This window comes from Garra rufa, chromosome 8, assembly GCF_049309525.1.
Source record: "Garra rufa chromosome 8, GarRuf1.0, whole genome shotgun sequence".
NCBI classification, from domain to species: Eukaryota; Metazoa; Chordata; class Actinopteri; order Cypriniformes; family Cyprinidae; genus Garra; species Garra rufa.
Window position 1 is genome coordinate 10,327,912 of NC_133368.1, and position 144,179 is coordinate 10,472,090.

The following is a 144,179-nucleotide window of genomic DNA, read 5'->3' on the forward strand; positions in this document are numbered from 1 at the left end:
TTATGACTTTTAAACTCATAATTTGGACTTTATCTCATGACTTTTAAAGTCATAATTTCAATTTTTTTTATCTCATAATTTCTATTTTTTTATCTCGTAATTTGACTTTAACTCATATTTTTGACTTTTATATCATAAATATGACTTTTAAATTTATAATTTCGATTTAGTAAGTCATAATTTTGACTTCTTATCTTGATAATTATGATGTTTAAACTCATAATTTAGACTTAAATCGTAATTTCGACTTTATGTCATGACTTTAAATGTCATAATTTAATTAATAATTTTTATCTCATAATTATGACTTTTAAACTCAGTTTCGACATAGTAAGTCAATTTTGACTTTTATCTTGTAATTATAACTTTTAAACTCATAATTTCAATTTAGTAAATCATAATTTCGTAATTATAAATTGACATAATTTTGACTAAGTCATAATTTGACTTTTTATCTCGTAATTATGCTTTAAGTATGTCATAATTTCGACATTTTAAGGCATTAATTTTTTACCTCCATTGCGGAAATGGGCTTCCATAAATGTCAAACTCGAGCCCCAAACTTGACCTAAACTTTGGAATGGAAGTGTAACACCCAATGCTTTCACCCAAAGCAAAACTTAAATTAAAGTACATTAAAAATATGTTTTATTTGAAACCAGATACTTACCAACTTACCATCTTACACAACAGTGAAGAAACAAGAGAGACATTTAACTCACTTTAATTTAATCTAAATGGACTCAATTTGAGGACAACAACATTTTGAGTTGGGAAAAGAAAAGACACGTGGCAAGCACAGGGTCATTTCCAAGCTATCCTACTCTTTATTTAATGCAAATTACAGTACCAGGTAACTAGTCTCTGAATCCAAGTCACACCAAGGACCAAAACGGACATATTTACAAGGAGAGGAGACATTTAGCATACCTTCACAGAAAAAGAATATATTTAAAATAAAATAAAAATTTCAGTCACAAACAGAGGCATTCAAGTAATATTAATGTTATACAGGTTGTATTTTTTTTTTCTTTTTTCCATTTTAAACCAAGACAACTTTTTTTTCCCAATACGTGTATGTAATGCGATAGTCTGTATTTAGCCCACAGTCCTTAAAACAACTTTTTTGTCTTTTTTTTTTATTTTGGTAATTGTTTTTAACCCTTGTGTCTTTACATTTTTACTCTAACTGTAGTCACGAGAAGTGGTCACACCATTCGTGGAAAGCAACACATCTATGAACGCGTATCTTACAAGCAAGCTTTACATTGAGGGTGCGGGGGATGAGGGTCCGGCGGGTGCTACGTGACATCTCTACTGCGTACTGTCAGCTGGCCAACGAGTGAAAACACAAAGAAATCATTATTATTGCCCCCGGGATGTCGCAGTTACATCACAACACGCTCATAGATGGTTCACTTTGGTAGTGGAACGAGTGTAAGAACATACATTGTGATTGGCTCCACAGGAACGTGACTTCCTCCACACACAAAAACAAAAACGTGAGGAAAAACATCCGCAGAAATGCCACCAAACGTGGCTGTCGACTTGACCGATCAACAGCACCTGCAGAGGTTCACTGAAAGGGGCATGGCCTGTCTTGTGTGTGGACAGGAAGTGGGTGTGGTCTAGGGACAGGAAGTGTATGGAAGCAAAGGCACTCCAAACTATAGATACACTATACATTACTAGTTATAGTTACAACAATATAGCTGGCACCTACTGTACAGATAAGATTGAACTCTATGGCTGGAGAAAGCTCCTTGTCTACAGTATCCAACAAACAGGTCATTTATGCCCTGATCTTTTCAATCTGATTTTCATCTTTTTATATTTTTTTCTTTGATCCATTTAATCCCTCGTCTTTGTTTTCGCTCATTAACAGTTCTCAGGTCAGCATATTTATGTACATAGTAGAACACTCGCTCGCTCGCTCGCTCACACACGCTCACAAATTATACAAAAATCAAAACATTAAAAGTAAAAGTAAAAGCCAGAATTTGGTGAGGAGCAACTGTGCTGTACTGTATATACACATCTGTTGTTTTCTCATACTGCTATACTTGCGTATTAAGACATTTTGGGAAAGAAAAAAGTACATTTTTCCAAAAGCAGGCTGAAAGTATGCCGAGACACGACGGAAAAAAGTAGTGGTTAAAACAACACAGCCGTTGCGAATGGAGCACAAACACAGTCTCTGTGAAGTCTGCGCCACATCGATGCGCTCTTCATGTGTCCTTTAAGTTTAGCTGTGTGGATCAGAACAGTGAATCTGAACATTACGACACTGACGCACACGCGACAATAAATAACGAGAGGAAATCAAGACAGAAGGTGATCTCTAATTCTACCAGGCTAACAGAAAACAGCAGAGAAGAGCGGAACGCTTGCTAGAAAAGAGCTCCAGCAGACACTCACATACTGTATCATTTCAGTGAGCGGCGTTCAAATGGCCCGCTGCGCTGACAAACTGATGAATTCTGAACCGAAGATGCTAGATATAGATCTATATATAACTATATATATATTTATTTTACATAATGCAAAGTAATATATAAACTGTGTATGTATATATCATACAAGAACACAGAGATGGAGACGCACGTCTCACCTGTCAATCAAAATGTCTGCCCTTCCCCAACAGCCTGCCCATTTTATAAAACAAGATAAAACAGCTGATTTAAAACTCCTGTAACAGAGCATTCCTCTGTTGTCTTTGCGGTTGGAACATGCGGTTTTTATATTTATACCTCTTGTGCGGTGCCTTGTGTTTGTTAGATACGATTAGATACGATATTTCCTCTAGTTTTGAGTGCTTGCATCATTTTCACCCAATACATATACATATATATGAATATACACACTATATGCATATATATATGTACTGTATACATAGGGTGCTCCCAACCAATTTCAAGCCATGCGTAGTATAAAGGGACAGAATGTGTAGCTAGAGACGGTCCAGGTGAGAGAAAGGGGAGCTCAAATGTAAACGGAAGTGGATGGATCTGGCTACCAGACTGCTTATGTAATAAGATTGTCCTCTGAGAATGAATAAACCAAAACGTTCCGGCTGGTCCCGGACTAGGTTTTATGGTTTAAACCCTTCCCCTTCCCGACCCGTGTCCTCACTGCTCTCTTTTTCTCTGTCTGTCACTGTCGTGAATTACACCCGACGAAGCTTTTCCACATGTGTGATTGTAAACTCTTTCTGAACATTGTAAAAAAAACAAAAAAAACGTAAATGAAGGTTGGCTCTCGCAGTCTGAATAAGAGTGATGGTTACATGACTCAATTCATGCCCATTAAGCTGGTGAGCAGTGGGGTGGGCGTGGCCTCGGAGGCAGGGTCAGGTCTGATTGGCTGGGGCTCTCAGGTTGAGGTGTTGGAGGCGGAGGCAGAGGCTGCAGTTGTGGTCTGGCTGCGATCTCCACTGTTGGCATCTGCACACAAAGAGAAAACATTTTATGTGGTATGTTATGGTATGTTTATTAGTATACAGTGAGGTCAATAAGTATTTGATCACCCTGTGATTTTGCAAGTTCTCTTACTTAGAAATCATGGAGGGGTCTATAATTTTCAGCATAGGTGCATTTCCACTGTGAGAGACAGAATTTAAAAATAAAAATCCGAAAATCACATTGTATGACTTTTTAACAATTTATTTGTGAATTACTGTGTCAAATAAGTATTTGATCACTTGCTTATCAGCCAGATTTCTGACCCTCAGAGACCTGCTATTTTGTTTTTAAATGGTCCAGCTACACTCTGCTCATGATTCTAAATTAGTAGCACCTGTTTGAGGTTGTTAGCTTTCATAAAGACACCTGTGCACCCCACAATCAGCCAAAGTCTAAGCAGCAACATGTGCAAAACCAAAGAGCTATCAAAAGACACAAGAGACAAAATTGTAGACCTTCACAAAGCTGGAAAGGGCTACGGGGCAATTGCCAAGCAGCTTGGTGAAAAAAGAACAACTGTTAGAGCAATTGTCAGAAAGTGTCAATGTCCCTCGGACTGGGGCCCCAGGGAAGATCTCTCCTCGTGGGGTATGAATGATGCTAAGAATGGTGAAGAATCAGCCCAGAACTACACGGGAGGAGCTGGTCAATGCCGTGAAGAGAGCTGGGACCATCGTTTCCAAGGCTACTATCAGTAATACACTAAGACGTCATGGTTTAAAATCTTGCATCGCACGGAAGGTTCCCCCTGCTTGTCCAGGTCCATCTGAAGTTTGCCAGGGACCATCTGGATGATCCAGAGGAGTCATGGGAGAAAGTCCTGTGGTCAGATGAGACCAAAGTAGAACTTTTTGGTCTTAACTCCATTCGCCGTGTTTGGAGGAAGAAGAATGATGCGTATCATCCCAATAATACCATACCTACAGTGAAGCATGGGGCTGGAAGCATCATGCTCTGGGGGTGTTTTTCAGCACAGGCGACAGGACGACTGCACTGTATTAAGGAGAGGATGAACGGGGCCATGTATTGTGACATATTGGGCAAAAACCTCCTTCCCTCAGTCAGAGCATTAAAGGTGGGTCGTGGCTGGGTCTTCCAGCATGACAATGACCCAAAGCACACAGCCAGGAAAGCCAAGGAGTGGCTCCATAAGAAGCATATCAAGGTTCTGGAGTGGCCTAGCCAGTCTACAGACCTAAATCCAATAGAAAATCTTTGGAGGGAGCTGAAACTCTGTGTTGCTCAGCGACAGCCCTGAAACCTGACAGATCTAGAGAAGATCTGTATGGAGGAGTGGGCCAAAATCCCCCCTGCAGTGTGTGCAAACCTGGTGAAGAACTACAGGAACAGTTTGACCTCTGTAATTGTTAACAAAGGCTTTTGTACCAAATATTACATTTTTTTGACTCAAGTGATCAAATACTTATTTGACACAGTAATTCACAAATAAATTGTTAAAAAAAAAATCATACAATGTGATTTCCGGATTTTTATTTTTAGATTCTGTCTCTCACAGTGGAAATGCACCTATGCTGAAAATTGTAGACGCCTCCATGATTTCTAAGTAAGAGAACTTGCAAAATCACAGGGTGATCAAATACTTATTGACCTCACTGTATATGGTAAGTAATGGGGTTGCTCATCTAACAATGCGCTAGAAAGCGCATATTCAAAATAAACAACAAAACAAAGGCGTAGTTTGACGACGCTGCGATTGAGTGTGGAATCATGGAAGTTGTCATCTTCATTCCCACAGCTGATGCAAGCTGACTGGACTCATGTTCATCGATGAGCTGATGAAAGTTCTGTTATAATGTTACTCCGTACACCTGTCTAATACAAGGCATAATATAATAAAGTGTCTTTAGTGTTTCCATGTTTTCTACAAAATAAAACAGAAGGTGGAAATCGAAGGTGTTTGAAATCATTGGCAGGAGATGACAAGCAATGACAAGGTCCGTTGCACTAGTAAAATTAATATTTCTCTGGATTTACACATTCTTGGTAACATTTGGGAGTAATGTAAGTACACAAGTCAACAAAATATATAACAAATAAATATAGTATAAAATAATGAATGATGCATTTATATAGCGCTTTCATTGTGTATTGCCGTGCACCCAAAGCACTTTACAATCATATGGGGGTTCTCTCCTCAACCACCACCAGTGTGCAGCATCCACTTGGATGATGCGTCGGCAGCCACAGTACAACGGCGCCAGTGCGCTCACCACACACCAGCTACAGGTGGAGAGGAGAGAGTGATATAGCCAATTCAATGAAAGGGGATTATTTGGAGGCCATGATTGACTTGGGCCACTGCAGGGAATTTGGCCAGGACACCGGGGTTGCACCCCTACTCTTTTACGAGAAATAATGTGTAATAATGAAAACATTTATTTCAGTGGCTAAAATAAGTCCAAAACTCTCTATTTCAACAGTCTTTTGCTTTTTTTTTCAGAAATTCTTGTGAGTTTTAATTTTTCTGTTAATCAAATGAAAGCATAAACATTTATTCATATTTAGTCAAATGAAAAATGAACCCTTTTATTTTAATTAATATATGGAAGAAAAATTATATTCAGTTTAAAATGTTTAAATAATAATTTAACTACAATTAAGTGGTTAATCTTGTTGTAATATTTATTTTTTATCATATATTGTTTTATGGAAATTATTTAAATAGGAATATATAAACACCTACATTATACTGTACAAAAGTAATACAAGACTAATATTGTTGTTACATGTTAAACCGTACTTTTATTTTGATAGGTTGCCATGAAGTTTCTGTGTACAGTATGATATGATGCTAGTTTTCTCAAATGAAACGGTAAAAGTGAAACTCACATCAGCTTATCTGTTCATGTGAGATGCAAAGGCCAAAAATGACCAGAGCGTCACGCATGCTTCGGTATGCCTGTAGTAAAAAAAACGCATCTCCGCCATTCATACATACAGAGACAAACGGAACATGCAGGATTCATATTTAAACGTCTTTTTGCGTTTCAGTTTCACAATTCTAATTAAGTGACAGACAAACTTTTGATTTATTAATCCAAAAATCGTCGAATTCCGTGGCATTCCCCGCTATAGAGTAAATTTCGTTTTTTATGAATGGAGTCCACGATCCCTTCCGTGTTTTCGCGGAGGAGACATTGTAAACGCACGACAATGTAGAGACAGAAATGACATGCCGTCATGTAAAAAAGATAAATAACCTAAGGTTATTTAGTTTGTTTAATAAAAGAACAAGTAAAGACCTGTTCTATAGGGAAGGTATCCTTAAATGACTTCTATTTTGATCTGGCGCTGTATCGAAAATAAAACGAACTTGACGTTCAAGGTTCAAGGTTTTGGTCATATAGCCCACCCCTAATATGAACACTGCACCAGAGTGAGGTATATCCTATTTAAGCAATGTCAGATGAGCCCAAAAGCGGTCTAAAACAAAGACTGACCTGAAGTGGCAGAGGCATTGGTGGGGGTAGAAGCTCCTGCCTGGTTACGTGCATGAGCAGGAATTAGGATAGAGGCCAGGGATGGGTTACTGGACAGCTCTGAGTCATCAAACAAACAAACAAAACAGTTCAGAACAACATCAGAAAGCTGATTACCTCGCATTTGATGGAACGTTTCCTCATAAAAGCGAATGCAAAAACACCTTACCTTGAGTTGTGAAGTTGAATAAGGACGGTTTCTCACGTCCATTAGGAAGTTTGACATTGGGATCCCGCAGTTCATCAAAGAAGGAATGAGCGCAGGCCTCTAGCGGGGTCAGTCGAGCAGTCGGCGTGTACTCCAACAGCCGCGAGCACAACGCGATGGCTTCGGGAGGCGTGCGTGGCCGAAACACCTGCGGAGACATTTTAGAAGCTCAGTAAGAGTGTATTAGTAAGGTGTACAGTACATTTCCTTAAATAAGCATCAATGAACTCTAACACTTTGTTTATAACACTCAGTGTTCTTGTTAAATGTAGTACTAACAGTATGCATGATTACATAATTAAACATATTATGACATTATAACTTTTCAATAAGCTTTCTTAATTCCACCTAAATGATCACTTGTTCATTTGGACATGATTTGTGATTAATAAAGCTGCAACATGCCTTTAGCTATGTATGCTTTACGAATCATTTAGGAAATTACCTTACGCACATATTTAGGATGATTAGTTAGTTGCACGTCTTTATAAATGAGCCCCCATTATGGGGTGTTAAAGGATAACTATTACCAAAATGCAACCTGGGCTGTTTTTTTTACTCTAAACGAGACAAACATATATCTAAAAGCATAATTATGACAAACGAGCCGTTTTTGAGATTGACCGTGATTTCGTTTTGCGGTCATTGGCCGGTGAATGGGAGTACTAGGGGCATAACTTTGAGCGCATCAAAATCGATATGAAAATCAAAAACGAAAATCAAAAACGAAAGCCACGTCTTTGTTAGTTTTCAAGAAGTGTAATAATTAAAATAAGACTTGTTTAGATCTGACTTATTAATACTCTACAAATGAAGCTCAAGCTGTGGCTTACATGAAGCGGAAGAAAAGGAAGGCATTTCTGCCTTTAGAGGTGTTTGAGTCACAGGCATTGGGGCATATCCTGTGCAGAAGGTAAGACTGTGTTGAAGGGAGGGGTCTGATTGGAAGCAGGATAAGACTAAACACACCCTGCAGCTCAGTTGTGCACTACATACAATGACCACCAGGGGGCATCTGAAAGATCCTGCTTGCTATTGTACATCATGTGTAGGACAGTGCTGGGTAAATTTATCTTAATGTAATAATGGACAAACAAAAATATCAATTTGAGATCTGCATTTGCATAATGTCCAAGTATTAAGTAATGTTAAAATGAGTTTTTGTTTGTGTAACTTCCCTTTCTAAACATTCCAAAGAAAAGTACCAAGATTATTACCAGTTATAACACGTCCATAGAAGAGTTCATCTGTCCTTCAACAGCATTTTCAAATGACTCAGCAAGTTCATTTTGATTTACATAGAAACATTTTCAGCTGCAAGGCATAACATACACAACTGTTCAATTGTTTGGGGTCACGTTGCATTTGAATGAAATATTATAATTTGTTTTCTTATTGAATATATTTTAAAATGTGATTGAGACAAAGATACATTTTCAGCATCATTACTCCAGTTTTCAGTGTTGCAAAATCCTTCAGAAATCATTATAATGCTTATTTGCCTTTTAAGAAACATTTTATTTTATTATCAGTGTTCAAACAGTTGCTAATGCTGATTATTTTGTGGAAACCATGCTATATATTTTTTTTTTTCAGTTAAATTAATAGAAAGTTCAATATAACATAATTTATTAGGGATGTGCCTGAATAGTGAATCCGTATAGAGTGTTTTCACGATGTGTCATCAATCAATATTGGCGGCACTAAACGTAACCAATGCCACTGAACCGAATGAAACTCGCGCTTATGGCTGCTGAAAATGGTCAATAACTGTCATGTTTTGGGCTGTACTAATCGGTCGGACCGGGAAAAATTTGGGGGAAAAATTTGGAGGACTCTAGACTGCTGAAAGTTATAACAAATCAAGGAGAAGAGTGCAAAAAATTGTCTGAGGAACAAAAGGCGTTTATGGTTAGCCAAACTGAACCAGGATTTCCAGCAGTCTTTACAACATTCATGTTTGTTCTTATTATTTCCAGTCAGGTAGGTGAAATATTAGGCTAAGATCTTCATTAATACTGCTTATATGTATCTTTACCATCTATTAACTTTAGTTTGTCAAAATATTGTTCCCTTTCCTGCTTACTAAGTCCTTCTCTATATGATTTAGCAGCTTCCATGCATTTTTTGCTGTAGTTTAGACAGCATAAATTAGCAGAACTATGTATTCAGTAGTACATTAACCATGCAATCCATGCTGTTGTTTACATCCGAGTATCACCAATATGGCTGGGCATCCGGGTAACTGACTAAATCGTGACGTAAGTGCAAACCCACTTTACACGCTGAATAAAAGTATTAATTGCTTTTAAAAAATTCTTACTGACCCCAAATTTTTGAACAGTAGTGCATATCACTAAAACCTTGACCACAGAGTAAACAACAATTGTAAAAAGTGTAATGAAGTCAGCAAGCAATGTAGGCATGTCTGATGAGGTCATTCAATTTAAATGAACATGAGGATGTGACATCACTGGCTGACATCAGCTCTGCTCCAAAAACCTAGTGAACTGCCTGTTTTTTTTCAGACTGAACTATTTTTTATTGATCAGTTTTATTTAGCATTGAAAGAACCGTAATAATATTTACAGTGTACATACAGTTGAGGTCAAAAGCTTACATACACCTTGCAGAATCTGCAAAATGTTAATTATTTTACCAAAATAAGAGGGATCATACAAAATGCATGTTATTTTTTATTTAGTACTGACCTGAATAAGACATTTCAAGTAAAAGACGTTTACATGTAGTCCACAAAAGATATTAGTTGAACTTATAAAAATGGCCCCGTTCAGAAGTTTGCATACACTTGATTCTTAATACTGTGTTGTTACCTGAATGATCAACAGCTGTGTTTTTTTTTTTTTTTTTTTTTAGTGATAGTTGTTCATGAGTCCCTTGTTTGTCCTGAACAGTTAAACTGCCCGCTGTTCTTCAGAAAAATCCTTCAGGTCCCACTAAATTTTTCAGCATTTGTGTGTATTTGAACCCTTTCCAACAATGACTGTATGATTTTGAGATCCATCTTTTCACACTGAGGACAACTGAGGGACTCATATGCAACTATTACAGATGGTTCAAACGCTCACTGATGCTTCAGAAAGGAAACACGTTACATTAAGAGCCAGGGGGTGTAAACTTCTAAACAGAATGAAGATCAGTACATTTTTCTTATTTTGCCTAAATATCATGTTTTTCATTTAATGCAGCTACAGAAGATACTTAAATATTTCCCAGAAGAGAAAATAAGTTACATTTACCCTGATCTTCAATTCCAAAAATTTTCACCCCCCAGCTACTAATGCATCATGTTTCCTTCTAGAGCAGGGTTCCTCAAATCTTACCCTGGAGGTCCAATGCGCTGCAGAGTTTAGCTCCAACCCTGATCACATTCACCTACCTGTTATTCTCTAATGATCCTGAAGACCTTGATTAGCATGCTCAGGTGTGTTTGACTAGGGTAAGAGCTAAACTCTGCAGGAAAATGGATCTCGTGGGCCAGATTTGATGATCACTGTTCTAGAGCATCAGTGAGTGTTTGAATCCTCTGTAATAGTTGCATATGAGTCCCTCAGTTGTCCTCAGTGTGAAAAAATGGATGTCAAAATCATACAGTCATTTTTGGAAAGGGTTCAAATACACAGAAATGCTGAAAAACAAAAAAATATGTGGGACCTAAAGGATTCATTTGAAGAACAAAGGGCAGTTTAACTGTTCAGGACAAACAAGAGACTCATGAAATAAAAGCTGTGGATCATTCGGGTAACAACACGGTATTAAGAATCAAGTGTATGTAAACTTTTGAACGGGGTCATTTTTATAAATTCAACTATTATTTTCTCTTGTGGAGACAATATGGTAAAGTGTTTTTTATGTGAAATATCATATTCAGATCTGTACTAAATAAAAAATAACATGCATGTTGTATGAACCCTCTTATTTTGATAAAATAATTACCATTTTGCAGATTCTCCCAGGTGTATGTAAACTTTTGACCTCAACTGTATTTATAATTCCTCTCTCCATATAAGCATATTTTTGTCACAATGCATTGTAGAATCGCCTTCTCTTTTCTATATCAAGCTATCTTAGGATGCAGCATAATTATTCCGCCTACCTTTTCTGAACCAGACTTCCTATGTAGGCAGCTCACTAGGATTGGGAACAGACTGTAAGGTCACTTGGCTAACCATCACAACAGAACACTAAAAGAGGACGTCTACATATAGAGACAATCCTGACTGAATTTTTCCTTCTGCTTTCATTAACTAGTTCAGAAGTAGTGTTCCAGAACAATAAATGAAATGTTTTCGGCGAGTCCTGTGTGCTGCAGACGGGTGATGTGAATGGAATGGAGCCAGGACGATGAGTCAAGCTGACGGCCGGAGGTGGAGGCGGCTGTGCTAGAAGTAGTAAAACTGTTGACCTGTACCTGTTTACTCACCTTAGTCCATGGATGGGCCTTAATCTGCGGGAATTTGAACTCGGTGTAGTTTGGGTTCATTTCCCGAATCTGCTCCCGTGTGGGAGTGCCCAGCACCTGAAAACACAAACACACACAAACACAACTTAACATAACAGCATACTGTTTCTTTAGCACTTCATGATACAACACTCTAAAAACTTCTGGTACTGTGTAGAATTATTTTTCTTAAGAGTAAAGATTGATTTTTTTCAAACCTAAGTTTGAACTCAATATCTTTTTATCAAAAAAGCTAGTTTTATACTTTTAGGCTACGTTCACACTGCAGGCAAATGTGGCCCAAATCCGATTTTGTTTGCTCACATGACTCAGATCTGTTTTTCTCATGACAGTGTGAACAGCACAAACCACATGGAATCTTATATTTTCAATTCCGATTTGTGCCACTTCCATATGTGGTACTAAATCCGATACTTGACTTTATTTTTTATATACCCTATGCATAATTTCGCTGGCTTCTGCAGCCGATCACACAATATACGCATAATGGCCTACTTTATGTCTGCCGCGGTTGCCAGGTCCACAGTTATTCAGCGGAATTGGGCTACTTTTTCAATGTTGCCGCAAGTGTTTTTTAACTCAGTGGGTTAAAGCGCCAACACTAGCAAGATATTTACCCCGCGGGGTACAAGTGAGCAGGTTTTGGACTAGTTTTGAGACGCAATTGGTCAGATTTTGTTGTGAAAACCTGGCAACCCTGTTTATATCGTTCTTTCGTGCTTTCCGGTCAGTTTAGAACCATGATCTGTTCACACTGGAAATCTGACATTGGCCACATTTAAAACAATAATGTGAACAACTATACAAAAAAATCGGAATTGAGCACTAAGGCTCGCAATGTGAACGAAGCCTTGGTCTATTTAAAAATGTTCAAACTACAAAAAAGAGAAACAATCCTAAACCATTTCAATATTTATTTCTTGAAAAAATAAAAATAATAATAATTTTCTAATAAATTATGGCTGTCCCTCAGCTGTATTGTCGCTCATACCAAACAATTTTGCAGCTAATAATGTTTTTTTTTCATAACTTAACATGCTAGTATACCTATGAGGTAAATATCACTAGTGAATATTTTTCTGTGCTTATTTCTTGAGATTTTGTCAAATTATGCAAAAAGTGTGAAAATATTTTTTAATTGCATGTAGAATACATAAATTATTCTAAAATGTAATATCCATCACTGCCACAGGATAATATCAAAACAATATATTATTTAAAGTGATATAATGAGTTAATAAAAATGCTGCTTGTGAAATGATGTTTCTGAAAAATGACTAAAATTCTCCTGTGATGCAGGTTTGTTAAAAAAAGTACACTCTACCATACTTTTTAAAAAAGCACTTATCATGGAATAATATATTTAAAAAATAATACCTGAAATAAAAAATAAAACTAATATTTTCAGACACTTAATTGCATGTTAATGTGTTTTAGTTAAAATTTATTTTAAATGCAATTAGTTAAATTTAAAGAGTGCTTTTTGAAAAAAAAGTACATGTATATATAATTTCAGTTACACTTCACAATATTGCTCATTAGTTAACATTAGTTAACTACTTTAGTGAACATGAACTAAGAATGAACAACACTACAGTGTTTATTAATCTTAGTTAATGTTCATTTCAGCATTTTCTAATGCATTATTAAAATCACAAGTTGTGTTAACATTAGTTAATGCACTGTGAACTAACACGAACAAACAATGGACGAGTGTTTTAATTTACCTAACATTGATTAATAAATAGTGTAATAAATGTATTGTTCATTGTTCGTTCATGTTAGTTAATACATTAATGTTAGCAAATGACACCTTGTTGTAAGGTGTTACCATAATTTCAGAAAATTACTGACTACTAATTGAATATATTAGACCCTGCTCCACAAAACCAGTTATAAGGGTCAATTTTTCATTTGGTTTGGTCTGATTAGGACAATATTTGGTCGAGATACAACTATTTGAATATCTGGAATCTGAGGGTGCAAATAAATCTAAATATTGAGAAAATCGCCTTTAAATTTGACCAAATAAAGTTCTTAGCAATGCACATTACTAATCAAAAATGAGTAGGACATTCTTATTTCTTAAAAAAAAAAAGCCTAAAAGAAAAATCGATCATTTTGAACCATACAATGTATTTTTGGCTATTGCTACAAATGAACCAGTGTTACTTAAGACTGGTTTTGTGGTCCATGGTCACCTATTTGTAATTATACATTAACTTGTATTAGTGTGAAAAATGTTAAGAGAATTCGTCTTACAAAACTCTTACAAAACTGAAGAAACACCAATAACAGTCTTGTATAAAACTAACAATCTAAATCAACTGACTGTTACGCTGCAATTGTTGCTCTTCCTACAAACTCATGCAAACACTGAGATTAAATCATAGACAGAAGTGGCGGTGTAGCGGCGCCAGTACCTTGATGATTTCCACCAGCTGATCCACGCCGCTGTCGCCGGGGAAAATTGGTTGTCCTAGCAACAGTTCCGCCAGCACACAGCCAGCTGACCACACGTCTGCAGAGAAAGCGGGTCAGAGAGATGCTGAGAGTGAGGGAGCATTCTTATTAGCCAGAGGTCAAGAGCACATCCTAAACACTATGAGCCTACTGTTCGCACTGTACGTCCTTGGAAAATCACCAATGACACGTCTTACAAACAAAAGCACAAGACAATGCTCTAAAAATCTATGAGTTGATGAGAGATCCTTCAGATCAGTACAGGGCTTATTTTCTAAAAGAATGATTGGTAACACTTTACAATATACAGCACAAACCAAAAGTTTGGACACACCAAGTTTTCTTTGTTTTCATGACTATGAAAATTGTAGATTCACACTGAAGGCATCAAAACTATGAATGAACACATGTGGAATTATATACCTAACAAAAAAGTGTGAAACAACTGAAAATATGTCATATTCTAGGTTCTTCAAAGTAGCCACCTTTTGCTTTGATTACTCTTTGCACACTCTTGGCATTCTCTTGATGAGCTTCAAGAGGTAGTCACCTGCAATGGTTTTCACTTCACAGGTGTGCCCTGTCAGGTGTAATAAGTGGGATTTCTTGCCTTATAAATGGGGTTGGGACCATCAGTTGTGTTGTGCAGAAGTATATATAGAAATAAATATTTTATAGAATTAAATAAAATTCCACATGTGTTAATTCATAGTTTTGATGCCTTCAGTGTGAACCTACAATTTTCATAGTCATGAAAATAAAGAAAACTCTTTGAATGAGAAGGTGTGTCCAAACTTTTGGTCTGTGCTGTAGTCAACATATACTTCAACAGCATTTATTAATCTTAGTTCATTGCAACATTTTCTAATGCATTATTAAAATCACAAGTTGTGTTTGTTAACATTGGTTAATGCACTATGAACTAACATGAACAAACAATGAACAACTGTATTTTTATTAGTAACATTAACAAAGGGTAATAAACAGTGTAATAAATGTATTGTTCATTGTTCGTTCACGTTAGTTAATACATTAATTATGTTACCAAATGACACCTTATTGTAAAGTGTTACCAATGATTTGACTTTTTAATGGCTGACACAATATTTAGAAATCAAGGTGGCCACTCTATTCTGAAATATAAAAACAATTAAATCATAGTAAAAAAAAGAAAAAAGGAAAATAAATAAATAAATGGCAACAAAAATTGCATTAACATTAATTTTACACAATATTTACTCACAATATACTCCAAAATATACAGATAAAAAAATGCATATGTGAAGTATTTACATATAGCCCATAAGAGAAATGACCCCGCTAAATACGCTTGATTCTTAATAGTGTGTTGTTACCTGAATGATCCATAAATGTTTTTTTTGTTTGTTGTTGTTTAGTGATAGTTGTTCTTGAGTCCTTTGTTTGTCCTGAACAGTTAAACTGCCCGCTGTTCTTCAGAAAAGTCTTTGGTTTTTCAGCATTTTTGTGTATTTGAACCCTTTCCAACAATGATTGTAAGATTTTGAGATCCATCTTTTCACACTGAGGACAACTGAGGGACTCATATGCAACTATTACAGAAGCTTCAAATGCTCACTGATGCTCCAGAAGAAAAAAACGATGCATTAAGAGCCGGGATGAAAACTTGAATTTGAAGATAAGGGTAAATTTAACTTATTTTGTCTTCTGAGAAAATATAAGTTGACTTTTAAGAATAGGTGGGACCTGAAAGAGTTTTCTAAAGAACAGCGGGCAATTTACCTGTTCAGGACAAACAAGGTACTCATGAACAACTATCACTAAACAAAAAAACAAAAACGAAAAAACAGTATTAAGCATCAGGTGTATGTAAACTTTTGAACCGGGTTGTTTTTATAAATTCAACTATTATTTTCTCTTGTGGATTATATGTAAACGTCTTATATGTGAAATATCATATTCAGGTCAGTACTAAATAAACAATTACATACATTTTGGTCAAATAATTAGCATTTTACAGATTCTGCAAGGTGTATGTAAACTTTTGACTTCAACTGTATTAACTATTAATTGAACAAGCTAGTATGATTATAGTCCCAGAATGGCCAAATATCAGCTAAATATTTCACCTAGTTGATATATCACTATATTCTCATATAATTATGAAATATAAAAAGGTGCTACTTAAGTGTGTCAAAAAAATCGAATACTCAACTAACTGCATTTAATATAAATTTAAACTGTAATATATTTCTATTTAATTGCAATTTAACCTGCAATTTAGTGTCCGAAGACATTACATTTAGTTTACACGTAAGTATACTATAAGTACTCTTTTTAAAAATACTGAAGTGTACTTCTTTTTCACAAGAGTCATTTTTGGCTTGCATTTGCTTATTTATCATGATTAGAGGTGATAGCAACATAATGGAGGAGTAGTTTATTGAAGCAAAAATGATTTGCATGGTAGTACGATTAAAGCTCATTTACCTATGCTGGAGGTGTAGTCGGTTGCTCCAAAGATGAGTTCGGGGGCTCTGTAGTACCGTGAGCATATGTAGGAAACATTGGGCTCCCCACGTACTAACTGCTTAGCACTGTGAACACAAAGACAGATTGAACAGTCTCTGATCACGCTCATTACCATTTCATTCAAGTACTCAGTCTTTTGAAGCTTGTTGGCAATAAAAACCTTAAATATAACACTAAATGGCATTTTAGAAAAGAGCTCTAAAGTCACCTGAAAGCTAAAGAGGGTTTATTTGTTTAGATGGCAAGCAAGTTGCTAACCTTTTAAAAGCATCTCAAGGCCTCTCGCGGTGTATAAGTGAAGAATGATGCTAATCGGTGTCCTCATTCAGGTAAAATTTGCATTATTTTTGTCCTCAGTATAAGGTATTCATTAACAAACGGCCGGATCGCATGCCCTAGTTTTCAGCCAACAGATGTGAGGCAAGTGAGAAACGGACACCTGAATATCACTTCACTTGAAATCTTCACTAGTACTCTTAGGTAGAAAAATGTGAAAAGCAGGCTAAATGGAAAGGCTGAAGTCAGCACAGATATGTCGGAGCATAGCGAGACCATCTGGAGGCCTCTAGTGAGGTGTAATATGGGATTATCAGGTTAAATGCAGTAAAGCGTTGCTTTCAGTTGATAGATCCACTGAGGCCGCACTAGACCTTTAAAAGGTTATCAGAAAAAGCCATTGTCTCCTATGAATTGGCTATCAAGAGATTGCCAACTGACCTGCCGAAGTCACAGAGTTTGAGCACGGCCGTGTCTGGGTCCAGCAAAAGATTCTGCGGTTTGATGTCCCGATGGCAGATCCCAAAGGAATGGATGTAGGCCAGACTCCTGAAGAGCTGGTACATGTACAACTGTAGGGATGAAGATAAAGTAAATATACGCAAGTCATGAGGTCAGTAGAGCAGCCAGAAAAACAGGCCACAAAGAATGTACCTTATAAATGAAGAATAGAATTTTGCTTTTATCGCTTGTAAAATTAAATGATTTAATGGAATAATTTACCCCAAAATTAAATTCTTCAGACGCATATTTGAAAATCTGAATGACTTTCTTTTTCCTTCAAACAAAAAGTAGAATTTTTGAACAATATAATGGCTGCTCTATGAGATCCAGTTGAAGTCAAAAGTTAACATACACCTCGCAGAATCTGCAAAATTATAATTATTTTACTAAAATAAGAAGGATCATACAAAATGCATGTAATTTTTAGTTAGCGCTGATCTGAGTAAGATACTTCACATAAAAGACGTTTTTATATAGTACACAAAAGAAAAAATTTCAGATCCCACAAATTCCTTGGGTTTTTAGCATTTTTGTGTACCCTTTTTGAAGATCAGGGTAAATTTTACTTATTGTGTCTTCTGGGAAACATGTAAGTATCTTCTGTAGCTTCTGAAGGGCAGTGCTAAATGAACAAATATGATATTTAGGCAAAATAAAAATGTACACATCCTCATTCTGTTCAAAAGTTTACATTAATGCATTGTTTTTCCTTCTGAAGCATTAATGAGTGTTTGAACCTTCTGTAATAGTTGCATATGAGTCCCTCAGTTGTCCTCAGTGTGAAAAGATGGATCTCAAAATCATACTGTCGTTGTTGGAAAGGGTTCAAATACACAAAAATGCTGAAAAACCAAAGAATCTGTGGGACCTGGAGGACTTTTCTAAAGAACAGCGAGCAGTTTAACTATTCAGGACAAACAAGTGACTCATGAACAACTATCACTAGGTGACAACACAGTGTTAAAAATCAAGTGTATGTAAACTTTTGAACAAGGTCATTTTTTTTGTAAATTCAACTATTATTTCTCTTGTGGACTTGTGTTTACATATAAACATCTTTAATGTGAAATATCTTATTCAGGTCAGTACTAAACAAATAAATTATGCATTTGTATGATCTCTCTTATTTTGACAAAATAATTAACATTTTGCAGATTCTGCAAGGTGTATGTAAACTTTTGACTGTATAATGAGAGCAAATGCAGACAGGTGCTGTCAAGATCCAAAATGACTTAAAAACCATCAAGAGTACTATTTAAGGATCATAAAAATGGTCTATCTGACTATTTTGAAGTAATATGGGTGCTCTGACATCAATGGCATTTTATCGCATCCATTAGTCCATTTTTAGATCTTAGACAGAGGGGAAGATTATCAGAGAAAATTATTTTTGATCTGTTCATCACCAAGACTTGGAATTTAGTTCATGAGTCATATGAAGAACTTTTATGATTCTCTTATGTTGTTTTTTTTCTTCCTTAAGAGCCTCCAGTCCCAATTCACATTCATTATATGCAAAGAAGTGGTCACAAAATATTTGTTGATACACAAATAAATAGGTAAGGATGTTTAAAGGTATTACTCTACTGTTAAATATTTCCTTACATAGTGAGGAACATACATAATAAGGATTTTATTTTTTATTTACTTGATAAGGATTAAGGATAACATTTTTTTTCTTCCCGATAAAATATTTTAGAGCTTGGAATAACTAGAATATTGTATATTCTTCATAAAAATTCCCATGGAGTAATACAATTTTAAAAATTTACATTACTTTTTTAGGTTTAAAAATCATTCTTTCAATTATTTTAAGTAATCCTCAGGTTCTACTAGAAGTGTGCTGAGGCCTATCCTTCTAGTTAAGAACCTTTGATTTAAAGGGATAGTTCACCCAAAAATGAAAATCATGTCATTAATACACAAATTAAGATATTTTTGATGAAATCCGAGAGCTTTCTGACCCTGCATAGACAGCAATGCAACTGACACATTCAAGACCCAGAAAGGTAGAAATGACATTGCTAAAATAGTCCATGTGACATTAGTGGTTCAACTTTAATGTTATTAAACAACAAGAATGCTTTTCAAGATGTCCTTACTACCTTTCTGGGCCTTGTTTCAACATGTCAGGGTCAGAAAGCTTTTGGATTTCATTAAGAATATCTTTATTTGTGTTCTGAAGATGAACGTAGGTCTTACAGGTTTGGAACGATACAAGTGTGAGTAACTAATGACAGAATTTTCTTTTTTGGGTAAACTATCCCTTTAACATCTAAGTGGAAAGTCTTTGTATTTTACATATGTACATAAATATATATGTATATGTGTGTGTGTTTGACTATTTATGTCACATCCTGCCAATAGCAGGAAGGATATAGCTCAGGACATAGTGGCACAAAGCAGTGATGACGTCATCACAGCAGTCAAGACCCTGTGACGCAAAACTGCACAGGAGGAGGGGGACAAATGCCAACACAAACTCGGCTGACCCGTATACTCGGAACAAAACCTACAGTTTTCATTCAGGACGTACACATCGCTCACACAAACACACATTAAGAACCTGAAGGAACAATCCGCACCTTTACATAAACCATGGGAAGGGTCTGCTTAGCGCGGCTGTAGTGTCTCGCCACTCTGTAGACGGTTTCAGGGACGTAGTCCAGAACCAAATTCAGATACACTTCATCCTTCTGTGAACAGAGAACAAGAAAGCAAATACTTTAAGTCACAGAGTTAAAAGTGTCGGGTTTAATAGCACATACATAACTTTAGTGAATCTATATATAAAACCAGCTCGGTATGAAAGAGGATAATTGACTATACTAAAAATATCCCATAAGCACCATCCCTACATATATCTCCATGACTGGAGCTTGTGAACTGTAAAAAAGCTGCTATGGAAACGACACAAAAACAGCCAGTTCTTTGGCATGATGTCATTGTGGACGTTGACTGCCATGCATTGTGTGGCACCGTGCCTGAAAGCGAGCGACGATTGTGGCCGCCATCTTTACATAACATACATGCTCAGACATTGAAGTCACATCCTCTTGAAGAACTAAAGAAAAGGAAGAGCTCAATAGGGTGGCCTACAGGCCCACTCTGACCCCTCGTCTGATGTCACATCCTGTCTATTATGCCCTTCTTCCTTCCTCCACAAGTTCAGTTGTGAGAGAGTCTATTTCTGCTTGATCGGACATGCCTGAGCTTATTCACTTTACGCATGACACAAAAGGTTGTGAGTCAAAGTGACCTGGCATACTTTGACATAATCTACATACTAAACGTGTTAAGATACATAAATAGGAGAAAAATCCTTCATTTCTCTCAAATTCTTTGGTATTTCAGCATTTTTGTGTATTTGAACCATTTCCAACAATGACTGTATGATTTTGAGATCCATCTTTTTACACTGAGGACAACTGGGGGACTCACGAAGAGCTGGGGTGAAAACTTTTTGAATTTAAAGATCAGGGTAAATGTAACTTATTTTGTCTTCTGGGACGCATGCAAGCATCTTCTGTAGCTTCTGAAGGGCAGTGCTAAGTGGGAAAAAATATATTTGGGCAAAATAAGAAAAATTGACACATCATTTCCGTTCAAAAGTTTTCACCCCCAACTCTTAATGAATTGTGTTTCATTCTGGAGCATCAGTGAGTGTTTGAACCTTCTGTAATAGTTGCATGAGTCTCTCAGTTGTCCTCAGAGTGAAAAGATGGGTCTTAAAATCATACAGTCATTGTTGGAAAGGGTTTAAATTCACAAAAATGCTGAAAAACCAAAGAATTTGTGGGAACTCAAGGATTTTTCTGAAGAACAGCAGGCAGTTTAACTGTTCAGGACAAACAAGGGACTTATGAATAACTATCACTACATACAAAAACACAGCTAACAGGTAACAACACAGTATTAAGAATCAAGTGTATGTAAACTTTTGAACTATATGTAATTGTCTTTTATGTAAAATATATAATCCAGGTCAGTACTAAATAAAAAATAACATGCATTTTGTATGATCCCTCTTATTTTTGTAAAATGATTAACATTTTAATTTATTAATACATTTTAATAATTAACATTTAAGAATATAACATTCTTCTGTTGAAACATGAAAAAAAAACCATAATGGTACCATTATGTGGTCATTATAGCTTTTTTCTTTTTAAATTTTTTTTTTTGAGTTCTACATTCGTTTTTGACACCTATATTTTTCACTTATATAACTTTCTTCTGCTGAATAAATGAACAAATAAATCATGAAAGTACCATAATGTAGTCACTGGAGTCATTTTAGCTTGCCTTTTTTTTAGTTTGACAGCATCTTTTTTCATTATTAAACATAGCTAATATTTTGCACTGTATCTTGTTGGAGTTTCACAAGAGAAACATTTGTAAATTATGACAGACTTTATGTAAACTATTGCTTTATCAAAATCTGCATTAAATCTGAAAAGTAACAAAAATAAACAAATATATATGTGTACAAGTTACAAGCAACAATCTATTTCACCACGACAGTGATTACCATTGTTCACAAAGACAGAACATGCAATGAAATTGTCAGTGCCGCTGTTTCTCTCTAGCCGAGTGGTTTTTCTTTCTGCGCTTTGACTCTGATTGATAAGTAGTCTCTAATAACAGATGTTTGATTTCCTAAAAAAATGTGGGAAAAAAACCCAAACCACCCCCTGGCTGTGCAGTGCAGCTAAAATTAGTCGTAGCGATGACTCACTCTCCGCCCTCACTACAGCAACAGCAACAGCAACACTTCCTCAATTACGGCCGATCGGAGAAGCTCCGAGGCGACTGGCTCCTGAGATGTTACCATCAGATTTCAGGGCCGTCTGATTGGCTGCTGCTTTGTGGTCACATGACATTGCGACCGTGTGATTGGGTGATCTGTGGCTCACGGCACAGTAGCCAACGTCTCCCTCAGTGCGGGAGCCACAGGTAGAGACTCATCTGTCCCCAGGCCCTGCTATTACAGTCTCTTCCACATACAGCTCCTGTCAGAGCCAAACGTACAGTGAGGTGACATTATATGCACTATCCTGAAAGTGTAAAATTCCAGGAAAATTCATGACAAATTCTAACTACATACATGTAAATTTGGTCTAGTGAAACTCTAGAGTGGTCGCGGCGACACTGTGATTGTTATATGTGACCCTGGACCACGAAACTGTCGTAGGTAGTATAATGCTATCAAACAAAAAACAAGATTATTTTTCTTACCCCATTGGCAGATTATTTTGCTTGCTTCAAGCAAAAATGCACTTAATTTAGACTTGTTCTTACTGAAAACAAGGAAATAATTTTTACTTGTCTAGAAAAAAGACAAAAAATCTAAGTAAGAAAAGCATTTTTTTGCAGTGTACAAACAAATGTCATGAAAATCAGTGTCTTATTTTCACCAAGGCTGCATTTATTTGATAAAAAAAAAACGTAATATTGTGAAATATTATTACAATTTAAAAGAACTGTTTTTGTTTTGAATATATTTTAAAATGTAATTTATTCCTGTGATGCAAACATCATTACTTCAGTCTTTAGTGTCACATGATTCTTCAGAAATCATTCTAATATGATGATTTGCTGCTTAAGATACATTTCTTATTATCAGTGTTGAATACAGCTGTGCTTCTTATTATTTTGGGGAAAAATTAAATTTTAAAAATAAATAAAATGACAATTCATAAAACACTTTTGAATGCACCCTTAATGATTAATGATCAAAAATAAATAGATTAATTAATTAATTCCTACTGCCCCAAACTTTTGGACAACAGTGTAAGAAACAAGTTTGAAGAAATTCGTCATAGCTGCAGTGCGTGAATAAATGTGTTTGTTTCACACCAATACAGAAGTCCATGTGGCACAACGACAGCCTCTCTCTCTCCCACTCTCTCCCTATTCCTATTTTTGTTTGAGTCGTCTATGTAGATGTTTTTTTTGACTCATCCGTCCTGGTCTTGTGTGGCTCCCCTGTGAGGAAAAATCAGTGGGCACTAAGTATGGCAGAGAGAGATCATGGGTAACGGCTGGTGGTTGTCAAGGCCCAGCAGTCTCCTTATGTGTCAGTAATGTCTCTGGAGACTAAAAATAGATGGTTTCAATATGTGACCCTGGACCACAAAACCAGTCTTAAGTCGCTGGGGTATATTTGTAGCAATAGCCAAAAATACATTGTATGGGTCAAAATTATTGTTTTTTCTTTTATGCCAAAAATCATTAGGAAATTAAGTAAAGATTATGTTCCATTAGGGCTGCAACAACGAATCGATAAAATCGATAAAAATCGATTACTAAAAGCGTTGGCAACGAATTTCATAATCGATTCGTTGTGTCGCGCGACGCAGAGACATTTGGTTGTTATTATATATATTTAAAAAAATTGAGCGCAGAGCGGAGTGGACACATTCGGTCTCTCTCCCGCACTGATGCCAGCAGAGTTCGGCACCTCATAAGCTGTGTTTCCATCCAAAAATGCGAATTTAACTTATGCGCAAAACTGGAACATTTGAGCATAAAGCACCGTTTCTACATTATATATATATGCTGCCCCGATTTATATCAAACATGTTTGATATTTAAGCCTACTTTGGCTAGCGTACTTTCACAGCAGCCAATGCTCGATCGCAAAACAGCTGCTGTACGGGTCGTTGGATAGTGGAGATGGAGAAAACTACTTCTATAGTTTTTGTAACACTGTCTGTCTGTATAATGTGTCGAAAACATACCACAACCGTGAGGAGAAAGAGGAGCTCTGCTGAGGTGAAATCGTCTCAGTTTTGAATAGGGCTGTGACGGTGGCACGTTGTTTTTTTATATATAGCCTACACTTCAGTCAGCTAACAAGCAGCCTAAAAACGCTAAAATAAATCAAAGAAATAATATATTTAATTAAGAAAGTAGCCTAAGAATATTATATAGGTTATTAAACAAACATTCCTTGTAAAAATGTCCGACAGCTCATCAATTTTTGGCCGACTGAATTTCCAGTCCGACTGTCTTTTTTTCTCTTTCTCTTCCTCATTACACAGCTGCTGATTTTAATAGCAAAGTGATTACATTTATTTTCGTTCCTTTAGTTTATAAAGTTAATTTAGAGATATATTTGGAACACTTTTTGTTTGTTAAATTCAAGTTTTTGTTTTTTAAAATTATACCTAGCAAACAGCGGCAGACAGATCAAAAGCCTGCTTAATTCATCGCGATTTAAATTAAAATCCATTGATATAAAAAACTTAAAACATATCACACTATTAGTTTAATCATTCAATTAATATAAATCCAAAGTTTGTGCGGAGAGAAGCGCGCTTTGCAGCGCATGGAGACACCAGTGCAATGTGGAATTTCTTTTTTGCTCATAAAGGTAAGAGTAATATACCACCCGGGCCGGAACTGTAAAGGGTCTACCTTAGTTTGTGTGTACTAACAGTATCAACAAAATGTGCTCTTAAAGAAAACAAACAGAATACGCTTGATATCTTTGGTTTAAACAGGAGCGCTTCACAATAATTAACCGAAACCCAGGTAATTGCTTCACAAACACAATATCTATAGAAAGCTTTAAATTATTGTTTTACTATAAAACGAAATAATTAAAATCGAAAACAAAACTCTTTCATTAGCTAATCCATAAAGATGCATTAGGCATTAATGAGCAGATGGCAGGATCGTCAATTTCATCTTTGCAACACTGAATCAGAAAATACTAGTTTATTAATAAGTAATTCGAATATTTTCTTAATTTTTGCCTTGACACATTCATGGTAATTACTTTTGCTGGGGCTTTGAGGCCAGTTTTGCGTGCATTTGAATGCGGAACTCTTCCAGCTGGTCGCTGCTGATGGCAGGACACTAAACACCGCCATGGCAGAATGAATGTAGCAGAAAGTTAGTCAAGTTATCCCGTTCCAGCGTGCAAAGTCACATGACTTTTTTAATGCGCACTGAGGAATTTAATTTGAGAGGCTTCTTGATGGGAAATGCAGCATGTACACCACAGCAAGCCGCTGTCTTGACGGATAGTAATTTTAGTTTATTTAGTCTATATATTTGGCAGATGTAAAGCATACATGTGTATGTTTTTTGTGTTAGTCCATTTTTATTTTATTATTATTATTATAACAGTTCAAGGAGCAACATGTTCGTGCACTTTCTAAAGATTTTAGTTCTGTTTTTGAATAAAGGGTTGTAAATCCCTTGTTTTTTTTTTTATCCGATTCATCGATTAATCGAAAAAATAATCGACAGATTAATCGATTATTAAAATAATCGTTAGTTGCAGCCCTATGTTCCATGAAGATTTTTTGTAAAATTCCTACTATAAATATATCAAAATGTAATTTTTGATTAGTAATATGCATTGTTAAGAACTTAATTTGAAGAACTTTAAAGGTGATTTTCTCAGTATTTTGATTTTTTTGCACCCTTAGATTCCAGATTTTCAAATAGATGTATCTCGGCCAAATATTGTCCTATCCTAACAAATCATACATCAATAGAAAGCTTATTTATTGTTACTATAAATAATTGTTATTATTATTACTTTCATATGATGTATACATCTCAGTTTTGTAAAATCTAACCTTATGACTGGTTTTGTGGTCCAGGGTCACATCGGTTAAGCTCAAAGTCTCCAGCTCAATCAGCTGAACATGGTAACAAAACCACACAAACACATTTCTGTTTGAAAACCTTGTGACCTATTACGTATGCAGCATTTTAAAGCATCAGACATGAAGGCTGTTCCAGAAGGCATTCAGCATAATGATGCTGCCTTCTTTTTTCTTTTTCAAAATGATACTTATATTACATAAAATGACAGAAAAGTTGATTACAAATCAATCATTAAAAAAAATATCAAGGAAAAATAGTTGAATCTAACACATAAATAAAAGAAAATACATATTATTTAGCAAGCCTGTAACTACCTAAATCAATGATTAACCCCTTAGCATTCCTGTCAAACTTAACTCCACGTTGGAACACAAAGAGGTTAAAAACAGCATTTTTGGCAAATCCAGGTATTTTACCATAGAAATATGATTTTTTGTAATGTTTATGAAAGTTATAGCAGCAGCTGTTGTCCGATCTCCCTAAAACATTGCATGCTTGTTTAGAATCACCTGTCGCATGTGCTCACCAGGTTTGGTGAAGTTTTGAGTTTTTGTGTAGACTTTATAGGCTTTTGGGTGTATCTGGACAGGCCCCTTTTCTAAACGACCCGTTATAGCTTCCCAAATGGTAAATTTCAACTTTTTTGATAATTATAGACCTAGAGAGTCCAAATAATTTTACTGCAGTGTTTTGTTTTTTCCAGGTTGCGTGTAGTTATGGCTATTTTTATGGTTTTTTTTTTTTCCCTCTTATAGTGCCACCAAGTAGCCAAGCTCCGCAACTTTTTTCAGATTCAGCTCTGAAAAAAAATTCAGCTCTTACATATACGCGTTGTCCTTTTTATAAGTTGTAGCCATTTCAGTAAAGGTGGCCATGCCCCTTTTGAATGACAATTATTGATATTCACTCTCCAGAGAATCTTCGTGCACTGGTTTGGATCCGATTAGGCAAAAAACCTAGGACTTATTCCAAGTAGGTTTTGTAAGCCAAGGATCCCAACGACACTTGAGCCTGCGGCGAAGCGATATGGTACTTTTGATTGCTGTAGCAACTCATCAGGCCGACTGGGGCGAGATTTGGTGACGTTGTAGACAGTGTGAGTACTACCATTCCTCCAAGTTTCAAGTCTCTACGGCTTAGGGTTTGGTCTGCACGATCAGTTTTACGTGGAGATTGCTGATCCTTGGCCACTCTAACAATTACAATAGGGTTTCAGCACTAGACACTTGAACCCCTAAAAAATGTTAAATACCCTGCAATGGCCTTATTTATGGCTGATTTTATCATATGTGACAAGAAGTAAACTGTCAGACCCTGCATATGAGGTTCTATTTTACTAAGGATGCTGCTTTAAAAGCCTATGTAGTTATAACAGCAATTCTGCTCACTAAGCCTGACTGTAGTGAGAGTCATTTAAAGGGGTCTGAGGTTGGGCTCCAGAGCAGAGCACTGTCCGCATTGTATAACAACACTTCTACTAATCGTGCCACTTAGCAGAAGTGGAAGTTGTTTGGAGAGAGCGCAGACCACGTCCAGACATGACGCCACCTCATCTATGCCGAACGGTCTCTTTTCAAGCCTGTTTTTAATCTCACTCTCCCTCTCCAAGCCTACGTCTCTATCTTTGTGTTTTATCTCTCCATGAGACGCTCTGGGTTCTGATTTCATGGTGGTTTACACTAGACAAAAAAAAAAAAAAAAAACAGAGCAGCTGCTAAAATTACAGTAGGGAGAAGCTAACCAGTCTACTGACTGACTGCTGGGCGGTGTGATGGTGGACACCAGGCGATGGTAGAAATGTATCACTGGTAGAGATTGTGCTGAAACATTTTTGGCTCTGTAGAGCAACTGTGTCGCAGACAGAAGTTTGCAGCATAGACAGTTTCATTGATCATAATGGCAGTGATTTAGCTGCAATACTCAGATTTTGTCTGGTGTAGACTCCAAGTAAAAGCTCATTCAAATCAAACCACAAAACCAGTCATCTTCTTTCCGAGATTCATCCATCAGAAAGCTATGGTTTGTTAGGACAATATTTGGAGATGCAACTATTTGAAAAACTTGAATCTGAGGGTACATTTTAAGATGCTCAAATGAAGTTCTTAGCAATGCATATTACTAATCAAAAATTACATTTTGTTATTTTTACGGTAGGAAATCTACAAAATATCTTCATGGAACATAATATCCTAATGATTTTTGTCATAAAAGAAAAAATGATTATTTTGACCCATACAATGTATTTTTGTCTATATACCAGTGCTACTTAAAGGGATAGTTTACCCAAAAATGAAAATTTGATGTTTATCTGCTTACCCCCAGGGCATCCAAGATGTAGGTTACTTTGTTTCCTCAGAAAAACACAAACGAAGATTTTTAACGAAAACCGGTGCAGTCTGCCAGCCTTATCATGGACGTGGATGGACACCAAACCTTTAAAAGTAAACAAAAACATGCACAGACAAATCCAAATTACACCCTGCGGCTCGTGACGATACATTGATGTCCTAAGACACGAAACGATCGGTTTTTGTGAGAAACTGAACAGTATTTATATCTTATTTTACCTTTGATACACAGCCACGTCAATCTGTAATGTGCACGAGTTTGGCATCAGTCACGTCACATGAGCATGCGCTTCTGGCGTAGAATACGCAAACGCCAGAAGCGATCTGTCGCATGTATACGACACTCATTGTTTACACAGAGCACACAGAGATTGTGTGTATAGCGGCTATTCAAAATGGTAATTACTTGCGCATATCCTGATTGTTCAAACCGATTTAAAGCTAAAAGATTACATTAGTTTGCGCAAACTCATCCGGGACTTTTCACTGATTTCCCCTTACGGCTTTTGCGTATTCTACGCCAGAGCGCGTGCTCATGTGACGTGACTGATGCCAAACTCGTGATCATGACAGATGGACGTGGCTGTGTATCAAAGGTAAAAAATGATATAAATACTGTTCAGTTTCTCACAAAAACCGATCGTTTCGTGTCTTAGGACATCAATGTATCATCATGAGCCGCAGGGTGTAATTTGGATTTGTCTGTGCATGTTTTTGTTTACTTTTAAAGGTTTGGTGCCCATCCACATCCACGATAAGGCTGGCAGACTGCACCGGTTTTCGTTAAAAATCTTCGTTTGTGTTTTTCTGAGGAAACAAAGTAACCTACATCTTGGATGCATTGGGGGTAAGCAGATAAACATCAAATTTTCATTTTTGGGTGAACTATCCCTTTAAGACTGGTTTTGTAGTCCAGGGTCCCATATTAGCGCCAACACCAACATACTATAATGTTCTGTTTATTATACCAAACCCCTAGTTAAAGTGATTTGTAAAACATCATGGACATAGTTATAGTCATTGGCCTTGGTGTGAACAGCTCTTAACTGTGCAATGTTTACAGTTGCCAAACAACATCATAACTTTACACAATAACATAGAACAGAATGTCTGATCACATGTGCTGGTGTATTTTCATTACTCAACAAAAAAATAAATAAATAAATAAATAACTGATGCACCTGCAGAGGAAGAAAACTTTGATTTGTTGGTGGGGCAAGTGTTCACAATGAACATTTGGGTTTGGTGTGGATGGGCCATAATAATTACAACTATTTCCCGAAACCACAGTAAACACTGTCGCACCTCCATCGTTTCAACCACACTGGGGCAACACTATAGGATTTTTGTTAATGATGTCAAATGCATGTGGTGGAGTAATCACATCTGATAATTAATCCATTTGAGATCGCAATTAATGTCATGTGATTGTGGTTCATTATCATAAACAACAGAAAGTTTTTCATTTTTTTACCTGATGTCATCTAAGATGTTCATGTCTCTCTTTCATCAGTCGAAAAGAAATTAAGATTTTTGAGGAAAACATTTCAGGGTTTTCTCTTGTCCAGTATAGTGGACTTCAATAGTGGCCAACAGGTTGAAGGTCCAGATTGCAGTTTCAATGCAGCTTCAAAGGGCTCCACACAATCCCAGCCAAGGAATAAGGTTCTTATCTAGTGAATCAATTGTTAATTTAAAGACATTTATATACTTTTTAACCACAAATGCTTATTCCTCAACTGGGAGTAGGGTGTAGTGCCTTTTAAAGCTGCATTGAAACTGCAATTTGGACATTAAACCTGTTGATCCCCACTGAAGTCCACTACTTGGAGAATTTTTTTTTTCTTATTTCTTTTTGACTGAAGAAAGACAAAAATATTTTGGAAGACATAGAGGTGAGTAAATTATCAGGAAATATTTATTTTGGCAGTGAACTATTCCTTTAACATGCATTAACTGGCGCACATTTACTCTCATATACATGCAGTTCTTTCAGTCAGTAGCTTTCTCCACAAACGTAACTTAGCACTAATGCTGCTGTAACTAACATGGCATTTAATGGCTTAAAGCTTAATTAAAAAATAAAAATAAAAATAAGCATTTGTGCTGCCTTAAAATTTTGTTTAGTCAACTCAAATATCCAAGTTGTCACTTAGTACAACTTCACATTTCATGTTGACTTAACTTAAAATTTTAAGGCAAACACTCTGAAACTTCTCTGAAACAACTTCTTTTTTTTTTTTTTTTTTTACAATTTTACAATGTATATTTAAAACAGTTAGAGACACTAATTTGCCATATCAAGCAGTAAAACAAGCTGTTTTGTACAGCTAAAAATTGTTGGATGAGACCTGAAGCTTTGTTGATTATAATGGAACTTTGTTTTTTAATGATTTCAAGGGAGTTGTAAATGAGATATTGATTTAATACAACAGTTAAATAAACAAGAAGTTATTATTAAGTGACTTACATTGTCTAACTATAACACAATTTCCTGATTTTGCTCTATTTCGTCGTCAAAAATGGTCTGAAACAAGTCACAACTGAGCTGCTCCGCATCTCCATTCAAACACTTTTTTTCTTTTATAAATGAATCTGCATTTTTCAACAAATCTAGTGAGTCAATGATTCAATTTCTCATTCACAAAGAGAGTCACTTGCTTTATTCCTGAATGAATCAGCAGTTTGAACGAATCGAATGAATGATTTAGTAATTAAATCAATGACTTGCCGCCACCTACTGGCAGATTTAGTTTCATTTTTAAAGTGTCTTTTCAGTTATTTAAATCATTTAATATTTCTGTATTCAAAATTGTATATTTAAAACATTAATCTCAATATAAATTTATGAATTTGATTGCACTCATGCCACCTCTGAGCCACATTAAACATAAAAATACACCTACAAGCCACATTACTTTTAATAAAGTTACCAAAAACGCCCTTACAAAGGTAAAAACACAATTCCCCTGTAAATCACTTTAAGGAGTCAAATATCACCTCGTAATGGGAAGGAAAATTTTTGATCAGATTTTGTGATTATTGATTAGAAATTTTGACTGTCCTCCTACATTTTTTAAGTTAGAAGCTCATTTGCTCCTAAAAAGAAAAGTAGGCATAGAGCCCTGAAGACAAGTAAACAGTCAGTAATAAAATAGGAACAAACAAATCAATAGCAAAAGCATAAATAAACACAACTGAACAAATTTCAGGTACAGTAATGAAATCTAACATTTTTTTTTATAAATAAAATGCCAGTAAAGTTAGTGAATGGTTTTCTTTTCTTCTCTGACTAACATTAATGACAGTCAGCACACGTTTATTAGGCTGCTGTCTCTTTTGCACCAAATGCACACCGATCTAAAAATACTGTTACACATACAAAATACAGTTGTGCATATTGGTTGGCTCTAAAATGTAGCTGGTTCTTGATGCCCAACTCTAATTATGTCCAAATATTCTATCAGATGCCAAAAGCAATCAAGAAACAGTACTAATATGCACTTATGGTGTACTGCTAAAAAATCATGATCCTATCTCCATCCCGAAATCTCAGATAGCCAGACAGTGATTCATCTTTTATGAATGGTTAATATTGTATGACTGCACGTTAGCTTGCTTTTTGTGGCCAAGAGCTTGAGCATGAAGTCCACATGCCATATTATCAAGAAACTGTGCTTCTAACCACAGATTCCAAGAATACAACTTTGCAATGTTGTTTGTGAATGTTTGTTGAAGCAATGGAAATACAGGGACAATACTTTTAGTAAAACACACCAGTTTAGTACAGCTAGTGGCATAAAAATTACACACTTCACCTTTAAGCTCAGAAAAGAGAATGCATTTTAGCATCAAAAAAATTACACACTTCACCTCTAACTTAAAAGTGATGATGGTCAGATGTCAAGGGTTAGTTCTCAGTGAGTGGACTGGTGCCGTATCATTAGCGTCATGAACACAGCCGTCTGTCTACACTATTATTCATCTCTCTCTCTTCCCTTCCCTTCAGCCCTTGTTCCAGTTTCCTAGAGTTTTTTTTAATTATTTTATGGACCTGTTCTCCATGCACTCCCTGTCAGCCTTTACCCCGGTGCTCTGTGATTCTGGGTTACAGAGGGGCCGGGGCGAGCGTGTGGGCGTGTGAGCGGAAACCAGCTACTGACATTTCGAAAGCGCGTTTCTCAGAGAAGAAAAAAATGGTGGTCAGGCGTTTTTGCAAAGTCATGGGTGTGGGCGAGAGGTCGAGAGGGTCTGTGCATCCGATGTGTGATATAATCGAGACCAAGAAAGACAGAGAGGTGGATGTGTGGTTGGTGGTCAGGCGATGCTGCAGCGTTGACAGTATTTATGTGTGTGTGTCTCTCTTAATATCTCAGTCAGAGTGTGTTAGGTCTATATATGCCTAGCAGATAAAGCAGATAATCACATGGGCAAGTTCTCAGAGTCGATTTCTCTCAGGTCAGCATCTGGGCGCCATTAGACTCCATTAGAGATTAACAAAGACAGAGAGGCATGGCTGATATTGTTGAGCTGGGATGTGATATTATTTTTATTTTTTAAGCTATTTGTGACCCTGGACCACAAAACCAGTCATAAGGGGTCCATTTTTTTTAATTGTTCAATTGATGTATGGTTATGTATGATTGTTAGGATAGGACAATATTAGGCTGAGATACAACTATTTGAAAATCGGGAATCTGAGGGTGCAAAAAAATCTAAATATTGAGAAAATCAACTGTAAAGTTGTCCAAATTAAGTTCTTAGCAATGCATATTACTCAAAAAATAGGTTTTGATATATTTATGGTAGGAAATTTACAAAATTTCTTCATGGAACATAATCTTTACTTAATATCCTAATGATTTTTGGCATGAAATACATTTTTTTTTTGACCCATACAATGTATTTTTGCCTATTGCTACAAAAATATCTGTGCTACTTTAGACTGGTTATGTGGTCCAGGGTCACATATTTAATACATATATATTGTTTTAGATATATTTTGTTTTTTTAAGACTTTTATTCAGCAAGGATGCATTAAATAGATCAAAACTCAAAGACATTCATAATGTATTAAAAGTATGCATTTTTGTAAATAAATGCTGTTCTTTTGAACTGTCTATTAATCAGATAATCCTGAAAAAAAGGTGTCATGGTATTCCACAAAAATAATGTTTTCAACACTGATAATAATAATACATGTTTCTTGAGCAGCAAATCAGCATATTATAATATTTCTAAAGGATCATATGACACTGAAGACTGGGGTAATGATGCTGAAAATTCAGCTGTTCCATTACAAAAATAAATTACATTATAAAATAAATTATTTTTACAATATTACTGTTCTTACTGTATAATAAGAGACATTTCTTAAAAGTATTTCTTAAAAGAGATTTCTTTCAAAAACATTACACAAAAAAGTACTGACCCCAAACTTGTAAACATGTTTATATTTAGATTTGTATGTATTTTCTCTAAAAATACATTAAACTATCTAATAAAATACTCAAAATACAGTAAAAACAAAATAGTTTCCCATTATCTTAAATTTAAATTTTGTATTTACTTTCAGTAATATAGCCATACATACTAATAAGCCTATGTATATTTTTAGTTTCAGTTTAAACTGATTTGCAAACATGAATACAACTTACCAACTTAAACAACATTTTGTTAGTTTAAATCAAAGTTGATTTTTGCTGTTGTAAATTCTCTCAACTCTTTAAAAAAATGCATAGCCAAAGAAAAATGACTGCAACATTTGATCACCAGCAAATCACTGCAAGTACACTGTGAATATTTACTATCTACTATATATTCACAGTGCTTAGTTCAGACAAACGGCAGCAAAAAGGGCAGCATAAAAACACATCGTGATGTAGCGTGAGATAAAACATAAGATGAAGCGATATAACAGAGACACTTGCCTTATCTCCACTGGAGTAGAAGAAGTAACGTAGACGCACAATGTTGCAGTGGTCCAGTTTTCTCATGATCTGAAGCTCGCGGTTCTGCAAGAAAACAGAAGAAAACAGTCTGATAAGTTATTAACATACTCAGCTGCTTATAGAATGTAGTACTCACATTTTGCCATATTTAAATCCCCAACACTCATTACAAAAAAGATGCCATATGGGATCAGTGATGTCCTTTTGAAGCCTTGTGATCTAACAAAAACTATTTTCTCCAATTGGTCATTCATTGATTAAGTTATTCATTAATGTATTCCAGGAATAAACTGCTGAAATAGAACCGTAAGAATGACTGATATATGTAAAGTGCTATTCAAATAAAACACATACATAGCAACAAATAAAGTCCTCGAGAGTTCCTCGCTTAGAGGACTTGGGTCAGTTTCTGACCCACATCTGACCAGAATAATAGACCGAAATAGAGCTACTGAAATGGCCCGTAACCATAACAACCAGTGTCATCTGGCGGCTTGCATGAGAGAAACTGGCTAATCAAGGATTTTATTTAAAGCACCACCCACATGGTGTGCGTCTGAGAGAGAAGCTTCCTCTATTTACAATGAGAGCAGCAGAAGATGACGGCAGGGCATTAAATACAGGAAGACTGCATATCTGATACAACTTTAAGGCTTTTTAGGATTTGTTTAGTCAGGGTCACGGTCACTTTGGAAAATAGCAAGGCAAATACATTCAGTGTCTGTTTGACATTAGAAGTTTGGTTGGTGTGAAGCGGTTTGCCAGAACTAAGTCCACTTGAAAAGGCGGTCTGTGTTGAAGGGGTTCCCTTCCAGAACAAAAATTGACAGATAATGTACTCAGCCCCTTGTCATTCAAGACATTCATGTCTTTCTTTCTTCAGTCGTAAAGAAATTATGTTTTTTGAGGAAAACATTTCAGGCATTTCATTTTTCTCCATATAGTGGACTTCTATGGTGCCCAGAGTTTGAACTTCCAAAATGCAGTTTAAAAGGCTTCAAACGATCCCAAATGTGGTTGACAACAATCCCAGAGGTGGAAGAAGGGTCTTAGCGAAATGATCAGTTATTTAAAAAGAAAAATTACAATTTACATACTTTTTAACCTCAAACACTCGACTTGTCTTGCTCTGCCTGAACTTTCCGGTTCAGGACAGTTAGGGTATGTTAAAAAACTCCCATCTCATTTTCTCCTTCAACTTCAAAAATCATTTCAAAATTGCCCTACATCGCTGCAGAAGTACAGACCCAGTGTTTGCAAACTGAAAATGCAAATAAGATCCAACACCCTTAACAAAACACAGCGATGTAGGATGATTTTGCTGAGGGAGAAAATGAGAGTTAGAGACATACCCTAACTATCTTGAACCGGAGTAAGAGCAAGACAAGACGGGTGTTTGAGGTTAAAAAGTATATCAACTGTAATTAAAAAAATAATAATAACCAATTGTTTCGCTGGATAAGACCCTTTTTCCTCAACTGGGATTGTTTACAACTGCATTTGGGATAGTTTGAAGCCGCATTTAAACTTCATTTTGAAGGTATAAATTTGGGGCACCATAGAAGTCCACTATATGGAGAAAAATCCTAAAATGTTTTCCTCAAAAAACATAATTTCTTTACGACTGAAGAAAGAAAGACATGAACATCTTGGATGACAAGGGAGTACATAATCTGTACATTTTTGTTCTGGAAGTGAATTTCTCCTTTAAACGGATAGTTCGCACAAAAATGAAAATTCTGTCATTGTCGTTTGTTGAGTCAACTTAAAATAATTTGCTACCTTGCTGCCTTAAAAGTTTAAGTTTAAATCAACACAAAATAGTTTAGTCAACTTGAAATTTTAAGTTGTACTATGTGACAGTACTGGGCAGCCAGGTAACTTACCCAGCTTTAAAGTTTATGGACCTGTTCTGTGTTATGTTGTCACTTAGTACAACTTAACATTGCAAGTTGACTAAACTTATTTGCTTTGACTGAACTTTTAAGGCAGCAGAGTAACAAATTATTTTAAGTTGACTCAACAAGACCTTCAATCATCTTCGGAACACAAATTAAGATATTTTTAAGAAATCCAAGAGCTTTCTGACCCTGCATAGATAACAATGCAACTGACGCGTTCACGGCCTAGAAAGGCAGTAAGGACGACATTAAAATAGTCCATGTGACATCAGTGGCTCAACCGTAATGTTATGAAGCTATAAGAATACTTTTTGTGTGGAAAGAAAACAAAAATAATGACTTTATTCAACAATTTCTTCTCTTCCGTGTTCACGAGAGAACCACGGCACATGCATATGAAGCTGCGGACGTAGGAGCCGGCGTCTTGGCGTAGAACTTCCATCTCTTTTAGTCCATCGTCTGTATTTTCTGGTTCAAATAAGTAAGGCTGGGCAAAAAATTGCAAGTCATCTTCTCTTTCGAAATTTTCAGACATGTTTACAAAGACAACTATGTACAGTGTGCATCTTCTGCATCTTCCACTGATGTCACATGAACTATTTTAATGATGTCCTTACTACCTTTCTAGGCCTTGAATGTGTCAGTTGTGTTGCTGTCTATGTAGGGTCAGAGAGCTTTTGGATTTCATGAAGAATATCTTAATTTGTGTTCTGAAGATGAACAAAGGTCTTACGGGTTTGGAACACCATGAGGGTGAGTAATTAATGACACAATTGTCACATAACATTACATAATTTTAATATTTGTTTTTTGCTGTGGTATAAATAATTGTGAAATTACTGGTCATGTTATCATGTACTGAATTTTGGCACTGTGACAATGAAGTTGTGAAAAGCAACCTGCGGGGACAGAGGGAGGGGTGTGGAATCAAACTTTGTTTGTGTGTGTGTGTGTGTGTGTGTGTGTGACTCTGTTAGCCTGTAACTCCATCACAATCACACGGTGGGTGGTAATTTGTGAACACACTAGTCACTGCCAACTTTGCATACAGTCACTCTCATCAGACCTCTCCATTTACACACACAACTTCATCCACTACGGCCACCGTCTGTCACATTAACCACATGATGACCTCTCTCAGAAAGAACAAGAAGTTCTTGTTCTGTGATGTTATAGATGTTGCCTTCATCATGTTCTCATCTTTCTCTCAGTGTTCGTTTTGTGGCTTTCTGTGTGTTGTCATGCCATCTTAATGAGAGACATGTTTCGATCGTGTCTCTGATTTTAGTTTCAGCAGTAAAAACAATGTTACACTTGAAGTCACGATAAAACCAAACTGAGAATTCTTACTGTTTATGGAATATTGCAAAAGGCTGAAAAATATAATGGCTAGAATAAACAAAAATTGAATACTTTTAGCTACCGTTTTTTAAGCAACCTGCTAATACAGTTGTGCTTGGACAAGGAGAAGACAAACAGTACCTTTGCTTCATGAACACACAAAGAAGTACACAATCACTTCATGGAAAATGAATGATTTCTCTGAAAAGCCCATATTACATCACTTCAGCTGCACTATTACATCACACAAACATTTGCGTAACCTAAAAACAGCAGTGTTGATTACTGGCTTCTACTGACAAATTCAGCATGTGGATGTATCTATATATATAACTAGATTTTTCTTTATTTTTAAGAATGAAAATATCCACTGATGTCAAAGTGAGAAGCTTGTGCTTGTGGGATAATGAATAGTAGGACTGTTCTCACATGCTAAAATCATGTATATACGTGTGTGTTTTTGTTGCAGGGTGAAGGTCATACAGATAAACATTCCTGCAGATACCGACACACTTCACACATACAGATCCTCTCTAGGAAGAGCTTTGAGCAAGAGAGGGAGCAAACTCCATTGAAAGAAAGGTGGAAAGAAATGACCGAAATAACAGCAAGAGTATCACGTGCAGCTTCATAGATGACGCACACAACTCACAGCGCACGAGGGGTGTTTATACTTGACATGTTTTGCACTATTTTTTTCCCGAAACAACAGGCGGCAGCTTAGAGAAAAAAAATCTTTAATCTCTCAAGATAAGTTTACTGAACTTACTTGGTAAATATTAGCAAGCGTGACCTATTGTTTTTATGACTTGCGAATGATTTCAACAGAGGCTAGTGTTAGCGTGTTGCTAAAATAAGTAGAGCTGCCCTTGACTAAAGATTTTTCTGATCGACTAGTAGTAGTTCATTTTAAGCATTACAAGTGGGATGTTTACTAACAAACCTAATAAGCGTTCAAGCGCACACGAAAAAAAGCTTGCCACAGCCCACCGTCCGGCAGATAAACAGCAAGAGACATTAACATCTTAATAATTTTTTGATAAACTAGTGCTTTCTTTTTCGACTTAAATTGGTTTTCTATTTAAATTGGTTAATTTAACAAGACATTTCACTCTCTATAGATATCATTTTTTCGTGTCTGTTAGACAAGTATACACAGAGTTTCGCCCTCAAGTTCAAGTTCAATGCACTTATTCTGTACACGTTTCTACATTGTACATGCATGTAATCCCTGGTGAAAAAACCAGCTAAAACCAGCCTAGGCTGGTTGGCTGGTTTTAGCTGGTCAACCAGCCTGGTTTTAGCTGGTCATAGCTGGGAGGCAGGCTGGTTTTAGAGGGGTTTTGGCCATTTTTCCAGCCTGGCCAGGCTGGTCAGGCTGGTCTTAGCTGGTCAGGCTGGGAAACCACCAGCTAAAACCAGCCTGACCAGCCTGGCCAGGCTGGGAGACCAGCTAAAACCAGCCATTTCCAGCTTAAACCAGCTAAGACCAGCCAACCAGCCTAGGCTGGTTTTAGCTGTTTTTTTCAGCAGGGATTACATCTCTGCAATCAAAACAGACCCATCCCTTACACCTTAACTTACCCTTAAACCTACCCATATCCCACCTCAATAGCAACAAACATGTTTTGCTGTACAATATGAACACAGTACATACACTGGACTTATTTTTTAATGTAAGTATATAGTAGTTAATTCCACCTAGTATAAAGTGGGACCATACTTCTTGCTATTAAATTAACTATGTATTTATATAAGATAATAATAATATATTTATTAGAGTACTTATGTCTGTGTGTTTTACAACAACCTTCCTGTTGGAAATGTGCCAATGGTTACTTAAAAATGTATAAAATGCACTATCACCCTAGAAGACCTAACAAATTGACAATGGAAAAGGCGTATAGCTTCACAGACAAAACACATACACATCAGAACACACTGTCAATATCGCTGTCTTTCATATGCGAACGTATCCTGTCTCACACACACCACATGGATGCACTACGGCTCTCTGACAGACATGGCTCATCCACGCTGGTCACTGTCACACGACAAGACGAGGTCAACTTTTTCACACAGCGAAAATCACTCGCTGACAGGAGTGACCTAAATTTCATTTACACCACCATCTGATCTTACAGTCACTCTCAGCATTTATGTGTCGCTGCACAGGAAGGGTGACTTCCTTCTCCTGTCAATCATACCTTTTTGCTTCAATATACAAAAGAGATGATGTCTGTCATCTGTCATCTAAGCCATCCTTCGTACTTAGGTGCACTTCTACTCCAGAAAACAGCAGTCTACTCTTTGGATGCAGGACTGTCACTAATATAGAGGAAAGTGGGAATTTTAAGAGGCACTCAGGTCTAGTGGGGCCCAAAAAAACTATTTCAGTATGTTGGTGTATGTTTTTCCCCCAACAACTGTGAAATTTGATTCAAACCCCTGCTTCTCATAACTGTATATTGAAGTATATTGAGTATATCTTCTGAATGACTGTTTTTGTGTCTCGTCAAGCAGCAGTTTCGTGTTGAGAGTGGATAGGCAAAATGTTGCTGAAACTTGTATCAGTGTTTTTGGTTAGGAAACAGTATTTCACTTATTACACCTGTGTGAGTACATCAGTATGAAAACCAGCAAAAACAGATTTAAGAGAAATGATAAACACGAAGAAATGAGATCAAATATAGGATAACAGAGATGAAAGATAAAAGGATAGCAGTAACACTGAAGAACAGAAATAAAAGAATATATGAACAAAGACAGAAGCACTTTGATGAGAGAGTCAGAGCTGTTCTTAAGAAAAGCTTTGAGGTCCAAAGCATTATATACAGCCAAGGGACCAAGAAGAGATGAATGTCTCAGTTTTACCTTAAATCGCTTGTCCTGAAGGACCTTCTTAATGGCCACCAGTTCTCCTGAGTCACAGAGCTTGGCCTGATAGACCACGCCAAATGAGCCGTTCCCGATGACCTTGGTGTCAGTGTAGCTGACCTCCTGCGGCCGGTCAGGTCCCTGTCCAGGGGTCGCCACCACTGTGGTCACTTTACCGCCATCTTTATCTCCTACAGATAGATAAAAAGAGAGATGGGGCTTAGAGACCGAAGTTACAGACAGGCAATAAAAAGGCAACTGAAAAGCACAACAAAGTCTCAATAGTAACAACTTCATGTGTGTTACACCTTGCATCCTAAGTACTAAGGCTGAGAATCAAGAACCATTTTCTCTAATTATAAGAAAAAATGTCTAGGACGTCTAGTAACTTTCTTTCTTCAGTCGAAAGAAAACAAGAAAACATTCCAGTTTTTTTTTTTTTTAGGAAAACATTCCAGGATTTTTCTTCATACAGTGGACTTCAATGGGGATCAACGGGTTGAAGGTCCAAACTGCAGTTTCAGTGCAGCTTCAAAGGGCTCCACACGATCCCAGACTTAGAAACAAAGGTCTTATCTAGCAAAACAATAATAAATTATATACTTTTTAGCCACAAATTTCCATCTTGCACTAGCTAGACTTCAAGCAATATGTAATCACGTCGGAAAGGTCACGGAAGTATTCACCCAGTGTTAAAACAACAATACGGGACGATTTTGAAGTTGGAGTTTTTTGTAGAGCCCTTTGAAGCTGATTTGTAACTGTAATTTGGACCTTCAGCCCATTGGTTCCCATTGAAGTCCACTAAATGGAGTAAAATCCTCGAATGTTTTCCTCAAAAACGTTAATTTCTATTCTGGAAGTGAATTAATCCTTTAACCACAGTTCAATTTAGGGATGTTAACCGATGACCGTTTGACCGGTGGTTGACCGTATCAACATTAACCGGTCAAAGTTGTCGGTAGTCGGTTAAAAAAAAAAAGTGCCGGTGCGTCTTTTACGCATTCTGAAGGTGCCTGTTTTATCCATTGGTTTTATCATGTTGCAGTCTATTAGGCCAGGGATTCCCAAACTTTTCAGCTCACGACCCCCAAAATAACCGTGCCAGTGACTCGTGACCCCCACTATCCTCGGAAGTGTTTAAAATATACAAACTTTGCGCGCAACGGCGCACATGGGCCAATAGGCCTATCCAAACATCTGCATGTCAACACAAAAGAACACAACGGTCTAACAACTAGGGCTGGTCCGAATACCATATTTTGAGCTTCGAAGCTTCGGTGGGAGGGGCTGAACATATTCTTCTCTCTAATAAAGGCAGGAATCTCTGTATGTCTTTCTGTTTGCATTTTTATTATGTCGAGAACAGTTCATCCAAACGATTTTTGCTGTGGACCCGAGGGAGTGCAGTGTTGCATTTTGGTGCAATATGGACACACCACACGTTCAGAATTAATAAATTGTAATAGAACATTGCTGGATGCGACGCGCCTCACGCAGGCAGAGCTTATACGCTTCATGAACGGACACCGCGCTAGTGATACAAAACACACATGTCTGTTAAGTGCAATACTTTTAATAAGGTAACGTTAGCCTAAAAAATTTTAACAAACAAATCACTCCCAAATCAGAAATTAGCACAGTAATTACTGGCACCGTGAAGGGTAGGCTATTTAAATAAAAGAAGAACGAAAAAAATGGCGCGGTGTTTATATATAAATAAATTATTCGTATCTAAATTATTTATAAATAAATATATATATACATTATATATAACGTTTGTGTATATAAGCCTATATAAAATACACAGCCTATGTATATTATGTTGAAACCCAAAATAAATGAGGCCCAAACATTATTAACAAACGTGCGTGTTTATTTGAGCACTTCCTTCAGTGAACAATCAGCCTACAAAACGCTAAAATAAATCAAATAAATAATACATTTAAATATGAATCTAGCCTAAATAATAATGTTAAATCGGCTATTTAAGAAACATTCGTTGCAAACATTACTAAAACCTCGCCCGGACCTTCTCCGACAGCTCATCAGAATTACTGGCCCAAGTCCGACTGGAACCGGTCTGTTTTCTCTTTCTCTTCCACACTGCACAGCTGCTGTTTTTAATAGCAAAGTGATTACATTTATTTTCGTTTATTTAGGTTATAAAGTTAATTTAGACATATATTTGGAACACTTTTTATTTGTTAAATTTAAGTTTTTGTTTTTTAAAGTAACGACCAAGTCATCACGATTTCAATTAAAACCCATAGATATAAGCACGCTTTGCAGAACATGGAAGCGCCAGCCAGCGCTATGTGAAACTTCATTTTTGCTCATAAAGGTAAGACTAATATATCATCCGAAACTGTAAAAAAAATAATTTAAATAATTCAAATCGAAAACAAAACTCTTCCAAATCCAATAGCTATAGGCCTAATGCATATACATGTATGTATTAAAGCAAATGGCAATGAGCAAATGGCATCAGGATCAACTTCATCTTTGTGTCAAATACCAGTTTTTTAATAAATAATTCAAATATCTCCCTACTTTTTCCCCGACACATTCATGGTAATTATTTTTGCTGGGGCTTTGCGGTCAGCTTTATGCGTGCATTTAAAGCAGAGGCGCAGTTGTCATTACGACAGTCACAGCCCTAGTTTTGCTTAAACCATTTAAGTGGGCCCGACTGTACTTTATAGTGTCTCTCAAATATTACTCAATTTCTCTCTCTCTTTTTTTTTTTTTTTTTTGCTGTTTCTGTGTTAGTGGCGCGGCAGTCTGGTCTTCTTCATTCATATTTAAGCGCAAATGAGAACCGTTTTGCGGGGGATGCAAGGTGTATGGAAAAAAAAAAACGAATATTGAATCTCAAAATTTAAAATCGAATGCCAACCCACCGAACGAATATTCGATTTGAATATTCTGGTCCAGTCCTACTAACAACCAATTTTTTAAATAGTAATTTACTCGTTTGTTTAATTTCAACAAAAATAATATCCTAGGGGATTTTTAAAAAGTGACATGAGTGGCAGTGTGTGTGTGTGTGTGTGTGTGTGTGTGCGGGAGGCAGAGCGGCAGAGAGATGCGACAGAGTTGCGAAATTGCAGGCGCGGCTCGAAATGGCTGTTATTTCAAATAGCGTACCATATTTTAAACTAATCGGTTAACCGGTTTCAACCGGCTAATGAGGCTCGGTGGTCGGTCAAGAAATTTTTTAGTTTTCGCCATCCCTAGTTCAATTCATGAATGAATCATTCATTGAACTTCCCCAATCCTCATTCCTTTTCATTATGCTACAAGACATTCTTCAACATCTCCTTTTGTATCCCACAGAAGAATGAAAGTCTCACACGTTCGGAAAGTAAATGATGACAGAATTTCTTCTGAGTGAACCATTCCTTTAATTGAAAAACCAAGACAGCTCATCTAAATGGCCAACGGGACTGTTCTGTAAATCAGGACCAAAGTGGGACACGCTAACAGGCAAAACTGGAAAGCAAATCTACCTTGAGCTTACGCATTTTACATTACTTTTCTTGGCAGATGTGTTCTCACTAAAGCGGCATAAAAGAAAGTGCATATTTGGCGCTTGGGAGGATTACTTCAGCAGGTGACTTAGGATGAAAGTGATTATATTGCTTACAGTGCAAACATAGCACGTGAAATATAATCCTCAGCATGATGTGGAGAGGTTTTCAGAGTGACTATTCTTTCGTTCAGAGCTGTGAAGGGTAATAAACCCGAGAAGTGAGTGCAGTGGGCCAAGCATAATGCCGTTAGTTTATCTTCATCTAGAACATTAGGGACAGATTTAAAGAAGTCATAAAAATATTTACTATATGCATTACCTCTTACAATAGAATTAGGACTCGGGCTGAATGCACTATGCAATGGCAAAAATGCGTCAACAGATTCTGCTAATAAAATATGTAATTCCCATTATACAATTTTATATAAAATGACTCACTTATGTCCTTAGGAAAAAATCAAATCATGTGTGTGTGCAATTATGTATATATGTGATCTTGTCTACTATTAGTAGATGGCTGTGACTACTTGGATTAGCATCTTTGAGTTCCAGTTCAAAGTCCCTGTTAACTCTGTTAAAGGTTAACTGCACAGCCTCCGATTGCCCCACCAAACAAATTCTCCAACAAGCCTCAAATTAGGCCTACGGATCAACTGTTTCCCAAATCTGCAGTTTAGTGGCAGATTGGGATATAGCAGTTTCCTTAAAGAACAGAATCAGGTCTAGAGTGTAGCTCACGCCACATTTCCTCCCTTCACCACCTGAGACTCTGACACTCTGACAGCCAATGCCAACCGCATTGATATGCTGCTAGGGCTGGGCAAAGACATACATAGATTTTCCGATTAACTGTGATCTTTGTTTGAACGTTCCAGTATCGAGTTTTAAAATTCCAAGATCGATTTTTTAATCAATAGCTTTTTTCAGCAGATTCTCATTAATCATTATTTGTAGCATGCCTCTCAATCTGCAGCTTTTGCTGAGTCAGTGGCTCCTGACTGCTGGTCCATGCACAAAGAACAAAGATCTAAATTCTGTGAATGTCAGCTTGTCTCATTAGTATACACACACACACACACACACACATATATACAAATATATATATATATTAGGGCCGGGACTTTAACGCGTTAATTTAGATTAATTAATTACACAAAAATAACGCGTTAAATTTTTTTAACGCATTTTAATCGCACTTAGTTTTGCACCGCGGAACGTTTCTCACTGGATGAGATTAAGCGGACCGATTATACTGGAGCACCAACTAGCGTTCAGACCAGAGCCATATAAAAAGATCTTTTTATATGGCTCTGGTTCAGACAAGCTGCGTCCGTCCTAAATAGTATTGTATGTCCCAAATCGTAGTATGTTTAAAAAAGGTATTCCAAAGATTCCCGGATGGTCTACTACTTAACGATCAATGCACACTCTTAACGGCTATTGCCCGCAACACACTGCGCCGTGAACGAGGATTCAATTAGAACTACAAACACGCATAAAAAGTGTTAAAAAACTTCAAACATGGAGGATATGCGCGACCAACGGACAGGTAGAGAAAGGGGTTTGAGTGATAAATAATCAGTGTGTAACCTGATAAAAAATATTTTTTAAATGTTATCCGAGTTATATTCCATGTGCGGCAACATTTATAATGATAGGTTTGGTCATTAACGTTTAAATGCATAATTAAGCAAACACAAGAGCAGAGTTCTCGGCATGAAAGACTCGTTAAAGAACGTGCCTCTTGCTACACTTAATGGCAATATTGCACTGGTCTGTTGGACTTGGTTGAACAAAAATAAACAATATTTTGTTGCTTAAGCTTATGTATTCAGTCATTATTCAATGGTATACTAAAAATCCATGTAAAAATCTTACTTCTCACTGTTCTCAGGTCAAATATTTATATGCGATTAAAATGCGATTAATTTCGATTAATTAATTACAAAGCCTCTAATTAATTAGATTAAATTTTTTAATCGAGTCCCGGCCCTAATATATATATATATATATATACACATATATAATAAAATTCAGCCATGAAACTCTTCTTCCATTTTAATTGGTTCATTTTAATGTTCCCAGCCAATCGGATTCACATACTCATTACTAGAGATGTAGCAATATCAAAATCTTACGATACGCTCATCTCGATATGATATTTGAAGTCCACCATATGATATTTATTGTGATATTAAAAAAAAGACAAATGAAGACATGGAAAAAATTAGCTCCAACCCGTATTCCTAACTAAGAAAAATGAAGTCAGAAAAACGGTCAGTAAATTGACTTGTGACTGAACTTTAAAGGGGACTCAACCCTCTTTTTATTTGTAATATACTGTCTAGTCTAAATTACAATCACAATGGTGTTTTAGGAAGCCAAACAAATTAGAATATAATAATAATAATAACAACAACAATTTGATAATATTGCTATTCATGTGAAATAGTTAAACAGTGTAAAACAACAGCACAAATGAATATTTCATAGGTATATTATTTTTGCATTACACTACAGTATGGAAATTACAATAATTTCCTAATTTCTACACTTGAATAAGATATTTTGAATTTGGACTGCAGTAACATTACCCATTTAAACAATCTGTCAGCAATTCATACTGCACTTTTAAGCTTTTATTTTGACAGAAACGGCAGTGTAGCTTTTATTGTAAAGGAAAACTCCAACTTCAGTGAAAACAGGCTTACAAAAACAGGTCTCACTACAAATCTAGTGAAATGTTGTAATTGTCTGATGGAAAAATAAAGCTTAACTGGTGGCTGTTGAGTTCCCAAACATGTGCTAAACTCACAGCACATGCAGTAAACAAGTTCGCTGCATTCAATGTGAACTGAGCCGTTCTGAGGCACAGAAAACGCCGGATTATGAGCTGACTGCCTGAAGAAAGTGTGTTTAAAGTTTAAATATATTTTCAAAACTACACTTTTTACCTGGAAGACCAATCTTTTTATATCAACATGTAAAAATGATGATATCAAGACAGTTTTGCTATCGCGATACCACAATATTGATAATACCGTTACACCCCTACTCATTACCATTTACCTATATAACCAGGATGTATTCAATGAATGCTATGTCTGCATGCTATGCGTGTCCTCATCTTAGCCCACCACCTCCCCAGCACCACCTGTCTAGATCTGCTGCAGGGGATCTTCCACTATCTAGCAGTAACAACATGTTTTCTTTTAATTTTGTGATCCAAGCATTTAACAGAAGCAAGTCTACACAGCTCAGCAGATATAGTCTGCCAAGACCAAAACTATATATATTCTTTATACATTAAAGGGATAATTTACACATTACACATCAAAAATGAAAATTCTGTCGTTATTTTCTCACCCTCATGTCGTTCTAAACCCTTGAAACACAAATTAAGATATTTTTGATGAAATCTAAGAGCTTTTTGACCCTGCATACAGCAATGTAAATGATATGTTCAAGGCCTAGAAAGGTAGTAAGGACATTGTTAAAATAGTCCATGTGACATCAGTGTTACAAACTTAATTTTATGAAGCATGCGTCGTGGTACTCTTGTAAACACGCAGTGGATACTGCCACGGAAGAGAAAAATTGTTGAATAAAGTTGTGTTTGTTTTCATAGCTCACAAAAAGTATTATTGTAGCTTCAAAAAAATTACAGTTGAACCATTGATGTCACATGGACTATTTTATCAATGTCTTTACAACCTTTCTGGGCCTTGAACGTGGTAGTTGCATTGCTGTCTATGCAGGGTCAGAAAGCTTGAATAGACGATAACCTGTAACGGCCAAAAATATTTAGATATGCCTGAATGTGAACATAAAGTCACTTAACTGAACTTAACTGAAATTTTCCCAAATTAATAAATCTAAAATACAGCTTGTATTTCAAGTCAAACCAGCAAATAAGTGCCGATATCCAGACCTTTTCCCTCCATATCTCCATGGCAACTGAGACGTCTCTGAGCCTGAGAGATGTTGTGGCCCACTTGCTAAAGACTCACCCACTCATCTGCACGAACACACACACACACACACACACACACACACACACACACACACACACACACACACACACACACACACACACACACACAGAGAGTGTGTCAAGGGTGACATTCACACACTCCAAAAATAACACCATAAAATGGCCATGAGCGAACGCCAGCGCAAGTGAGAATGAAGATCTGCTGGAACGTATAACGTAGAATTCAAGTTTTGGACATATGACGATCTTCATTACAGTGTGAAACAATTGGAACGTTATCCATTCAACGTTCTGACGTGAAGCGCTTGCAAAAGCCGAACGTGATCTCAGGACAAACATCTCGTCAGACTGGTTCATGGGGTTTCCCTTTATTCATGAGGACAAGAAACCACTCCAAATATCCATTCCTCTGTCTGAATACAGAGGAAACTAGATTCACTATGCATAACAATGAGCAATTCAGTCTGTGCTTTGACACACCAGTACTTGTTACTCCTGTTAAACAGAGGAATTTTACTTTCACACAGTAACAATTAAGAAGATTGCAGTAAGAACTAAGAATCAGCAATTGAGAATGGCTTCTGAAGGATCAGTTGACTCTGAAGACTAAAGTAATGATGCTGAAAATTCAGCTTTGCATCACAGGAATAAATTACATTTTAAAATATATTCAAACTGAATGGAGTTATTCTAAATTATAATAATGTTTCATTATATTACTGTTTTTTAATGTATTTTTGCTCAAAGTCATTGATGAGCATAAGAGACTTCTTTCAAAAATAAAAGTAATGATTCCTCACTTTTGACCAGTAAAGCATGTTTTGCCTAAATATTCCCAACGAAGTGAACATACACAGTTGAAGTCAAAAGTTAACATACACCTTGCAGAATCTGCTAAATGTTAAGTCTTTTACCAAAATAAGAGGAATCATACAAAATGCAGGTTATTTTTTATTTAGTACAGACCTGAATAAGGTATATTTCACATAAAAGGTGTTTACAAAAGAGAAAATAATACAAACATAAACTTGATTCTTAACACTGTGTTGTTGCCTGAATGATCCACAGCTGTCCCTTGTTTGCCCTGAATAGTTAAACTGCCTGCTGTTCTTCAGAAAAAGCCTTTAGGTCCCTCAAATTACCTTTTGTGTGTATTTGAACCCTTTCCAACAATTTTTCACACTGAGGACAACTGCGGGACTCATATGCAACTATTTCAGAAAGTTCAAACGCTCACTGATGCTCAAGACGTGGACATTTTTCTTATTTTGCCTAAATATGAAGAATTGAAGACCTGAAGAATTTTTCTGAAGAACAGCAGGCAGTTTAGTTGTTCAGGACAAACAAGAGATTCATGAACAACTATCACTACACAAAAAACATTCCGGTAACAACACAGTATTAAGAATCAAGGGTATGGAAACTTTTGAATGGGGTCATTTTTATAAATTCAACTATTATTCTTTCTGGTGAACAATATGTAAACATCTTTTATGTGAAATATCTTTTTCAAGTCAGTACTAAATAAAAAAATAACATGCAATTTGTATGATTCATCTTATTTTGGTCAGATAATTAATATTTTGCAGATTCTGCAAGTGTATGTAAACTTTTGACTTCAACTGTATATGTATTTTAACCAACTGATTATCTAAAAAAAATTGAACTTTTGTTCAGTTGCTCAATTAAACACAACAGAAAGTTGCCAACAATAAAGAAAATTAATTTATAATTAATGAAATACATCAATATCTTTTCATATAGATCTTCTTGTGACAAATAACACCACCGATGGGTTAAACAATCAGTGACTGTAAAGTGATCCGTTCAGTCACTTCCCCTCTCCGATTTTCCATTGACGTAAACTCTTTATCGCTCCTGGCTGTGGCGGGGCATGTTTAGATGTTACCTCAGAGGTATGTGATGTTCAGAGTGCTAAAGAAGTGAAACTAAAGAACACACAAAGAGAGGAAGGCCCTATCGAGAGTGAACATGAGTGAACACACACCCAGAAATCAATTCACATGTACACACACCAGATTACAAACACACAGCAGTTTAATATCTATGAGGAATTGCGGATGATATATATTTTTGCTTTTGCTTCGTGACCCATGTCTTAACCTGTGCTCACAGAGAGAATCGTATAGCACTACATGTCAATCTCACTCTAGGTTCAAATACTTTTTCAAACAGTCTGTTTGATCACTATATTCAGCACACCACTTTATTTCAAGAAATCTCTGGTTTCAAAGTGAACACACAAACATTTGATGGGCAAAACTGTTGTAAACATGCAGAGGCTTTGTTTTGTTCTTCACAGGTTAGAGCTGCCTTATCAAAGCATTGGAGGTACTTTTATAATATAATAAAAATAATAAAAAAAAACAACAACTGGAAAGCCCAATTAAACATTTTTTAAAAAGCCACACACATCCACACTGTGTACAAGAACATGTGTGATATTTATGCACAAGAAGTATTCTAGCTTTATAACATCACGGTTGAATCACTGATGTCACATGGACTATTTTATCGATGTCTATACTACCTTTCTTGGCCTTAAACATCAGTTGCGTTGCTGTCTATGTAGGGTCAAAAAGCTCTTGGATTTCATCAAAAATATCTTCATTTGTGTTCTAAGGATGAATAAATGTCTTGCAGGTTTGGAATGACATGAGGGTGAGTAATTATTGACAGAATTTTCATTGTTGAGTGAACTAAAGCCAATTTCTAAAACAAACTCTTGTATACTCAACAAACCCCTTTATGATGACACAAGATTCTATTCTTCACACCAGGGTCTTGATAACTCTGTCAGTTTATTCGGTGATAATGAGCAGCTGACTGTGCATTACCCCTTACATAACTCCCTCAACTGACATGTTTTTAGTGAATTCGGCAGTAGTCTGTTGGCCTTTGTCATCACTCAGGACCTCTCCACCAGCAAGCCAATCAGAGCTCAGCATCTCTCACTGAGGGCGCTGGCATGTCTGCATCACTCCACTGCAGCTAATGTTTAATCCTGCTCTATAAATAAACCCTGATCGTGCAGAGAGCGGAAGACAGTGTCTGCGTATGGCATGTGGGTGAATTCATGATCATGCGTGTGTGTGTGTCGGGGAATTGCTGTGGGCGAATATAGCATTATAAGAGGGTTGAGCACACTTATGTGTGTGAGTTCTCCACCTGTTTGCCAGATGACCCAAATCTCACTCTCAGGGTGATAAATTTGATCAGTCCCATTCACACTGCTACATTTGTGGGCTATTGCGTTCCTGGTTCTAGTTGCCCAAGTAACCAATATCAATGTGTTTTTGTTGTATATTGCTAGATCGCTATTTGAATGTTTTTCTAATTGAGTTTCCATATTGACACTGATTTGTCAGTTACGACACTGTCTTTCAGTGGTTTTTGGACGTTCAGTCCCTTTAAAACACCTCTTCCACTTGACAGAAGTGAGCTGTGACTTTAAGCTTTTAAACATGTGACTTCCAGACCAAGACCCTGGTGAAAAAACCAGATAAAACCAGCCTAGGCTGGTTGGCTGGTTTTAGCTGGTCGCCAGGCTGGTTTTAGAGGGGTTTTGGCCATTTTTCCAGCCTGGCCAGGCTGGTCAGGCTGGTCTTAGCTGGTCAGGCTGGAAAACCACCAGCTAAAACCAGGCTGGGAGACCAGCTTAAACCAGCTAATACCAGCCAACCAGCCTAGGCTGATTTTAGCTGTTTTTTTCAGCAGGGGAGATTCCTGAGTTTCCTTGTGTGTTTAAATCTGTCAATACTGTTCAAACAGTTCAAGATGTGGTAAAATGTAGGAGACTTTCCATTTTGTTTAAAGCTCTTTCTCTGCCTTCGTTAAGAGTAAAGAGAAGATTGTCTGTATTTCTCTGTTAGTTACAGTTGAAGTTAAAAGTTTACATACACCTTGCAGAATCTGCAAAATGCTAATTATTTTTACCAAACTAAGAGGGATCATACAAAATGCATGGTATTTTTTTATTTCCCTGCTAAAAAAAAACAGCTAAAACCAGCCTATGCTGGTTGGCTGGTCTTAGCTGGTTTAAGTTGGAAGTAGCTGGTTTTAGCTGGTGGTTTCTCAGCCTGGCCAGCTAAGTCCAACCTGACAAGCCTGGAGAGGTTGGAAAGGGGTAAAAAAAACTTCTAAAACCTACCTGCTGACCAGCTATGACCAGCTAAAACCAGGCTGGTTGACCAGCTAAAACCAGCCAACCAGCCTATGCTGGTTTTAGCTGGTTTGTTCACCAGGGCTATCACAAAACAAAAAAGCTGTGGATCAATAAGGTAACAACACAGTATTAAGAATCAAGTGTATGTAAAAAAAAAAAAAAAAAACATTTCTTTGGTGGACTTAAATGTCTTTTATGTGAAATATCTTATTCAGGTCAGTACTAACCCTAGTGAAAAAAACAGCTAAAACCAGCCTAGGTGGTTTTAGCTGTTTTTTTCAGCAGGAAGTTGTTCATGAGTCCGTCATTTGGTTAAACAGTTAAACTGCCCGCTGTTCTTCAAAAAAATCCTTCAGGTCCCATAAACTCTGTGAACCCTTTCCAACAATGACTATGATTTTGAGATCCATCTTTTCAAACTGAGGACAACTGAGAGACTCATATGCAACTATTACAGAAGGTTCAAATGCACACTGATGCTCCAGAAGGAAAAGCGATGCATTAAGAGCTGGGGGTGAAAACTTTTGAACAAAATGAAGATGTGAACATTTTTCTTATTTAGCTTTAATATCATATATTTTTCATTTAGTACAGCCCTTCAGAAGCTACAGAAGACACTTTCATGTTTTCCAGAAGACAAAATAAGCAAAATTTACCCTGATTTTGAAATTTTAAAAGTTTTCACCCCCTCCCCCAGCTCTTAATGCATTGTTTTTCCTTCTGGAGCATCAGTGAGCGTTTGAACCTTCTGTAATAGTTGCATATGAGTCCCTCAGTTGTCCTCAGTGTGAAAAGATGGATCTCAGAATCATACAGTCATTGTTGGAAATCTGCAACCATCATTGGAAAATCAATGACTTCCGGTTGCTCTATTGCTCCAGAGCACTGTATGTGTTGAAGGCCCCTTTATAGCTCTGGGCTGATGTGAGATTTTTGGTTGATGTTTAACAGACAGCCGGTGTCTAACTGCAGGGCAATGACACACAGAGAACCAGCGGGACACAGGACAAACACACACACAAGCGCACGCAAAACTTTGATCTGTACCAGCTCACTACTGCCATGCTCCAGACTGTGCGTGACAAGTATCTGTATGAACCACACGCACAGTATTCAAACCTCTGGCCACCCTGTCTGTCCAGACACCAGCAGATTATTCTTGAACTCTAGTTGTTCGGTCTTTCTTTACTCTTTCTTTCTTCTCACGTAAAACCCACACACATACTATACAATTCAAATTGTCTGTCTCTTCTACCAGGGTCATCCAATGGTCACATGTCAACACGTGACGAAAGACAAAGACACATAAGAGTGAGACAGGAAACTGCAGCGGTTCAGGGAAGAGGTCCAGGACGCTCCACTACCTCCACAAGCCAAAATTACCATAAAGAACAAAAAGCAAAACAGCAGAACCCACAATCAGAGCTGAAGGGAAGAAATATTATTACAGTGTTTGTTAGAGTCTCTTATTCCCTAATCAGGTTTGGTTTTAAAATTCAAAAGCAACTTCTACTGTTAATTTAATCAAAGTTAGTTAGTTCGCCCAAAAATTACACCATGTCACATATAATTTCCTCTTTGAGGATACACAGACAAATTGCTGGATATATTTCACAGAACTTACCTAAAACATTCTTGCAATGCATATCTTCCTGTTTTTATTAAATGCTAATGCCAGTATGTAATAGTGTCACTTTGTAAGCTAGTGTTGTTTTTATATCTGAGAGAGTGATTGTGTAAAGGAATGAAAATATGGAAGACTTTACGCATGAAAAGTGAAGCTTTGATTGGCAACTCAATCTGAATTTCTCTCAAGCGTAAGTAACCATTGCTTCAAGGCATGGTAAACTAAACAGTGGCAATCACCTTTTTATCCCTGCTGAAGATGTGTAGTAATGTGTGTTTGCGTGCATGTGTGTGTGTATAAATCAACTCAGAGCAGATAAGAGAGAAACATATCAGAATGGAAATGATCAGGTAAGTGGAACGCAGACTCTGGTCTTTAATAACACACCGATAAAGTAACACACTGCTGTACCCTCCAACATAAAAACATGCAACGCAAGACCTGTACCGCAGGTAAACATAATACAATTTTCTTACTATCAGTAAAGTTTGGGGAAACTACTTTTTAAGTGCTAAACTCTAGTCAAGCTACTGAAAAAGTAGTCGGCTACTAATACAAACCACACTGAACTACACTGAAGCTACGTAAGCAGGCGATATCTTTAGAAATACATAACTATCACATGAATCAGATGATATAATTTACTTTGCAATTAGTGCAGCATTTATCTGGCACAAAAAATGAGGATCTCAGTTAGCGTGGTGAAATGATGAATGATTTAAGTGATTAAATTTAGAGCGCTACTTGCAATGGAAACAATGACATCTGCAATGCTTAATGTTGCAAAATCACAACACAGTCCAGAATGTATCAAGGCTAATCTAATAGGCCAATGCATACAGCCAATGATACATACTGTGTATTGTGAAGATGGGCCAACCTTTCAATTGCAATTTTGAATAAACTCCATAATTTTACAAATGACCCGTACTCTGTATGCTCAGGTCTCACATGTGCATTGAATTTTTGATAATTAAAGGAATAGTTTAGTCAAAAATTTAAATTTTGTCATTAATTGCTCATCCTTATTCCGTTCCAAACATGTAAACCCTTCGTTCATCTTCAGAATACAAATTAAGATATTTTTGATGAAATTCAAAGGTTTTTTGACCCCGCATAGACAGCAACACAACTACCACATTCAAGACCTTGAACGGTAACAAGTACATTGTTAAAATAGTTCATGTGACATCAGTGGTTCAACCCTAGAGTTATGAAGCTACGAGAATACCTTTTGTGTGCAAAGAAAAAAAAAATGTGGCAACACTGGCCCAGTCTAGAAACAGGAGAGATGGAAAAAACAGCTAACTACTGGAGAGAGTACCACCAAAGGCGTCCAAATTGAAAAGCATTTGTGAGGTTGTTTAGAAATAGTCCCAACTCTAGCTTAAAAGGCATCATAAATTCTGAAGCGAAATAGGACAGACCCTGAACAAGGATGACACTTTCTAGTGTGCATACACTAAACATTCACGTCAAAACTGAAGGACACTTTGGGCTTCATGGCTGCTTTAGCATCAGATATTGCCTTTGTGCATTAAACTCATTCCAATGTCAACTTAAGTAATGTTACACAGCATTTGGAAACAAGTACGATTTGGTTTTGGAGCAACTTCAGTTAGGGTGTGTTCACACGTCATGTTTGGTTCGATTAAAACGAACTCTGGTGCGATTGCTCTGTCAGTGCGGTTCATTTGAATAAGTGTGAACGCTGCCATACAAACCCTGTGGGCACCTAACTCGGTCTAGGTCAGCTTCCAAACTAACTCTGGTGCATTTTGATTGAAATATGAATCCGACACGGACCAAATACTTTTAAACTAACCAAAAACAGGAAGCGGCGCTGAGCAGGCCGATTAGTGAATGGGTACTTTGGTGAACTATTACTTTAATCTCACTAAACCATGGATAAAATTTGTCAAAGATTGTCAGAGTTTCCAGAATATCATATATTTCATGTCATATAGAATTTATTTAAGAATCATATATTAAAGATATTTGAGAATTAATTTTTCAAGGATTAATTCCCTGATAATTTGCTCACCCAAAGTCATCCAAGATGTTCATGTCTTTCTTTTTTCAGTCGAAAAGAAATGAAGGTTTTTGAAGAAAACATTCCAGGGTTTTTCTCCATATAGTGGACTTCAATGGGGATCAACAGGTTGAAAGTCCAAATTGTTTCAATGCAGCTTTAAAGGGCTCTACACGATCCCAGCCGAGGAATAAGTTAGTTCTTCGTCTGTGTACTTCGATTCAAAAAGGGTAGGGCGAAAAAAACCCATCTCATTTTCTCTTCCAACTTAAAAATCATTGTTTTACCTTTTTTTTGTAAAAGGCATTTGACTTTTTTTTGCACGTTTGCTTTTTTAATACTGGGTTTGTAGTTTTGCCTGCGTTGCGTTTGACCTTTCCAACTTGATCACAGTCTAGCTAGTGCAAGATGAGAATTTGTGGTTATAAAGCTAATAAATCTTATTTTTGTAGAAAATGACCCATCGCTATTCCTTGGCTGGGATTGTGTAGAGCCATTTGAAACTGTCAAACCCGTTGGCCACCATTGAAGCCCACTATATGGAGAAAAATCATGGAATGTTTTACGCAAAACCTTTAATTTCTTTCTGATTAAAGAAGGAAAGATATGACCATCTTGGGTGAGTAAATTATCAGGGGATTTTTATTCTGGAAGTGAACTAATCCTTTAAATATAAGTGAAAGATGCAATCATGCTCATCACTATAAAAAACATCTATTTCTTGTTTTTCCATTCATCTTTTTATGTCTGTCCAGAGTTTCATAAGAGAAAAACGTCTTCAACCTCCTACGCAGCCTTTTTTCATTTTACAAAGGAAATTGCAGAGATCTCAAAATGGGTACCAAGGTTTTCAAGTCATTCAGGGAATTGTGGGTGGGGGAAGTGAGAGAGAAAGAGAAAATGTGTGGAATGTACTGGCCCATAATTTGGGTTGCTGCAACAAAAAAAACTGAGCTGGAAATGTAGATTTTATCAACTGGTCCATCTCTGTGAGACAAAACGTCCTATCCTTCATTTTAACATGGCTCTTCATATACCCAACAGAATTAGGCCAATGAGAAGAGACATGAGGATGTTCCTATGACCCTGTGCCAATTGTTAAGAGTTATGGTGTGTACACAGATAACAAAGGCTAAAGGGACAACAGACAAGTTTACACAGGTGTCAAGCACTTCCAAAAGCTTCCCATGTAGCTACTGAGATCAAGTAGGCAAATTTAAATTGAAGTGCCACTTCTCTCACAACTTGGATTTCACTAAATCAAGCACTACGAAAAGTTACAGAACGAGCCAAAAATGTAAAACAATAACTGTCTTCGCTATACTGAAGCACGTAAGACTGCGGTACGCTTGAAGTTATTGACTTTTGACAGGCCAATCTATGCAATAATTAGGTTTCTAAACGCAACAGATGTTCCTCTATGATTTCATTCCTCTATGGAGCCCTAAAGCACTCACACTTTATTGACATTTGGGAAAAACACTCTGTGATAAGACTGAAACATCAATGATAAGAACATCAATGATGAGAAAAAAACATCTCACTTCTCTTTAACCAGAAATCGATGATCAAAGTCAGATCATTTCCTGACGTCACTTTTTATCTCCAGGCAGCAGTAGGAGCTGTTTCATCTTCTCATAGACATGACAGTCAACATTACTGAAAACCTGGACTTGCACAAAGACTTTATCTTCCCTGAAAATTCGATGACATCTCCCTGGCATAGTAACTTGTTCTTAGTGCATTCTGTTCCATCACCAGTCGTTCATGCGTGACATACATTAGTGTCATCTCCAACGATAAACAGCCCAGCTGGGATCAAACACAAACTACACACTTATTGCAGACCACCTGTTTTGACCACATTTTTACTAAAGCAACTTCTTTAAAGGGACAGTCAGTTTTCAAATTTTCAGCATAATTAACCCATCGTTACTACTTTGCTGCTCAATAAACATTTAATATTGCCAATGTTTAACAATTGTGCTGCCTTATAATTTGTGGAAATCATAGCACTTTTTATTTTAAGAACTAGAAAGTTCAAAAGAACAGCGTTTCTATCATGACAGATATGACGTTATTGCTGTTGTTGTAGAATATTGCTGCTGCAAAGCAAGTACAGGAACTTACTACTGCCAATACATACGCTGATACGCTGCTGTGAGTATTTAAGACATACTGCTGCTGCACAAGTAGCATATATAATAACCCCCAGCAAATCTATACAGGTGGAGCTGGGGAGGTGGAGGTTTTCAGAGCAACTTTGAAAGCACACTGGAAAATGCTCTAGTGAAGGCTAACCAGCCATTTAAATGTAAAAAAGTACAATTATTGGCTGTGAATGTGACGTAAACCAGCTTGTGCCAAGTTTTTTAACACTGTGAATATCATCAATTTGCATTAACGACCATCTGTCTGCACCATCTAGAGTTTCATGACTCTACTTTTGTAACTTTTGTAACATTATAAATGTCACTTTTCTGGTCGAATTGTCTAGTGTGCGCATTCAGAGGATTATAGGTCTAAAGATCTGTAGCAACTGTCTTCATGTCTGTGGTCTCCCATGGTTTTAAAATTGATTTTTAAGATTTTTTTGAAAATCGTCTAGTGTGCATCCACACATCGGTTTTAAAGGGACAGCAGCTAAATTTAGATGCAATTGTCTGTGGCATTGATGTTAATCAAGCAACAAAAGAAAGACAGAAAATCACTCACTGCTCTTGATTGTATCACTTTAGTAGCTCTAATAAAGATTCATCTAAATAAATAAATATGTCTGCTCGAAAAAAAAGAAGGATGTGATAAACAAGTTATAAAGAATGCATAATTAGCCAATATAACCATTGGTATTTCATTGAAAAGACAATGTTCTTGTTTCTTTATGAGAAGTGGCTTCATTTAATTTTAATATAAAGGCATGTTGACTGTCACAGCAGTTATAAATCGGACTATTATGATAATACCTTAATATCAAAACTATATAAATCTACTACTGTAGATTTAGTCGACTAAAATCGTATGATATTTAGTCATCAAAATTTGCTGTCAAAATTAACAATGCTTTTGTGACAATTATAGTGTGCTCAAGAGCAATGCATCATGATAATAATTTGTAAATTATTGTATATTGTAAAAAATCTTAAAAATCGATTTTAAAACAATGGGAGACCACAGACATGAAGACAGTTGCTACAGATTTTTTAGACCTATAATGGGGACTCCATATACTCCTCAAAGGGCACTCAGGTCTAGTAATCAGCTTCTTTTAACTGTCCCGCGTTGTCACTGTAAGACAAAGGGTGGTCGGGCTTTTTCAGCTGCAGCCCCCAAACTTTGGAATAGTTTGCCGGAAAATGCGAGATTTGCTCCTTCATTAGCTAGTTTTAAATCACTTCTCAAAACATATTTATTTGCTCTGGCTTTTGATTAAGGTTATTTTAAGGTTCTGATATCAATTTGCTCTTATCTCATTTTTTTTTTGTATTATATTTTATCTGATGTGTGTTTTCTTTTATGTTTTATATCTGTTCTTGTTCTTGTACAGCACTTTGGTGCAACTCTGTTGCTTTTAAATGTGCTATAGAAATAAATTTTGACTATATTGTTCCTTCAAATATATTGCTAGCTAGTCTTTCAGTAAATGCACTTAACCTGTGATATTAATATCTGGACAATGCATGCTTTTTCAAACTCAAGACAAGGCATCTTCATACAGTCTTATCAGAGACAGCATACAATTTCCTGGAAATTAAGGCTATCTGGTCTGGCCATCGACACAAAAACCGTCTCTAGTAGGAGTACACAGTACTGTTGCATCACATGACCTTTATCAACACCATTCAAATCTTACTATTCTATCACTTGCACATAGTTTTATCTCAAAAAGCTACCATTTCAAGCTTGATTGACATTTTAAAATTTTGTTCATAAAGTGAAAAAAAAAATAGTGTGGAAAGAATGGGTGTGGAAAATAATCAATACAGAGTACATACTTTATATGTACAGCTTAGTGAGCCACACCCTGGAGCTGCTTATGGCTCCCTCTTCCCCTTTTTCTTCTCAGCTCCCATCCCCCAACTCTCTCTGAACTCACAGTATAGAAAAACGGTGAGGGGCCCCTGGACGAGGATTTCGCCTGAAAAGGCTGTGATACTAAGCAGGTGGCTTAAACTTTGTCTGAAAGTACACATTATTGAAGTAAAGCGTTTTTGAGTGGCAAAAACATGTTAAAATATCAATAATTGGTTTTATCACTTAATGTTCCTGGATGTTGCCATGTGCTCTATAACTTCTTTTTTGTACAACTATAGCAACGTGGATATAAATGAAAATGATTCAATAGTCTTTGTTTCATTTAGTTTTAGTTCTTTCATTGAACATTTTAGAATCAACTTGACATAGGTTATCTGAGGGGGAAAAAAAAAAAAAAATAGCCAACCCTAACTGTGAAGGGTAAACAACACCAACTGAGACCATGTCTTCTGAGGCCTTTACTAGTTTTACAGTATTCTTTACTAGAGCCTGCCATGTTCCTGTGACTGAACACAACCATCAATCACGAACATGATAAAAAGAGACACTGAAAAAGACAATCACCAAACGCTTGGCTTTATGCTGTAAAATTAACGTTGCGCCCATTTACACAATAATATGGTCGGTGCTCTGGCTTTTAAATGCTAAACAAGGATCTCATTGTCTCTGGACAGCTGCCTTTTCCGGAAAACAAACTGAGAAGAGGGGGTTGGGGAGGCGGTATGAAGAATCACACGTCCCACTTCAGAACCAGCTGCTATGGCCAACCACTAATGCAGTCTCCTCAGATCAGCTGCCAAGTCACACACATGTGTGCACGCTTGTAAACGAGACAAGCCGTGAGCAAATCTCTTCATGTGCAGGAGAAAAGAACGCAACACATACGAAGTTGAGTTCCCTCAATGTCGCTTCAACAATGAAGTCGTCACTTACTCAAAGTGCATCTAAAGTGTTTTGTGTGTGCGCAGGAAGGGATATAACTCTGAGATATCGAATTGTGAGCATTGGACTGAACCTACCTTGAAATATATCCTACCATGTCATCAACATAGCCTAAAGTACTGCCACGTCCATCATTTTGAAGAACACACCCTTCTTCCTCTCCCTAGGTAATATCTGACTCATGGGTTTCCTTCTTCCAAACCTACTACAACCACAATTTATTATCAATGAGAGAACCATTTGGTTTCAGTGTATCTGTCCAAACAGAAACCCAGTGTAAAACCTGTTGGAGCACGTCTGTTGAGACTGACACCAGATGTATGACGACATCACTGCTGGCATGTGGCGTCTGGCTTTTCTCATCTTCGAGATCTCTGCTGAATGGAATCCACTCTAATATGTTACTAAGGTGACAACGTCAGACATCAATAGACTTCCTCGGATAAGATCTTAGGAAAACAAAAAAACGTGTATCTGAAGCACCTGCTAAGCTTTTAGTTTGGGCCACTAACCTACATCGGAATTAACAGAAGACTAATAACATTATGAGTAATGTGTATTATTAGCTTGAGCATGAATGACTGTTGACCAGGAATAGGATAAATTAACAGAGAAAACAAGCTAGAGATCAATTGTATAAGAAAAGAGTCTGAGAGCCTGGATATCTGTAACGTAACATTTACACTCAGCATTTTCCCTCTTTGCCTTCAAGCAATCTGTACAATGGTCCTGTGGGAGCCTGGTATTTCTTGAGTCGCTCTCCTGATACGCTCTACAGAATATACCTAGAGGGAACTTACTCGATCTTAAAAAAAGTCCAAGCAAATTATACGTTCTGGAATTAGTTCAACTGTGAGGATGAATCTCTGAGCGTAGTACTTTACAGGAAAGGAAGATTCAGCTAAGAGGAATACAGTGTGCAAGGAACAGCTGAAAGAAATTTCTGTACACCCCAGTTGTCTTATCATGTAGTAATTTGCAGAATAGGGGTCAATTCCATTTTAGACCACCCAGTCAATTGAAAGATAAACTCCATTATGTTCGGACCAAGAACGCTTTACCCCTTATCAAATGCTCATTTTGTTTAAAAAAAAAAAAGTTAATAATTTGATAACACTGTTTAAATGTTAAATCCAAGTGTGCTGTACATGAGCCCAACTAGTGATGTCTGCTTCCGAAACAAAGCTTCAAAACCTTCTTGAATCTTTTGTTTCGAATCACTGGTTCGAAGCATTTCTGTCATGACAACTCTCGGAAGATTTTAGCATGGTAACGGATATGGTGTTGGTGGAATAGATCTCCTACGCTGCTGAATTGCTGCTGCTGTTGGTTATTTCTGTAGTTGGAAAGTATTGCTGCTGCTGCAAGCAAGTACAGGAACTTGCTACTGGCATATGGTGATACAGTGCTGTGAGTATTTGAGACATACTGCTGCTGCACAAATAGCATATAAAACAACCCATAGCAGATCTATACAGGTGGAGCTAGGGAAGGTGGAGCGTTTCAGAGGAACTCTGAAAGTGAATGCAGACCAGCCATTTAAAGGTTAAGGTTCAAACTCATTGGCTGCGTACGCGACATGAACCAATCAGCTTGTGCCAAGTCGTATAACGCTGTGAATATCACCAGGTACGTTAACAACCCGTCAGCCCATGCCATCTAGAGTTTAATGAAAAAACTTGGCATGTATCAAACTGCTAAAGTCATGTGATTCGGAACTCTTTCAAAATGTTTCAAAATTTCAATGGTTCACCACTGGGGGGCGATGGTGTCTGTGAACACATGAATCACGCTGATATCCTTTTTCCACCAGCAAGTTATATAAGTACTTAAGGATAAAAGACTTAAGCATTAAACTATTCCTTTTCCTCAAGTCAAATCTGGAGTCATTTCAGGTCGAGTCTAAAGTCTGAAGTATATATATATAACTCGAGTGCCCATTTCTGGTGGACGTTGTGTTGCTATTGATGTTCAAGGCGAATATGTGTTTGTGTTTAGCTGCTATTTCAAATATGACGGTCAAAAGTTTCTTGTTGGTCACAGTAACCCTGCCCGCAGCACCTAATGTAAGTGGTTCTTTCTTCTAGATGTTTTGGTGGTACTTACGAACCACTTTTCCAGGTTCAAAGCAGGTGCTTTGGGTGTCTAAAGACAAAGAACCAATTTGAAACTAGGCTCTGGCTCTAAACCAGCACTCAAACTGCCTTGGTGGAAAAGGGGCATGAGATTTTATTAAAAGACTTGAAGGAACAGTCAATTATTGGCTAATAGTCTTGTACTAATAGTCTTTTAATAGTATTTTATTGGCCTGTTTAGCAGGGCCATCAACAGAACAAACAAAACAAACCCTGAAAACTGATAAAAGACCACGTTATGCCTGCATTTAACATTAACTGGTATTTGATTATCTAATTCCGTTCTGATCAGCAGGTGTGGCATTTCAAACACTTCGAAACAGTGAAACAATTTGTGAAGCAAGTGGTTCAACTGATTCAAATCTTTGAAAAGCTTAATTTCCATCACTAAGCCAAAATAAATCATTAAATTACACTTCAAATACATTTTCCCATTATTTTCAGTAGTTCCCTTCACGCTAATGTATGATAAACTGTTCGTTTTTCTAATAAGTTTGCATTTAGTGGGTTATTTGATGCTATAAAAATGGGGTGTGGTCATGATCGTGAGTTTGTTTTGGCGGAATTTGGGGCGGGACTATGATTCTGTGGCTCTACCTCACTATCACTACTGCGAAAATTCGGTATCCAAAATGAATCACTACTGCTGACTCCAAATTACGTTATTTTCACAGGATATAAGTAGCCATACATAGCTTCACTTTTCTGCATTGGAGGGAACAGGAGTCCATCCTTTTTTATACTCTATTGTAAAATCATAACTAGAGCTCAAAATGAACATTAACTTCTCATTACTGTATTTATTTGTTTGGCCTGTGTCAAATAACTGAATAACTGTAATCATGTGGCGAAGTGATCTAGACATGCAGCCAAGAGCTGCCTGGAACTATCTTGGCTGTGCGTTTCCCTGAAAATAATGCACACCTTAAAACGTTCTTCAGCCAATCAGATTAAAACATTCAATGGTCCCGTAGTATAAGAACATATAATTATCAGCATACCAGCACTGTAGCCATCCTGAATCAGAATTATGAAGCCAGAAACTAAAAACTAACATATTTCGTAATCAGGTGTTTAACAAAGACATACTGTTCTCAAAGAAGATGAAGTTAGCTTTTAATTACAGTATTGAACTAAACAGCAGCTTGTTCTTTAAACCATTTACATAGCATTGTGTAACCGTTCATATTTGTTGTTGAAAAGTTTCCTTGCATCACACATGGTGGAGTTCAGACTGTAAGGCACAGTTACTTCCTGTTGATGGTTTCATAAGACTGAGAGACAAGATCTCCTGTTATGTGTGAGACAAAGGCTAAGCTAATCATATAAGCTGTGAGAACTTCTGTGGCTTTTCTGAATGAATGGCACGTCATCAAAGGGAACTGCAGCAAACTTCCTGAAGTACACTGTCAATCAACTGAAAATAGCGTATTTCACTGGTTTACTCCCTCTGAGGAACAAAGAGCTAACACTAGGTCTCACATAAGTGCTCCATACATTGTGGCAGGAGCTCAACAATGTATGTGAATTTCCTGTTGAAATACAATGTCACAGTGTAAAAGCCTAATTTAGGATTGCTACATTCTTCAGTCCACATTATTTCCAGTTGTACTGTACACATTTTTGTGGCCATAAATGGATTACGGTTTGTTAAAATGTAAAAAATAAGGGTGTGTTCACACCTGTAGTTTGGTTTGTTCGGTTCATTTGGTCCGGACCAAAAATGAAAACGATACATTTGGTCCTGGTCCGCTTAGCGTTCACACTGGCACTTTTGACAGAGAACCTAAAGATACCGAACCTAAAGGCATATTGATGCGTTCACATTTTGTTTTGGATACACCGCTTGTTCCCTTCGTGAAATCATGTCACGTAACATTACATGTGATTACTTTTTTGTGTTTGGTTCGTTTAGAAGTATTTGGTCCGTGTTGCGTTCACATTTTAATCAAACTGCACCAGAGTTCGTTTGTAAGTGGACGCATTTTTTTTAGTGGTGTCGGACCACTTGTTTGGTGCACACCAGGGTCCGGCTGGCAGCGTTCACACTTACTTCAATGAACCGCACTAACAGAGAAATCGCACCAGAGTTTGTTTAAATCAAACCAAACATGACAAGTGTGAACACACCCTAAGTCAATGCGTACAATGTGAGGCTTAGATGAAAAAGGGTTGGCATTCACAATTTTCTTTACCGTGCTAATTTATTTCCTTTTGAAACAGAAAGAACAATAAAAATAAAGTCCTCTCCTGTTTTAAATAGTGTCTACGCTTCATGTGTGACTTCTGTTTAATATCCTGTATTAATAAACATGCAGTACTAATACAAACACCAACCAAAAATGCCAATACTGCCTCGACCTCTAATATACAAAGCTAAAAGACCTGGACTACAATTTTTTATTTTATGGGGTAGGGCTGGGCGATTTGGCCTAAAATCAAAATCTCGATTAATTGAACATTTTAACCCGATTACGATTAATGAACGATTATTTTATTCATTAATAAAATTATATTTAATTATATTTAAATAATATTTATTTTTTTGCCCTCATAGTTCACTGACAAGTTTTGTACAGTAAATATGCTCACATATTACAAGTGAGAGATTTTTGAATGAAGGGTGCACACACTATCTACTATCTATGATTATTTATTGAACATCAGTGTTTAACAACTGAAATTAAAGCACATATTGCTTAAAACGAAAAGTCACATTTTTCTTAAATTAGTGAAAATAAATAACTTGCACTTTTGGGAACAAAATAAATTATTTATAAAATAATACTAAATATTAAAAGTAGAAAATAAGCACTATCTCCTCTAAATAAAATTACTCTTGTATATCCTGTAAATACTTTTTACTGTATAAATACTGCTTAAGCTCTCCATCGACATGTCGGAGGAATAACGTAACGTAACGGAGTGGGGTCACCTGACTCCACACGCAGTAATGTTTTTAAAGGGAAAGTAATTGAAATAATTGACCTGGAAAAATTTGATCGATTATAGGTTCTGAATGTCGATTTCGATTATTTTTCGATTAATCACCCAGCCCTATTATGGGGTCTTTTTGTCTATATATCTCTGGAGTTATTTTAATATGTCGACAAATCGCAATATTCTGCGAACTTGTCCATACTCTTAACTGCAGCTGAAGCAATGATGCCTCCAGTCCATCAGTTACTGTTGAGTGCAACTTGTGATTGCAAAAGACAGTATGGATGTACATGTGCAAAGATACAAGGAGTTGTGCTGAGGGTGCAGGAAAGCTTCCACACATCCACAGTAGCTGACAGAGCCAGATAATAATGGAGTGGGGTGAAAGGTGACACCCACCTTACCGAATCCACACAGAGAGGCGAACGAGAGAGCGTTTTATACTGCTGCGGGATGCCACTTTGGACAGCAAAAAAAAATCAACTCAGATTGAGGTGCACAAATCCAATCAATTTGGCAAATAAAGATCAATGAAAAACTAAATGTGTAAACACAGAATGGGATTGAAAAATAAAGATGACAAAGACAAAAATAAAAAGAATTGCTGGAAGTCTGACTTGTTTTTTGAACTTTGTGAAGTAGTCTATTATTTGATCTCATATCTTGTTCACAACAATACTTTTACATAATCTGACTTTCTTTCCAAGTGAAACAGAAAATTTAATAAAAAAAATATCCATTGGGAGTTGATTGGATTAGGAAAAGTGGGCACTACAATTAAAGGGAGGAGTTAAAAAAAAAATCATCAGCTGAGAGGTAAAGACGTTTTACGGCCAGAGCACATAATTACGTTTTGATAAAAGATTGCCAGGACAAATGGATTATGGAATAATATTTATCAAATGACTCTTTCACAATAAGATCATGAACATGCATTTAGAAAGTGAATAGAGTCAATTTTGACTTCATGTTGACTTTAAGTGAACAATACTACATTATATCCCAAAATAACTCGCTATTGTTGCAGTGTGAATGAACAAACGTCTGAGAAAATATGTCTGAATGGGAAAAAGGTGTAATGCTGGACATACAGCAATAACGTCTGAGAAAATATGTCTGAATAGGCACATTCCTATCTCTATTACAATGACAGAAGAGGGGACAAAAAGACATCTGTCTAAAAACAGACGGCACAGCTGTAGATTCATAACAACAACATCCATCATATTAAAGCTGCAATGGAGGTTAAGGTAAACTAAAATGAGCTATTTATATGTTACTGATGATTCCTGCTTGGTAACATTTTTGGGTCAAGTGTGTGGTTTTAGAAGGTTGGCTAAACAATTCAACCACAAACACTTAATTCAAGCCAATTTAAAAAGATACTTCTAGTGTTGCCAATCTGGAAATCACTTTAAAACACTTTTATCCAAACATTATATATAATAACTGGAACTTATGTAATAATAAGTTAAAGCATTGTACAAGAAAGGTATCTCCACAGCGAAATAAATACATTTTAAAATCATAATAAAGACACGTGATGTGTCCATGTGATGTCTTTTGTTACAGAGTTGTGTCCATATGGCCTTTCAAAGATGGATCTCTGCTTGCCATAGCTAATGGTGTGAAAGGTATGACAGAAGGTCACAGGATCCCAAAACAGCCCTAACACTTTATTTTACTTTACTGCTAACTTTTTCATTACAAGAAAGAAATTCAATAATGACTAGTCTCATTAGTAACTATTCATTAGATACTACTATTATGACTGTGGCTAGTATCTATTTAATTAGTAACTGATACGCATTCATTGGTTATTTTTTTCTTTGCTAATTGTCACAAATTCTATTTTTTTCTGTTGAAATTCATTAGGATCTGTGTGTCAACTATAGTATGCATTTCTATTTCAGATTTACTAATAACAATGTATTAAGCATTTGGGGTGGGCAATACACCAGTAAACATGATAGACCTGTAAAAGTTTGTCAACTGGCAGCGATTTTTGGATTAAAGATATAGATATATTAGATATATTAAAAGCTATACTGGAACGTTACAGAATTGTATATGGAGTGGGAAAAATAATAAACTATTGCTTCATCCCGCTTCTTTTCAGACATTTTGTAATGTATAACATCTTATGGATGTGGGTTTTCTTTGGTGTTGCAACTTGCAACACATTTGTTGTGTTTGTATATATATGTGACCCTGGACCACAAAACCAGTCATAAGGTTAAATTTTACAAAACTAAGATGTATACATCATATGAATACTCAATAAATAAGCTTTCTATTGATGTATGGTTTGTTAGGATAGGACAATATTTGGTCGAGATACATCAATTTGAATATCAGGAATCTGAGGGTGCAAGAAAATCACCTTTAAAGTTGTCCAAATTAGGTTCTTAACAATGCATATTACTAATCAAAAATTACATTTTGATATATTTACAGTAGGGATTTTACAAAGAATCATCATGGAACATGATCTTTACTTAATTTCCTAATGATTTTTGGCATAAAAGAAAAATCAAAAATTTTGACCCATACAATGTATTTTTGGCTATTGCTACAAATATACCCCAGCGACTTAAGACTGGTTTTGTGGTCCAGGGTCACATATATTTTTTATATATATATATTGTGCCTTGTTTGAAATAAAAAAACGAAATGGCTGTTTCTGTCATGTCTGCCATGTTCATGTGATGTTGCAGTAAAGTGGCATTTAAAATTTTGATACTAAAAAAAACTTATTTCAAATCAAATAATATTTTTTTAAAAACTATATCATAATATATATTGTTACTGTAAAATAAAATTACTTCTATTGTGACATACGATTTCGGCATTAGTACTTATTCTTCAGTTACTTGTAACTACAGAAATCTCGTATCTTTTTTCAGGTTTTATAACGACAATTTTCTAGTAATATACTAGTAGACACTAGTATGTTAATTAGACATTTACTACACAGCTGTAACATTTAAATATCTTATTGCAAGATTAAAATTGAACTATAAAGTAGCAATTTTAATTACTCAATATACTGTATATATGAGAAGAAAAAAAGTAAATAATAGATAAGAATTATTACTAGTGACATCTGGCATAGTTACTACCGTCTCATAAATGTACAAATACAGTAAGTAATAAATACATACTAATAAAGCTAAAATAGATGCTAGCAACAACTTGAATACATAGTAGATAGACGTGAATAGTTACTAAATAAAGTATCTAAAATACAATATCAATTACAAAATTGACTATTTGTTACATGTTGTTAGAAGCCAAGAAATAAATACTAGCATGGTGTAATATGTGACCCTGGACCACAAAACTAGTCATAGGTAGCACAGGTATATTTGTAGCAACAGCCAAAAGTCCATTGGATGGGTCAAAATTATCAGTTTTTCTTTTATGCCAAAATCATTAGGATATTAAGTAAAGATCTTGTTCCGTGGAGTATTTGGTAAATTTCCTACCATAATTATATAAAAACTTATATTTTGATTAGTAATATGCATTGCTAAGAAATTCATTTGGACAACTTTAAAGGCAATTTTCGCAATATTCTGCACTCTCAGATTGTACATTTTCAAATAGTTATATCTCGGCCAAATATTGCCCTATCCTAACCAAACTGTACATCAATGGAAAGCTCATTTATCCAGCTTTCAGATGAAGTATAAATCTCAATTTCAAAAACCTGACCCTTATGACTGGTTTTGTGTTCCAGGATGACATTTTACAGCTACTAGTAACATTTAAAGATCTTACTGGTAAGATTAATTTGAACATTAAAATTGCTACTTTATATAGTCATTACATGAGAAAATAGATAAGAATTATTACTAGTGACATCTGGCACAGCTAATAAAGCTAGAATAGATGCTAGCAATAACTGGAATACATAGTAGTTGGAATTGAGTAGTTATAACTCAACCATAGTATCAATTACAAAATGTACTATTTGTTACCTGTCATTCGTAGCAAAGGAATAATCACTAGTATGATGTAATATAAGTACCTTAATTTTGCCTACTGAATTCTGAGTACTAGAAACATGCTAGTCGCTCAGTATTTAAAAATAAGCTGTAGTACCAAATAAAAATATCTGCTAGAAAATAAGAATATTCAAATAAGAAAATAAGAAAAGCACCTGATATATAACAGATGGCTATTTAAAAAAAAGAAAAAGGTATAATGGCAAGCTGCTGTCAGAGGGCTAACAGGGCTACAGCATCGACTCCGTGGCTGATTCAGCCTCCTGTACTATAAAGACCTTCTTTCTATTAAAACGGAGAGAAAAAGTTCCCTCGCCACCAACCTGCCCTCAACCAGTGCCAGTCATGCCCGTTTAACCCATGCCAGGGTCCTGGTATCGGTTCGGCTGTGGGATAAAGCACGCTGACCGACTTAAAATGGGGCATGTCCTATTTCACCCAAAGGTGACACTTGAAGGCACTCAAATCTCAGCTCATGTGCCTGACTCGCTCGATGATCACAGATGAGCCATTCTCGGTTATTAAAGCGACCAGGTGAGGTCAACAGCACGAGTAGCCTCGCCAAAGCACCGAAAGCATATTTCCCGGCGTCCGAAAATGATACTTACTGCTGACTTTCATGCTGCCGAAAGCCGACGGCTGCGGCACTGGCTTGCAGCTTTCTGCGAAGGAGGTGGTTCTAGGCCGACCGGACATTTTCCAATCCGAAATCCCACGCGTCTCTCAGAGTAAAATACGCTTGTTTGTCTTGAACGAATCCGTTTCGACCCACGGGAGGCAGTTTGTCTCCGATTTAAATAATAAGGAAAATGGGCGAAAGCAACTCGGCTGTCCGGGGTCCCTTCACGGTCGTTTTCTTCAGTGAGCTCTCAAGCGTCTCGCTTTCAGATCATTTTCCTCGGGACCGTTTTTCTGCGACTATTCGTATTGTCTTCAGTGATGAAAGCTCAGATAAATTCGGTCATGAATTAAGGTGCTCATCAAAATTGGCCTTTTCCCAGCTCCCCTCGAACAAAACCCACCGATCCTCGTCTTTCTTTCTTTCTCTCTGACTGGAACAGAGATTTACACAAAGAACACAGTCCGTGTCTAATATGCCCTCACAACGCTGACAATTTCAAATGGTTTTTCATCGCCATTCAGTATTTCTCATATACTGAGGTGGAGACTCAACGATCCAGTAGCACCAGCCATGGCGGCTTCCTTGCTCTAACCAACGATACGAATGAGAATTTTCCAATTGCCCAATTTCAAGACAGATATCCTCGGCCGCTCCGACCCACTTAACTCCATGCACACGGATGACCAAATAAGAAATCCAATATGTACACCGGGAGTTCAAGAAACGAGCCAAACGTGCGGTTCCGAAAGGAAACGCTGATCAGAATCCCCACGGTAATTCAGAAATTTCCTTTTTTATTTCTTCTCCGTCGGTCTGTGCTCGTTCTCTTTGTCACTCCGGCCGATCAACGTAAACGGCGTAACGTGCGCGATGGTTGTAATAGAGTTGAGTGACAGCACAGATGGGGTTACGCCACATCGCTGCGTCGAGAATCGGAAAATGTGAACGCGCAGGAAGGCCTGGGGAGGTCGAAACTAGCCAATCCAGCGCGTTTCCTTGTAGATGGGCGGGGCGATAGCGACACGCTCAGCCAATCGAATGCGTGAGCCCGCAGAACACATGGTGTAATTTGCCAATCTGTCAGTGTTCTGCAACCACGGATGACGCGCGGAAGTCGAAAGTGGGCGGGCGCGCGGAAAAACGGATTGTGAAAACATCCAATAGGCATAAGTGAGGAAAATAAACGGACCAATCGTCAAGAAGCATCAACGGCGCAAAAGTAACCAAGCTGCACTGTTGCTAGTCAGCTGAGCCATTCTGATCTATTCTGTGATCTGACGCTTTGCCTTTGGTACAGTGAAATTAACAAATCACTCACATATGTTTTCAGTTCATTTTTGATTCTGATTATTTGATTAGCGTTTCAGCTAATGTAATGTGTCTAGTGTCTTTTAAACTATAAAAATGAATACACATGTTCTAAGTTATTAAAAAGAGTATTGCATAACTAGATTCAAGCTCAGCCAATTAAACTTTGTGAATTTTAACATATATTTAGACAGCAGAATTAACAAAATGGATCAAATCAAAACTCAAACATAGCAACTTACGGTTCACATGGACGTACTTCAAAAGCTTCAAAAACTTATCAGCCTATCTTTTGCGACAATATTTGTGACCCAGTCATAAAGGTAAATATTTTGAAATTGTGATTTATATATCATATGAAAGCTGAATGAATACGTTTTCCATTGATATGTGGTTAGGTTTGTTAGGATATGATGAAAATTTGTCTGAGATGCAACTTTTCAAGAATTCTGAATCAAAATAAAAATCTAAATATTGAGAAAATCGCCTATAATTATAAGTTGTCCAAATGAAGTTAGCAATACATATAACTAATCAAAAATTAAGTTTTGACATATTTACTGTAGGAATTTTACTAAATATCTTCATGGAACATGATCTTTACTTAATATCCTAATGATTTGGGGCATAAAAGAAAAATCGATCACTTTGACCCATACAATTGGCTATTGCTACAAATGAAGCTGTGCTACTTAAAGGATTAGTTCACTTTCAGAACAAACATTTACAGATAATGTACTCACCCCCTTGTCATCCAAGATGTTCATGTCTTTCTTTCTTCAGTCGTATAGGAAATTATGTTTTTTGAGGAAAACATTTCAGGATTTCTCTCCATATAATGGACTTCCATGGTGCCCCTGAGTTTGAACTTCCAAAATGCAGCTTAAAAGGGCTCTAAACACTCACAGCCGAGAAAAGAAGAGTCTTGGTCAAGACGCTTGGTTATTTTCTAAAAAAAATTACAATTTATATACTTTTTAACCTCAAACATTTATATAAATTGTAAATGTTTTTAGAAAATAACCGATCGTTTCGCTAGATAAGACCTTCTTCCGCGGCTGGGATCATTTAGAGCCCTTTGAAGCTGCATTTAAACTGCATTTTGGAAGTTCAAACTCGGGGGCACCATAGAAGACCAAAACATGGAGAGAAATCCTGAAATGTTTTCCTCAAAAAACATAATTTCTTCACAACTGAAGAAAGAAAGACATGAACTACTCCTTTAAGACTGAATTTGTGGTCCAAGGTCACATTTTACAATCCTACAAAACAATTTCCAAATCCAAAAGACGAACTTTTTTGCATCCAAGGTATACTGCTTTTTGTCCAATAGGTATTCTTAGGTCAGCAAGTCTCGGTTAGATTGGCAGTGAATGTGCATCTTGTGCTGCAAATAGAGGAGATGCTTTAACGTCACAATGCTAAGACAGCAAAATTGTTGACCTTTTACTTCTCTAGTTAAAACAAAACTGCTATGTCATTTGCAAATGTGTGTCTTTTACTTACAAGCAGTTTCATTTTCATATTAAATCAGAATTCTGTCATTAATTACTCATTCTCATGTCATTCCAAACCCGTAAGACCTTCGTTCATCTTCGGAACACAAATTAAGATATTTTTGATGAAATCTGAGAGCTTTCTGACCCTGCATAGACAGCAATGCAACTGACACGTTCAAGGCACAGAAAGATAGTAAGGCCATCATTAAAATAGTCCATGTGACAAGTGGTTCAACGTTAATTTACTTTTTGTGTGCAAAGAAAACAAAAATATGACTTTATTCAACAATTTCTTCTCTTCCGTGTCAAGCTTTAAAGAGAACTAAAGAAATCATTGAATAAAGTCATTATTTTAGTTTTCTTTGCGCACAAAAAGTTCTTGTAGCTTCATAATATTATAGTTGAACTAATTCAAACTACGTTTGACATTACAGATGTGAGGCAGTTTTAAATGCTTAAATGAATAGTTACTTCTATAGTAAATACTGAATATGATGAACAACAATCCTACTATGATGGCTTTGTCCTTTGACCGGTGCATTCTTTGACCTGAGACGTACTAAGAACAACCAGGGAAACAATTTACTTGGGTGTTGTTAAATTATTTCTTTTTGATTCTGATGGCTTAAATGCAGTCTTATGCATTAGCAAACTGTCTGAAGGTTTTCATTAGACATAACACTTTTTGCTCAAAAGAGCAGAGAAGTAAATATCCAAATGCAAGGATGATGTACATAACATAGGCATGTTTCAAATAAGAATGATTGCACATTTCTGCAGTGGGCTTGCATAACACAGCATACAACATAATTGCTTATTTACATTTTGTAGATAGGCAGATTCTCCCTTTCCCCCGGCCATCACCATTATTGTGGTTTAGTTCTACAGTGCGACCATACATCCTGAATGTTGCACAATATCTGTGCTTCTTTTCTGCTACCACTCTTTCCTTGCTGCTTTGAGCGCATTTGACAATGATGTTTCACAAATAGCCCTACATCTGCAATAGAACAAGTGATGCAAGTAATGCAAGTTGCGGTTTTCTTTTCTCCTTAATGCAAAGACTTCCTTGGGCATGAGTGGATGTGTGTTTGCACACATGCACAGATGTATATACAGTCGTACACACATTTATTCACAGGCACAAACAATGATAAACACATCTCACCAGCATTCAGTCTTTTAGTATGCATATGCAATCAGGTTCATTTGTTTGTATGTTCATTCCTTGCTAAGAGAGATTCAATAACAAACTTAGGTTCATAGAGAAAACATGTTTACGGGAGATATAAACACATTCACACACACTAAAATATTTACATAAATGCAATATATGCAAAAAAAAAAAAAAATCAGTTTTAAAAACACTGTTTGAACAAAAAACATGGTGCAGCTCAAGTTCTTCAGTCACATTGCCTCCTAAGAGTTTAAATTAGATAAATAAGGAGATAAAGATATATATAACAGACTTGGTAAACATAAAACAGTATCATGTATAAAAACTGCACACACACACACACACACACACACACACACACACACACACACACACACACACGCATGTTGGGTTTACATGTTTTATGGGGACATTCCATAGGCGTAATGGTTTTTATACTGTACAAACCGTACTTTCTATCGCCCTACACCTACCCTACACCTAAACCTAGCCCTCACAGGATATTGTGCATAATTTTACTTCATCAAAAAAACTCATTGTGCATGATTTATAAGCCTGTTTCCTCATGGGGACCTGAGAAATGTCCCCACAAGGTCAAAATCTACTGGTATTCCTATCCTTGTGGGGACATTTGGTCCTCACAACGTGATGAATACCAGGTACACACACACACACACACACACACACACACACACACACACACACACACACACACACACACACACACACACACACACACAAACGTTAATATTGCAAGAAAAAGATTTATCATTTGGAAAGATTTAATTTTTAGGATAACCTATTGAATATCACAGGACTGCAAGAGAAATTTTAAATGATCATGGAATGTTATAAGAATTTAAAAACACACTAAAAGCTAACTTCACAGCTGATTGTTTTTATTTAGTTGTTTTTTGAGAATATTTGCATTGGAATATTTCCTACATATCTAATTTCTCTTTTAATTTGCACTAATTAATGTAAGTAGAATTGTAATTTTGAATTCAACTTTTGAAATGTATAAAATGTGATATTCCTGAAACTGTATAATAATAGCTTTCTTAAAGAAATAAGAGTAAACAAATACCTTTTTTTTTACAGACACAGGAGAGACCAAGGATGGTCTTGTATTGGCTCACTTCACCCCTCCACTCCACTCAAATGGCTCATTTTCATTAGTTATGCTAATCAGAGAAGAGGTAAGCAAAACCACCGTATTACTACTTTATGACCCAGTTATGTTCAACTTAATTTTTTTTTCTTTTCATAATGACTAAAATTCTCTAAAAACTTTTCAGTTTTCAAACATTTTCCAATGAAAAATTACACAATACATTATTTTAGATTCAATTTAATGCCTGAAAACTTCTAAAAATAAATAAATTAAAAATTAAATAATGACCATGACAGTTTGTCTGTTATATATTTTCTTATGTTTATGATTTAGTTATGAAATAATATTAAATTATACAACTTAACTTCTTCTAAATAACTTTTCTCTTTTTTAAGATTTTTTTTTATTATTTAAGACATTTTTGACTTTAGACACCAATAAAAATATATCAAATTAAATTTTACTAAACAGTTTTACATAAAACATCCATCATATAAGAGGTGTATTCAAGTCTGTATGAAGTGCATTTTTAATGTACAATATGTTTGGAATTATAAAGTTGTTTTAATGTTTTAGAAAATAGTTTATTTTAAATAGCTAGTTTTCTATTTTAATATATTTTAAACTGTAATTTATACCTGCGATAACAAAACAAAAAAAAAATGTCAGCATCATTACACCAGTCTTCAGTGTCACATGATCCTTCAGAAATCATTCTAAAATAATTGCAGCCCTGCTTAGACTTCTTTCTAAAGAAAGGAGATCAACCTGATTTCATGATGAAAACGTACGAGAAAGATGGGAAAGATGCACAATACATACCGCCATGTATGTTTTGTTACACATTCGATGTGGAATGTTCACTGAGTGGCATTAAAAGCGTGTTCGTCTTTTTCCCCGGAACAGATGAACGTACATATGGTACATTTTATGTGATGTTGGTCTTGTACATGTCACCGCAGTTCTGACTTGAAATGTCCGTTGAATGGCGCTATAGCTCTAATGCCCTGTGACGTTTTAAAATAACGTACCATCTGCACTACACCTAAACCTATCTGATAGTACGAACAGAAGTGGATGTGACGTAAAAACGCAATCGCAAACATGCCATTTTAGCTTGTTTTTTGATCCCTCGTCTTTCAGATCTTTCATTGAGTTTTTCATAGGATTTGTAATCACGGATTTTGCATCCTAAATCCAATTCCCTGCCTGCTGAGCTACCGAGCAAGCTTGTTACGTCCAGAAAGCGAAACATATGGAGCTGTAATCACAACTGTTTTACCGCCTCTAGAGTCCATTTCTGTTGGAAACTGCAGTGATATGTACTTATTGGTACGTATTTTGCATCTTGCGAAAAAGTTCCCACAGGTACGTTCTTGTCATGAGATCAGGTAAGATACTATGTGTCTAAATAATTTAATTAGGTTCACACAAAACAAAAAGAGCATTTTGTCAGATACAAACTGTAAATGTGCAGTCTGTTCAGACAAAAGTTGGTTTAAGGTCCACTTTAAAGTTCACAACAGGATGTGCTGAGTGGCAGAAGTCCTCATCCTCGCTGTCAGAGGTCCCTGAGGTGAGGCTGTCTGTGGAGTCGTAAGGATGATGACAGGCCCCGCAGTAGGGCCGCTGGTAGTAACAAAAGTCCTCTGAGCTACTAGAGTCAGAGTCTGAGTAGTCATATGGCTCCTCTGAGTGTTTAACCCCCTCTATTAGTCCAGTAGAGGCAGGCTGAGGAACCTGTCCTGTGAAAGGCGTAATGGTGCACTTGTGAGAAGAACATTCCCAAGTCTCCTGTCCCGAGCCACGTCGAGCCTGTGCTTTCTCATGCCTCCTCCTCCTCTTTCTCTCATCCCACAAGTCATGCCTTTGAGAGTCATCGTCTCTCAACTTTTCGTGGTCCACTAGTGCTGATGCTGTCCCTCGTCCTGGAGGAACCGAGCCTGGAAAATAGTAAGGTGGAGGTCCACCTCTTGAGGAGTAAAACGGAGGTCTGCGTTTACGCATGAGATAGGGTGAGATGGTAGGGAAGAAGAACTGTAGAGGAGATCGAGGAGAAAGAGTCGTGCTCAGTTCATCTGGACTGAGGGTCAGGTCAGAGGACTTGATGGAGCTGCTTATGGGATCCACGCTTAGGTCCTGCAAGATCTCCACCAGCTGCTCATTGGTAACAAAACCCAGTCTTCCCGTTGGTGACATTGTGGGAAGCTCAAGAGAAGCCGATGGCATTGGAGACTCAACCTGAGGTGAACTACACCGTGCAGGACCCAGAAGAGAGGAACCCTGTGGTAATTTCTCCTGATTCGAAGGCACTTCTAGTGGCTTCTCTGAAATCTCTTTTCCAAGACCTGAGTTTCTGAAATGGTTCATGGTTGGAACTGTATCTTCTGTGTTTCCATTCAGACTTTCAACCTGAGAGACCTCATTGGACGTGTTATCCTGAGGAGGTGAAGACCTCAGGTGTGGTGAAGAAGGAGGAACTTCTATAGCTACTGGACCTTCAGGAGATGTTCGCTGTGAGGTAGTGTGAGTAGGAAGCGGTGGAGGAGGTACATATGGAGGTGGAGAGAGAGCTCTCACTGGAGCAACTTCGGAGTATTTCAATAGAGTTGGAGAATCAGGAGATACCACTGTGGTTTGGGTGGAGGTGGAGTTGAGGTTAGTGTTGGAGGAGTCCATTTCTCCCTCATCCAAGGGGTGGCTAGCAGTCATCAGTTTGAGCAGCTTGTCCTTGGCATTGTTCACTTGTTCCTGTAGGCTATCAATAACGGCATTCTTCTGCAAATATGAAGGACACATGGGGAAAACGGTTTAAAAACCTCATCACCATAATCACGGTCATTATCTAGAACGACTCAGTTCTCTAAGTAGGTGTATGGGTTAGGTGCCAATTTTACAGGATGTGAGATCACAAAGCGGAGCCTTGAGGAAATGTAAAACAAAGGATCCAGCCTCACTCATGGGCTAGTGACGCAAAACACACTTCTGTCCACACCCAATGCTGGAATTTATCTTCAGATGCGTACACAAACCAGTAATCACTGTGTGGACGAAACTAGTTCCATCGTTTCACTCAGTGTAATCAAATTATTTCATGTTGGTTTGACAAAATCCTTTAAACCAAGACCAAAATCTCTAAATGTACATCCTGCGATAGTTTTTAAGCTATATCCACCACAATCATAGTCCTTCAGCATCTTCTGACTCCATGTGCTATTTGCCTATGTCTAATCAACTGATGGTTTTTCAGCAGACAATTAGCTATAATCCCATTGACTTCCTTTTAAAATCTCTACAGCTGAGGTCAAAAGTTTACACACACCTTGAAGAATCTGCAAAATGTTTATAATTATACCAAAATAAAAGGGATCATACAAAATGCATTTTTATTTAGTACTGACCTGAATAAGATATTTCACATAAGATGTTTACATATAGTCTACAAGAGAAAATAATAGTTTTGTTTAGTGATAGTTGTTCATGAGTCCCTTGTTTGTCCTGAACAGTTAAAAAAAAATACTTCAGGTCGCTCAAATTCTTTGGTTTTTCAGTATTTTGTGGGATTTGAACTCTTTCCAACAATTTCTGTATGATTTTGAGATCCATCTTTTCACACTGAGGGCAACTGAGGGATCATATGCAACTATTACAGAAGCTTCAAACACTCACTGATGCTCCAGAAGGAAAAACTATGCATTAAGCTGGGGGTGAAAACTTTTTGAATTTGAAGATCAGGGTAAATTTAACTTATTTTGTCTTCTGGGGAACAATTAAGTATCTTCTGTTGATTCTGAAAGGCAGTACTAAATGAAAAAAATATGATAATTAGGCAAAATAAGAAAAATGTACACATTCTGTTCAAAAGTTTTCATACCCGGCTCTTAATGCATCGTTTTTCACATGTCCCTCTAGGCATGTGTAGGTTATAAATGCTATCAGGAGCAAAAGAGAAGTGAAAAGCTTTGCTTTGATTAACACTATGAAAATGTAATAATTATTGTTACCTCATTGATAAGTCTTTTCATGGAGTCATTTTCTCCAAGTAGATAATAGATCTCATCCTCGCTGTACATGGAGTGTGTGGTCTTGCTGGGACTGCTGAAATATTTGGCCATCTGACTGGGATGAGAGTTTGTCTCCTCTTCAAACTGTCTCCATTGGGTCAGCTAGAGGGAAGAATAATAATGATGAACATGTAGGTACAGCAGGAGTATAAAATTATATACATTATCTCGTGTTTACTGAAGTTACTGAATGATTTACACTACCAGTCAAAAGATTTTTCATGTTTTTTGAAGAAATCTCTGCTGCTTACCAAGCCTGCATTTATTTGATCCAAAGTACAGCAAAAACAGTAAAATTTTGAAATATTTTTACTATTTAAAATAACTGTTTTCTATTTGAATATATTTTAAATTTGATTTATTCCTGTGATTTCAAAGCTGAATTTTTAGCACCATTACTCCAGTCACATGATCCTTCAGAAATCAATTTAATATTCTGATTTGCTGCTCAAAAACATTTATTATTATTATTATGTTGAAAACAGCTGAGTGGATTTTTTTCAAGAAAGTTCAGAAGAACAGCATTTATCTAAAATAAAAATATTTTGTAACATTATAAATGATTTTAACATCAATTTTGATCAATTTAAAGCATCCTTGCTAAATAAAAGTATTTGCTTCAATTTGCCATCCCCCCCCCCCCCCCAAAATGATACTGACTCCAAGCTTTTGAATGGTATAGTGTATAAGAGACGTCTTAAAAATAAATAAAAAGAAACATTAAAAACAATACTGTTCAAAAACTTTTGACTGGTAGTGTAGTTATTGTACAATTTTTTTAATCAGGCTTTATCAGGTCTGTGTGCTTCACTGACTAAATGTTTCCTTTTTTGCCAACCTTTTTATCTTAACCACACACAAGTTCTCTCTGATCGATCCACAACGAACTGATGTAATATTATCCAAAATCCACACTGTCATAAAGAGCCAACATTAGCAGTGTCCTCTCCAAACGTACAGGACACATTGTGTAAACACACTTGATGTTTGATGCTGACTCATCACCTAGATCTGCCTCTCCGGTGGTAGATTTATCGATCGGTTGTGCCTCAACCAAAGCCTCATGGTTAAGTTTTTCCTGACCAGAAACAAAGACTAGACAAAGACTATGACTTAAAAAAACACAATACATTGGCAGTGAATTTACCAGGACGTACTTGAGGGACAAACAGTAGACAGTTTATGGCCATTGTGCAGATGAAGATGGCCCCAGACACTACACTGTAGACCACATTGGGCCAGGCGTACAGGTAAAGAGAGACAGGTACAGCCACAGCGCTCGACATAGTAACCAGGCAGACAGCACCTATGATGGTCGTAGACTGGTTTACTGGAGGTAAGCTCACATTGCTTGTCAGGCCGGCAAGATATGTGCCGTACAGGAGGAGGCTGCCCTGTAAAAGAGCAAAGAGAGTCAGTGTGAAGCAAGATAGATATAAACTGCAATGTAATTTCTGTTAAGCCAAAGCTGAATTTTACCTTAAGCACAGAGAGCAGGATTACCCACAGGTCAGAGTAGAGAGAAGAACAGGAGTCCAACTGGGACAAAGAGTAGGATGCGTCCCGCTCTACGACCTGACACAAAAATGAAACAACACAAAATACTTTACATGCCATAAATGATTCTTTATATCCCTCTATTGTGAAATAATAGCTGTGAGGCTTCAAAAATGAAATGAGAATGTACAAGTTGAATGGACTACTACTATACAGTGTATTTATGTTTTTTTTTTGAGCATGACAGACATAGTCATTGTTTAGACACGAGCTATGTGAAAATACTTTAAAAAGTGGGTCTACCTTCACCATAGCACTAACAGAGCGAGAGCACTTGATCGGATCCGTCAGACCCCATGCTGCTAGAACAACAACATCCACTAGGACCAGCAGAGCAACCAAACCCATCAGTTGGATGTCTCTAATAATCTGAAACACAACCAACGTACTGTGGTAAAGCCAGTGATTTCAACCAGAGATTCATAGCCTGTTCATACACAAACATGTATTACAGCTCACCACTCTCTTGTCGGGCACACGCTGAGTGAACACTCTGTAGAGCCGCCATGTTTTGCCAAGAATGGGGCCAAACACTAAAGAGCTGCCGATACATAGTGTCCACATCCGCGCCTGAAATGGAAATTAAGATGGTAGAGAAAATTATACATACATTTAACACACAAACAGCTTTAAACATACAAATCATGGCACTGTTTTTGTTAAACATGAACCAGGAACTGAAGTCTGAAATAGGACATCAAATGACTTGTTAAACTACATGACTCGATAATAAGGATGACCAACTGAAAGAGTTTCAGCTGTCAGTGGCAGTGCAAATTATAATTCTTGATATTGCAAAACCATTTTAATGCCTTGGAAATAATAAAATATATATGTTTGTCCTGAACAGTTAAACTGCCTGCTGTTCTTCAGAAAAATTCTTCAGGACCCACAAATTCTTTGGATTTTCAGCATTTGTGTGTATTTGAACCCTTTCCAACAATGACTGTATGGTTTTGAGATCCATCTTTTCACACTGAGGACAACTGAGGGAGTCAAATTCAACTATTACAGAGGGTTCAAACACTGATTCTTCAGAAGGAAAAAACGTGCATTAAACGCCAGAGGGTGAAAACTTTTGAACAGAATGAAGATGATTTTTTTTATTTTATTTAGTACTGCCCTTCAGAAGCTGCAGAAGATACTTACATTTGTCTCAGAAGACAAAATAAGTTAAATTTACCCTGATCTTCAAATTCCAAAAGTTTTCACCCCCGGCTCTTAATGCATTGTGTTTCTTCTGAAGCAGAACTGAGTCCCTCAGTTGTCCTCAGTGTAAAAAGATGGATCTCAAAATCATACAGTAATTGTTGGAAATGGTTCAAATACAAAAATTGCTATAAAAAACAAAGAATTTGTTGGAACTCAAGGATTTTTCTGAAGAACAGTGAGTAGTTTAACTGTTCAGGAAAAACAAGGGACTCATGGACAAAGCTGTGGATCATTCAGGTAACAACACAGTATTAAGAATCAAGTGTGTGTAAACTTTTGAACAGGGTCACTTTCATAAATTCAGCTATTGTTTGTTTCTTGTGGACTATATGTAAATGTATTTTGTGTGAAATATCTTATTCATGTCAGTACTTAATAAAAAATAAAATGTATTTTGTATGATCCCTCTTATTTCTGTAAAATAATTAACATTTTGCAGGTGTATGTACACTTTTGAACTCAACTGTACATCTCTTAAATATATAATCAATCCAAAACAGAAACACACACTCAGATGCAGACATATACATTCAAATAACTAAATCCAGAGGCATTTCTAGAGTAAACAACAGGTATATAATCAATCACAGATGTATGGTTTGAGACATCTTAAAGCTTAAAGTCATTTTAAATTCTACATAAACATATTTGGTAAAGTAAACAAGGTTTATGGTGTTGTAAAATGTAAACAGCCATTAGCAATTCAGAGCAATAAGCCAGCTAAATTAAAAGCCAGATATGTGATTTACAAGACTTATTTAGTTGGTACAAAAAGAAAAAGGTCTTATATTTTAAAAGCCAGCGCCATCAGACTACCTAAACAACCTTGTGTGTGTATGTGTACCTGTAAGACCGCTCTCGATCCTCCTCCTGACAGCAGCGTTTTCTCCTCCACGGCGAATAAGAAGCCGCTGCTGTATGTGAGTACACTGCCACAGAGAGTCAACACATTCAGATTGGGACTGGACATCTTCACTATCCTGTGTCGGAGGTACATAATCAAAATTCATGTTGGCAGCCATAGCCAGCAGACAAAAAGTCCACCTGTAAAGCATTAAAAGAGTCCTAAGACATGTTTAGGATCCAGAGATCCTGTACCTGTTGTTTTTGAAGCGCAGTGTGAAAACAAGGAAGAAGAGCGCCAGCAGAATCCCACAAGAGAGCAGCGTCCAGACTACAGCGCGAAGAGCAGGAGACAGCGATCGACTCTGTACATCCACACCCCTCTAGACAGAGACAAACAGCACAATATACTGAATACATACACTACTGTTTGAACAATTTTTAATGCTTTTTAAAGGTCCCATATCGTCAAAATCAAAATTTCCTGGCTTTTTTCATGATAACTAAGGTCTAGGGGCTATCTAACTACCATATGAGTTTCAAAACAGTCAATCCACAGTAAACTGCACACAGCCTGCTTAAAGTAGCTGTTCATTTACACGAGCAGCTGTGACTTCCGTAACGATGTGACGTCCGATCGACTCAAGTCACCGCCTGCAGTCACAAACCAACGTCCCACCCTCCTTTTGTCAAACCCCCAGACAACAACGCATCCATTCCATTGAGCAACAACAACAGGAAAACAAATTGAGAAAACCCTGTTCAGTCGATAGATGTCAAGCTACGATCATTACACAGGCTTCAGAACAACGTGAATATAAGAGACCAGCGGCACGTCAACTTCAGCCTCTTTCACACAGCGATTCCGGTAAATACACGCATAATGTGTCCCACGATTTGTTCCGGAATTGTTTAATTTGGTTCATTCACAGTTGTTTTCCGGAATCTGTGCTTGCTTTACACACAAACCATAAAGACATGTGACGTTTGGATGTGAGATGTAATGCGACGCGTACGTTTCACTAAACTGAAACTAACCTGAACAAACTGTGCTTCAGCGCTGATAGTGAGGAGCTGGCTCTGCCTGATGATCGCTGCTTCATTCCACTTTGCACGTAACGTTATTTTTCGTTGTGAAGAGTCGCTTGATAACGTGCATCATTACTACAACACTGCCTTTAGGTTCTGGCTTTGGTTCACACAGTTCCCGTAATTTTCCAGAATCAGCGCGCATTGTGAAAGGGGCTTTACTAAAGCAACAGTTATGTAGCCTACTGCATTCGGTGTTTGTAAAAGAAAAAACATTAATGATCATTCTAAAATATCCTGTTGAGTATCAGCTCTCTCTATTGCTCTGAGCTCGCTTACGCTTACAGCATACATGACCGTAGTTACCTGTGATTGGCCTGGTTGTGCGTCACTCAGAAAACAACAGGCCAATCAGAAGAGAGGCTCATGAATATTAATTAGATGGGCCAAAATCGACCTGTTTTTGACAGAGCTCCTAAAAAAGGAGCTGTAAAAATATATTGAGATGGATTTTGGCACTTATACCGCAAATATATATTCTTAAGGACATCAACAAATAAAATAAACCTCCAGAAATGTGTACGATATGGGACCTTTAAAGTTCCCTATGCTCACCAAGACCGCATTTGATTAAAAAAAAATACAGCAATTACAGTTATATTGTAAAATATTACTACGATTTAAAATAACTGTTTTCTATTTGAATATATTCTAAAATGTAATTTATTCCTGTGATCAAAGCTAATTTTTTTAGCATCCTTACTCCAGTCTTCAGTGTTACCTGATCCTTCAGAAATTATTATAATATGCCGATTTACTGCTGCTTTCAAAAGAAACAAAATATTGACCCCAAACACGATTTAATGTACATGATAATTCTATAGTCTTTAAATAAGAAAAATTACAAAACAGAAGCATTTTGTATGGCTCAAACTTGTGGATCCCAGTGTTTGTGAATGTAATTGTCCAGAGTGTTTGTTGGAGAGGGATGAGTGTGAGAATGTACCGCTGAGAGCGCACAGAGTCTCTGCAGGACGTCCCAGCCCTGCTGGCTGTTCACTCCTGGGTAGATGAAGCAGACGCCAGACTCACAGTGAGAGCTGCAGTTCAGCCGTGCCTCCATCACTGGCCTGAGCTCTATCTCAACTCACACACACATCCTAAAGGACAGAAAACAATCTTCAGACAGCTGTCTTCAGACAGCAAGTCACTGATCTTGCAAACAGTAGCAGTTAAGATACATTTATATTTGAAAAATACATTAAACACTCAGTGTTGTCTAGTCATAAGTACACAATGTGAAATACTTTATTCTGATTTGTCAAATGTGCCATTCTGCAATTAGGGGTATTTTTTTAGTAGAATTTGTGGGCTTTGATGAAATCTGTCACTTTTCTAAAATCCCTGTTTTTAATGTTAAAAATGTAAAAATATACTACAATATATTTTAAATACTTTAATATACTATGCGTTTAAAACGTTGTAAAATATTTAAGTACATTGTAGAAGACTGAACACAAGATGGCGCTGTTCTTCATAGTGTTTTCTGTCAGAATAAAATATAGGCAGTCTCAGTTCAGCCTGAAAAATTATGTGAAACGATCTTTAGGAATTTATGACTGTTACTACTTTTATGACTGATACTAATTTCTTCAGATTAAGATGTAAACCAGTGCAGACACAACCCTCATGTTAAAATATAACCCACTTTGGGACTTCCAGAGATCTAGTTGATTTACAGTAATCATAACAATCGTAGTAACTCCAGTTTTCTGTCGAATTCTTTTGATCTGTTCTACAACTCAAGAAAAAGTAATTTTACAGACATTATTGAGGCTTTTAGACATTTTACACTCCACATAGAGAATATAAGAATAGATGGATATCCAGTTTAGGGATATTAACAGGGTTATTTCACCCAAAAAGTCAAATTCTGCCATTAATTACTCATTTCAAACCCGTAAGGGACACAAATGAACGCGAATGTCATGGTACTCTTGTGAACGTGCGTCGGAGACTGACAGAAGAGAAGAAATTGTTAATTAAAGTAGTTATTTTTGTTATAACATAACATTATGGTTGAACCATTGATGTCACATGGACTATTTTATCTATCTTACTATCTTTCTTGGCCTTGAACGTGTGCTGTTCTTCAGAAAAATCCTTCAGGTCCCACAAATTCTTGTTTTTATTAGCATTTTTGTGAATTTGAACCTTTTCCAACAAAGACTGTTTGGTTTTGAGATCCTTTTCACACTGTGGACAACTGAGGGACTCATGTGACCCTGGACCACAAAACCAGTCATAAGGTTAAATTTTACAAAACTGAGATGTATATATAATATGAAAGCTCAGTAAATAAGCTTTCTATTGATGTATGGTTTGTTAGGATAGGACAATATTTGGCCGAGATACATCTATTTGAAAATCTGAAATCTGAGGATGCAAAAAAATCAAAATCCTGAGAAAATCACCTTTAAAGTTGTCCAAATTAGGTTCTCAACAATGCATATTACTAATCAAAAATTACATTTTAATACATTTACAGTAGGAATTTTACAAAAAATCTTCATGGAACATGATCTTTACTTAATTTCCTAATGATTTTTGGCATAAAAGAAAAATCAATAATTTTGACCCATACAATGTATTTTTGGCTATTGCTACAAACATACTCCAGCGACTTAAGACTGGTTTTGTGGTCCAGGGTCACATATGCAACTATTACAGAAGGTTAAAATGCTCACTGATGCTTCAGAAGTAAACACGATGCATTAAGAGCCAGGGGGTGAAAACTTTTGAACAGAATGAAGATGTGTACATTTTTCTTATTTAGCATCAATACTCTTGTAAACGTGCATCAAAGACTGACACAGAAGAGAAGAAATTGTTAATTAAAGTTGTTATTTTTGTTTTCTTTGCACACAAAAAGTATCCTCATAGCTTCACTGAACCACTGATGCCACATGGACTATTTTATCGATGTCCTTCCTACCTTTCTTGGCCTTGAATGTGTCAGTTGCGTTGCTGTCTATGCAGAGACAGAAAGCTCTCGGATTTCATCCAAAATATCTTAATTTGTTTTCCAAAGATGAATGAAGGTCTTATGAGTTTGGAACGACATGAGGGTGAGTAATTAATAACAGTATTTCAATTTTTTGGGTTAACTATCCCTTCAACAAATAAAGTAAGCCCCACAATGTGTACACAAATGAAAGAATCTTGTTGATATTCCTTATGTTTAATCATATTTGAATACCAGGCATCTCTGAGTTTCCAAAAAGAAGTAACGCAACATTTTTCAAAGAGCACATTTAAAGCTTGTTATCAAGTTGAAATGTTGCTTAGAATCAGTTCTGAGCACATTTTTGACATGTCAAACAGCCTTTTCTCAGACTCCAACGGAACATAATAGATCAGTAACCGAAGCAAACTGACAGACGTCCCTCCCGTATGACGGTTAACATTAGAACATAAAAAATACAGTCTCATTCTCCTTTTCATTACATAATTATACCTCTGTTGGTTAAAAACTATAATCACGCAGATCCTCAGTCCATAATGAAAAATGGAGGGAAAAGCTCAGACTTGCCTCCACAACACAAAGTTTAAAGAGCTGCAAGCAAGACACTAAATCCCACATGGATGCACAGATTACCGCTCACAATGAAGCGCTGTGCGTCACATCAGCAAAATAACCGCATGTATGAGCCTGAAAGGGCAAACCACATTACCTGTGCTGTGATCTTCACAAAGTCTGAGGTGTTTGAATGTCTACAGCAACACATCCTATGCGCCAGATTGTTTGAGGCATGTAAACATGAGCAGTACAGCCTGTATTATGCAGTTGGTTTTCAATGCTGTGCTCACCTGTTGTATTTATGGTGATATTTTTCAAGCCAGCTCGTGGGTGTGTCCTCTGTCTTACTGAAAGTATGCGTTTATGAACAGGGCTTGTGGGTAATTGACATGAAATGCCTTGCTGATTCTTTATAATTATTCATGCAAATTTATCCTCTATGAGATAATTTATTTTATTTGTATTATTATTTCATTCTTTCTTTCTTCTCAATAAATTAAAAAATCTAAATAACTACATAAATTCAGCGAGGGACATTAAACTGAATAAAAGTGACAATAAGACATTTAAAATGTTACAAAATATTTATATTTCAAATAAATGCTTTTTATTGACTTTTTATTCAGCAAAGAACCCTTAAAAAATGCACCACAGTTCCCACAAAAACATTAAGCAGTGAGGCTGGGTTTTGTCACAAATTTCATGATTGACTTAATTTCAGATTTGATATTGATTATTTTAGATTTATATAAGTTACAGTACATGCCAGATTTTCAAGGGAAAAAAATCTTCATGAGAGTCAGTTGGTACTGCATTCCTATAATATTGAAGGTTTATATTAACTGATTTATATACAGATGCTTAAATTGCACTCAATTAAGTTTTTATAATAATAAATAACAATTACATAATTATAGTTCCACTCCAATTTTTTAAATAGGCCTATAAACATTTAAATGATGGCTGTCATAAAAAAAAATCTTGACAGATTTATTCAAACTTAAATTATATATCGAAGAACAGTAAAAAATTATAATAGATATGTTATATGGTGCATATATTCGGCAAAATGCTCCTCTCCAGAGTTTGTAGTCACCAAATGTGTTTTTCTGAGGTAAATCTTGGCGCGGTTGAAACACTTGTTTCAACTAATACAAATAAATGGGAGTACACTTTCAGTTGTACTCTTTTTTTAACATACGGTACCTTCAGATGTTTATTCATGTTTATTTCGTGCTTAAACTGGTTTTAAAGTGGAGATGATCTGTTCACATTCGCTGCTTGTCTTGAACTGAGGCGCTACAGCCATCTGTCACTCCACATTACGCAGCGTTAAACACCATTTATTGTATGAATACTGTAATAAAATGGACAGAATTTAAAAAACTTTGTTTCATATGAAAAGCAACAAAGCAGAAAGCTTATTGCGATTTATTAAATAGGAGTTGCACTTTTTCGTAAATTAACTGAAAACAGGCCAGACTAATTGATTCTTGGGATTTAAGAAATGATACTGGTTCCTATATTTTTACTTAGCCCTATTAATGTTTCAACATTTTTTTATAATTATTTTTACATGCAGATTTTTTCAAACAAGTTTTCCCTTGACTAGTTCAAATGGTTCTGTAATGACAAATGATTTCATATTTGAAATACAAAAAAATCAATATATGCCGGTATTATATGATTCAAAAGTTTGGGGGCCAGCGACATTTTTGTGTATGTATATATGTAGGCTATGTATGTATTTTTTATTAATGACTGCTGATAACTCAGGTTCGCATCACAGAAGCAAATTACATTTTAAAATATATTGAAAGAGAAAAAATGTGTTTTACATTATAATAAAGTTTTTGCAGTATTTGAGTCAAATAATGCAGCCTTCATGAGCATAAGAGACTTCTTTCAAAAACATTTAAAAATCTTACTGACCCCAAACTTTTAAATCATATAGTACTGGTATATATTGATTGTTTGTATTTGAAATATGAAAACATCATTTGTCAATACAAAACTATTCAAAATTAACTAGTCAGGGTATTCAATGTTAAAAATTGTGCATGAAAATACAGAAATGGTGGGTCTTTACAGATCATTTAAAATACAAATGTTGAAGAAAAAATGCATCAACTATTCATTCAAGTGTGGGTCTCATACTTTCCTTGTCTCATATTTTTAGTAATAAATTAGTAATGGCAATGCTAAGTCAGAAAAACCTGTTTCATATTAGCTCACTTGTTTATGAGAGACTGTATATACAGTCTTACACCTTGCAGAATCTGCAAAATGTTAATTATTTTACCAAAATAGGAAGGATCATAGAGCATGCATGTTATTGTTTCTTTAGTACTGAACTGAATATATTTTACATAAAAATGTTTACATGTAGTCCACAAGAGAAAATAATTTAAAAATTACATTGTTCAAAAGTTTACATACACTTGATTCTTAATACTGTGTTGTTACCTGAATGATCCACAGTTGTGTTTTTTCTTTAGTGATAGTTGTTCATGAGTCCCTTGTTTGTCCTGAACAGTTAAACTGCCCGCTGTTCTTCAGAAAAATCCTTCAGGTCCTACAAACTCTTAGGTTTTTCTACTTTTTTGTGTATTTGAACCCTTTCCAACAATGACTGCATGATTTTGAGGTCCATCTTTTCACACTGAGGACAACTGAGGGACTCATATGCAACTATTACACTAAGGTTCAAATGCTCACTGATGCTTCAGAAGAAAACACAATGCATTAAAAGCTGGGGGGTGAAAACTTTTGAACAGAATAAAGATGCATACATTTTTCTTATTTTGCCTAGAACTAGTGTTTTTTTACATTTAGTACTGCCCTTCAGAAGCTACAGGAGATGCTTACATGTTTCCCAGAAGACAAAATAAGTCAAATTTACCCTGATCTTCAAATTCAAAAAGTTTTCACCCCCTTCTCTTAATGCATAGTTTTTCCTTCTGGAGCATCAGTGAGTGTTTGAACCTTCTGTAATAGTTGCATATGAGTCCCTCAGTTGTCCTGAGTGTGAAAAGATGGATCTCAAAATCATACAGTGATAGTTGGAAAGGGTTCAAATACACAAAAATGCTGAAAAACCAAAGAATTTGTGGGACCGAATGGATTTTTCTGAAGAACATGAAGGACACATGAACAATCACTACACAAAACAAAAAAAAAGAAAACAGCTGTGGATCATTCAGGTAAGAACACAGTTAGAATCAAGGGTATGTAAACTTTAGAACGGGGTCATTTTAAAAATTCAAGTAGGACTATATGTAAATGTATTTTATGTGAAATATAAGTCAGTACTAAATAAAAAATAACATGCATTTTGTATGATCTCTCTCATTTTGGTAAAATAATGAACATTTTGCAGATTCTGCAAGGTGTATGTAAACTTATGACTTCAACTGTATGTGTCAGTATTTTTGAAGTCTAACCTGAAGCCTCACATGAAAGTGTGACTAAGCTTCAGAGTGAATGTAGCAGTGACTCTGTGAGTCTACCAGAGAGTGACAGCATCTGGTGCGATAGTGTGGATGTGATTGAGACTGTCTGTTTAGGGGTTCGCACGGCTCCAAGCGCCTGCGGCACAGACATAAATACAAGCGCCTCACAGACACACGGTTACTAACTAACAAAGGTCTCAGGAAACAGACAGCAGCCACATACAAACGCTAATCTTTAACACAGTGGGACTCAGAAAACTCACACGTCAAGTATGAATCCAAATTACCTGTTGAAAGGTGAACTTTTTAAAGAGAAAATGAGTCATTCAAAAGTCAACCAACACTCATCACTTTCATATCCTGATAAAGAGGCAAACCTATGATATGCAAGCCGACTAGCATACTTCTGACACTAATACGCAATTTTGACATGAGAGGATATAACAGCAGTAAGTTTTGTATTTTAGTAAGAAGGTATCCGTCAAGTAATTACATACAGTATGTCATTTAACATGTGATGCAGGTCTAGACTAGTCTTAGGAGATATATGAGACTCGAACTTGAGTCCAAGAGGAAAGAATTCTTCAAATGCTAGATGTGACTTTGCAGACTTGAACTAATGAGTCAAGATGAGTCACAGACTGAGTCTCTACCTAGCTGCTGTTTAATACAGAGGCAGCGTACATCGATTCATATGGAAAAATATAAACATCCCCATCTATGATGTCAACATATCATAAACTTCATTTGTCATCTACTTGTCTTGTGTTACATGTAAGATCACACCACGTTTATAACATCTGTCTAAACTGTGCCAAGTTGTATATTATCAAGCTGTCAGACATACACTACCAGGCAAAAGTTTTTGAACAGTAAGATTTTTTGTTTTTAAAGATAAAGCCTGCATTTATGTGATCCAAAGCTATAGCAAAAACAGTCAAATTTGGAAATATTTTTAATATTCAAAATAACTGCTTTGTATTTTAATATATTTGAAAATGTAATTTATTCCTGTGATTTCAAATCTGAATATTAGCATCATTCTAATATTCTGATTTGCTGCTCAAAAACATTTATTATTATTATTAATATTATTATTATGTTAAAAACAAGTAGATTTTTCGTTTAATGTTTCTTTGAATAGAAAGTTCAGACGAACTGCATTTTTTTGAAACTGAAATCTTTTGTAAAATTATACATGTTTATATCATCACGTTTGATTAATTTTACTTCTATAAATTCTTAAAAAAAATACTGACTGTGTGTTAGAAAAGCTTGCTTTTTATTTCTGATAAATGGTGATCTTTGGATCTTTCTATACATAAAAGAATCCTGAAAAAACATTCTCAACTGTTTTAAATGCTGATAATAAGAAATGTTTCTTCAACAGCAAATCAGCATATAAGAATGATTTCTGAAGGATCATGTGACACTGAAGACTGGAGTAATGATGCTGAAAATTCAGCTTTTAAATCACAGGAATGAATTACATTTTAAAAAATATTCAATTTGAAAAGTTTTGTAAAAATATTTCAAAATTGTACTGTTTTTGCAGTACACTGGATTAAATGCAAATGCAGGCTTGGTGAGCAGAAGAGACTTAAAATCATTAAACATCTTCCTGTTCAAAAACTTTTGACTGCTAGTGTAGAGTTATTCACACTTTCACAGTTAGAAATTTTAATATTTAACAATAATAATCTAATATCATATACATGGACATCTTACCAGAAAAATCTAGAACATATATTTGGAAATAAAATCTACTCAGTGGGTTTTTCTCATTAAAGGTACTATAAGTTACAAAAATTAGCATGCATATTAAATTATAGTTTATTACTAAGACTTAGAAGCCTAATTTATTTATAGCACTGCTAAGGCCCTGCAACTGTAATAATACGTCTTATCCAGGATTAATTCATTTAGCATTTATTATCTTGAGAGTATGCTTGAAAATCAGCATGAGCTTTAATAAAAACATATCTGGATTCTTAATTTTTGCAATATGAATTAAGAAATCAAATGTACAAATGCATAAATTAATTCAATAATATGTAATATCATATAATTTTTAATCGGCAGCATTTACAATAAGGTTTCATTAGTTAATGTACAGCATATTTTAATATTTGTTTATGTTAGTTAAAGAAAATACAGTCTTTCATTGTTGTTAATTTTGTTTAATTAATTAATGTTAACAAACACATCTTTTGATTTTAATAACGCATTAGTAAATGCTGAAATTAACATGAAATAAGATTAATTAATGTTGTGGAAGTATTGTTCATCCTAAATTCATGTTAACCAACGTTAACTAATGTTAACTAATGAAAGTTATTGTACAGTCTTAACATTTTTAGTTATTTGATACATTTAATGTGTAGACTTTCTTTGGGCATTAAGCTGAACCGGTGCCGTTTTACCTGATGCAACCCTTAAAATAGTGTTTTCAGATGGATGTAGTCATATTAAATAAAATAAAATACATATTTTAAGTTGAATAAAAGCAGTTCATTTAGATGTTACCATATGAAGCATGTTTAGGCTGCCTATCAAAACATCTCTACACTTTTCTGGTGGTCAGGATCATTAAAGCATTAGTTCAGGCATTTCAGTGTTACTAAAATTAAATCGTTTGAGCTAAAACTTTATGTCAGTGACTTTGGGAAGGCTGTGCATTATAGCCTACAGTCAGCTGACTTTATAACACTTTAATTCCTTCTGTAAATGCACCAGCCAGCCTAGGAATCCACATTTTTTATTTTTTAACATCAAATGGGTTTAAACAAGCATGCATTACGGTATCAAATTCATGTGACATCTCTTGTCAGGGTGGTTTGAAAATTCCTGTAGTTCCTTCCTAAACTTGTATTGTCATCTGTCCCAATATAGATCTGTAGTTTACAGTTTCCTGCAGGCACGACCGGCGCAGAGAGGCATTTCCGACCATTTTTCACTCTTCAGTACAAAATGAGGAGATGGTGCAAAGACAGAGCAGAGCAGAGCAGATGAGAGCAGAGCAGGCCTGTATAACTAGCTCACAACTGGTCAGTTAAAACAGAATAACTAGCACAATAAGTTCCTTTCAACACAAGCTGTACACATGGATCCTGAGTTGCTGTCTGCAAGGCTCAGAGAAAACACTCTTCCAGGGGCGTGTCTGCTTTATTCTCCTTTGAAGTACACTTATCTCTCATAAAGGATTAAACACTGTATTTATCCGTTTTGTATTTGTGATAAATGATGATTCTCTTTTTTTAGTCATCACAGTATTAGGATTTGGAAGTAAATAAATAGGCTACCGTTTAACATTAACACATTTTTTTTTCTGTTCAGATTTCAAAGAAGTGAGACATTGATGGCTGGAGAAAAGCACAGCTATAGTGTGTTTGAGGATCAGTTATGAACAATCCCCCTCACTCTCTTTTAATCCGTTTAGCAATTTCATCTAAGCTGATCAAGTGTAAGAATGCCAGTTATTATTGGTTTACCCCCCTCGACTCAACGCCCACTGAGAAGACAACAATAAGCCGCGGAATGAAAGTCAGGGCACATCTCAAACGAAGGAAAAAAAGGTAAGTGCGTTCGTTTTATAAGCAAACTAAGGCTAAGTTTACTTTGACAGCTTTCTTTGTTTTGTATTTCTTTAGTATGAGACGTGGAACGTAGCCTAAACATACCTAACTTAGCCTAATAAATAAAAACAAAGTAGGCATGTCTACTAATATTAAGAAGTAACAATAAAATCGCTTTAGTAATAACATTTACATCATCTTATTATTATTATTCAGTTAAATTATACACTACACACATATTTTTGTTTAGAATAATTTCTAGTTAGTTTTCCAGGTCAGCATCTGCAACATTGCCTTAGGAAAATAGACTGAGCCAACCTGAGATCCATGTGAATGAAAGGTGCTCCTGTCTTCACATCCTTCAGCGATCCGATACAAAACGTCCCACATAGGCTAATAAGCGACATCACATCAGCGGCAAAAGTAGTCAGGGGTGATAAGAAGTCTCAGTCTGTAGTTTTAAAGTTTTAATTGTCTGTGCCATCTATGATGAACGGCAAACAGTGTATGAACTCCTGAAACACGGAGGGAGAGAATTGCGGACTGAGTCAGAGGCAGAAAGAGGAGGTGGCTGTGAGGGAGGGAGAGACAGACAGACAGAGAGTTCATTTTGGATGCGCATTATAAAAACTGGATACGGTAGGCTGTCTTACTTCCACTTTTGTGGGTGTACAATGCATTCAGACTTCAAATCAAAATGTTTGATTAATTAAAAACCAATGTTAATGCATTTAAATGTTTGAGAACGACATTTGGTTTACTTGTTTACCATTTTTGCGCTTTATTATTTTTATTTTAAGTGTCTGATTTATCATATCGTTTGTTAGTTGATTTAACTGAGGGGTCTCGAGAGACTGGGTGGCGTGTGGGATAGGGTGGATTCTGTCCTGCATGGGAGTCATTATCAAAACAAAAAATATCAAAATACATTTCAGTGGAAAGAAACACACTCGTGTTTATCACACCTGCTCCATTACGCAGAAGTACGCGCATGCGTGTTAGCATAACAGGCTGATGATTTGGGGGTGAGTCGGTGATGTAATCTCGCTCCAAGGGCGCAAATAATAACGCAGAGGAACTCAACACGCAACCAAAACCATAAGGGGTTATTAAAACTTCACAGTGTGAGTCTAGTCATGCGGTTAGATTTTCCTTGGAAAAGAACGACAAAAAAAAAACTTGGGTGCACAATATTGTTTCTTTAGTCAAATATTGTGAATGCATAGTTAATGTACTATTTTTAGTATCGTTATTATGCAGATATAAATATTACGTGCAGTGCAAATGGTCAATTATATATTATTCAAATTTAATTACTTTAAAAAAATGTAGTAGTAGTTCGTGGCCTATATTTCTGGAAGAGACCGTTGTGATGTTAACCAGCAGATGTCGCTGTCGGACTCGTTTAAATTCATACACAGACGCCAGAAATGATATTAAAACGTTAAAAGCAAGATCAAGTTGGCTACAATGTTTGCATTGTATCTCTTATTTAAAAAATGTTATATCAGACGTCATTTACAAGCCAACTATAGTAAGCGAAATGGATGGGGATGTGTAGGCCTAGACTTTGTTAAAAATGGTTGAATTATGCAGATATTTGGGTAGATATTTGGGTAGAATTTGAATTTTGTATGTGTAGGTTGGCATCTGATATTAAATGGTTTAAATACCATTTAATACTTTTAGCACAAAAAAAGTCATAAGGGTACTTTTTTTTTTTTTTTTATTGAGATTTATACATCATCTGAAAGCTGAATAAATACGCTTTTTTTGTTAGGACAGGACAATATTTAGCCAAGATACCAACTATTAAAAAATCTGAGGGTGCAAAAAAAAAAAAAAATCAAAATACTGAGAAAATTGTCTTTAAAGTTGTCCAAATAAAGTTCTTAGCAATGCATATTACTAATCAAAAATTAAGTTTTGATATATTTACAGTAGGAAATTTACTAAATATCTTCATGGAACATCTTTAATCTTTAATTGGCATTTTTGGCATAAAAGAAAAATTGAGTAGTTTGACCCATGCAATGTATTGTTGGCTATGGCTACAAATCTACCCATGCTACTTATGACTGGTTTTGTGGTCTAGAGTCACATTTCTGCCTGTCTCTATCCTACTACTGGAGGTTCTCGCACTGTTAGTTTCTTCCTCTGGATGAGGATCAGTCCTGTGAGCTTGAACCTGGTTAACCTCAGGGCAGTTGCAGTGCTTCCAGGCTCATGTTGCAAAGACCTGCTAAATTTTTCATCCGCATGAGGCAACAGTAGATGGCTGTCTACTCAGTTACGGAGTAAGGAAAGAGGAGATGATGTACAACCAATATGCCAAATAACAGCAGCATATGGCCAATGACAAGCACAAATTTAACAAAACAAACATTAGCATACAAGCCAGAATCCATTATCACTTTTAAGATTTTTTTTTTTACAAAAAAATCAACATAGAAAACATTTCGTCACCTTAGAATTATAAGGTTCTATCTGCATTCTGAGCACTTTCGAGATATTGAGCTTCAAAGTTTTTGCATTCCATAGACTTCTGTAGATAGAACCATTTTTGTTTTCTAAAAAAAGGCGCAAAATGTAAACAGCTTACCAAAAAAAAAAAAAAATCAAATAATGTAAATAAGTTGTCACAGAATAAGAATATGTGAATAACTAAATTTTGACAAAAATGTCAGATAGAACCTTATAATTCTAAGGTGAAGATTTATTTCTACAGTCATAGAACAATTGTAGAGAATTAAGATATGTTGTAAAAACAGAGAGAATTAATGATTAGATACATTTTCTAGTAATGTTGTGCTCTTGAAGATGTAAAATCAAATCTAATATTTTTTAGTCTTGTGTTTTTTTGTGTTGTGTAAAATATGCCCATTAGTTGTTGGGTGTTTTATTTATTTTTTGGTAGTGAGCAAATACTTAATTTCAAACTACAAACCCTTCTGAATGATTCATTGGTGAATTTGTCTTAATAAGACTAATGTGTGAAACAAAATGATGGGAAACGAATTGAAATTCACCAATCTAGGTCAAAACTCTAGGAACCTATATCTACTAGTTTCCTCGCTAAGAAATGTGTAGCCTAAGTCATAAAACTCTGTGTACAAAGCTTCGCGTTGACCTATTTGCAGTCTATGTTTGATATCTTCACGGCGAAGGTTACATTTTATATTAGAGAATAATAATTCTTCCTGACCTGGGCAAAAGTCATTACACAGCACTGCAATTATCTTTATGGCTGAGCTTTGTTTCAAGATGAAACTTGTATACACAAATAAATCACCGGTGACTGTACACATGATGACAGCACTCACCTTGGCAAGGCATAAAAGGTCAATATTGCAATGGAAAAAAACACAGAATAATCCTAAGAACACAGTTCCTCATTCCACCCACCCAGTCATGGCACAGTTATTACTCACCTCCTGTGGCAGGTATTCCTGCCCAAAATGACAGGTTATGGATGCACGTATGCTGCTGTGTGAATGTGGGTCATCTTCCAGACATGTTTAAAGACTGTTATTCCAGAAATAAGGATCTGTCATGTGTACTCGACAACAATACATTCTCTGTAGAGTGAGCACTGGACATTGTACAACGCTAAACTTTGTTCACAGCTCTCAACTTACAACCATTTAAATGTGAATGCATCGATTTCATCCTGGCGTCTTTCAGGCGTCTCAGGTTGCAAGTAATTGCAGCTATACAGATACATGCACACACGCTAAGCACAATGACTAACTCATCCTCAGCAATTGCTTAAGTAACATTAAATAACTTTTTCAACTTTTTAAATTAGCCGCACACATTTTTCAGTTTCACATGATTTGTTTTTAAAGGGATAGCTCACCTAAATATAAAAATTCTGTCATTAATTACTCATCCTCATGTCGTTCCAAACCCATCAGACCTTTGTACATCTGTGGGACACAAATTAAGATATTTTTGATGAAATCCGAGAGCTCTCTGACCATCTATAGACAGCGACACAACTGAACGATTGAACAACAACCCCTGATGTCACATGGACAATTTTACCAATGTCCTTGATACGGTTCTGGACCTGGGAATATTTCAGCTGGGTTTCTGTCTATGTAGCGTATGAGAGCTGTCAGATTTAATCAAAAATACCTTAAAGTGTTCTGAAAATGAACTAAGGTCTTACAGGTTTAGAACAACACGAGGGTGAGTGATTAATGACAGAATTTTCATTTTTGGGTGAACTATCCCTTTAAGAACTCTGTAAAAATTTTCACCAGATTCAACTTAAAAAATAAGTTCAGCAGCTGCCTTAAGTTTTTAAGTTGAATCAGCTTAAAACTACAAGTTATTTGAACTTATTACAATAAAAATGAGTTGATATAACTTGTGAGTTTAAATGACTGAAGTAGATTTAACTTAAAATCTTAAGGAAGCTGCTAAACTTAAGTTTTTAAGTTGAAACTGGTAAAAACTTTTTACAGTGTATGAATTGGTATGAGGAAGATTCAGATTTTTTTAATTACAGAGTGAAGGTTGGTCTTTCCTCAGAAAGATGCAGTATCCTTTATGAAGTGAAGACTAAACCTCAGACACCCACACAGCTGTCTGCTTCCATTCCTGTGGTCAGGAAGCTACTACACACGTAGGCCTGTATGGAGTGTTCAATGTGTTGTGTGTGTATTACGAAGCTTAGTGAATGTTTCATTATTTATAAGGGCTTCTTTCAACCTTTGACTTTTAATCAAAACATCCGATATGCTTTATTTACTTCCCTCTGAACTCTGATAGAATAGTCAGATCAATTTTGTAAACAGTGAATTAAACTGATTACAGAGTGTCATGCTTTAAAGGGACAGTTCAAGGATCATGACACACAAGGCAGTGAATAAAATAAAAGGCTAGAGGTGCATTTAAAAAAAAAAGCTGAACTACAGACAGATTCTTTTATCCACAAAATTAGATGTCCCGGTAACACTTTACAATAAGGTTTTTTAGTTAACATTAGTTAACCACATTAATTAACATGAACTAATAATGAACTGCACTTATACACGATTTATTAATCTTTGTTAATGTTAATTTCAACATTTACTAATGGATTATTAAAATCATGTTAACATTAGTTAATGCAGTGTGAACTAACATGAACAAACAATGAACAACTGTATTTCCGTTAACTAACGTTAATAAAGATTAGTAAATACAGTAACAAATGTATTGCTCATGGTTAGTTCATGTCATCAAGTGTTGCTGATGTCCCTTAAAACAGATATAAACTGAAAATTTAGATAAAAAGAAGTACAAATTGCAAAATGTGAACTCACAATTTTCAAAAACAATTACGAGATATATACTTGAAATTGTGAAAAAAAAATCTGAATTGTTATACATTTGTGATTCTGAGAAAGAATGTCCAAACTGCAAGAGAAAGAAAACAATGCAAGATAAAGAATAATAAAATCAGAATTTGTTAATTACTCGCAATTCTGAGAAGGAACATCCAAAAATCCAAGGTATAGACTCAGAACTCAAAATTGTTAAATGTTTACTAAAAATTTAAAGATATAAAATAAAAAATTGCAGAATTTGCGTTAGGTGTGAACACTCTTAAAAATAAAGGTGCTTCAAAAGGTTCTTCAAGCGATGCCATAGAAGAACGATTTTTGGTTCCACAAAGAACCATTCAGTCAAAGGTTCTTTAAAGAACCATTTCTTGCTTAAGTTTTTATAATCTGAAGAGCCTTATTTGCCACAAAGAATATTTTGTGAAACAGAAAGGTTCTTCAGATGTTAAAGGTTCTTTATGGAACCATTTAGACAAAAAGGTTCTTCTATGGCATCGTGAAGCTTTATTTTTAAGAGTGTAGGAGGTGATTTATCCGGAACAAATAGATAGTCTCCACAGCGTTTAAGTAATATATTGAAGCACTGGTATGTGAGACCGATGGGTTGAAGATCAAATGCAGTTTCAATGCAGCTTCAAAGGGCTCTACACAATCCTAGCCAAGGAAAAAAGGTCTTAACCATTTTCTGAAAAAAATTAAAATGTATATACTTTTTAACTACAAATGCTTGTCTTGCACTAGCTCTGCGATGCACATCTGCGACTTCACACATTGGGTAATCACATTAGAAAAGGTCATGTGGTTAGTTAGTGGTCAGTTCTTCATCTGTTTACTTCCATTTAAAAAGGTAGGGTAGGGCAAAAAACATCTCATTTTCTTCTCCAACTTCAAAATCGTCCGACTTTTTTTTTTGTAAAGTGCAATTGACTTTCTTTGCACGCTCGCTTTGTAAACACTGGATCGGTACTTCTGCCTACGTCATCAGTATGTAATGCACGAAGTCGAGCTAGTGCAAGATGAGCTTGTGGTTAAAAAGTATATATAGTATATATATTTACAATCAAGCCCAAAACTATTCATACCCCTGGCAAATTCTGACTTAAAGTTACTTTTATTCAACCAGCAAGTTTTTGTTGACCGGAAATGACACAGGCTTCTCCCAAAAGATAATAAGATGATGTACAAGAGGCATCATTGTGGAAAAAAATATTTATTTACATTTGAACAAAAAGTGGCATGCCTAAAATTTTTCATACCCTTTGCAAATTGTCACAGTCTATGGGAAAATCCAAAGTTCTATACCATTCCAAATAGTCCAAGCTGTTCTAAAGCATCCTAATTACCTTGATTCATTGGGAACAGCTGTTTTAATCAACTCAACAGGTGAAAAACAGAAGCGCTCTGCTGTTGGTTTGTGGACAGTCATGGCTAAGACAAAGGAGCTCACTGAGGACCTGCGGCTGCACATTGTGGCTGCTCACAAGTCAGGAAAGGGCTATAAGACTTTATCTAAATGTTTTGAAGTTCCAGTGGCTACAGTGCAAAGTATTATTAAAAAATACAAGACGTTCCACACTGTGAAAAATCTCAGAGGACATGGTCGGAAGCCAAAAGTGACACCTGTGCTGGCCAGGACGATAGTGAGAGAGATAAAAAAGAATCCAAGGATCAGCACCAAGGCCATCCTGATGAATCTGGGCTCCGCTGGTGGCAGCATCTCAAGGCAGACAGTCCAACGGACACTGCACACTGCTGGTTTCAACTGACGCAGACCAAGGATGACACCACTTCTCCAGATAAGGCACACAAATGCCCACTTGGCCTTTGCAAATGCTCATCTGGACAAAGAAGAAGACTTCTGGTCTTCTGTTTTATGGTCAGATGAAACAAAAATTGAATTGTTTGGCCACAATGATGTAGCCTTCATTTGGCTTAAAAAAGGAGAAGCCTTCAACCCCACTGTCAAACATGGTGGTGGGAACCTAATGTTTTGGGGATGTTTTTCAGCTGGTGGACCAGGGAACCTAATCACAGTAAATGGCACCATGAAAAAGGAGCAATACATCAAAATTCTCAACAACAACATCAGGCAGTCTGCAGAGAAACTTGGCCTTGGGCACCAGTGGACATTTCACCATGACAACGACCCAAAACACACAGCAAAAGTGGTGAGGAAATGGTTAGCAGACAAAAACATTAACGTTTTGCAGTGGCCCAGTCAGAGTCCTGACTTAAATCCCATTGAGAATCTGTGGAGGGAGCTAAAGATCAGGGTGATGGCAAGGAGACCCTCCAACTTGAAAGAGTTGGAGCTCATCGCTAAAGATGAATGGGCAAAAATACCAGTGGAGACATGCAAAAAGCTGGTCAGCAATTATTTATTTATTTATTTATTTATTTTTTCAGAAGATGACATCGTTTGGCTAGATAAGACCCTTATTGCACAACTGGGATTGTGTAGAACCCTTTGAAGCTGCATTGAAACTGCAATTTGGACCTTCAACCCATTAATACACATTGAAGTCCACTATATGGAGAAAAATCCTGGAATGTTTTCCTCAAAAACCTTTTTCTATTCGACTGAAGAAAGAAACAAATCTTGGATGACATAAGGGTTAATAAATTATCAGGAATTTTTTATTCTGGAAGTGGACTGATCCTTTAAGATTGACCATAAGTCTCAAAATATGATTATAAAAGCTAATAAATATTTTGTTCTCTAAACTTGTAGCAAGACATTCAGAGGCTTTTCTGAACTCCAGTCTGAATATAAATGTTTGCTCTCAAGGTAACAAGATAAAAGATGTGAAAAGAAGCATTTAACAAATTTCAGCATTAAGCAAATGTGTAAGCTATGAGAAAGCAACATCTCAGAACTCACGTCGGTGTATATTGAAGTGCACTGAAGTGAGGAGAGACACTTTCAATGTGCTGTCAGTAGGGTGCCATGGGGCTTTGAGCTCCTAACAAGTGTTTAAAAAGTGGTCAAACAAACTGCAGGACAAATAACACATCTGTCCCTCAAAACCCATCAAGAATCAGCCAATCCTCACAGAGAGTGAAAGCAAGACAGAATAAAGTGAAAAAAGAGTGGCATCAATTTGTGTTACCAGGTCTTTCTCCTTCAAATAAAGAGTGTCTTGTATAGAATAAAACTTTGAATTTGGTAGGTGAAAAGAAAGTCCTTCTGTATTCAGTAGCAGTGATGAGATGGCTTTCATATGCAAATGCAGAAACTCAGTCCTGTATGTTCACTGGCCAAACGTTGAATCTCTCCCTGACCGTCTGAACTGACAAGTGTCTGGCTAATGGATTCTGAGGGGAATCAATCTTGCCAACTAAAACACATTTAAATTTCAATGATACCTTGAATGCAACATTTTTACACAGAAGTTGGAATTTACAGAAGCAACAGGTAATAACACTGAATATGTTCAGAAAAGTGCAGGCTTCCCAAACATTTACAAAATGTTAGCCAGAAGCAATGGGACCACATTATTACAAGTGAAAAATGTTCATTAAGAGACTGGAGGATGATGTATGTACATGACATGCAGAGAGAGAAATAGGTATCTTGGCAATGATTTAAGAATTAATTTTCATGACTTATTAATGTGTGGAATCAATTTATTAATTCAATCCCTTATTTCAGTTAAATTGTGAATATGTTGTACTAATTTTAATTTAATTCAAGAAATTGTTGAATAAAGTCATTATTTTTGTTTTCTTTGAGCACAAAAAGTATTCTTGTAGCTTTATAATATTATGGTTGAACCACTGATGTCACATGGACTATTTTAAACAATACCTTTCAGGGACTTGAAAGTAGTATTCAGAGTCAAAAAGCTGTCGGATTTCATCAAAAATATCTTATTTTGTGTTCTGAAGATGAATGAAGCTGTTACGGTTTGGAACAACATGACAGTGAGCAATTAATGACATAATTTTCATTTTTGGGCAAACTATGCCTATAAGGCTACATGCATTGTATGAAGTCATTTTAGCATTTGAGTGGAGAAACTGTCGAATGATAACAGGAAATAAAAAAAGTGGAGAGAAGAACAGACTGTTTCATTCTTCGGTCTGAAAAATCCATTCTGAAAATAATTTTATAGTCCACACAGCAGTATATAATATAACACTGCAGGTTTAGCAATGCACAGTGTGAAACATCAGCTTATGAATATCTAGGATTGATCTCTAACCATGGGTAAAGAGGCTAGATAACTTCTTGGTAACAGTTGTAGCCTTGGTTCTCTGATGGATGGAATGAGATTTTGTTCTGATGCGCTCCTCTGAACATCTCTGATCTTGGGGTCAGGATCAGGCTCCAAGTGAGTCAGTGGCTTGCTCTAAAAGATGTGCTTATCCTCAGACAAGGTATGCCCATACCCATGGCTGCCCATACCTAGTCTTACCTCCAAATAAAGGCCTTCACATGGCTGCGGATCCCAAAGTCTGGGGCAAGTTTGTGCTCAAGCTCATTTTCAGAAATACTTACCCTGCTGCCGAGAATCTACCTGTCCATTGTTTGGCAGGTACCTAGAAAAACGTAAGCCAAGAGCCAGCAACCATTGAAGAAAAGCGAGTGGCCCACCATCTCACTAAACTTTCCAGTGGGAGTGCAATTTGGAACTGGTAAAAGGTCACCCACACCAACCTGTGGAGAGTCACATACCATGCAGATGATAGCCTTGTCATACAAAATGTGACTGAATCTGGGCAGGCACCTCGCTAGTCTCAGCCTCAGACGTCACGCCCACTGAACGTTGGCTAAACATCTGATGCATATGGTACACTTAAATGGAAACACTTCAGGAATGTCGAAGTCGTCATCTGATTAGTTGAATTTGATCGGATTTCCGGGAGGCGAGAGTGTCGTGTTTATTTTCGGTCCGCTGGGAAACAAAGCACAGACTGATTTACTCTGTGTTTTGCTAAGAGGTGCTTATGCAGACGCCATTGTTGTTATACACTTTTGCAACGTTCGTGAACAAATTACTGACTTACTGCTTGTTCTCCCTCTTCTTCTTTAACTTTTAATGCTGGTTATTTAAATGACTGACTTGTTGCACGCCAGTCTGTTGTTGTGGGGACATTTCTACACCCCGAAACGTGACGCTGAACGAAACAAACTGTGATTGGTTGTTTGACATGTCAGTCAAACGGCCTTATGGGCGGGCCTTGGCCAATGAAAGCTGCCATGGATTCCAGACCTTCAGCCATCAGTCTGAAGGTCTGGCTATGTGAGACTAGCACCTCGCAAACTTTTGCGTAGCCCATGATACAGGGGCCACACCATAGCACGAAAAAGCAGGAGTAAGCAAGTGGGCATACATTGCTGCATGACACCTGGAGTTGAAGGGTTTTCATCAGCTGGTGTATAATGCATGACCATCATGTCCATGCTTCGAGCACCAGAACCACTGACGTCATTTAGAGTTGTAATATGCAGTGGATGAGAAATATGCTCTTTTTTCAGAAATTTGCCTGGCATCACCCTCTTCTTCAAAATTAAACCAAACAGAAATTGCTCCAACTTGGCCCTCCATCAAGGAGACAAACATGGTCCATGCCATCTTTTGGGCCGGGCTGCAGGCGACCACCATCCTCAGGGATGTTTAGAATCTTTGGGAAGGTTCTCAGTCATAAGTTGGCAGGAGGTATACCCTGTTTTCATCTACAATCTCTGGCACTGATATCGCACTGTGGCTTCACGCATGGTGGAGCTAGGCCAGCAACAGAGAGTTCCACTGGGCGGCAGCACCAGGCTGAAGATGACCTCAATAGTCATGGAGCGTGAGCCAGGTTGTGCTTTATAGCATCTGTCTGCTTCTTTACCACTGTGACTTGCTGGGTAAAGGCCTCCACCGCTTCATCAAACAGTCCTGTTTGGGAGATAGGACTGTCATCTCCGCAAACTCCAACCATATGTATGGTCCTGCACCAGCATTGTGGCCATCACCAGACCAAGAACTTGTGCCATGACTTTGGTGACCCAGATGGAGAGATTGATCAACCTACACAGCCCTCTGATACCGCTTTTCTAACGGGGATGGTGCTGGTGCTGGACTGTGCTTTTCCACTCAAAAAACCCCAACGATTTAGGGTCCGAACCAGCCCCTAAACCTTGCTGGTCTCGAAGTCAGAAGTCAGAAGTCAGTAGGCAAAGCTTCCACTACAGACCGCAGTTTGAAAGGAGCCATTTTTAAAAGTCGTCAGATTCAGATAAATTAACAACATTAACAATAATAATTAAATATGGCAGTTCAGCAGTGGTCAGTGGAAGAAACCAACACTCTCCTTCCACAAGAGATAACAAGCGATTCTGGTCACATGCTGATGACGTAGAGGGTTCTGCTCTTTACCAGTGGAAACGCAAGCTGGTTCTGAGTGAGTACCACTCTTGGCCAAGCACTGGCACCGACACCAGCTCCAGTGGAAAAGCAGTATGAGGGCCTTCAACCCTGTAGCCTAGGGTGACTGCAGTATGGCCAAGGAATGATCTGGATACAGCGTAAGCTCACACCGCTATTGACAATGCAAAATAAGAAGATATCATCAGAAAACGAGACCAGCAGTAGTGGGGGAAGACATGGTTCAGGTAAGGGACCCCACTCAATCCCAATGTCTACGGCTGCCCAAGTGGCTAGGGCTAGGGAAGCCGTCGATCTTAACCACATTTTTTATTACTGTTTCCAAAAACAGACTCACCTACTGCCTTTAAACTTCACATTACAGTATACTTGTCACATACAACAAAGCACCAAGGTATAACCATGGTGTTTTGAACATGAATGCAACACAAAAGCTCCCTTTATTCTATAGCTTCAGCTTATATTTATTTTTGTACAATTGTGTGATGCCCAAGACTTACGGTGAAACCTCCTGAGACAGTATCATAAACAAAATGAGCATTAATATGGATTTAAATAAATTTTTTGTCAAAGTCGATGATTGTACGGAAAAATTTGGTTGGATATTACCATCAGTTTCATTATATAATTATATTATACTTCTAGATTTGTATATAGCAGGACTGTAGAAATGTTTTGAAAGCTCTGGCTTTATTCCAAAAAAAGAGACCCACACACAAACTACTATTGTTATTATTATCTTTTATTATAGTTCTCTACATAAGAAGTGCAAATACATGTTTATAAACCATTAGAGGAGTGAATGTTATCCAAATCTGCCTTCATCACCTTAAATAAAATACATTCTATCTTGTCACTGATATAAAGAAAATATCATGAAAGATTATTTAGTATAAAAGCTTTAGATAAGAATTGTAAAACTCTGAAATAATGATTGCATCAGTTATTTGCATAGTCAATATTGGTTAAGCCTAAGAGTGTAAGGCACATGTGAAGAAACTAAAGAAAGTGAGTGAGTTTATAAAACAGGAAGTGTTTGAAGAACAAAGTTCGGTTTAAAAAGAAAAGCCACAAACACTTGACAAATTTGTCCATTGGCTCTGTAACAATATTATATATTTTATATTAATGCAGAATGAAGAATTAACCTTCAAAACAAAGTGAATGGTGACCTTTGCCACTGTTTATCTCAAAATTTCAGATGCTGCCCCAGTTTTTGTCAGCAAATTCAATACTAACGTGAAAGCTTAAACAAGATATTTTGCAGACACAAGCGCATGTTTTTGAAAATATAGCACTGTTTTACAGTGCTGCAGGCCACGCAGTTACGAACAAGAAGAAAACAAACCTAAAAAGCAAGTGTTCTCAATGTTTATTTTTTTTCTAATTCACAGTAAATCTTTGTGCGTAATGTGAAAAAATTAAGTTAGTACTCTCCTGAGAGAGACAAAGCAACCTATTGCCAAGCAAAAGATATGCATGTACCTAAACTGCGTTTTCTACATATTACAAAAGTGCAAGAGCTAAACAGATTGATGACCAAGGCAACTTAGTTAATATAACTAACAACTATTCTGAACCACCAGTGTTTTTGATTTTGCCTTTGCAAAACAAGGCCTTTGTAGAGAAACTATCTGCAGATGTCTTTCCCAGAATGCCACAATCACTTGGCAATAAGATTTGGCTTCAGCTGAGAGGTTTTCAAGCCAGCTGGCTGTAAAGTTCAATGTTCTTGCTGATAACACTGTAAGTGAGAGAGAAGGAGACGTGTGCGGGGTGAGGGAGGTTATCCCAGCAGGACTCTTTGAAGGCGATCGGCAGGCACGCTGTTGTCGTCGTCTGAGTCGGCGTCGCTCTGAGGGTTGGAGCTGCAGGGAGAGGTGCATTCTGGGGAGCACAGGTAGTGCATCAAGGGCAGGCGATACTTCCCACAGAAATCCACAAACTTGATGTGACGAACGCACGAGTCGAAGTAAACACCTGGGAATGAGGTGGTGAGATAAACCTTGGTTAGAAAACCTTTTATATTGACGAAAGGCCATTGACTTAATTATAATGATAAAGATATCGACTTCAAATTTGTCTAAAATTAAAAGAATAGCAGAGTTCACACCACAACTGTACTATATTTTCCAGCCTTTTTGTGTATTTGAACCCTTTCCAACAATGACTGTATGATTTTGAGATCCACTCAGGGACTCATATGCAACTATTACAGAAGGTTCAAACACAAATGCTCCAGAATGAAATACAATGAATGAGCCGGGGGTGAAAACTTTTGTGGAATCGCAAGCTGTGTACATTATTATTTTTTCATTTAGTACTGCCCTTGAGAAGATACTTACATGTCTCCCAGAAGACCAAAATAAGTTACATTTTCCCTGATCTTCAAATTCAAAAAGTTTTCACCCCCAGCTCTTAAAGGAACACTCTTTTGAAAATAGGCTCATTCTCCAACTCCCCCCGAGTTAATAAGTTGAGTTTTACTGTTTTGAAATGCATTCAGCCGTTTTCCTGTTCTGGCGATATCACTTTTAGCATAACTTAGCATAGATCATTGAATCCTATTAGACCAAAAATGACCAACGAGTTTCGGTATGTGTCCTATTTAAAACTTGACTAGTAGTTATATTGTGTACTAAGATTGGCGGAAAATGTAAAGCTGCGATTTTCTAGGCCGATAAGATTAGGAACTACACTCCCATTCCGGTGTAATAGTCAAGGAAGTTTGCTGCCATAATATGTACGCAGTAGGCGCAGTAATACCACGCAGCACCTGAAGTTCGGTCACAATTTCAAAAAGCCAGTCACATTGGCAGTTATCTAGCTGGGAACTAATTTTAGGCGCTGCGTGATATTGCTGCGTCCACGTTACGGCAGCAAACTTCCTTGACTATTACACCGGAATGGGAGAGTAGTTCCTAATCTTATCGGCCTAGAAAATCGCAGCTTTACATTTTCCGCGGATCTTAGTACACGATATAATTACAGAAGAGTCAAGTTTTAAATAGGACAAATACCGAAACTCGGTGGTCATTTTTGAATGCGATGCTGTGTTGGTCACATAGGATTCAATGATCTATGCTAAGCTATGCTAAAAGTGATATCGCCAGAACAGGAGAACGGCTGAGTGGATTTCAAAACGGTAAAACTCAACTTATTAACTCGGTGGGAGTGGAGTTTTTCCAAAAAAAAGTGGAGTGTTCCTTTAATGCATGGTTTCCTTCTGGATCATCAGTGAGTGTTTGAACCTTCATTGTTGGAAAAACCAAAGAATTTGTGGGACCTGAAGGATTTTTCTGAAGAACAGCAGGCAGTTTAACTGTTCGTGACAAACAAGGGACTCATGAACAACTATCACTAAACAAAAAAAAACAGCAGTGGATCATTCAGGTAACAACACAGTATTAAGAATCAAGTGTATGTAAACTTTTGAACAGGGTCATTTTTTTTATAAATTCTTATTTATAAAATAGCTTATTCAGGTCAGTACTAAATAAACAATAACAGGCATTTTGTATGATCCCTCTTATTTTGGTAAAATAACATTTTGCAGATATTGAAAGGGGGGTGTAAACTTTTGACCTCAACTGTAATACTCAAAAAAAGCCACATTTGGAAGATCATACAGGTTTCAAACGACATATACATAAGTAGATAATGACATAATTTTCATTTTTCAGTGAACCATTTCATTAAATGAGAGAAAATTATTCAACATGATCAACATTCAAAATTGTCAAAAACTATCCACAAGCACAAGCTGGAATTCCTGCTTAGCAGGTTGTGTCTGCCGAACTAAGTACATTACGTTACCTAACCACATAACATGTAGCATCTTATATTTCTGATAAACAGAATACACTCTAATTTTCATGCTGAAACAAGCATTTTTCTGTAAAACTTCTTTTAAACAAGATATAATGTGAAAAGTCCTTTAACAATAAACATGAATTAAATAAATAAATGACATTCATTGTTTCTAAACTCTCTAGATACTATTATAAGTGTAGTATATCTAAAAAAAATGTGTCTTTCTATCAGGTTTCTTCTCCCACCTGCACACTTGGGGTTGGGGCACTTGCTGGCCATGTCTAGGTAGTAGACTAGATGGCTTGGGAGGTCTTTATGCGAGTATAGAAGGTTCTTGCTTTTGACGGTTCGGCCAGCCAGCTCCAGTAGCGACGGGGGGTCGTAGGTCATGTCCTTGACGAAGCGTACGACCAAAGGATTGCCTCTGAGACTGAGCTCCTGAAGATGCACCAGGCTCAGGATCTCTCTCGGAAGATACGTCAGCAGGTTATTATGCAGACTAAGAGAGCGCAGGGAATGGAGCCTGTGAGGGAGGAAAGAACAGCAGGACAGACAAAAAACATTTTTAATATTTCTTTTATAATTATTACTACTTAAATAACTAGTACAAATTACTAAGCATTGTAATATATCATAGAATATTAATACATATTATATATTATATGTATTACATATTAAATACCTTATTGTTATGTGACCCTGGACCACAAAACCAGTCTTAAGTAGCACAGGTATATTTGTAGCAAAAGCCAAAAATACATTGTATGGATCAAAATGATACATTTTTCTTTTATGCCAAAAATCATTAGGATATTAAGTAAAGATCATATTTCATGAAGATTTTGTGTACATTTCCTACTGTAAATATACAAAAACTTAATTTTTGATTAGTAATATGCATTGCTAAGAGCTTTATTTGGACAACTTCAAAGGCGATTTTCTTAATATTTAGATTTTTTTTTGCATCTTCAGATTCCAAATTTTAAAATAGTTGTATCCTGGCCAACTATTGCGCAAATCATGCATCAATAGAAATTCAATTTCATAAAATAGACCCTTATGACTGGGTTTGTGGTCCGGGGGTCACATATTATATGTAAATGACATATTAATTACATCATAATATTTGTTCGGGATATCTAAGAAGAATCAATATAAGCTATCATTAATTAACTATTATACTTTTTGTTAACATTTTACATAATATTCTATATTTTCTGTTTCATTTTAGTTAAAGTTTTAGTAATTGTGGTGTTTTCATCAATTTTATTACTTTTTATATATTTTTATTAAGTTTTAGTTTATTAACTTTTTAGTACTAAACGAAAATGAGAATTGTTGCCTTGGCAAGTAGCTGAAATAAAATCTATTTATTTATTTACTTTTATAGTTTCAGTTAACGATAATAACCCTGATGATCTGTTAAATACTCATCATCAAAATAAATGCAATTTTTTATTTTTTTTTTACCAAACTGTGCAGCCCTAAAGGACACTTTGTTAACAAGCATTAACGCAATATCTCAGACTTACTTGTTGAGTTGAGGTGGGACGCTCTGGATGCGATTATCACACAGAACTAGGTAACTGAGGCAGGGTAAGTTAGCTAGTTCACCAGGGATGGAGGAGATCTGGTTACCGCCCAGATACAACAGCTCTAAGCTAGAAAGAGAAAGAAGGGTTTAGAAACAAAACAGATGTCAAAATAGTCACAAAACCACAGTGAGAACAGTTATACATTAATATATTTCATACAGTAACTAATTTTATTTACCTATTTGGGCCTCTATGTTAAGTACATTTAAAAAAAACAACAGTGATTCTGCCCTATGGTTACTGCCACTGATAAAAGATAAAGTGGAAGTTTTTTTAACCTGCTAAGGAAGCCACTAACACGCAAAGGCTATGAGGAAATCACTAAACCTTCAGCTGTTTTTCAGCCAATATAGATCAATGTTTCACGATAAAGAAGATATCTTCCGCAAACATCACGTTTGTTGTGTCACAAACACTTCCGTCCTAGACAACACACGTACACTAGTTTAAGTACATTGTTTTGTCTTGTTTGCCTTAAATCAAAGTTTGTAACATTGTGCTTCCTCACAGCTGATTTAGTTTATAGCTTAGAATCTCTATTGAAACATTTTTCAAACCCCATGGAAATAAAAAGGGATTCTTTCTCTACAAAAGAACGAGGCACTGAGAGCACAGTACTGAGTAAGAGATCTACCGTGTTACCCTACTGGCCACTTTGTCCATTTGTTGTCCTCCCTGAAGAGAGGCATTCATTTTTACTTCAATACCTCATTCCTTTCGCCAGCCCATCTCGGCTTAGTCTCTACAATTACCACAGCAGGCAGAGATGGCAAAGGGGAAAAGAGGCCCAGATCTCTCGAAAAAGGACCAACTCTGAGTGTAATGTGGGCCAACAGGACACATCGCCTTATGATGGGATGGCTCGCAGCCAAGTCAGCCTCGGCAGACTCACGGTTTCAGCACGGCTCTACTGAGGCCACATGGCAAACTGATCCTCTCTGAGAGCTTCCTATTCACTCTCACTGTCACAGCGTGAGCCAAAGCCCAAATCAGAGACTTTACTGTGGTTAGCTCAAAAGAAGCACTTTACTGTCATGACATTACAACTGGATTTTGGTATAAGCAGATAGTTGTATTATAAGCACACTACCGTTTAAAAATACAGTAAAAATAGTATTATTGTGAAATTACAATTACAATTTCAAATAATTGTATTAGAATTTAATATATTTTAAAATGTGATTTATTCCTGCAATGCAAAGCTGAATTTTCAGTAACATTACTGCAGTCTTCAGTCACATGATCTTTCAGGTCTTACAGTTGCAGACTACATGTAGAATGTATGATGTTTAACTACTATTTTCCATATCAGTCATTGCCACAATCAGTTAATAACATAACATATAATCATCAACCACTGGGCTCATAGACCGTGAGTCACGCTCTAGTAATTCAATTTTCGAGATATAATGAAAGGTGTTTATTAATATGCACGTGTCTGATAATTAGGACAATACTGATAAGGTTCAGAATGAACTTGGCAACATAAGGAAGCAGATATTTGGTAAACAACGGTTAGGCGGAGAACTGGTAAACACTTCCAAGCCTTGAACCAAATGAACCAACTTCGAGATAAATCGCAACTTTGCGGGGAGAAAATTTGCATATAAAAACTGAAAACAAGACAAACAGTCGTGGCCAAAAGTTTTGAGAATTACATAAATATTGGATATTGGAAAAGTTGCTGCTTAAGTTTTTATAATCACAATTTGCATATCCTCCAGAATGTTATGAAGAGTGATCAGATGAATTGCATAGTCCTTCTTTGCCATGAAAATTAACTTAATCCCGAAAAAAACTTTCCACTGCATTTCATTGCTGTCATTAAAGGACCTGCTGAGATCATTTCAGTAATCGTCTTGTTAACTCAGGTGAGAATGTTGACGAGCACAAGGCTGGAGATCATTATGTCAGGCTGATTGGGTTAGAATGGCAGACTTGACATGTTAAAAGGAGGGTGATGCTTGAAATCATTGTTCTTCCATTGTTAACCATGGTGACCTGCAAAGAAACGCGTGCAGCCATCATTGCATTGCATAAAAATGGCTTCACAGGCAAGGATATTGTGGCTACTAAGATTGCACCTAAATCAACAATTTATAGGATCATCAAGAACTTCAAGGAAAGAGGTTCAATTCTTGTTAAGAAGGCTTCAGGGCGTCCAAGAATGTCCAGTAAGCGCCAGGATCGTCTCCTAAAGAGGATTCAGCTGCGGGATCGGAGTGCCACCAGTGCAGAGCTTGCTCAGGAATGGCAGCAGGCAGGTGTGAGCGCATCTGCACGCACAGTGAGGCCAAGACTTTTGGAAGATGGCCTGGTGTCAAGAAGGGCAGCAAAGAAGCCACTTCTCTCCAAAAAAAACATCAGGGACAGATTGATCTTCTGCTAAAAGTATGGCGAATGGACTGCTGAGGACTGGGGCAAAGTGATATTCTCCGATGAAGCCTCTTTCCGATTGTTTGGGGCATCTGGAAAAAGGCTTGTCCGGAGAAGAAAAGGTGAGCGCTACCATCAGTCCTGTGTCATGCCAACAGTAAAGTATCCTGAGACCATTCAAGTGTGGGGTTGCTTCTCATCCAACGGAGCGGGCTCACTCACAATTTTGCCCAAAAACACAGCCATGAATAAAGAATGGTACCAAAACACCCTCCAACAGCAACTTCTTCCAACAATCCAACAACAGTTTGGTGAAGAACAATGCATTTTCCAGCACGATGGAGCACCGTGCCGTAAGGCAAAAGGGATAACTAAGTGGCTCGGGGACCAAAACGTTGAAATTTTGGGTCCATGGTCTGGAAACTCCCCAGATCTTAATCCCATTGAGAACTTGTGGTCAAACCTCAAGAGGCGGGTGGACAAACAAAAACCCACTAATTCTGACAAACTCCAAGAAGTGATTATGAAAGAATGGGTTGCTATCAGTCAGGATTTGGCCCAGAAGTTGATTGAGAGCATGCCCAGTCGAATTGCAGAGGTCCTGAAAAAGAAGGGCCAACACTGCAAATACTGACTCTTTGCATAAATGTCATGTAATTGTCGATAAAAGCCTTTGAAGTGTATGAAATGCTTTCAGTACATCACAGAAACAAGTGAAACAAAGATCTAAAAGCAGTTTAGCAGCAAACTTTGTGAAAACTAATATTTGTGTCATTCTCAAAACTGTAGTAGATATCTGATAGCATTTAAGCTACACTTCAAGCTATATCCCATGGGTCCTAGTGCAGACCATTTTGTGCTGGGTTCCTAACTGCTCAGGACACTGTTCAGTTGGCACTTTGATGGAACGTACTGAGAAAGAGCTCTGGAACACGCTAAAGAAGCTGACATATGAAGGGAACACGAGAAGATAATTCATCAACATGACCTCTTTTTTTGCACATGTTGCACTTTGTTCAGAGCACAAGGTATAAACAGGGAAAAAAGGCAGCCTTGTCTTTTGGATCATGCACTTCTGAAGTTGCATCAGCCGGAACATAATGATTTACTTTGCAACAGAAGAACAGCATGTTACATTCCCAGTTATTAACTGATGAATTGTGTCAGGTCTAATTTCACATTTCTCCACTGTTCTATTTTCTGGTATTTCTGTGGTGCAGTATAGAAAGCATATGTATTAGTATGGAACAGACATCCAGAATGGAATATTAGAGTCCCTAATAAATTAAAGATGAAAGATGAGTCCTTTTTCTGCTTTAATATGAAAGTAAAATTATCAGTGACTGATCACAGGTCATATTATTTCAGAAGATTTATTACCAGTCATACTTTTGGACAAGTTGTGTAACTTATGCAGACTTCATATCCGGCTTCACATACCTCTACAGTACCTCTTAAAATCCCTGCTGTTGTGAAATCAGCTGTTTTGACATCAGGACTCAGTCAAAACCGCTGCTTTCAAACAACACATTTGCTCCTCATCTTTCTACAAATAACCAGTAATCTACAGCTTTAACCTTAAAACACCTATAATCAGTAAACCTACACATCAGCTGGGCCATTTGTGACCATGGAGCACAAAACCAGTCATAAGGGTCAATTTTTGAAAGTGATACAAGCTTTCCATTGATGTATGGTTTGTTAGGATAGGACAATATTTGGTAGAGATACAACTATTTGAACATCTGGAATGTAAATGGAAAATATTGAGAAAATCGCCTTTAAAGTTGTCCAACTGAAGTTCTTAGCAATGCACATCACTAATCAAAAATTAAGTTTTGATATATTTACAGTAGGAAATCGACAAAATAACTTAATGGAACATGATCTTTAATTAACATCTTAATGATTTTAATGATTAATCTGTCATTTTGACCCATGCAATGTATTTTTGGCTTATGCTACAAATATACCCATGCTACTTAAGACTGGTTTTGTGGTCCAGGTTTTGAACTCTGTAACTTTAGATATATGCTCTGGTTAATTCAGACACTTAAATTATAAGTGTCTCAGACACAGACAACAGGACAGAAATAAAGAGTAATAATAAAATAATATGATCAGTGAGGGTGTTGCTGCAAAAATGCACATTAGGTATGTTTACCTTCAGTCTATTTCATTAATCCAAATTAATCCAATCGGATTTTCGGATTGTACATATGTCTTACATGCATTTATGAACAAATCTTCATAAATGTAGCGCCACTGTGATAATTGTCACTTTTGCTTTGATGACATATCTAAAAAGAAAGCTGACATGTATGTCAGAAAAGATTTTTTAACAAATATTTAGTAACATTTACTATTATGTGAATATGGTGTTGCACATGCGCACAAGGTATTTTTAATCAGATTTTTTAAAAAGTCGGATTCAAGTGTTTGCATGGTCAATTTTTTCCAATTTATCATACTGCACCATTTCTTCCAATCCACCAGTGTTGCCAAGTCTGCGGTTTTCCAGCAGAATTGGGATACGTTAACACTGTTGCTGCAGGCTTTTTTCATGTCTGCGGGTTAAAGCGACCACAATAACGTGATATTTAGCTCCTGGAATGGGTTAGTTGTGAGTAGCAATTGGGCAGGTTTTGATGCGAAAACCTGGCAACCCTTCGGATTTTCAGTCCAATTTAGCCATCAATCTAACATTACTATTACTAACATTATGCGTAAACACCACTGTTAAATATAACAACTAACGCCACAAGGATTTGACTTTATGTACTGAATCAAATAACCATTTTAATCCTTATAGCACATTTTTAAAAAAATTTTTACACGTATTGATATTTACTGTCTTTCCCACCTAAAGTGATGTCACTTCCTGGGGCATGACTGTGACCTCATTACATGTATGTTGGCACTCAGGTAGGCTAAATTACACAAATAAAAAAATATATATTTTAAATTAATATTATCAAGTAATTTGTGTATTTGTAAAACACTAAGTTTTCTATTTTATCCAACAAACTAGGACATATAGTGACACTGAACTAACGGGAATGACCCAGAAAGTTAAGCTATTTAATCTTAGACTTTAATAACACTGAGCAAACGTGACAAGTGCAAAGTGTAATATGGCAGTTCTCCAAAAAGTAGTTGCCTCGACATGAGATCCCTACCTAGGCTGCTCGTAATGTTTTGAGACAGTCAAGGTGCGTACAGATGTTCGCGTATTACCTGGCGAGACTCTCAATCTCCGCTGGGATGCTCTTCAATCTGTTTCCTCCCAGCGACAGAGACTGTAGTCGCAGCAGCTGCAGACACTGGCTCGGCATCTCCTCAAACCTGTTTCCGCTAAAATTCAACACTTCCAGCTGGAGAGAGCCAAAGTCTTTAGGCAGAGAAAACTCATTTAAACGATTATTCTTGGCTATGAGGGTCTTGAGTTTGGTCAGTCGGGTAATGTCCTCGCAGATGGCCGACAGCGTGTTGTTACTGATGTCGAGAAACTCCAGGTTAGAGAATAAAGAGATGGACTCGGGCAGAACCGTCATTCGGTTGTAACACAGGTAAAGTTGCTTCGTGTCTTTCCGACGTTTATCGCTGAGCGTGTCCAAACTGTTATTGTTGAGATTCAAACGGGACAAGTCTAAAACACCCTCGCTGCTGCTGCTGCTGCTGGCTCCTTCAAAAACCTCCATTTTAATAGCGGATAATGTAAGAGACCCTCTTCTGGTTCAAGCTGTTTCCCAACACTTCGACTGAGTTTACTTCCAACGCCGAGCGTCCCGAACTTCCATGTGTAACCTAAATAATTCGACCTAATGGCAGCATTCACACATTAGTCATTATCAAAGACGGTCCATCAAGCGTTCACTATTTAACATTCATGTTTCGGGGCTCAGCTAGAGTTTGGCTCCGCCTGACTGAATTAACCCTTTACTAGAACCAGCGAGGGAAAAACACCGAAATCTAAATTGCCTAACATGTTTACTACTATAAATAACGCGAACAAACTTTACTTTCTTCTCTTCAAGAACGACATCTCCAGTCTGCTTTCTTTAAAGTCCATGAAAACGTCTATTTTCTTTAGTTTCTAGGGTCCTTTTGCTGCTTATGCAAGCACAGCTTAGATTTCATTATGCAAGAAGTCATTGAGTTCCTTTACTTAACCCATTATCTATTTTATCTACAGGGACAGTTCCAGGTGGTAGTTTTCATGAATTTGGAGAATACAAGGCAGATATTTGTCAAACAAATCATGTTTTGTAATTGGTTTTCCCCAGAAACTAGTGTTTGATAGCTAAATATGCACTGCCAGTCAAAAGTATGATGAACGTATGATTTTTTTTTTCTAAAAAAAAAAAAAAATCTTTTCTGCCCACCAAGCCTGCATTTATTTGATCCAAAACGTTGAAAAAAAAATACTATTTAAAATAACTGTTTTCTATTTAAATATATTTGAGATTTCTAGCAGATTTTTAGATTTTTTTTATAGACCTTTTTCCTGAGTAAACGATGAGCGCCGCCATTACGAATTCTAACGTCAGATTGAATGCTTTTCTGTTCCGGTTTCCATAGGAACCCATTCAAATAGCGTCCATCTGTTTTTAATGTAGCTAACGTCCGCTGGTTCGTGTCATCTACACACTCATTAAAGTGAGGCACTGACAAATGACGGTCATTGTGACATTGCCAAGTGATGGCGCTATGGAGCCATGTGCTTTTTAAAAACATTTGAATAGGTTTAACATTTTATTAGCTCGGAATATACCCTAATGTGACTAGAAACAATGCAGACCGGAAATGCAAAGCATTCTTTCAGTTAAGAGTCGGACTTACTTCCGTGTTCAGGAAAAAGGTCTATAGCATCATTACTCCAGTCACATGATCCTTCAGAAATCATTCTAATATTCTGATTTGCTGCTCTTTTTATTATTATTATTATTATTATTATTATTATTATTATTATTATTATTATTATTATTATTATTATGTTGAAAAGTAGATTTTTTCTGGTTTCTTTGATAAATAGAAAGTTCAGAAGGACAGCATTTATCTAAAATAGAAATATTTTATAATATTATAAATGTCGTTATCATCACTTTTGATCAAGTTAAAGCATCCTTGCTGAATATGAGTATTAATTTCTTTTAAAAAATATTTAAAAAATATCCTGACTCCAAGCTTTTGAATGGTAATGTTACAAAAGCATTTTTTTTTCAGATAAATGCTGATCTTTAGATCTTTATGTACATCAAATAATCCTGAAAAAAGTGCTTTTTAAATATTGATAATAATAATCTTAATAATAAATGTTTCTTGAACAACAAATCAGCGTATTAGAATGATTTCTGAAGGATCATGTGACACTGAAGACAGGAGTACTGATGCTGAAAATTTAGCTTTAAGCACAGGAATAAATTAAATTTTAAAGTATTAAAATAGAAAGCAGTTATATAGTAAAAATAAATAGTAAAAATATTTCACAATATTACTGCTAATATTAAAGAATTCATTAAAAAACATTAAAAACTGATCAAAAACGTTCGACTGGTAGTGTATTAAAATTGCGGCTGAAATAAAGCTGCAATAAAATAAAATATAAAGATAAAAACTTACATAAATTAAAAGGAAATTATGAGAACTAATTATGGGAGACTGAAAATAAAACTGAATTAAAAATAAAACTAATAAATATAACAAAGTATAAATGTATTATTTAATTATACTGAGAAATATAAAAACAGAGGCTAATTCAAAATTATTAATAAATACTGTCATAATATATAAATAATAGTGAAATAACACTAGAACTGTCTAATGGCACGCATTTCAGGCCTTTTGACCCTTACTAAACATTCAACAAACTAAAATTGAAAACTGTAGTTTGTAACTGCTGCCTTAAACTTCACAGTGATGCATATAATCTTCAGTGATTTAATGGCCATTTATTGACCAGTCGATTAATTTAATTACTGGTGTAGAAACTCCAGAAGTAGAAATGATAAATTATGATACGATTAAGGGATTACAAAGACATTAAAACACCACGAAAACTTTGGTTTTGTAGGACAGTATCTAAAAAATAAAACATAAAAATGGATCATAATAAATGTTTGTGAGTCTTAGGATATCAAACGACCATACCCTTTATTTTTATTACATTATTATTAGCACAAATTACATTTCAAATATTAACCAGAAATATGAATAAAACAGAGCAAGAGCTTTTTACAATAAAAGGTTTTAATTCTGCCCCATTGAATAAGACAATCATACAGACATATTAAAGGCAATTGCTAGTTGTCTACCATAATACTGGAAAATTCATGTGCACTGTGTCCTATATTAGGTGGTTTATACCTACAGAAGAAGCCACTTCATCCATGGCACACTGTTTGTATATATAAGGCACTCATTACCACAAAGGATCCGTACTGTTAGTGGAATTTAGTGGAAATTAAACAAACTAACACACACACAAACACACAAATGCATTTTACACACGTACACACAAATTATCTTAGGTGGGTAAGAATGCAACTACACTACAGAGGCAATAGCGACTCTAATCCTTCTCTAATTCTGACAGATATTTTACGTAACAGGTATAAAGTAGTTGCTGGGTCCAGAGTAGTGGTTTACCTGGAGGTTTTCGTACAACAATTTAAACATCCTAAACATCAGGCTTTGGTTTCAGATCACTCCATCTGTACTCAGTCCCATCCTGGCTCTATTTTTTTATAAATCAGGCTTCTTAGTTCATTTTTGCTGGGACCGAGCACAGTGTGAGAGTTTCAAAATGAACTGCCTCTAGCAACTAACATAAATACAAGCTCAAGCGCAGCTGTTTTCTAATAATCAAGGTGATCTACTCTAATCGAAGTCGCTCATGGCAGATAAAGCATGTTTGTCGAGTAACAATAACATGGTGGGTTCGTTTTCCCATAATGATATTAAAACTCTCTCCACTGAGCCACGCTGTCTCTGCTTCTAGTGTTTCACGTTCTACCGAGCGTAAACTACCGTCTAAAGCAAGAGAGCAAAGCAGCAAACAGAGGAATACTAACATTAGCACCTTTACGAAAGGTCTCAAGACTATGACTGCCTTCAAGATGAGAGTGAAAGAGAGAGCCGCCATGATAAGCTTCATTCAGTTTGCATTTCTAGTGTGTAGATGTTTCATCTGACTCTCGTTTTGAAGCTTGATGGATGAACCCATGTTGGTTTGCTCTCTCAGCATCACTCTCGAACCCCTTCCAATTCCTTTTTCTTCTTCTATTGCCATTGTCTCAATCAAAAAAAAATACATATTTCCACATATAACTGTAGATAGACAAACAAATAAATGGTATAAAGAATAATACATCAAATCAAACAATAGTGAATAAAACAAGGGCCCCTATTACAAAGTGCTGAGGCCTGTTTGGAGTGACACAATCAAACAATTGACAGCACTTGAAGACACAAATGGACATACAAAATGGTGAAAAGCTACGTAGAAAAGTAAACCGTAACACAAAATACAATAACCAGAGAATAGATATGGATAGCAATAAAAGTAATAACCTATCTATAAAAAATGGTGTGATTCTTCCAATAACAGTACATAATGTCAGGAATCCTGATTGTGATCAGTAGGAGAGGAATTCATCCACGTCATCTCCCTCCTTGTGTCTCTGTCCTGTTTTAGACCTCCTTTGTGCTGGTCTTCATCTTCTCCACAGTCTCCTGACGGAGAGAAAAAAGTTATAAGTCAGTCCAAGTTGTTGGCTCTGCCCCAGGCTAACAAATTGACAGCGACAGCCTATATTTCTCTCAGAAAATCAAAAAGCAGTTAGTAAATGACATGTAACAGCCCATGAGGAAGGTCACCACCTGCAGTTTACAGCCCTCTAAAAAGTGTATTAGTTGAAATGTCAAACTAAATCCTGCCTAAGGCTCAAAGATACATGTCTTGACTTGAACTAGCTAGTTCTGGATTTTTGTGTCAATGATATCCACACACCAAAACACCACTTACTATGCAAATCACCTTATGCTGTGGTTATGTTACTTTATTTACTTATTTTATGAGTGTATGGAGTATTGCGTGAGCATAAAGTTCTCCTTAAATCAGCAAGCTCCTGCCTTTACTGAGGGATTTAGTGTCAGTGTGCCTGCATAGTTTATTGTAAAGTGATAAACACTAAGTACAAACACATTTGCTGTATGCTTGTTAAACATCATGTCTAACTTTTTCCACCCAAAGTTGCAAAACCTGGAATATCTCATATAACATTTGCAAATAAGCACCGTTTCCATCTGAGTCAAAGAGAACAAAATCTTTGTTCAACAAAAGTTTGTCACTTCCTGATAAACTGGCACTAAATATCACTAAGAAAAATCGGAGAAGCCACTGAATATAATAATTTCCATACAGTATATAATAAATCACTTGTGCCTCAGATCGAGCAGATGAAACACAATAAATGTGGTCACTGCTTTCGGAGGCGGATGCCAGCTGTAGTTTTGTAAGACAGTTCTGGGAAGCAATTATAGAGAAATACTTTGACCACAGACTTTCCTCAGGCATTTCAGAATGACCACAATAACATTTCAGATGCTGTGCAATGAGATCGGTCCGCTGGTTAGTCAAGTTATCCTGTCCCACAGCACAATTTTTGGTGTGAAAAAGGCTTTCCATTTCACATTATTTGCATTAACCCTTTTTCGCAGTCAAAAACTAGCTCTAGCGAGTGCAAAAACGTTTTTGTGAATTAAGGGAATTTTTTTTCTTCAAATTTTGTCATCGTCACGTTTTGCCTTATGAAGGCGTTTTAGTGGAATGTAAAAAATAACTAAGATTACGAGATTAAAGTTGTAATATTTTGAGAATAAGGTCCAAATTATGTAAATATTAATGGAAATATTACAAGAATAAAGCCGAAATACTACGAGAATAAAGTCGATATGTTTAAAAAATAAAGTGGAAATACCCTATTTTTACGAGTCTCCAATTCCAAAAACTGTCCAGTGTGAAATGTTTCTTACAGACAAATTTGCTCTGTGTTTTCGTAGGACTCTTTAAACCAGCAGCTTTCAGCCAAACTGTAGCTCTGGTCGTGTCGCGGTGAAGCGAAAACAACTCTTTTGTTTTGTCACAGTGAAGAAAGGCACAAACATGAACCATGACTCTGAAACAGCAAGCTAGCTAACGTAAACTAGTGACACAAGTGCTACTGTCCAATGCATAAATACTGCAAAAGCTTAAGCAAAGCACGGTGCAGCGATTGGATTAGACGAGTCCTTTGTCATGTATAATGTTACACTGCTCATTAATAATGCTTATTACACGGCTCTTTGGAATGCTTGATTCTGATTGGTCAGTTGAGACATTTGCAGGTTCCTTCTTTTCAAATAATCACCGCTCCAAAGTAATAACGCATAGCCGGTACTACTTGTATGTTTAAAATCCCTCCGTGCCAACAAAGATTACCGTTTGGCGCCATCTTGTGACAAACACTGGACAACCACAATTAACAATGGAAAATTTCGACATTAATCTATTTAAATTGTCTTACTAGCGTACATAGTTTGAATGTTAGTCACGTGGTACTATATCGTTTCGCGGAAGGATAAAAATGTTAATTTAAAACAAATATGCCAATAAAAGGTTTCAAATTCATATTCATGTCCAGTTTTTTTTTCCTTATGTGGCAAGTAGCCGTGTAATAAGCGGGATAATGTACAGGCAGCCGGTAGTTATCGCAGAAATAAGCCCCTTCAGTGTGATACAAGACCCTCCGCTTCGCGTCGGGTCCTGATCACACTGTCGGGGCTTATTTCTGCGATAACTACCGGCTGCCTGTACATTATCCCTTACTTAAAAGGGGGCGTCAAATCAATGACGTAGATCGGTACTATAGAAGCCACGCAGCCAATGTGCGCTAAAAAAACGGTCTACGTCACAGCCTCAAACATAACTTTTAGAACCAGTTCATTTCGTGACAGCTATTACTGTTTTAAGCAGTGTACAACATGTATATATCTGTTAACATCTCAAAAAATGTGTTTTTAGGTGTTGTGACTCATTAACATAAATTACAGCAGCATCCATCTATGAGGAATGTAGGCTGTCAAACATACACAACTGTTAGCCAATCACAGCAGTGGGTGTTTACTTCAGAGTCTACAATCCACCATACCTATTCAAACAGAGCGTTCTGATGAGTGGGTTAAAAACAGGACAGAAAATGGCCCATTAATTCTAAATGATGTTTTTTAATGGGCCATTTTTTAAATTCATAATAAATGAATGATATCAATGCTGCAAATGTAGTCAGTCAGCTGACCTGATGCTTGTTGAGTTCAGCCACACGGCGGGTCCATTCCTCTTCGGTCATCTCCTGATCCCCATCAGTGTCAATAAGTGGGGTTTTCTCTGTGGAGCGAGTCAGTCTCATTATTTGATCATAAAACTGAATTAGTACAACTCATGCGGGGGGAAAGTGGGGTAAGATGTGCCAGCCCTTTAAAAAGCTTTCTTAGAACCTCTCAAAATATACTATCTTGACATCCTGAGATATAATTAGATCTCAGAGTCTTCTTCGGACTTGACTAGACAGCAAACTGGCAAAGCTTACCCTGCTTTCTCCTTTTCTATCATGAATTTGGTGATTTAAACTCACCATCACAAATCATGGCAGTGCAGACCCAGTTTCCACATGCGCAGACACAACGGTTGCACTCCACCTGTGTCTCTGCGCCGTCCTCATAGGTCTCATCTTCCAGAGCACACTCTGTAAAAGCACAAACCATAACCAGGTTACCAAAATACTTTTCAAAATAAGTTATCAAAATTACTTTATTCCCTATAACCTAAGTTGCAATCAGCAAAAGTTGTCTAACCATGCACTGCATTGCATGGCTGTGGCAACAACTAAGTACTGTATGCCTGTGTCCTAGATTCCCAAATACTAAACAGGAAATTACTGTGGAATGACTATGCTGCTCCAGCCTTCCAGGGGAAACTAGAGTAAATAAGAGAAATGTGACTGAGATGTGTAGGACATCTGCTTTTGATTCTGATCTAAATATAATACAACATTGCTTCTATGAATGCTATAGTTTACTGTCAACAGAATTTATAAATGTCATATATTCTTCTCCAGATCTTTATATTCTTCTCTAGTGTGTCCTTTTTATTCTCTATTATTTTCCTTTATTCTGAGCTGTGTTCTTTAAGTATTGCTTATATAGTATTATAAAACGGTTATTTCCATTCCTCAATTCTGATTGGTCAGCAGCTGTGTTTTATTCACGATACGGCACGGCTACGACCGCTTCACTCAACGTTCTGTGTAACATTGAACCTCCTTAGCAACCACCCTTAGCAACGTAAACAAAGCTTTAGCAGTTAGGGACTACTTTTTACAGCGGAAGGCAGTTAATGATTTACTTTATGAAAACGTACAACCTAATATATATAAATGAATATATATTTTTGATATTAATATTTTTATTGTGTGGTAACCATTTTATAAAAGCAATAAGGTACTTGAGGCCGTGCTGTATCGTGAATAAATCCCGATACAGCACGGCCTCTCGTACCTTATTGCTTAATAGTCAAGTCAAGTCAAGTCACCTTTATTTATATAGCGCTTTTAACAATACAGATTGTGTCAAAGCAACTGCACAGTATTTAAACAGCACAATAGTGTGTAAGTAACGCATTAAAACGCATATAGTATTTATTCATAGTCTAAATTATCTTTTTGCTTTTATATTTTTAATTTTTACTTTATTTCAGTTTAAGTTTTAGTAGTTTTGTAACATGGTTTTGCCATTTTTGTTATTTAATCTCTATTTAAGTTTAATTTATTTATATACACTACCAGTCAAAAGTTTTTGAACAGTAGGATTTTTTCATGTTTTTTCTGCTCAGCGAAAACAGTAAAATGTTGAAATATTTTTACTATTTAAAATAACTGCTTTCTATTTGAATATATTTTAAAATGTAATTTATTCCTGTGATTTCAAAGCTGAATTTTTAGCATCATTACCCCAGTCACATGATCCTTCAAAAATCATTCTAATATTCTGATTTGCTGCTCAAAAAACATTTATTATTATTATGTTCAAAACAGCTGAGTAGAATTTTTTCAGGTTTTTTTGATGAAGTTCAGAAGAACAGCATTCATCTGAAAAAGAAATCCTTTGTAACACTATAAATGTCTTTATCTTCACTTTTGATCAATTTAAATTGCTAAATAAAAGTATTAATTTTTATAATGCATACAGCAAGCTTTTGAATGGTATATAGTGTAATGTTACAAAAGCTTTTTATTTCAGATAAATGCTGATCTTTGGATCTATCTATTCATCAAAGAATCCTGAAAAAAATGTACTCAACTGTTTTAAATATTGATAATAATAATAAAAAAAATGTTGCAGCACATCATGATTTCTAAAGGATCATGTGACACTGAAGACTGGAGTAATGATGCTAAAAATTTAACTTTGAAATCACAGGTATCAATTATTTACTGTGTTTGCTGTACTTTAGATCTAATAAATGCAGGCTTGGTGGGCAGAAGAGACTTCTTTAAAAATCATTGAATATCTTACTGTTCAAAAACTTTTGACTGGAAGTGTATTTTATTTTTAGTAATTTGAGTCTTTCAACTTCAACTTCCTTTAGTTAGTTGCCAATTTTGGTGACACTTTATACCAAAAACATTTCTATTAGTCTTAGCTTGAGTCAACAGCAACAGCACTGGTTCTGAGTTTGAATGTGTAAAAGTTGCTTCACATGATGCCAGAGAAAGTAGCTCCTCCCACTAAACTTTCACCTAGTTCTGCATGTGGAGCCTGAGGAACATTCTGTGGAAGATCGGAAAGCCCCGTATTCGCTCCCTCTCTGCCTCAACGAACTACAATTCTGGGAAAGCTCTGGAATGTAACTTTGCATATATGAAGGATCTTCAACATGGAAGCTAAACTTCCAACTCAGAAGGAATTACAACTTCTCCATTAGTGTAAAAAAACACCATGGCTTTGTTCACACTGCTCACAAATCTTAACTATCCACATTGTCATTATGCAAGTAATGGAATCATTTGTTTACATGTGTGGTTTGAATTTTAGCTGTCATGTGTTTTTGTGCTGTTCAGAGTTTCTGGATACAACATTTCTGACTTTTGCTCGTTGACTCAACCACACGACTAGTTTAGACAAAAGCAAGACAGACAGAGACTTACTCTTCTCAGGAGGGTTGAAGCCAGGTTTCAAGCAGTTGAGAAACTCATCAAAGCTCAGTTTCCAGTCTGCGTTCTCATCTGAGAGCTCAATAAGAGCGTCCACACAAAGGCTCCTGTGAGACACATATAGCGATCATTTGAACATTCCTTTCAGGACAAAATTTTTTCATCCAGATGTGATCATGAGTTGAAAATACAAGTCTTATTTGTGTTTTCAATGCACTATCTAGCAAACCGGATATGCAGTATTGCCCAGCTGTGGAGTGAAATGTTTGCTTGGTGTTATCTGTGTTTGTAGAGTTTTTTTTCCCCTCTGGCTCATCCTAACATACAGATGGACAAACTCACATAACCTCTACGGTGAGAGAAACAGGAAGAAGTCCAGTGTGACAGAGATAATTATGATAAGTATAACTACAGTGTACTGTAGGCTAGTGGTTAAAGGGATTGTTTACTCAGAAATGTAAATTCGACCCTTATTTAGAAAAGATAGTATTTTGAATTCTTGGAAGCCAGCATTTCACAACAGACTGCATTTTGTGAACTATCGTTCAAAAGAATTGGTACCATCTCTTATGCTTACCAAAGCTGCATTTACACAATCAAAAATATAGTAAAAGGTATGACTAAAAACAGTAATATTGTTTATTTCATTTATTATTATCATCAATGTTAAAAACAGTGGTGCTGCTTAATATTTTTGTGATTAACTGTAATATGTTTCAACCTGAGCAGGCGGTTGTTCTCCTCTTCAGCGTAAGAGCTCATCTGAACAGCTGTTTCGTTGTGCTGAATGAACTTTAGCAGCTCTGCAGAGTCCAGCTGAGAGTCTCCATTATCATAATTCTACAAGAGACATAAAAAATGAATTGCACACTCAGTTTCAGTAGGGTTATCGGTTGTATGTTATTTGAAGAGAGGAACAGGAAATGGAATTGGGATTGTGAGACGCAGCAGGCCACACTCTGGAGTCACTGGAGTCATCTGCTCTCTATGCAGTTTGCTCTGAAGAGATAGTCTAATAACTGATGTCAGCTATCTACTAAGTCATCTGCTAATGTGTGTAGGGCAGCAGGTCTAGATGAGAGAAGAATCCAGATTGTGTCCTACAATATATGGACTCTTCATATTTCCAGGGTTCTCAGAACAAGAAGTTGTCATATTTGGGGAAGCTTTATAATGGCAGTGAATGGCTGTTGAGATTTTGAAGCAAAATGCATGGAAGTGGATCCATCCATCCGAGGGGTTAATAAATCCTGATCCCCTACTGATTTTGTACATTTGCCCACTGAGAAAGAAATGATCAGTCTACAATTTTAATGGTAGGTTTATTTGAACTGCGAGACAGAATAACAACAAAAAAAATCTAGAAAAATGCATTTCAAAAAAATTATAAATTGATTTACATTTTAATGAGTGAAACAAGTATTTGACCCCTTCGCAAAACATGACTAAGTACTTAGTGGCAAACCCCTTGTTGGCAATCACAGAGGTCAGATGTTTCTTGTAGTTGGCCAAAAGGTTTGCACACATCTCAGGAGGGATTTTGTCCCACTCCTCTTTGAAGATCCTCTCCAAGTCATTAAGATTTTGAGGCTGACGTTTGGAAACTTAAACCTTCAGCTCCCTCCACAGATTGTCTATGGGATTAAGGTCTAGAGACTGGCAAGGCCACTCCAGGACCTTCATGTGCTTCTTGAGCCACTCCTTTGTTGCCTTGGCCGTGTGTTTTGAAACATTGTCATGCTGGAATACCCATCCATGACCAAGAGAAGGAGGTTCTCACCCAAGATTTGACGGTACATGGCCCAGTCCATCATCCCTTTGATGCGGTGCAGTTGTCCTGTGCCCTTAGCAGAAAATCACCCCCAAAGCATAATGTTTCCACCTCCATGTTTGACGGTGGGGATGGTGTTCTTGGGGTCATAGGCAGCATTCGTCCTCCTCCAAACACGGCGAGTTGAGTTGATGCCAAAGAGCTCGATTTTGGTCTCATCTGACCACAACACTTTCACCCAGTTCTCTTTTGAATCATTCAGATGTTCATTGGCAAACTTCAGATAGGCCTGTACATGTGCTTTCTTGAGCAGGGGGACCTTGCACCTGGTGCTGCAGGATTTCAGGCCTTCACGGCGTAGTGTGTTACCAATTGTTTTCTTGGTGACTATGGTCCCAGCTGCCTTATCATTGACAAGATCATCCCGTGTAGTTCTGGGCTGATTCCTCACCGTTCTCATGATCATTGAAACTCCACGAGGTGAGATCTTGCATGGAGCCCCAGACCGAGGGAGATTGACAGTTATTTTGTGTTTCTTTCATTTGCAAATAATCGCACCAACTGTTGTCGTCACCTTCTCACCAAGCTGCTTGGCAATGGTCTTGCAGCCCATCCCAGCCTTGTGTAGGTCTACAATCTTGTCCCTGACATCCTTGGACAGCTCTTTGGTCTTGGTCATGGTGGAGAGTTTGGAATCTGATTGATTGATTGATTGATTCTGTGGACAGGTGTCTTTTATACGTAACAAACTGAGATTAGGAGCACTCCCAAATACTTATTTCACTCATTAAAATGCAAATTAATTCATACAATTTTTTAAATGTGTTTTTCTGTTTTTTGTTGCTATGCTGTCTCTCCCTGTTAAAATAAACCTACCATTACAATTACAAACAGACCATTTCTTTGTAAGTGGGCAAACTTACAAAATCAGCAGAGGGTCAAATAATTATTTTCCCCACTGTATGAAGACACATAGACCAGTCATCATACATCAGAAACTTACACATCATGCTCTCGGGTTAATCTTATCTCAGCCGTTTGTCAGGCGACTGTACTCTGCCTGGTACAGCTGATTTTGACATGTTCACCAATAAACAAAAGGTAAAGGACATGTTCATGATTGAGTCAAACTACCAGGCTTTGTTCCCTTCCACCAGTTGGAAAAACAGTTCATCTAAAAATTCAATTCTGACATCTTTTATTGTTCCAAACCTGAAAATGTGGAAGACAAAAGAACATTTTTGTGTAACATTTCAGCTGTTTTTGTCCATACAATAAAAGTCAGTGGGGTCCAAATCAACATTTAACCTCAGTGACTTTTACTGCATGGATATCTTTTAAGTCATACATGATTAGAATGAATCAGTATATAATGAAGAAAGTATTCTGGGGTGAACTGTCCCTTTAATTATTTTAGATAAAGATGTCTAACAGATAAAAGTGGTCTGACTAGCATATTGATTATTGGTTTGGTGATAGTGTTCAGGCAGATATATGGATTGTGCTGACAGCTGTACAGGCTTGTTCATCAGCTGTCTGAGTGCAAAGGTTAGCTAATATTGAAACAGACTGATTCATCGAAAAAGCATGAGTGCTTGCACGACTGCTATACAAACAGAAGTCAGAAAAATGATGCGGCACGTCCTGAAGGCAATTTGAAGAGCTGCAGGAGGGCGCAGAGATTGCCTGGTGGAGGGTATTATACACAAAGCTCTGACGACAAAGGGACCAAACCAAATGAATGCTTTTATCTCGCAAAAAAATGTCATTCCTTTCACTGAAATACACTCAACACACTTCAGTTAGACATCAAACATTTGTGTTTGTACATTTATAGACATTTGGAAACCAAAATGGTCACGTATCATGTTCTGCCTCGATTATGATGGTAGTAATTATGCAAAAGCCATTTTAAGAACATTTTTTAAATGTTAAACGGAACCCTGGGTTTAAAGACTTGTATGGCTCAATATAACAAATGATGTCTCTTACTGAAATATGTAGTAGAAAACCCATGATTTACGTTATTTAAAAAATCGTTTTTATACATATTTTGGACTTTGGGGGAGTCATTATTTTGATGACATCAAATGGTTGCACTCGGTGCTATTGGTGTTACAACTCGGAAAATAAAATCCTGATATGATGCCACAGAAGTAGACCACAGCTACAGAAAGAGCTTACAAACACCAGAGACTAAAAATGCTAGATGCCATCCTGGCAGGATGTAAACAAACCGACGCTTTTCAAGACTTTTCTCAGCGTGGATTTCACTCGATATACGGGGCGTTTAAACTCCTTCTAGGGAAAAACTGATGGTATGGCATTTGGATTAAACCTACACTTATATCCATCACCACCTGTGTGCTTTTTTAGTAGCTGTGGTCATTGTATCAGTATTTAACTTTCCAAATTGTGCTGCGGTAAAAATAGCAAGAGGTAGCGCCAGTAGCTCACAGAGTGCAACCATTTGATGTAATCAAAATAATGAAGCCCCCATAGTCCAAAATATGCATAAAATGATGTGGATTTTTTAAATAACGTAAATACATATTTCAGTAAGAGACGTCGTTTTTGATATATTAAGCCATACAGGTCTTAATACCCAAGGTTAATACCCTTTTAAGCCAAGACACCCAGGTGAATAAGGTAGAATAGGGTAAAAAAATGAATACACACCACCATACTTCCTTAGATGACTAATTAATTTAAGAATCGAAAACTTTTTTGTAATAAAATCGTATAAATATGCAAATGAAACATTATTTAATTAAATATGCACTAATTTGCATAAAGCTCAAGAACAAAAATCTGAATGCTTGATAAAGCCTTGATGAAGCGAAAATAAATACATTTGCACCATGCTTTTGAATATTAAAATATTAACATCAGGTGAATGATACATGAACAAATCCCTCAGTAAAAGCCTTTAGAATATAAATAAACCGGAAATAAGGTCTGGTGCAAATGCTACTGAAGTGAAAATTTCTGGCTCAGTGTATCATATTTATACAAATAAGTAAATATAATATACACTTAAACATGTATTTTGCATGTTTTCTCATGTTTAACTCTTAAACAACACCAGGGTTGCCAGAGTTTTACAACGAAACCTGAAAAAATACACGTTTTTAGGTGTGGTTCCTCTGGTAAAATTCACCGTTCTAGGGCCTAAATATCACGTTATTGGGGTTGCTTTAACCCACAAACTTAAAAAACTACCTGAGGCAACAGTGTTAAATGAGCTCAATTCTGTGGGAAAACCACAGACTTGGCAACACAGAACAACATGTTATAAAACAACAAATAGCCCAAAATCTCAAAACTGACCAGTGCATCAATGAACAATGTTTTTGCCTGTAGTGTTGTGCCTTAATATACTAAACTATACAAATTCTTGGTGGTTTAATATTATAAATGACTGTCTGCACACACCTTGAAGTACTTGAGGAGGATATCAGTGAAGTTGGAGCCCTTGGCGAACCAGCCATCTGGAACAACCTCTGTCTGCAGCCAGTCGATCACACGTCGGCGCAGCTCATTACGGTCAGCAACATAACACACAACTTCAGACATCACACGCACAGACCACCAGACAAGAGGATGACAGTTAGAAAGAAGGATAGAGACACGAGGCAACACATATCACTCATGCTAATGGGTGTTTCTGATTTAATGAATGCAGCCTGATTCTCTTTGGGATCCAACAACTTGTCCTTGACAGGGAACATTTGATTAATGAGATCCACTGGTCTTGAAGAGGACTTTTTAGAAATTTTTCGCAATGACACCTTCCTATCCTTAGTTTTAAAAAATGCATGATATCATGTCCGATTTGATAAATGTCTGATTTTTGAGTTAATTCATTTTTAACAGAGAAAGATCTGTAATAAACTTTTATTGTAATATTTCATCCATTATTGTTAGAAAGAGCATGTTAGAGAGGAAAATTAGCTCAAATTGGTTGGAAAATTAATTGCATCTTCATTTTCAGGCACATACAATAAACTCATGCTCCAAACACTAAAACAACATAAAAACGAGCAAAAACTAAATGGCAAAACTGGGTCCCAAGAGGTTAAATGCATTTTATACATCTAAATAGTGCACTGTAGCTGTGTCAGAGAGGTTAAGACTGCTCTCAGTATCTACAAGCTCATAATAAATTGGTAATTAATGGTAATCTGTGGAGCGTGCAGATAAATATAGTCATCAGAGAGCCATCTAGCTTGGCTCAGAGCCAACGGTCATATTACAACTCACCTGGGCTGGCTGCGGCTTTCTCCTGCTTCTTCTCTGTAAGAGACATATAAATGAGATAAACGTGAGTGGAGGTGAACAACCTGCATGTAATATGCATCAAATATAGATAAGAGATTACAGTCTCACCTTAAACATTTCATAATGTCAGAATACTAGGGTCAGAATAACATGACTTCAGAATGAGACCTGGATTTGACTTTATGTTCAATGTCCAATGATCCGACCCCCTCTGCTGAGATGGTAATAAGTCTAAGAGGTCGACCGGTGAGTAAAATACTAAGAACTAGACTGTTCCAGTCAGATAAACTGCTCCTAATGGATCTTAGCAGGTGGATATGTCTACATGAATGAATACATTATGTTCCTTTCTTTGATCTTTTTATCTTGATGAAGCTTATTCTCTATTAGAATGATTTCAGAAGGAACATGAGACACTGAGGACAGGAGAAGTGGCTGCTGAAAATGTCAGCATTGCATCACAGAAAGAAATTATATTTTAAAACATGCTTTAATTTTTTAATTTTAACCTATTAGGTGTCACCTCCCATTTTTGAACACAGACGTGAAAGCATGCTATCCAAACTTAAATTGTTATAATTCATGAATGCTTTTGAATACAGGACTCTTTTTACAGGGAGACACTGCCGGACAAAACGCTGTTTTTCCATGCACCTTTCAAGTTTGAGATTTTGGGCTTTTTTGGTTTTCATAAAGTGTTTTTTTCAGGCTAGTGGAAATAAAACATCCAAAAAACACTGTTAAGTGTTTCTTTTGTAGCACTTTATCTATTTGTGTCAACAGATTTCAATTACACAGAGCCATAAATCTCCACTTCAGTAGCACTTGCACACACCAAACTTTACATTTTTATTCCAGTCTATATCCTGAAGGTTTTTACAGAGGGATTTGTTCATATATGATTTGCTTGATTTTATACATTTTATTTCCCCCAAAATTTTTAAAAATGTAGTGATTTCTGTTTTGGTTCATTTGAATATTTAAACCTAACATTTTAGAAAACCTCTAATACAAAAAATGTTTGCAATTATCAATGTAATCAATCAACTGGGTAAGCAAGGTGATAACTATTAGTTAATTTTTTACCCTATTCACCTGCAGTGTCTCCCCAGAACAATCAATTGAAAATTGATATAAAAATATTAAAAAGTTGTACAAGCTTAAATTTACTGTCAAGAAAATGCACTGTAATATTGTTTTTTTTTTTTTAAATAAAATACATTTTTTACATCCTTTACTCTAAAATCACTATGGAATTAAATTAATGTCTAAATAAGTTATGTTCCAAATTTGACGTTGACATAAAAAAAAAACTAAGGTTCCTGTAAGATTTTATTTAGGGTGTTATACCACAGACAGCCACCAAACTGCCATCCAAACTCCATTTAAAACATTTTTGATGCATTTTTTCTGTCACAAATGTCAACATTTCTGCATGTCAGGGTGTGTTCACACTTGTAGTTTAGTTTGTTTGGTTCATTTGGTACAGAACAAAAAGAAAAATGTTACATTTGGTCCTGATCCGCTTAGCGTTCACATTGGTATTTTTGACAGTGAACCTAAAGATACCGAACCTAAAGGCATAGTCATCTGTTCACAACCTGATTGGTCGGACAGAATGATGTATATTTCTTGACGGAACACTTCAAACAAAATTAAAAGATGTGTTCCACTTAAAGCGCCACTGCGCCACTTTAAGTCGACTACACCAAATGCCGTCTGTTAGACTAAGCACACTCATACTTGCATGTAGGCTATATGATTTTATTTTCATCACAAAGAGCTCATAAAAGGCACTTTACCTCCTCGTTGCTCCACTTTTGCCCTCTGCTCATTTTGTTTTGGATACACCGCTTGTTCTTGTCATTACTTTCTGTTTTTGTTTCATTCTAAGTATTTGGTCCGTGTTGCGTTCATATTTTAATTCGAACCACACCAGAGTTCATTTGGAAGCGGACCGAAACCCATCTTTTTAGTGGTCTCGGTCCGCTTGTTTGGTGCACACCAGGGTTCAGATGGCAGCATTCACACTTACTCAAATGAACCGCACTAACAGAGCAATCACACCAGAGTTTGTTTTAATGGAACCAAACATGACAAGTGTGAACATACGCTTAGTCTCCACACACCTTTGCAGTGTCCGTCATGGACTACTTGGATCTTGAGTCCAGTTAGGCAGGCATCACGGTGCAGCTCGCAGTGGTTGCGGTATGTTTTTCCATTACTGCCACACACTGAGCGCTTATGAGGCTTGCATTGCTGCAGGAGAACACAATATACTGTTAACAACACAACACTTTATTCTATTACCTATTAACTACCACCGTTAAACTATTAACTGCCACGTCAAAATCTGAACCTTGCAAGCAAGAACAAATGTATATAAAGAATGGTTACACTGTGGCAGGAATTTAATTTCCCCTCACGCCTCTGGTTTGAAGCTGACATTAAGCCTGTAATAAAATGAAAGCGTGGATCCCGGCTGGTGGCGGGACAATAGGGTGAATGTCTCTGTGTTTTATTCTGAATATTTTTGCTGTATAATCTGCTGAGCTGAGTATATACATCACACGTGACCCCAATCCCACACTACTGCTATTGTATTAATGTGTTTGACAAATTGTTAGGATATTGTTCAGAACAATTCTGACTTAAAGTCTAACAACAAAGCATCAGCAACCCAGACCAATTTAAAAAAGATGGTAGAAAAACACCAGGAAAGGGAAAGTTTTACTTTATATTTTAAATCACTGTTTCAATCATCTATTTTCATTCTTTTCACAAGGGTTTTTAGTGTTCAAAAATATCAGAGAATTTTAAAACCCTTGAATAGTCACGTCACAGAACATACTAAAAGTCATGCAAATTTCTATCATCGATTGGCCATATTGGCAGCACTGAACATAAACAATGCCACTGAACCAAACAGAACTCACGATTATTGCTGCTGAAAATGGTCAATTATTGTCACTTTATAGGACATTTGGAGTACTATAGACTGACAAGAGTTATAACAAATCAAGGAGAAGAGTGCAAAAAACTGTCTGAGGAACAAAAGGTGTTTGTGGTTGGCCAAACTGAACCAGGATTTCCAGAACAAGAATCTTGACAACATTCATGTTTGTTCTTATTATTTCCAGTCAGGTAGGTGAAATATTAGGCTAATATCCTAACTAATACTGCTTGTACGTATCTTTACCATCTATAAACTTTAGTTTGTCAAAATATTGCACCCTTTCCTGCTTACTAAGTCCTTCTCTATATGATTTAGCAGCTTCCACACATTTTTTCCATGGTTTAGACAGCATACATTAGCAGAACAACATATTCAGTAGTATATTAACTCTTCAATCCATGCTGTTGATTACTTCCAAGTATCGCCAATATGGCTGCGAATCCGGGTAACTGACCAAGCTGTGACGTAAGTGCAAACCCTCTATATTTCATCTGCTAGAAATTGCTTTTTAGTAAGTGCATTGACTGCAATCTCTCCAAAATGTTTAAAATTCCTCAATCAGTCATCCAAGGGAATAAAAGTCAAGGAGGTTCACTAGTCAAAAGCCTACATATTTATTACAGAAGGTTTTTATGAGTTTCTCTGAAAAGAGGCCTTACCTCAATGCACAGACAGCTGGGCTCTCCTTTCTCATTCACGGCACACTCTCTCCCAGCACCGCAGAACACATTAGCACACACCTTTGATTTGCTCTGAGCCTCCTGCTGAGAAACACATAGAAATAAACACCATAAATAAAACACAGACAGACTCACAGCTGCAAACTCTAATTAGGCACAGGGCAGACATAAAATAAGTTTGTTCACATAACAGACTTTAGCCACCAGAGGGCGTCTGCTGATCTACTCAGCATCTAAACAAAACGCGAACTATATTTGCCATACATAACGTTCACTTCTTACAAAAGGCAGTTTGTTAATGATGTTCTGTGGTTTGTATATCTATATATCTATATTCGAATCGTTTCTGAAACCAGGACAGGCACTAAACTAAAAACCTCTCGAAACCACATATTCACTTTTGCCACAAACACAGGGAAACACACTTATAGTTGTTCTTTGTTTCTCACACACAGACATTGTTTCCTCGGTGTCTGGGGACAGAAGATTGATAACTCTCTCCAAAAATGGCCGAACTCTCTCCACTCCAAACACTCCTGAGAGCCTCCTGCCACCAGTTTCCCTGACAACTAGCGGTTCTCCTTGAAAACTAGGACATCTACAGATTTGGAACAGCAACCTCTCATGCTAAAACAAATGTGGGTCCCTCAAGGTACAAATACATAATACCTAACAATACCTGTACCTATAAAGCCCTGAGTATAAATCGTAATCCCTTATTACAGATTCCAAATTACATGATGTAAATTGTAGCTAGTAACGTAATCTATTACATTTCATATTTTAGGTAATATCATCAGACTACTTTTTAATTACTTTTAGATTACTTGTGAACTAACTCATTAGTCATATTTGGTTTAAATAGGATAATCATGTACCACATGATTTCGTCTTCTTATGTCTGAAGGGCAGTACTAAATGAAAAAATATGGTATTTAGGCAAAATAAGAAAAATGTATACATCTTCATTCTGTTTAAAAGTTTTCACCCCTGGCTCTTAATGCGTAGTTTTTCCGTCTGGAGCATCAGTGAGGTTTAAACCTTCTGTAATAGTTGCATATGAGTCCCTCAGTTGTCCTCAGTGTGAAAAGATGGATCTCAAAATCATACAGTCATTGTTGGAAAGGGTTCAAATACACAAAAATGCAGTGTAACTATCACTTAACAAAGAACACAGCTGTGGATCTTTCAGGTAACTAACAACACATTATTAAGAATCAAGTGTTTGTAAACTTTTGAACCGGGCAATTTTGATAAATTCAACTAATATTTTCTCTTGTGGAATATATGTAAACATCTTTTAAATTAAATATCTTATCTAGGTCAGTAGCTACTAAATAAAAATAACATTGATGTTGTATTATCCTGTTTATTTAGGTAAAATAATTAACATTTTACAGATATTGCAAGGTGTATGTAAACTTTTGTCCTCCACTGAATATTACTAAAAATAAATAGCTCTTAGTACAATGGTATACTTGATACTTGAAAGCTTGATTCAGGCTTTGTTCTTGTCTTTTTTTAACCATTTATAACAGTTTTATGTACTTTCAAATACAGAAATGATTTTAATGATCATTTATATTGTGTTACATCATCTGCTAAAATGAAAGCTAGCTTTTAAACTGCTTTTTGACTTTTTATTAAATATAAATAAGAACATACAAATATAAAACATTATTACAAATATAAATTTGTAAATCAGATTAAAGGACAAAACTAGGAGTGTTAATACAAACATAACATTATTTATTTATTTATTTATTTTGAACGATTTTAAGCTGAAAGGTGTGACCCTGACAATATACAATGTTACAAAATAGTTCTATTTCAAATAAATGCCCTGCTTTTAAACTTTATAATTATCAAAGAATCCTGAAAAATTTATTATGGTTTCCACGATAATATTTAGCAGCCATTTTGATTTTTTTTTTTTTTTTTTTTTTTTTTGATTACAATGATTTCTGAAAGATCATGTGACACTGAAGCCTGGAGTGATGATGCTGAAAATTCAGTTTTGCATCACAGGAGTAAATTAAATTACATTTGAAAATATATTCAAATACAAAAGTTATTTTAAATTGCTATAATATTACAATTTTTTATCAAATAAAAGAAAAAAAAAATCCCAACCCCAAACTTTTAAAAGTCCCTCTATGCATTTTAGGGTTAAATCATCATTCTCCATAAAACACTGTTGAACACAAAGGTCTCAAGGACTATCAAAAGTGATTTACACTCTTTTACCAGCAGATGGAGCTCTGATATCAGGTTTGTTGATTACAGTATAATTAATGGGCCGTTCACGCCAGGCACGTCCTTAAGTTTAAAACTAACTAGACTCAACACAATGATATAGAGCATTTCAAGATGTTTCTAAAACTTGATATAGCGTCTTAAAACTCGAAATAGAAGAACGCATCCTGTATAAAGACCTCTGAAAGAGTTCAAGTGCATGGTTAAAATAGACAGAGGACCCCAGTTCATTGACATCTTTGTGGTTATTACATTGTTCTTTTTCGCTTTACACTTTTTTGTCGCAATGAACTTTCTCTCCGGTGTTTGATTTATGTGCAAGGTCACTGAATCTGCCTCACGTCTAACAAATTCCCTTGTCTATCCTCTCTCTCTGCCTTTTTTCTTTGTGTTCCCTGCTACAGGACCCCAGTCTCCTCCACAGCTCAGCAAAGTCATGTGAATACAGAGCTAGCCAATCACGTGCTGCCAAGTTGTGCCTGGAGTAACGATTTAGGAGTTTCCTGAAATACCCCTCCTGCTTTCCAAAACCTCGCTAGCGTCCAACTATAATCAAATGCAGTCTGTGTGTGCATGTGTATGTGTGTGTGTGTTCAAAAAGGGTGTCGTCACATCTAAAATCTTGCCTGTTCTTTCCTTTCCCATGAACTGGGATTGCTGGTTCCACCCTGACTAACTCCAATACACACCTACACACTTAAACACACACACACACACACACATGGACGGACCCTTCCCCCTCCTCCAGCTCACGCATGACTCATACATTGTAAGCAAACTTTCCAGAGGGAGATTTTCTACCCGAGGGCTGCTCATGTCGAGAGTTTTAGAGGAATGCGATTTGAACCAGATCAACAGTCATTTCTAATCACAATCTGCTCTGTTTGAGGTCATCAGAGGACTTCCAGACACAGCGCTGCCATATTAAAAGTTTATGGGATATTCATCTGAGAGAGTTTTGTCCCGACAATAGAGGTAGATACTATTGCGGACCGGCGGTAACAGAGGTACATTAAAGGAGAGAGAACAAAACCAAGCCTCATGCATAAATGAATCTCCTTCTCCACAGGGAAGCCATGCTGACATTTAAACGAATGAACGTTGTAGCGTGCTTTAGCTAAATCAAATCAAAAAGCAGATATGTTTCCATGACAACCAGGCAGGAGGGCTTGAAAAGAGCTATAAAATTTACTGTAGGAGAGAGTCAATGAGAGATGGGGTACAAGACGCTTGCAGCTGAGCTATGACCTCCAAAATTGCAAGCATGATGCTGTTACACTGTCTCAGATGGGTGTTACTCAACTTATGATATCTCAGTCTTTCTGAAAGCTATTTGCTTTATTGATAGTAATCATATTTTAAAATGCTTGTAGTTTGAAAGTAGTTTGTATCTTGTTTTACATTGCAATAAATGAATGTACAGAAGAATCAAATTGGTGCAAGATGATTAGATTTTAAATTGACTTTTTTTAACACTCAAAAGTATGGAAGCCTGTTTCTGCCACTGAATAAAAAATAAAAAAGTAATTAAAGGTAATAAAAAGTACTTATTTCTCTCAATTCTGACTTTGTTTCTTAGACTTGTGATGTAAACTTGCAAATGCAAATTATTCAGTCAAAATAGTGAGACATAAACTCGCAATTCTGAGAACATTTCAGTTTTTTCTCTCTTAAAACTGGATTTTATAACTCGCAATTGAGAGTTATAAAAAGGAAATTGTACGTTTTTATCTGACAATTCTGACTTTATTTCTCGCAATTGAGTTTATATCATGCAATATTGAGAAAAAAAGTCAGAATTGCGCATTTTTATCTTGCAATTCTGACTTTATTGCAATTGTGAGTTTATATCACGCAATTCTGTGAAAAAAGTCAGAATTGTAAGTTTATGTCATGCAATTCTAAGAAAAAAGTGAGGGATAGACTCGCAATTGCGAGAAAAAAAATCAGAATTGTGAGATACAAACTTGCATTCGCAAGGAAAAAAAGTCTGAATTGTGAGTTTTTATCTGGCAGTTCTGACTTTATTTCTCACAATTGTGAGTTTATATCATGCAATTCTAAGAAAAAAGTCAGAACTGTGAATTTATTTCATGCAATTCTAAGAAAAAAGTCAGAATTGTGAGAGATAAACTTGCAATTGCGAGAAAAAAAGTCAGAATTGTAAGTTTATGTCATGCAATTCTAAGAAAAAAGTGAGGGATAGACTTGCAATTGCGAGAAAAAAAATCAGAATTGTGAGATACAAACTTGCATTCGCAAGGAAAAAAAGTCTGAATTGTGAGTTTTTATCTGGCAGTTCTGACTTTATTTCTCACAATTGTGAGTTTATATCATGCAATTCTGAGGAAAAAGTTGCAATTGCAAGAAAAAAAGTCAGAATTGCGAGATACAAACTCGTGAAAAAAAGTGAATTGTGAGTTTTTATCTGTCAATTCAGACTTTGATTTTCAGATTTTGAGTTTGTATCACACAATTCTAAGAAAAAAGTCAGAACTGTGAATTTATTTCATGCAATTCTAAGAAAAAAGTCAGAATTGTGAGAGATAAACTTGCAATTGCGAGAAAAAAAGTCAGAATTGCACATTTTTATCTTGCAATTCAGACTTTATTTCTTGCAATTGTGAATTTATATCACGCAATTCTGAGAAAAAAGTCAGAATTGCGAGATACAACAAACTCACATTGTGAGTTTTTAGCTCGCAATTCTGACTTTATTTCTTGCAATTGTGAGTTTATATCTTTTAATTCTTAGAAAAAAGTCAGAATTGTGAGAGATAAACTTGCAATTGCAAGAAAAAAATTCTGAATTGCAAGATACAAACTTGCATTTGCAAGAAAAAAAAGTCTGATTTGTCAGTTTGTACCTCACAATTTATATCATGCAATTCTGAGAAAAAAGTCAGAATTTTGAGTTTATATGATGCAGTTCTGAGTAGTCAGAATTGGGAGAGATAAACTTGCAATTACGATAAAAACAGAATTGCGAGATAAAGTCTGAATTGTGAGTTTTAATATCATGCAATTCTGAGTTTTTTTTGCAATTCTAACTTTATTTCTCGTTTCTCTGAGAAAAAAGTCAGAATTGTGATACTATGTCAGGCAAATCTGAGAAAAAGTCAGGATTGCGCATTTTTATCTTGCAATTCTGACTTTATTTCTTACAATTGTGAGTATATCACGCAATTCTGGAAAAAAGGTCAGAATTGTGAGTTTATATCTAGCAATTCTGAGAAAAAAAGTCAGAAATGCAAGACAAACTTGCAATTGCGAGAAAAAAAGTCAGAATTGTGAGATACAAACTTGCATTTGCGAGAAAGAAAGTCTTTATTATGCGCAATTGTGAGTTTATATCACGCAATTTTTCAAAAAAGTCAGAATTGTGAGATAAAATGTTGCAATAACCTTTTTTATTTTTTTTTTAGTGGCGGAAACAGGCTTTCATATAAAAAGTGACAGTAAAGACATTTAGAATGTTACAAAATATTTATATTTTAAATAAATGCTCTCTTTAAACATCAAAATATCATTAATATTTTTTCGACAAAGATATTAAGCTTTAATACATTTTTCAGCAACTTGTAATTTATTCAATGTCCGTAAACACTTGTATACTGTTACAAAAAATTCTATTTGAGATAAATGCTGTTTATTCTGAACTTTATATTCATCAAAGAATCCTGAAAGAAAAACTGTTTTAAATATTGATAATAAGAAATGGTTCTTGAACTGCAAATCAGCATATTAGAATGATTTCTGAAGGACAATGCGACACTGAAGACTGGAGTAATAATTCACAGGAATAAACTGCATTTTACAATATATTCAAATAGACTGTATTTTTGAATAAATAAATACAGCCTTGGTGAATATATAACATTAACTTAACATATCTGAAACTTTTTTTCTCAAATTAATTCACCTTGTTTTAGGATGTTTAGAAAGACAAAGAAAGACAGAATGCTGATTTAAAGAATGTTATTTGCCATATCAACCTCAGGTGTCAGAGTTGTGGTTAAAATAGTGGTTACAGTTCAGTAGTTGAGTGAGAAAAGAGTCTTTTCCCTTAAGCACATCTGAACAGTGTTGCTGTTGTTTATCCAGAGGGCTGTTCTGGCAGGCCGAGGGGCCGCTGTGATTGCCAAGGAGAGAGGAGAGGGGAAAGACAGAGAGCAAACATTCCTGGTGCAGAAGAGTCGAGGAATGTGCGGCTGTGTCTGACTCACTAATCATGACCACATAGAAATGTGACCTTCCTCTCAACTGGATCCCATTCACTATAGCTAACACATATACTGTAGCACTAAGTTAGTGTATGACAACCAACCACGTCGGTAGAGCTTACAATGCCACAGTGAGACTAAAAATGCAAATGAGTTCCCATTCAGAACATTAGCAGCCAAATTAAAATATGAAATCAATCTCATAATAAATTACTCTCTGCTCCCCTCTGACACAATGGTGTACGATTAATGGTGTGTATTCAGCTCACCTCAAATGCAACACACACAAACCACATAAATGCCACAGTAATATTACATCAGCCTGACCACTAGACATTCTCAGTGTAG

General features: G+C 36.5%; 4 protein-coding genes across 5 annotated transcripts; all 4 read right to left on the minus strand.

Annotated features, from left to right (window-relative positions):
- Positions 1–804: 804 nt before the first annotated feature.
- On the minus strand, positions 805–71,344 carry gsk3ba (glycogen synthase kinase 3 beta, genome duplicate a). 2 transcript variants are annotated; one of them, XM_073845443.1, is made up of 11 exons: positions 70,494–71,344; positions 40,450–40,643; positions 34,313–34,396; positions 19,992–20,102; positions 17,344–17,474; positions 16,585–16,691; positions 14,076–14,173; positions 11,614–11,709; positions 7,131–7,317; positions 6,923–7,021; positions 805–3,443 (listed from the first exon to the last, which is right to left on the minus strand). In XM_073845443.1, the coding sequence occupies exons 1-11, from the start codon at positions 70,579–70,581 to the stop codon at positions 3,373–3,375; spliced, it is 1,266 nt and encodes a 421-aa protein (XP_073701544.1). In that variant the 5' UTR covers positions 70,582–71,344; the 3' UTR covers positions 805–3,372. The 2 variants fall into 2 exon arrangements, with proteins under 2 accessions (XP_073701544.1, XP_073701543.1); XM_073845442.1 differs by having other exon boundaries at positions 11,602–11,709.
- Positions 71,345–75,997: 4,653 nt separating this feature from the next.
- gpr156 (G protein-coupled receptor 156) lies at positions 75,998–85,439 on the minus strand. Its single transcript, XM_073846271.1, has 9 exons — positions 85,317–85,439; positions 83,537–83,664; positions 83,283–83,418; positions 81,686–81,796; positions 81,470–81,595; positions 81,149–81,244; positions 80,827–81,063; positions 79,610–79,771; positions 75,998–78,383 (listed from the first exon to the last, which is right to left on the minus strand). Exons 1-9 carry the CDS (start codon positions 85,431–85,433, stop codon positions 77,088–77,090), a joined length of 2,409 nt encoding a protein of 802 aa, XP_073702372.1. The 5' UTR covers positions 85,434–85,439; the 3' UTR covers positions 75,998–77,087.
- Positions 85,440–107,354: 21,915 nt separating this feature from the next.
- Positions 107,355–118,421, minus strand: lrrc58b (leucine rich repeat containing 58b). Its single transcript, XM_073845787.1, has 4 exons — positions 117,652–118,421; positions 111,976–112,104; positions 110,689–110,966; positions 107,355–108,610 (listed from the first exon to the last, which is right to left on the minus strand). The coding sequence occupies exons 1-4, from the start codon at positions 118,113–118,115 to the stop codon at positions 108,417–108,419; spliced, it is 1,065 nt and encodes a 354-aa protein (XP_073701888.1). The 5' UTR covers positions 118,116–118,421; the 3' UTR covers positions 107,355–108,416.
- A 2,127-nt stretch (positions 118,422–120,548) lies between these two features.
- Positions 120,549–137,618, minus strand: fstl1b (follistatin-like 1b). Its single transcript, XM_073845003.1, has 10 exons — positions 137,612–137,618; positions 137,332–137,498; positions 135,846–135,975; positions 133,699–133,731; positions 132,871–133,001; positions 128,386–128,504; positions 127,659–127,771; positions 125,088–125,198; positions 124,752–124,840; positions 120,549–122,148 (listed from the first exon to the last, which is right to left on the minus strand). The coding sequence occupies exons 1-10, from the start codon at positions 137,616–137,618 to the stop codon at positions 122,107–122,109; spliced, it is 942 nt and encodes a 313-aa protein (XP_073701104.1). The 3' UTR covers positions 120,549–122,106.
- Between the last annotated feature and the right edge of the window lie 6,561 nt (positions 137,619–144,179).

Bases quoted from the DNA above. Each gene is read 5' to 3' on its own strand.
- gpr156 (XM_073846271.1), bottom strand. From the start codon at position 85,433: ATGGAGGCACGGCTGAACTGCAGCTCTCACTGTGAGTCTGGCGTCTGC. The intron at 83,419-83,536 runs GTACAGGATCTC...CCTCCGACACAG, and splicing joins CTGCGCTTCAAAAACAACAG to GATAGTGAAGATGTCCAGTC. The intron at 81,064-81,148 runs GTAAAATTCAGC...GCTCTTTTACAG, and splicing joins TCCTGCTCTCTGTGCTTAAG to GGCAGCCTCCTCCTGTACGG.
- fstl1b (XM_073845003.1), bottom strand. The intron at 133,002-133,698 runs GTGAGTTGTAAT...TGATGTCTGAAG, and splicing joins GAAAGCCGCAGCCAGCCCAG to TTGTGTGTTATGTTGCTGAC. The intron at 128,505-132,870 runs GTGTGTGCAGAC...TGTCTCTTGTAG, and splicing joins TCCTCCTCAAGTACTTCAAG to AATTATGATAATGGAGACTC.
- gsk3ba (XM_073845442.1), bottom strand. From the start codon at position 70,581: ATGTCCGGTCGGCCTAGAACCACCTCCTTCGCAGAAAGCTGCAAGCCA. The intron at 20,103-34,312 runs GCAAGTGTCTCT...CTCTGTTCACAG, and splicing joins TCTACTCCAGTGGAGATAAG to AAGGATGAAGTGTATCTGAA. The intron at 17,475-19,991 runs GTGCGGATTGTT...TCATCCCTACAG, and splicing joins TTCCCATGGTTTATGTAAAG to TTGTACATGTACCAGCTCTT.
- lrrc58b (XM_073845787.1), bottom strand. From the start codon at position 118,115: ATGGAGGTTTTTGAAGGAGCCAGCAGCAGCAGCAGCAGCGAGGGTGTT. The intron at 112,105-117,651 runs GTAATACGCGAA...TTCTCTTTCTAG, and splicing joins GAGATTGAGAGTCTCGCCAG to CTTAGAGCTGTTGTATCTGG. The intron at 110,967-111,975 runs GTAAGTCTGAGA...CCTCCCTCACAG, and splicing joins GTCCCACCTCAACTCAACAA to GCTCCATTCCCTGCGCTCTC.